At 38.1% G+C, this 102484-nt stretch overlaps 2 protein-coding genes across 7 annotated transcripts; one reads left to right on the top strand and one right to left on the bottom strand.

Annotated features, from left to right (window-relative positions):
- The first annotated feature begins 6701 nt into the window (after positions 1-6701).
- On the top strand, positions 6702-13584 carry LOC113517797 (odorant receptor Or1). 3 transcript variants are annotated; one of them, XM_052894261.1, is made up of 10 exons: positions 6702-6822; positions 7053-7233; positions 8009-8138; positions 8590-8797; positions 9331-9453; positions 9570-9695; positions 9798-9897; positions 10410-10514; positions 11056-11257; positions 11856-13584. In XM_052894261.1, the coding sequence occupies exons 1-9, from the start codon at positions 6761-6763 to the stop codon at positions 11242-11244; spliced, it is 1224 nt and encodes a 407-aa protein (XP_052750221.1). In that variant the 5' UTR covers positions 6702-6760; the 3' UTR covers positions 11245-11257; positions 11856-13584. The 3 variants fall into 3 exon arrangements, with proteins under 3 accessions (XP_052750221.1, XP_052750220.1, XP_052750222.1); XM_052894260.1 differs by having other exon boundaries at positions 11102-11257; XM_052894262.1 differs by lacking the exon at positions 11056-11257.
- An 11508-nt stretch (positions 13585-25092) lies between these two features.
- On the bottom strand, positions 25093-91329 carry LOC113522166 (cell adhesion molecule Dscam2-like). 4 transcript variants are annotated; one of them, XM_052894251.1, is made up of 39 exons: positions 91009-91329; positions 73422-73511; positions 71018-71207; positions 66084-66220; positions 65017-65175; positions 62710-62850; positions 61169-61286; positions 60156-60372; positions 58985-59192; positions 48992-49145; positions 48681-48832; positions 47044-47134; positions 46281-46462; positions 45790-45935; positions 45566-45701; positions 45320-45439; positions 45036-45245; positions 44532-44676; positions 44311-44459; positions 44027-44216; positions 43809-43954; positions 43626-43696; positions 42854-43109; positions 42418-42561; positions 42167-42334; positions 41946-42075; positions 41664-41860; positions 41354-41521; positions 40511-40699; positions 40222-40422; positions 39715-39884; positions 39203-39311; positions 38585-38746; positions 37609-37749; positions 37066-37299; positions 26945-27043; positions 26758-26831; positions 26666-26718; positions 25093-25253 (listed from the first exon to the last, which is right to left on the bottom strand). In XM_052894251.1, the coding sequence occupies exons 2-39, from the start codon at positions 73498-73500 to the stop codon at positions 25208-25210; spliced, it is 5682 nt and encodes a 1893-aa protein (XP_052750211.1). In that variant the 5' UTR covers positions 73501-73511; positions 91009-91329; the 3' UTR covers positions 25093-25207. The 4 variants fall into 4 exon arrangements, 3 of the variants coding, with proteins under 3 accessions (XP_052750211.1, XP_052750210.1, XP_052750212.1); XM_052894250.1 differs by having other exon boundaries at positions 37609-37752; XM_052894252.1 differs by having other exon boundaries at positions 25157-25645; positions 37609-37752.
- Between the last annotated feature and the right edge of the window lie 11155 nt (positions 91330-102484).

The following is a 102484-nucleotide window of genomic DNA, read 5'->3' on the forward strand; positions in this document are numbered from 1 at the left end:
CTGCTTTGACGCCTGAATCGGCGCCTGGCACCTCCAGTATACGCGACCCTGTGGCGCCTAATCTGAACCTGGCATCGGTGATTCCGAGTTCGGTCGGTGAGAGCTTGCTGTGGGCCTCTCGGAACACTGTCGCATAGGTTATACCCTTTTCTTCCGCGCCGGGCTGCAGAGTGATAACGACTGCCTGCGAGCGCGGAAGACGGAATCTTCTCTTCCTCTTCTTCTTTGGCTTCGGCGCCGGTGCCGTGGCAGGCGCCGTCTTCCCTTGTGCCGCCTGACTGGCGGGGGCCTCCTTCGCTGGGGTCTTCTTCCGACGCTTGCCGCGCCGAACGACCGTCGTCCACTGCTCCGTTGTTGTACTAGCGGACAGCGGCGGGGCGCGACTCGTGCCCGGATCGCCAGCTGGAACCGGTTGAGTTGCCCGGTCCCTACTCTGGGTTGGTGCCTTCGGTGCTCGCGGAGCGGATTGCGAGGCACTCCTTGCGGCTTTCGCATTGCGTGCCGGCTTCCTCTTGCCGGGTTGTGCGAGCCGTTCCTCAATTGCGGCAAGTCGGACATTAAACATGTCTCCGATCTGCCGTACAATTCTCGCCTCCAGGCTCTCATCTGGAGAAGCCGCGACCGGCTGTATAGGGGCCGGTGCAGCACATGTCTTGTCCTTGGTAGCCTCACCAGGCGCACGCTGCGGCACTGACGAGGCTTGCAGCTCTTGTAGCTGGTTTTTAAGCTTGCGGAGCTCAACGCTCTGCTCCAGCAATCTCCTCTTCAGGTCTATGGTCTCGTCGACATATGACTGAACCTGACGCTCGAGGTTTTCCCTCTCGGCTCTAAGCTCGAGCACCTCTTTCGCGTTTGGGGCGTTAGCGACTGCCTTGCGAAGGGCCCTCATCTCGACGGCGCTTCTGACCGACTCCTCGCGGATGCCGGTCAACATAATTTGCCGCTCCTTCAATTCAGCCTCCAACCGGGCGTTGTCTTTGCGCAGATCAGCGCATTCGGCCGTGTTCGTCCGGTCAACGAACCACTCCGTGTTTCTGCGGATGGTCGTTATATTCTCTTTGATCGTCTTTATAATCGTACCCTTCAAGTGGCCAGATTTTTTGACGGCCTCCAAAACGTTTCTGGCACATTCATCCATTTCGGCTCCGACGACGTCTGCTCGCTTAATTTCCTCCACGGGGAATATGTTGTAATGGCGAGTCACTGGTTTCGAAGTGCCGGCAACGGCCTCTGCGGCCTCTTTCTCCATTTCTCTATCGACATATTCGGCAAGGTCGGCCCTCGCCTGCGACAGTCCTGCATATCGGCCCGTGGCCTTAGGTGAAATAGCCTTGGGCGGAACGGTGTTTCCTCCTTCGTACAGAGCGACACGGAACTGCTCTGCGCTGCTGGGGGCTTTTGCCTTCCCAGCCTTTCCCTTCCTCTTAGCCGAGGTTTGTGAGTCGCTTTCGACAACTGACGACTCCTCATCACTTCTCGAATGGCGCCTTTTGCGCCTGGAGCGAGGACGCTCCAAAAAGTCCTCATCCTCACTGAATAACATACTTGCACACGAAGTCGACCGCGAAAGTGAGCTGTCGATCTCGCGGGCAAGCATGGACAATTCATCGTCCATAGCCGGATCGATCTCCATACTCCGGCGAGCTCTTACCGGGACCACTTTGGTCTCCAGTCCCACCTCCTTCACTATCTCTCCTCTCACAACAACATCTTCTCCTACTCCCCTCTGGCCTTCCGTTGCCCCCCCCCAGATACACGGGGCTGACCACCCCCGGCTGAACCGGTGCGGTGGTGGCGGATTCTCCGTCTCCCGACGGTACCGCCCTGGGGAATTCAGTTTTGCGACTGGCCATTCTCATGTTTTCCTTTTTTTAACGGGGGAGGTCCCGTGAAAGGCGAAAGGAAATTGAAAACGAAAAATGATAGAAAAAACAAAACGACAGAAAGAAAACAGAAGACAGAAAAGACGACAGTAAAGACTCAAAACAAAAATAAAACAAACAAAACAAAAACGAAGAATAACAAAAGGAAGACGAAAGAAAACGAAGAGCGAGTCAGGCAAATCCGCAACACAAATAGTGCGTCACGAACTCGTCCCACCCGCGGCGTCGGAAGATTAGCCGTCGGTAAGTGAGATCTCTAAATAGCGAGAAGTCACTTACCGCCGTTGCCCAGGATGCACCAGGCCCCAGCCATTGTCAGCCACCGTTCCCGCCGGACGTATCCGCACCAGGACAAGTGACCGTACAATGAGCCAGGGCACTCTTGGAGGTTTTCCGACCCAGCACCCCAACCTAACCTAACCTAACCTAACCTAACCTAACCTAACCTAACCTAACCTAACCTAACCTAACCTAACCTAACCTAACCTAACCTAACCTAACCTAACCTAACCTAACCTAACCTAACCTAACCTAACCTAACCTAACCTAACCTAACCTAACCTAACCTAACCTAACCTAACCTAACCTAACCTAACCTAACCTAACCTAACCTAACCTAACCTAACCTAACCTAACCTAACCTAACCTAAACCTAACCGGAGGTTACATTAGTTTTCAATCAAATATCCAAACAGAATCATAGGAAAAATTATAGCGACTTGTAAACTTTCACAGGCGACATCTTGTGGTTGTTGGTTGCACTATTACTTTATATGCGACATCTTGTGGCCAGTTTTGTTACTTTTAAATTTCAGTGGCGACATCTAGTGGCCATCGATAGTACTAATGTTGGAAGACCGTATCTTGCTCAGAATATTGAATATATTTAATTATATTCAATATTCTGAACGATACGAACTAGAACGGAACTGAACGAAACTGAATAGGAATAGAACTAGAACGGAACGGAACGGAACGGAACGGAACGGAACGGAACGGAACGGAACGGAACGGAACGGAACGGAACGGAACGGAACGGAACGGAACGGAACGGAACGGAACGGAACGGAACGGAACGGAACGGAACGGAACGGAACGGAACGGAACGGAACGGAACGGAACGGAACGGAACGGAACGGAACGGAACGGAACGGAACGGAACGGAACGGAACGGAACGGAACGGAACGGAACGGAACGGAACGGAACGGAACGGAACGGAACGGAACGGAACGGAACGGAACGGAACGGAACGGAACGGAACGGAACGGAACGGAACGGAACGGAACGGAACGGAACGGAACGGAACGGAACGGAACGGAACGGAACGGAACGGAACGGAACGGAACGGAACGGAACGGAACGGAACGGAACGGAACGGAACGGAACGGAACGGAACGGAACGGAACGGAACGGACCGGAACGGAACGGAACGGAACGGAACGGAACGGAACGGAACGGAACGGAACGGAACGGAACGGAACGGAACGGAACGGAACGGAACGGAACGGAACGGAACGGAACGGAACGGAACGGAACGGAACGGAACGGAACGGAACGGAACGGAACGGAACGGAACGGAACGGAACGGAACGGAACGGAACGGAACGGAACGGAACGGAACGGAACGGAACGGAACGGAACGGAACGGAACGGAACGGAACGGAACGGAACGGAACGGAACGGAACGGAACGGAACGGAACGGAACGGAACGGAACGGAACGGAACGGAACGGAACGGAACGGAACGGAACGGAACGGAACGGAACGGAACGGAACGGAACGGAACGGAACGGAACGGAACGGAACGGAACGGAACGGAACGGAACGGAACGGAACGGAACGGAACGGAACGGAACGGAACGGAACGGAACGGAACGGAACGGAACGGAACGGAACGGAACGGAACGGAACGGAACGGAACGGAACGGAACGGAACGGAACGGAACGGAACGGAACGGAACGGAACGGAACGGAACGGAACGGAACGGAACGGAACGGAACGGAACGGAACGGAACGGAACGGAACGGAACGGAACGGAACGGAACGGAACGGAACGGAACGGAACGGAACGGAACGGAACGGAACGGAACGGTCCGGGCGTACCAGCGCTTCGGTGCCTGCCGACGCGCCCGCCGACACATCGGGGGCAGAGGCCCCCACATTCTTGATGTTTTAGCACGACAGTAACGCGACGTCATCTTTGGAAAAAAAAAAAAAAAAAAAAAAAAAAAAAAAAAAAAAATTGTCCAAAGTACCGCTGTGAGACCTGTAAAGACACGCGTAAATACAAGTATGGCTCCCGTAATCTACACGTGTCCATAATACCGACTGGTCCCTGTCTTCAAGGCCATGGAGACGGTGATAACAGATGTCGATCCGGATATACATACAAATCTCGGTATGACAAGCTCATTTATGCTCAAGTTTGTAACCGGGGTATAGCAATCATTCGGACATGAGATCTGCGTCTCGGTGAGGAATAACAGAGTCGGCTCTGCAGTTTCGAGATGGTGGTGAATTGCGTTGATATTAGAATGAATCCCTCTGATATTGCAGAAGTTCAATTTAAATGTGGATGAGGGTGCCGCTGTGTGTCGTATATATATATATATATATATATATATATATATATATATATATATATATATATATATATATATATATATATATATATATATATATATATGTATATATACTCTAACTTGCTATAAAGTAATAGTTAAGTTCTGTTATCAAAGGAACAAAGTGGTCTCCACTCCGTCCCCGCGCTAAACAGGTTGTGCAAATTACCAACACGGCGGTCGAAAGGGCCCCTGGTCCCTCCACTGATGCTGTAGCGGGGTCCTCTCCGGTCTCCTCCTCCGGCACGACCTCTACACCAGGGATTATGCACAGGCGGCGGTTCAGCCTCCGAGGGCGGAGATTAAGTAATCCCCGGGTTCGGAAACCCAACAACCTGCGGGCAGCATTGAGCAACTGTTTCTCCGGGTCTCCCTAATCGCCGCGTCGGCACCTCGCGCCTGCCCAACACGAAGACAATATTAAAACACGCTGGTCCCTCTAATATCGGCACAACCCCTCTCCAAGGTTGAAGTGGAAACTTTACTCACCGCATGAACACAACGCTATTAAAACAGCGTTGTTTGGCTGCGAACTTTTGGAGGTGGAGGTCCTTTACCATTTATGAGCGATTTTGTGCCCTATCTCTCTTACCGTTTCCGACTGTATTTCTTTCTGCTCCCCTTCTATTACAACGTACTGCTGACGATCTATTAGAAAAGATGCAAACCATTTTCTTGTTTCAACTGATATGCCATAATACATACACTATTTTTGCCAATAAAAGATCAATGTTTATAGAATCGAATGTTCTTGAGAAATCGAGCAATATCAATAATATGTTCTCTCCTAAATCAGACGGGGCTATTATATCATCTGTTACTTGAGCCGAAGCAGTTGCCGTACCGTAACCACGCCGAAAACCAGAACCATTACCTGTATACGAGTATATGATGCTTAACATATTATGAAAAAAAAAAAAAAAAAAAAAACAGAAACATACGTGTTTTATTAATGTGAAAGATAAGTCAAATAAAAAGCAAAGAAATACATACAGTCAGTATATTAGTACAGTCAACAATGCCAGCAAGAGGCAAAGAGTCAAATTTGAGTCGTCGAACAATCAAATCTAGAGTTATGTAAGATAGAAGAGCACAAAGATCAGATGAACAAATTCAACAAAGCTATGCAGATGTGCGTGCGAGCACGGTGCACTTGCGTGAAACACAACCGCAACAGGCACGAGTTCCAGTTTCGGCACGAGATGAATGAAATTAACAAAGACGATGGAAACGAAGAGAAATATATATATATATATATATATATATATATATATATATATATATATATATATATATTAGCAAAACAGCCGTAAATCAAATACATATCTCAATGCAAACAGACACCGAGATATAGGGTTTAATTATAGTACTAGAACATTTTCTAAGTCACTCCCATCGATCAATTATTCAAGAGCCGGCCCTTTCTCGGCTTGTAATTAGTACGTACTAGTGATTTATAAATCAGATGTTACATATTGTTTATAACTGTTACTAATACTCATATTTGTCGTCGGGGCCAATTCTGAGACGCCATTTCTCTCTAAACTTATCTCTTTGCCTAATTATTATAAATAATGATTTATTATTACATTCATAATTCGATTTTTATACAGGGTGTCCCGTAAGTAGTGGATCAACGGGTAATGGGGGGTAGTGAGACCTATTATCTAACAAAAATCCTAAAAATTACAGTCCTAGGTCTGTAGTTATTAAGTTATGCTTTGTTTTCAAAATATGGTGAAAATATCATCCATGTAAGCTAAATATTAAATTTTACCATATTTGTTTTTTTTTTTTTTTATTTTATTGTTATTTTTTTTTTTTTTTTTGTTTAAGGTAGTTAACAATACATAAGTGCTTCTAATTGAAATGATATTCAAGCATATTGAACAACAACAAGAAAATTAGAACATAAACTAGATGCAAACACTAAACTAGACGTAAAAGAAAATTCCAACTTAACTAAAATATGTTGAATAGTTTAAACTTTACACAAACAAATGTTGCACCCGTGCGAAGCCGGGGCGGGTGGCTAGTATGTTATATGGAGGTACGTTGTACTGCGCAGTACTGGAATTCTGGCAGGTCAAATGTATCGTGAATATCTTGTACATACGAAACAACTTAATAATCGCCTCGCTTAATAGGTGCTTATTAAGATTTAAACAGGCAACTGTTTCATCGCCGTCACGGTACATTATAATTACGTGTACATTATAATTGAAACGACCAATGTAGTATTCATACATGAGTAATGATCTGGTTATTTCACAAATACCCTATCGGTTGTCACTCGTGGCAGCAGATTCTAACTATGTAATTACTTTATTTTATATCTAGGACATAAAAAAAAAAAAAAAAAAAAAAAAAAAAAAAAAAAAAAAAAAAATGGGACTTTTACTGCCGTAATGTTCCATTATGTTTAAAATTAGTTACAGATGACTTTAAACACTGCTGCTTCTTTTGCTGTTTTAATAGTTGAGTACATAGGTGTTTTGACCGACTCTTACGAATTCTGATATTTGGTTGTTGCTTCCGCCGAGCAGGTCTTTGGCGGGCAGCTGCGTGGCGCTGCACCTGCGCTTCCTGCGCTGCTGCGGATACTGTCGGCTGGCGGGCGGCGACGGGTACCCGCCACTGCTGCGCTGGCTGCATCACGCGTACCGATACTTTGCCCTCGCCCTTATGACTGCGTATTTGCTGCAGCAATGCGTTTACGCATATCAGGTAATTATAAACAAATAAAATATGATGGTTAACAATATTGTTATATTGCATTCACGCAATCACACTACCAACACTCGATTCATACGAGTGTATACTAGTTCAGGTACTGTTAAGGTTGATTTTTTCTTCTTTTGGCTTCGTCTTTTTAGGGTAGGCATTAGCCATTTTTAAGTTTAGGAAAAAAAAAAAAAAAAAAAAAAAAAAAAAAAAAAAAAAAAAATATATATATATATATTAGCTCACACATTTTGCAATAGAAATAATTGATATGGTTTTTTTTTCTCATTTTTATTGATTTTTTTTTTCTTGATGTTTCGATGTATGTTTAGAAGCAATGGCGAGTACTCAATTTATTCAAATATTCCTTAATCTAAGGAAAACAAAAAAAAAAAAAAAAAAAAAAAAAAACGTTTTAAGAGTCACTTGGCGAGTGAGTTCAACTTACATTTGACGATTCTTATTTTGGATATCACAGGTTTTGTTTTTAATTAATGGATGATAATGGAATGGTAACCCCGCCTACGCTATCGTTATACACTGGCAGGGCACCAGTGAGGAATGATAAGTGAAGATGATGCAGGTCAGTCAGCCCATCGTCACAAATTCAACAATGAATCGATCACTATGGTTTCCAAGGGGAACCGCGAGAAGGTTGACCTGATAGGGTATATTATTAGTACTAGGGTTGTAGTATAATCCATTTTCCCCCGGATAGCACACGGTGGCCTACATATCGATGTCAAGTATATAATGCACCTGCATACTTCACGCACAGGAGCAAACTGACATGGACAAGTTGGCGCGGGTGATGTTCTTGTTGCTGTGCCACGTGACATCTATCACGAAACAAATAGTGTTTCATGTGGACGCAGAGCGCATCGACGAGATGATCACGGGACTTGACGGTGTGCGGTTTATTATTATTTTATTGATTTATTTACAATTATTTGAATCGACTCGGAATGCATGATTACTTATAAATCGAAGTACAATCTCAGGAATGTTCTAGGTAGATAATGAGTACTCTGTCGTGAACTGTCGGGCTCGTGAAATGCCCGTTCAATAGTTGCCATGTGGTCCCGGCATGGAATGGGCCACCCTTTCCTTTCCCTGTGAGTGTCGTAAGAGGCGACAAAGGGAATTTAATGATCGAACAATCATTAAAACAAAACTGCGGTATATTATTTATTTAACTTTTTATTACACAATATATATATATATATATATATATATATAAATAAAAAAAAAATAAAATAAACAATGACATATAAATAATTCAACTAAAATACAGTAGCATGAAGTACAAGTGTATATGTATATTAAAAGGTAGATAACAATAATGTGGTAATGTTCCAGATCGTTTGTATAACGAGGTGTCGGAGAAGCAGGCGCAGCTGCTGTCGACGACGTGCGTACGCGCCGCGCGGCTGGTGCGCGTCTACACCGGCACCGCCTTCATCACCTGCACGCTGTGGATCGTGTTCCCGATCTTGGAATATGCTAACGGACGGCCGGTAGATTTTCCCTTCTGGGCCGGAATAGATTACAATCACTCCAGAATAAGGTAACAAATATTTAACATAAAAACAGGGCGTCCTATGAGTGGCAAACAAGTTTATAATACAAGTCAGTAATCATTAAGTGTTTAAACACAATCTTATATGTTCATTCATTAGTACATATATGTGTACATGGCGGATTTAATGTTAAAAAAAAAATAAAAAAAAAAAAAAAAAAAAAAAAAAAAAAGATTCTCCCAGTCAACCATAGGCAAATGTCAGAATACTCGAGTGCGGTGCTAGTAATTATTGATATACATACATACTAAAATTACATGTATAAATTAATAAATATATATAATTAACAAATATACTTACACATATATAAAATATACTATTATACACGATATTGAGAATATTATAAAGTACTTACTGCTCGGATAAAATAAAAAGTTTGCTAAATAATATATGGAACAGCTTGTGCATTTAGTTTTATAAATTGGGATTGATTGATTGTGAGGTGGCTCAGTTTTGTGTTGTTGCTTCCACCTATATGTATATTTCACTGTCGATCGAGTTGAGTTGAGAGCTATTGCAGGTTCCTTCTGGTGCTGTTGTACTCGTATTACGCGACTTCGCTGGAAGGCATAGCGAACACAACCATGGACGCTTTCATAGCGACCATCCTTTATCAGTGTCAAACACAGTTGAAAATACTGCGGTAAGTCTCCTGTTCCACATTATTTTCCTATTGTCTTATCATTCAATTAGTTATTTGAATTAAAATAAATAAATAAAGTAAAATAATAACAATAATTAACTTTCAATTATTTATAGAATGAACATAGAGATATTACCTGACAGAGCACGTGCTATTGTTAAGAAAGAACCGAACCAAAAATATGAGGCAGTTCTTTGGAAATTATTTATAGAGTGCTTAACGCATTACAAGAAAATAACCAGGTACGTTTATTTTAAAAAAAAAAAAAAAAAAAAAAAAAAAAAAAATACATCAATTTAAAGCTAGCAATACTGTTATTAAAGTTGAATATAATTTTATTTTAGCACAAGTAAGATATTGCAAGATATTTTTGGTACAGTAATACTGATACAGTTTGCTATTGGTGGATGGACTTTATGTATGGCTGCCTATAAGCTTGTAAGCGTAAGTAAATATGTACATATATGCCAGTTAAGGTCGTAAGTGAGTCTCTGTTGTGCCTTCTCTGTAGGAAATTATAGATTGCTGTTTGAACGACAACATACTGAATAGATTATAATTACAACAAATACGACGCGAAAATAATAGCTGAGCATCATGTACGAGTAGTGTGAACGCTCGCTCCAGCCAGGGATGAACAATTTAGAGGGAGAAGCCAAGAGGCGAATACAGCTGGGCTGTGCGGTTGATGAAAAAAAAAAAAAAAAAAAAAAAAAAAACTTTCAAGTATTTTCGTCGTCAATAGCACAAGGCCTAAAGTGTACATACAGTGGTACTCGTACCTACTTATCATGACATACAATGCCGCACCGCGGACATTTACAATACTAGTCAACAGATTTAAAGTAGCTAAGCGAGCGATGGACAGAGTTATGCTTATAGTTTATCTGGGGATTCGAAACCTAAATGAAGTAATCTGCCCGTGAAATAATATGAGGGCTGTATTGTGCTTGCAGCTGAACGTGCTGAGCATCGAGTTTGCTTCCATAACGCTGTTCATCATGTGCATCTTCATCGAGCTGCTGCTGTTTTGCTACTACGGGAACGAAGTGAAAGTCGAGGTCCATTAACAGTATTCTTATATATATATAAAAAAAAAGTATTACATACGTGGTTGATAATAGCGGACCATATGTATGTATGTGTGTGTGTTTGAAATGAGCCAAAGCATAAAATGAAGAATAATTATATCCACGTAATGAACAATGCAATAAATATATGAAATAAGAAAAAAAAATCTTTATTGCACTTGAACAAAAGATAGAGTTAATCACTCTTTAACGACTTGTTAGCAATTATAAGTTGTCTTATGCCTACTTACAAGTTCTGCTTAGTCTGGGACTAGATGGCGTTGTGTAAAATGCCCAATAAATATTTACTATATTTATATAGGTACTCGTATTATTGGAGGCCTACATTTAGTAGTGGGCAGCTAACGACTGACATGATGATGATGATATTGCAGTCTGTGTGTGTGTGTGTGTGCGTGTGCATGTGCGTGCGCGTGCGCGCGCGCGCGCGCGTGTGTGTGTGTGTGTGTGTGTGTGTGTGTGCGTGCGTGTGTGTGGTGTATTATACTCGTAACTAGTTCCATTGAAGTAGAAGTGGAGTGGAGTGTTAACGTGTGGTGGCGGTGTGCGCGCGGCAGAGCGACCGCATGGTGGAGTCGCTGTACGCGATGCAGTGGCTGGGCACGCCGCTGCGCTTCCAGCGCTCGCTGCTCGTGTTCATGGAGCGCGCCAAGCAGCCGCTGCGCCCCGTCGCCGGCCGCATCATACCGCTCTCGCTTGAAACATTCCTCACGGTATACTCGTACCGATCTTGCACTATCACTTTACGGTCCACACTATAACAACTTGTAGATTTTCGCGTTGCACGGTTCATAAAAGACACGGGAATTAAACAGAAACTCTGGTAAATTGTCACAGTTTATATAAATAATCGTGTTAATTCCCGTCTCTTCCCGAGAACGAAGTTCTCAATTCGTGTGATTTTTTGCAACTACACTGTTCATTTTGCTATTGATATGAATTACTCAGAGGCGGTTGCTTAAAATCTATAATTTTGTATACACGTCACATTTACAACGTATCGATTGGCCTGGTGGCTGTAGCACAGGTTTTCCTAGTTCAACCATCTGTCTCCACAATACATAAACTTGCTTAAGTGAATAGTTTGTTCATACAGTACTGTGGAGAATGAAGAAACATTTAGAATTTTAATTTAACCGATGTACGAATATGTCGTTATTTTCGTCTACAGGTGTATTCCCAACTGAATTCGCTTGTTTTTTGAGCAGTAATATATAGTTCGTTTATTGGACACAGCAACTTAACAATGGATTAATTTTTTTTTTCTGTTCTGAGATGAAAACATTATTTGAATATATTTTTTCTTTTCAGATCATAAAGTCATCCTATACGTTTTATGCTGTTTTGCGACAGACAAAGTGAATGAGAACATTATAAATACTCGTAGCTACCTATACATTTCATAATAATTATTTTACGGTACTGTGGACCTTAATGATGTATGCTTATTATATGTATAGACATCTTACTTCAACAATTTACATTAGAATCTTGAATTTATTGTAATATATGTTACTTTACTTCTTTAACAATTACACAGCCCTCTCAAGGAGTTGTACTATCTGGTCTCGGTTTTAATTATATATAGGATAGGTAATAATTTAGTGAACGAGTATTGTTATGTAGTAGTTAAATTATATTAATATTATAAATAAGAAACTTTGTTGTACAGCTCGCCATTGGCAGAGAGTTCATCCCCATACCTTACAGTCTAAATGATGAAAAAAAAATACTCAGGTTATGGAATAAGCTTCCTGTTGAGGTTTTTCCAAGAGAGTACATTATGGGGTTATTAAAAAAAAAAAAAAAAAACACTGATTTAAATGAAATTTAGAACACGAATAGATTATATCGTAACATATACTTTATACACTGACTTAGGCGTGCGAAGTCGCACAGGATACAGCAAGGATATCGTCATAGTCGTAGAATACTGACGGATCTATATATGTAATCTTTGTCAGATCCGTCAGTATTCTATGACTATGACGATATTACAGAATTAAACAGCCTCCATGTAACATGGCGTTTACGTTACTAAACACTTTGAATTAGGCATGTAAAATAACTTTCATGTTTGAGTTGGTTCAGATAATTACGAATGATTACATTAAATTTTTATCAAATCACAAATATATATTTTCAATAAAAATAAAAAAAAATCTATATGTGTGAGTTGTTATATTAACTTGGCACTACAATGAGAAGTATTAAAATCGAATCCTTGAGACATCGTGACGGACGCCGCGCCGTGCCGCGCCGCTCTCATGCTAATAACGAGAGCTGCTAACAAAAATTGAATTTAAAGCGAGCCGCCTTCATTTGAATTTATTACGAATATCATTTTCATTCATTTGCATTTCATTCAATTTCGCCCGGGAACAGTTGAGCGGCGCGCCTCGCCGCCGGTGTGGATGCGGCGCGGCGGCCGCGGTCGGCGCTCCGACGCCGACACGCGCCTCTTATATTTAAGTACATTCAATGTTTTTGTTTTCGCCGCTGTTTAAGGCTCGTCCTTCGAATCGTTTAAATATCGATTAAGAACTCGCATTGTACTCGTATAATGTTGTATAAGATTGCAATAAAAAAGTTCTGAATGATTCGTTTATTATTTTTGTGAAAGTTTTTCGTAAATTCTTAACCCCCGAATCTTATCAAAAATTAAATATTGTCTCCTTGTATCTGTATGATCACTTTTATTGAAGTAGGATTGCGGACACTGGGTTCTCTCTACTGTCTCATAAAAGTCTTGACGTGTAGATAGTAAAAGCACAGTACCTATTATTATAAAATAGAATTGAGTATTATTCCTACCTTTATTATATTGGTACCTAACGAATGTTGCAGTAAAAGAAATTAAAAAAAAAAATTAACAAGTCTAGCTAATTACGCCCGAGGGTAGATATAAAAACAAAGTACGGATTTCGTTGATAATGGTGAGTGGTGCTAGTGGAGCTAGTGTAAGCCAATAGTTCACTTGACATCGAGAGGCATCTTATTAGGCCGCTGCACGCTGCAGCGGTGCGCGGGGCGCGGGGCGCAGGGCACGGGGCGCGGGGCGCGGGGCGCGGGCGGGCGCGGCTAGTTAGCGTGCGACTATTCACAAAGCGAGCGCGCAGGATGAGCTCGCTCTCGATCGCTAATTGGATCGAGTCACCTCTTCGGTCTTGGAGCCACTTACCTCTCCGCCTTCATTCTTCTGCGCACACACTGGCACTCACCAGCCACTATACGAAATACAAGGTAGATTCGAATAAACCATTGAACATTGTAATATTACCTTTTAGTTTAGCTCTCTTACGAGGCAGCATCACACAGTTACGTCTCTAGCGTAACCCGATGAAATAGAAAACATTAGCATCCTTTTAACGAAGTGTTCTGCCGGTGAAACTAAACATTTTCCCAACTGTCATGGCGCGTCCAGCTGTTACTAATGGACGCGTAGTGTAGGTGAGAAGAGCACGTTGTGGTGGTCGTTGGCGGTTGGCGGCTGACGGCTGGCGGCTGGCGGCTGGTGGCTGTACTGCAGGAGCCGCGAAATGGAGGTGCCGGCGGTGGTGTGCGGGTGGCCGCTGGCAAATTACATTTGTGTGGAGTGATGAGGGTCACGTGGAATGTAGTTAGTGACCCGCGCCCCGCACCACACGCACACACGTACCCCCCTCCGCGCCCGCCGCCCGGAGCCCACCGAGCCCCGCACACACATGTTAACCCGCGCTGCTAAATTACTTGTGAAATGTTACAAAATATTTCAAATACCATGTGACCGACCACGCAACACATAAAGGACATTTAACCCTCATCATGAATTATTATTATAATTTTGTTACGAAATGTTGCTAAGTGTTAAAACCAATAATTTGGTTCAGAGGTCAGATATAGTTGTGGGTAGTTAGTACGTACGTATAGCTATCTATATACATTGTAATGTTATTTAAATACGCACAAACAATCAATAGAACCTCGGTTTAAGAACGTAACCGAATCAGTCTCAATAGTGTTCCGCTGTGTTCATAATACACCTGCAGCTTCAGCATGACTAATACTATCCGGACATTTCTAACAACATTTTCCAAATTTCAATGAAATATACGGACAAGAGTGTAGAGCTTTGCTTGTGACGATGTACGCCATCGTAACGTGTTACAAGAGCCTTAATTATAATTAATATTACATCAAATAGTAAAAGTCAATTTAAAGTTATTTTTTCTTTAGTTACTACTGAATGACACGGCACTCGGGTCCGCAGTTGGACAAGTGTAAGTTGTTCATTCGATTGATGTATCTTCAACAAAATGTCATTTTGTATATTATTATGTAAATATAATAATATACAAAAAATCGTGAAGACGGAGCCGTGTACGAGCACTTAATAAATCGCATTGTAATGGATGCTTTAATTAAGATTCGGCGCGGGCTCATTGTTCCTAAAGTATTTGCCATTTTCTAATAAACAGTTTGAGTGGAGTTCAAATTTCACGGCAGTCGATTCGATTGCCCTTTTAATTAAATGTTGAAGGATGACTTGTCGGTGTAGCTGACTGGTCTGGCTGCCGACTGTCGGCCAGCTCGGTTCCTGGTGGACTACCATGACCACGCACATAACAAATGTACGTATATGTGCGTGCAGACGGTATGGTACATCTTGGGGGAAAAGGGATTGTTAATGGAGTTTGACAGTCCCATTGATAGCAATATGCCCTGTTAGGTCGACTTTCACGTAGTTCACCCTAAAAAAAAAAATCGTCCTTCGCTGATGCTCCGCCAGTGTATACCGGTGGCGCGGGTGAAGTGACCATTCCATTATCACCTATTAAAAAAAAAAAAAAAAAAATCAATAGGCACCAAAATAATCAGTTTTAGAAATTGTATCTGTTTTTTAGTCTCTGACCTCATAGATTCCTGTAACAAACGTACTGACAGTGTTTTGCGGTTGATTTGTGTGAATATAAATTAAACATTAACCCTGCTTGCGCTATTGGTGTACGCTGGCCTAATTGTAAAGACATTCAGGTCAATTAGTCCATCGTGACGAATTAACCAGGAATTAACTATAAAGATTCGCAGCGAGCTCTGCTCGGAACCCCCCTCACCCCTCACCCCTCTCCTACGGCACATCAGCCTGATATTGAAGAATACATTTATTTTATTTCGTTTACTTTTAGAGCACTATTTCCGAGTCAGTGCCATGAGTTGGGGACGGAGAGTCGGCATTAGTGACACACGGTCACGTTGTTACTGAGAATGATACAAATAACCAAATGTTTGGTCAGCGTGCGGCCAAGTGCAGCGCGCGAGCCGAGCACCGCACTACTCTCGACAGCGCTCGACCGGTGGCAACTTTCCGTTCAGCGTGCCCTAGTTCGTTTTATTATCAACAGTTTAAATTACAACTAGTTTTATTCGCAATGAAGTTTAGAGACAGTGCTGCAACATATTATGATAGCATGCTACTCGGGGTCTCGACAAAATTAAATGATTGTGTATAAGTATATTTAATGTCCTACTCTTTGTCTTTTTCTCAATGTCCTCTACCCAAAGGTTGTCTGGAAGAGATTGCTTAGCGATAAGGCCGCCTTTTGTATCACTTCTCATTAATATTTACTGTATTTGTTATTTCTCTTTTTACTCGGTGCAATAAAGTGTAAATAAATAAATAAAATAAAATGTAGAATTCTCATATTCAAGACTGAAATTGAGATTGTTTTTGGTATCTTAAGGTAATCCTACCTAATATTTGTATTAATACATTTGATAGTAAATTTATTTGTTTTTTACTTCTTGACGCGTTAACGGCTCAACCAATCGTTGTGAACTTTGTTATACAGAAGAACGTAGGTTGCTGTTTATTCCGGTCAATCAATATATCCTGGTTACGCGATGTTGCGAATCACTCGCAACTTTGTCCTAGCTAGCATATTATTTTAATAAATAATAATATTAATCCGACCGAGTCCCAATTTGGATTCGAGAAAGATATAAGATTTTTTTTATCAAGCAACTTTTTTCGAATGACGTCGAGTTAGTTCTATTTTCGCATAACTTTTAAAATGTTGAAATATGATTCCTGTCAAGGAATACTTACTATAATATTACGCGTAAAATTTTTCTAAAACACTTCATATGTCGATGTTATTTCAAAAATAGATGCTGTTATACCATAGAACGTTAGACATGACGTGAACGCGCGCTTCCACATTATTGTTCGCTGTAGCGGAAAAGCATTCGATGTTGCTGGAGCACATCTCCATATTAGTAAATACATTATGTAATTACTTGATTTAATGCATAACAGTATTATGTAACTCCATTTATCCCGCGAGAGTCGTAAGAGGCGACAAAGGGAGCTTAGCGTCGAGGGATGGGCAGCGGCGTCCCACTTCAAAAATTCACTAAATACCAAACTGCGGTTGTCAACAAGCCTGCTAATCGTGGCAACTACTGACAAAACCCCTCTTATGGGGGAGGCTATATTCTGCAGTGGATAATTAACGGCTGATAAGATACATAAAATATTATTTTAATATACCTTGGTGTCAAGTCAATAGCGGTAGCGGACCGCAGGCCAAGAAGCGAGCTCGAGCACCCGCCGTCCGGGGACTGCACGCTCACTCGCTATTAAAATAACAAACATAAATTTCACGTAAGCCTCTTAGTGCGCGAGGCGAATAATCCGCGCCTGATGATGTTGGCGTACGGCGCTCCGTTGACACCATAACTCTGCGTACAAAATATAAAGATTAGGTTTTTATGAGCCCGCCGGCGGTGGCCGCCGCCTCGCCGCCGTCGCCGTCGCCGCCCCTGTACGTACTCGTACAAGCACTACCAACATATAAAAGGCACTTATAACCAAATATACTATTTTAATACTTACATGACGTACTTTTTATCGTAGTTCACGTAGGAAGTCTCCTGAGTTTATAAACTGTGAATAATTAATCTAATATTAATTGCTTATATATCTGTTACGTTCCAAAAAGATATATATATATATATTATTATGTGAGCTTTCAATTGTTCAAATGAATGCAATGCGATAATTTTTGTAAACATCTTTGTATATAAGCAGGTAGTTTGTTGTCAAAATAGTATATGTCATGCAACACATCAGCCTGCCCAGTTACTGTATGAGTACTTATAAGTTTTAGGTCAAGTGCCTGGAAAAAAAAAAAAACGTCACCAATGTAGAAATTATTATTTATATTATCTACGTTGGACATAAATTCAAGCTCCCAATTTTCCTGAATAGCGCCTTCCTAATCCTTTATTTGTATTCGTATTATGCAACAAAAAACAATAAGCGCAATCAAACGAAGAGCGAGAAACAGTAAACGAGCGCCGGAGATAACTCAATAGCAAATAAACGGCTCGCGGGAGTTCTTTGTTGGTCCGAACTCAATTTAGTAGAATTACTCTACACTCAGTCGAGTTTAAAAGTGAATTAGATTGTAGGTCGGTCGCTGGGTAGCGAACGCAAGCGGAGAGCGACTAGCGGCGAGCGGGGCTAGTTTATATTTATATCAACTTGCTTATTGGATTAGTTGCCAATTCAAGTTCTCACAAGCTGCGTCACGTCGTTTGCGGATGATTCTGAACGTTTGTGCCATGTTGTTTTTTTTTTTTATTTTAGGAAATTTTAGTCGAATGTTCAAGTTATTTAAGTCTATTTTTAAATAAGCACGAATTAGTATGTTCGCAACTAAATAGTCCGCGCTGCCCCTGCCGACCTTGACGCCACTTGCGGCACTCGCTGTCCGCTGGTGTGACGGCAGCGCGCCTCGTATTACATTAACGTCCAAAGTGAAAGTCCAAACTGATTATAAAGGAGACTCCGAGCTAAATACAATTTCTAATTTGATATAACATAGCTTTATCCGACAAATATATTTAGTTTGTCGTAAGAATTCTTAAAAATTAAACAAATAATGTTTATTGTTATTAGATTATCAGGGATTCTATATTTATTTATCAAGTCGTTAGAATTTTCAACATTCACTGCTAAGCACAAATGTCTCTCCGAATTTAAATATGTAATTAGAGGAGGATTTAGATCAGTCTACTGTATGTTACCATGCAGCTTGTAACTGAAGTAATTACCGACATGCTTTGAAGCATGTAACGTTTAGTATTCTTAATTATTTTCCTGCATACTCACTAATTGACTGTAGAAATATAACAGTCAGTTTAAATAGGCCGTGCAGCGCTGGTGGCTGAGACGTCGCCGTGTCCTCATTGCATTGTGATCTGACACGTGGTATAGTTTGTTTCAATACAATTTAGTCAAAATATAAACAAACCAGCGATCCGCCCCGGCTTTGTACAGGTAGATAGATAGAAAGCACGCAGGAAATATGCAGGAGATCCTGCATACGACTTATGAGGGAGAGTGCGTGCGACGGTATTAGCAGACATTCAAACTAGACAATATGACGCGTTCACCCGGCCCCGGCTCCAGCTCCGGATGTAATTAATACTATCGCTGCTCAGTTCCTCACTACTACTTCCAGTTTTATCTTAGAACAAGATATGTCTTATTGGAAAGTTCTTTATTAAGCATTAGCTTTGCAAATTAGCCTGCGTGAGTTTAGACAAAATTATTCTTTGTGTTAATAGTGTTGTTCAAGTCACTATTATTCACAAGTCAATAAGTATTATATGCAATGTTATTTCAATTTATTTTACTAACAAAATATTGGAATGAAGATGAATTTAAATATCTATTAATGTTGCAATATTGTATCAAAATACGAAATAGACAAAGATTGAAATAAGCTTAATAATTTACTAACTAGGTAAGTGCTGTATAAATAACGTCGATAGCCGACTTGATTTAGTGTGCCCGTGTACACGAATTATTCATCGAGGGAAGGGGACTGGTAGACAGTGCACGTTTGTTTATTTCAATGTGCACTTGACTTGTAACTTGGCCTAAACGTAAAACTTACCGTATCGCCCTTCAGTGCGACGTGTAGTACGTAGTATTTGGTGTATGCGTTTGCTTAGAAAGGATTAGATTGTGTTATAGTTGTTGTTGTATCAGCTATTTATTGTCCACTGCTGAACATAAGCCTCCCCGTTGGGGGTTTTGACAGGCGGATTGACAGCTAGGCTTTGGAGATGTTTTGAGAAGGATGCTGCTGCCCATACCACTACGATAAACTCCCTTAGTCGCCTCTTACGACACTCACGTAAAAGGATGACGTGGCCTATTCTATGCCAGGACCTACCTACACGGCTATTATTGTATATTCAGAGGTTATTCACAGTAGTCTATGTCACGATTGACGTTGATTTTCATGCCCAAAAAGCTGGCATCTCATTTGATGGATCGTTAACCATCGCCCGTAATTGATACAAATGAAACAATGGAAAAGTAACATCATCTGTGTTGTGGCGCCTGTCGTTTTATTTAATATTAATATTTCAGAACTTATAATATATCCAATTAGTTGAGTCGTCGCAGAGACTTAAATGGAGACTGTCAACTTTCTAAGCGACGCACGGGCGTGATTTAATTAGGGAGGGCAGCGAGAGCAGGAGTTGGACCCTCGTCTCGGCGGCGGTGTGACGGCGCCTGACGGAGGCGGCGTGTCGCGTCGCTGTCGGACGCTGTCCGCCTGTCCGGAGCCCGGACACGGGGCCCGGCACCCGGAACACGGGACACGGGACACGGGACTAATGACTGCGGCCAGCAGTCGCATCACGTGCTGTCCGACCATGACCCTTTTGCTACGTATATCACAATTGTTATTATGATAATTTAACATTTTATTTCTAAAAAAACATCGATTTCACATACGCACACACACATACATACACAATCACACAATTACACACACGCCACTCGCGCACATATGCTGTTACTTTAATTGTATTTTTTATGTGAAAATAAATAAAAAATATATTACAATATAAAATTAAAAAGTGTCCACTCCCATTTGTCGAGAGCGGAGTGTTCTCTCGAGTGATGACATACGCACAAAGGCGAAATCTAAATCCGGCGAAAACTGATACCCCACTTCAAAGGCGACGTATCTGGCACACGCTCCATTGAAATGCTTTTACGAATTTAAAAATGAATGAGCCCGTCGAACCCTTGCCGATTTAATTATGCACAAAAAATTAGGGCGCGTCGGTAGCGCGGGCGCCGCTCGGCACGACGCGACGCGCCGCGCGGCCGGCCCTTGATACATTCCGGGCTATTACTGAACATCCACCAATATTATTCAGGAGCACACGGGAACATGCACCGGCCGACGGTAAGTCGGGAGGATTCAAAAATATGTGTAACAAATTATAATATCAACAACACCACAGAGGGCCGGGCGCGAGGCAGCACTCATCCAGGAAAGATGTAGAAAGCGGTGTTCTTAGATACGCCGGGTTCTCTCCCTGAGGCCTAGAACTCTAGACGACTGTGCTTCTGTCGGGTGTTAGTTTGCTATGTTTTTTCTTATTGTTGAATTAAAAAAAAAAAAAAATACAAATATTATAGTCGAGAAGAGTTGACGTCATACAGATGGCCGGTCATAAAAACAAAAGCCGAAACAAGGCCGAAGCTTTGTGTAATATGAATAAAACCATATTGGGCCGACTCGAAATAATGGGGATAAGGACAGGAGGATGAATAATAATAATAATTTTATTTTCCTCTTAAACAGCACGTACTGTGTTATTTGTTCAATAATATTCTTAGTGCAGCAGTCAAGATTACATGTTAGTACGAGTATGAATCAGGCCCACGACGATTCAGCACTAGTGGCCACTGACACTGAGTACGAGAGGAGTTTGATAAACACCTCAGTGAAAGTAAGCGAAGCATTCAAATGTTTGCCAAGATTTCAAAGTGTAATAATTATTTTATTATATCGTTCTTACTTATGTTACATATTTCAAAGTGAGTTTGAATGTTGTCTTTTGACGCCTAAATTGCTTAATCATACACGATAATAGAAAACGGTATATGTTTTTTTATGTGGGAGAGCGTCAACGAACACAAAAGGCAGTCTTATCGCTAAGCAATCTTTTCCAGACAACATTTGGATAGAGTACACTGAGAAAAAGGGCAAAGGGTACATGGCGTACTGTTATATTATAATTTTACTATACTACGCTACGATGCACTACGACGTAACGTATTACATTTATAAATAATTATGTGTAGCATTCTGCGCTACATTGAATACGCTTCGCTATCCATGTGTAGCGTGCGTAGCACATTTCCGTAGCATCTGCTACGAGAATACTTCGACTGCCAAAGTAGCACTAAATATTTTTTTGAATTGTAAACATGTTGACGTTCAGCCTGTAGACGTTGTAGACGTCTACGACCTGTCCCAAGCCGTGCCAGTACTACAGGCAAACTCACGAACAATTATGCATGCACTAACATTGATGGTGAAATGGTGTCACTCACAAACGACTCGACAAGCGAAGGGTAATTACGTAATGATTTTGTTATAAATGTTGAATAAAATGTGTTAGTAATAATGAAGTCGAGTTACCAATAACCGATGGGGAAGAAAGATCGATTCTTGTACGGCAGGTGAGCGCAGTGTGTAGCGCAGATGAAGATGGAGATCCCCGCGAGATGATGATGTCAGGAGTGTAGTAAGGAGTCCCTGAGTATAAGTGTTGCAGGATCGTACTTTGTGGCGCAATATGGAGGAGACCTATGTTTGTGTGTGTGAACATAGTGGTGGTATCATCAACTGAAGTTACAACCTCAAGTATGTTGCAGGGAGTCGATGGAGGTATATGGCTCTTGAGAGCAATTTTTGTTAAAATATGATAACTTGAAGAATACGTGCCTAATGATGAAGTGGAACAAAGTCCAGTTCAGCGGCGCAAGTGAAATAAAACTAGAAAGAATTTAAAGAGATGCGTAACTACTTTGTTGAGACAGACACTAGACAGTCGTTATGGTTGGTACGCCTTGTTATCTTCTATCCACTTTCTACTAAGAAGTTCCGCTAGTTATTTAATTGAATGCTTGATTATTTCCACGAGAATAAACAAAGACAGTGTCGTTTATATCTGTCGGTGTCAGCTTTGACAAGTGTTTACCTAAATTTCCATCTATTTACCATTCGTTATAATTTGCATCAGAGACACTTGAATAATTTAGTTATTACTATGAATATGTAAACAAATATTAATTTTGTAAGTAGCCTTAGCGACGCTGCTGCAAGCTATACGTAGTAACTAATTATATAAATATGTGTAAAATTTCAATAAAGCTATGTAGGTTGGATTTTATTCTAATTAATACAAATAATATAACACCTAAAGTAATTATCGAAATGGGTTTACACAGAATTAGTAAGAAAATCTCATAAACTTGCGTGTAACACACACAAAAATAAAGAAATAAACAAAAATTTTGATAATTTCTAAAGTGAGTTTAAAAATAAATTCGTCTTGCTAAATGTTTTCGGATTATACCGAAAAACGTAGCCTTATCAGAGGTGGCGTGTGTTTGGGTAACGTGTTAGTATACGTTAGGCAGAAACAGGTGACGTGTAGCAACGTACACTCATTGGCACTCGAGTCGAGCCGAGCCGAGTCTCCCGGTTCACGCGTATAGTGATCAGCGATCTAGGGAATTAATTTGGAGAGTTAAACAACTGCCGCAACGAGGAAAAAGGTACAGGAATTTCCCCAACTGGTGGCAATTTATATGCCGAGCTCGGCCGCGCCGCGTCCCGGCCGCGCACCCCGCGCACCCCGCGCACCCCTCGCCGCCGTCACCACCGCCGCCGCCTGTGAACGGTCAGTGTAAGTTTCATTTGCTGACCAACTCTGGTTATGATAAATCAATTCTTATTTATTATGCTGGTGTGGTATAGAAATATAATGAACGATAGTCTTTTGTGCTTAATCTAATGCAGTAATAAATTAATTAGTATTAAAAAAATTGCCTATGAATCGATTGATATATATAGTTAGAGTTGATATGAAATCTTTGTGTATTTAAAAAAAAAAAGAAAATAAAAAAAAAAGTTTTACGTCGAGGCTGGGGAAGGAGGAGAGAGTGTCTCTTTAAATAAGCATAATATGTACTCTCAGATATGCCTTTACACATTTTTTTTATACAACTTATAATGGCAAACAAGCTTACGGCCCACCTGATGGAAAATGGTAACCGTCGCCTATAAACATGAGCAGTACGCATAGTCAAAAGTTCTGTTAACATCTTGGGGTGGGCACCAGACAATTCTGAGGTGGGCATGAAATATACGCCGATTTATAAAATAAACCATTATCAGTCTATACTGATCGTCTAAATAGCTTTTAACGTGTCTTCGTCTACATAAAAAGAGCTCATATTCTTGTCCAACCCCTATATACTAAGTTTGTACCAAATTTCATAATGATTGGTCGTTAAGGCGCTATAAGGTGACAGATAAAAAAAATTCCATGTTACATTTGTAATATTAAGTAAGGATATAATGTACAGGGAGGTAAGGAATTGTTAGTAACGGAGATTAGCAGCCATATTATTAATTCGTTGCGAATGGGCAACAGGCTCAACCTCTTCTTCATTGACCATCCCTCGTCGGTACCAAGCCGGCGTAATCTACTAGTGCAGGTGGAGGTACTATTCCATTTTCATCTATAGAAAAAAAACATAACAATCACTGGTGTTCTAAACTAAGAACGAGTAAAGTGGAGAGGTCTAAGAGTATGTTTGTACTTCTTCACTATACAGAAATGCAATAATCACTCACAATAATGTTAAACTATTATACAGCGCTTGCTTACGTAATATTTATTAGGTTTAGGGCATAGGTCATAACCTACTAATAATATCGAGAGGATACAGACGAGAAGACGAGAGAAATGAAATAAATTGTTTGTGTTATTGGAATCATAACTAGAATACAATATCATTAAATTCGTCCACTGAAATAACAAGGTATATCTTAGCCATATAATGTATACATGTGGTTTTATTAACGCTCAGTTATTCCCAAAATTAAAGCTTATTAGTGGACATTAGCGAAGGAATTATTTAATTAATAATTTGAATAACGTCCATCGACGATTCTACGTACAATGTGGATAATGAAACAATGTAATCCAATTAAGGAAATCACTGGACTGTATGCTCATGGAATCGATAGAATTATTGGAATGGTATCACAATGACCTAATTAGGGACGTTCCACTGATCTGGAGTGCAATGCGCAATAATGGTGTAGGTGCAACACGCTGCAGGGCGGATGCTGTCCAGCCTACTTCATGCACATTACACGCCATAACAACCAGTGCCAGTGTAAAGTATATGAGTTGCTTCATCTTATTTTGAAGTAATATCCAGATATTTGAAACAACAAAATACTGGAATATTAAATTTAAATGAAAGAAACCTATTCTTCATTTCGCATGTTTTCCCGAATCCTGAGGGTGATTTATTTATGAAAAATGAGTTTATTATGCGATTTAACGACGAGAATCGTGAACCGCACTGGGCCTCAGATTTTACGACGGTTGCGTATACCCTTCAGCGCGGCTGTTCGCACTGAATAAAACAACGGATGAAAACTCAATTATTTAATATATAAGATTAGTTCAGTCACATGGGAGCAACATGGGATTGCTTACAAAGTTCCAACATATTATGTACACATGATTTTTATTCATTAGGCTAGACGGAGAGCTCACAGCGGCTCGTGGCGAGCGTGCAGCGCCGCCGGCGGGTAGTACCTGCAATGCGAACACATCCGTCAGTCGAGTGCAACCTCGTCCTCGGACACACTACGCAGACCTACTTACTGCCATCCACGTCAGCGAGCATGCGGAGCGGGACATAGCATACCTTCTCAGTTGACAAGGCTTACAGAAAAATTAACAATTAAATTGTCGCAGTTTATATGAGTAATACGCCGCTCTCATTGGCATGCACACTAGATGTCCATGCACTGGTGCACCGGCCACTACTGGGCGCACCCGGTCTTTCCTCGTGCATCGAGGCTGCAATTAGAAGCGCTGAAGCCATGCTTGGAGTATGGTAGTATGGGACTCTATTTCTGGGCCTCACTAATATATTACCGAGAAGAGCGCTCCTGGCTACTACATCGTCCTCTTAGAAACGGTGGCTTTATCAAAAGAAAAAAACAACTGGTTATATAAATGTAATCCATAATCACGTGAATGTGATTGTAAATCGACAGGTCTGTTTCTCTTTTTGACAGTTTCTATTTACCAAGTACAATATAATCGGTATAGTACATGGATTTAATGGGCAGACGGTTTCAATTTGTCCTTGTCCAGTAAATATGATACAACAATCTGAGGTAAGCGCGGCGGCGGAGAACTTTCGGTGAGTAGTGTTCAGTTCAGTTGCTGGTCACGTACGTACCCAATCAAGCGGCCCTTAAGTACTGAGAAGTTCGGACGACAAGGGTCTAGCTCCGAGGCCTGTGTTTGTATTGGCTCCAAATTAAACCTTCACCGAGGGCTTGCGAATACTGTAGCTAATATTATCGATGAACACTTCGATGTTCTGTGTAAGTATGTGCCACTGGCGCGAACGATCACTGGCCGTCCAATAAATAAATGCTATTTTATTTGTACATTTTTTTTTTAAATAAATACTTACATTGATTCGGCTGTAGATGTCATCAATTATATTTGTGTCGTAAATAATGAAGCATTCGATTTGCTTGATGGTAAGCGGCTACTGCTGTACGGAGGTGTTGCCCGCGCATTTTTTTTATGCAACTTAGAATGGCAAACAACTGATGGCCCACTTGATGGAAAATGGTAACCGTCGCCTATAGACATGAGCGGAAGCAGCATGGACATAACAGAGTAAATTGTTTCGCCCATAATAACCCCATGCGTTGCCGTTCCTGAGGACTCAGATATTATTCCTCTGTACCTTGTAAGTTAACTGCCATATCCCACCATTCAAACCGAAACACAGCCATGCAAACATAACTGGTTCACGGTATAAACGCGAATAGAACAGAGGTGTCCAAGCAAACGACTTTTGTACAAAGCCTCCCTCTGGTCTGCGTTGCCGACTTTAGTTACATAAGGACAGTACCCAGTAATGTCGCTGCTGCAGTGGTGGACGAGTGGTGGCGAGTGAGTGGCGGCAGTAGTGGTGGTACCTGACAGTGGGTGCGGAGTGGCGGGTGTGGTCCCTGCGGCGGCGGCCGCGCGCCGCGTGCCGCGCGCCGCGCTCCGGCCGCTCGGCGCGCGGCGCCTGCGAGCGGGCGCGGCTGCCGGCGCTGTACGACGTGTCGTCCGCGCTCGACTCCACCGCGGGCAGTGTGTCTGACAGGCAATCAACATATCAGAGAACGCGATCGTCGTTCATTGTGTTCTCCTATACACGGCCGCTACCTTTTCTTCTCATTTTAAATGTTGATTGTGCACGTGCAACTCACCGGAGAGGTGCGCGGCGGGCAGCCGGTACAGCTCGGCTGCGCACGCGGCGCACGGCGAGCCGCTCGACTCCGAGTCGCTGTCCCGACACCGTCCGTACTCTGCACACCACATGCACACACACACACACATACATACACATATTATCATTTACATACACATATTGCTAGCAAACAGTGATAATCAAAATTAATTTATTTTTTATATACTTAATATGATAATATCACTAATAGCATCTTTGAGTTTTATGTAAACATTGTCAACCAAATAGACTTTTGTTGTATAACTAACTTGATAATATAAATCGGTCCAGCGGTAGGTATCCTTACTCACAATTCATTCAATTATATTTTTTAATAAAATATTCTATCGTACTATCTATTAAAAAAGTTTAAGTGTGGTCGAGCAATAAATATACAGAGACATCTTATATAATAATTTACATTTATAACATTAAACACAATAGAATTAGCAACTCAGAATGTTGAACAAGCTGACTGCCCACGTGATGGAATCTGACAATCGTCGCATACAGACTTGACAGCACCACGGCCATCGCAAAATACGTTGCATTGCTCACGAGCACCATGGGTACGCGATGCCATTCCTGAGAACTAAGATGTTATGCCTCCGCACTCAGTAATTTCACTACCATCTCCCACATTCATCCCATTTCATCCATCCCATCAATTGGTAAGATAATAATATATTTTCGAAAACATACATGCACTTATCTGATTAATCCTCACCATGTGGTGATATCAATCAACACTGTAATGATACACATGTGTCTTGGGAGTCGTTGTCGTTACCCTAGCAATAACAGCCTCTAGAGATAAATCAATATGATTAGATGTCAAGTTTACGACCGTAATAAAACCTAATACGGTTCTTGTCTTTGAAACTGGCAATACAAATGTGTGGAAACAAATTACTTGGCATTGATAATATTAAAAACAACCAGCCAAAAGGTGTCGGGTGCGAATATTATAAATGCCCCTGTGAGGCTATATGAAGATCAAATACAAGTATTTGGGCCCCGACAAATTTTGTATTCACAGCTAATCGATTATATAGTAAGACATTAAATGAGTTAAGATTGCGTCCTTTAGTAAAACAATGAAACTGTAAATGCAAATAAATAAAAATAGTAAATAAATAAACACGTCTGGAACAAGTTGGTAAACAGAGTACGCTGGGTACAGCTCGTTATTTTGAGAAGTTCGAGAAGGCTTTATCTCCCGCCGTGTCTCATTCCAGCCACAAGATACAATTAACGCAGGCGGCTATAAACTGAAAAGCACATTAAACAAGGCCCCTCTATCATAGAAATGTGCCGTCAGCCAGTAAACAGCAGCGCCGTGAATATGCCTTCGGGAGAGCTTAGCGCAAATACACGACAATAACTGGCGTGGCGTGGCGCGGCGGCTGTGTGCGGCCGACGCCCACACACAGCCCGCCGGCTGCTCGCATCTGACATTTAATTCGAATATAAAGTAACATAATACTACGTGTAGATAATTTTATTTATAATTACGAACAAAACTAGAAACTACTATTTGAATATTCTGACCGTGGCTCTCATAAAGTCTATATTATATTAAAACATTTTGTTTTTTGATGGCATTCTGTACAATAAGAAATACCATGCTTAATTATTTTCTATTCAAAATAGATTGAACTGATGGAAAAACATCATCGATTAGCTAACTGTAATGTAAAATAGACGTGCATATAGACAGTTGGTATCAGCGAGTTAACGATGGTAAATACCGGGGCTACAACCTCACATTATGAGTGTAGGATCAAGGTGATCCTAACAAGTAAGATTCAACAACAAAGTATTTCCTCTAATAAATATTATGTTTTCTGCATGTTTTAACGTAGCTGCTGCTAGTTTCGAATACCTAATATATGTATGCAATGATGATTGCTTTTTATATATAAACGACACGTGAGAATTTCATGCAAACTAAAAAAGTCCTTCTCTTCTTTTGGTTCTTGAGTGACGACTCCGTACAGGCAAATGCAGTGTAGTACGACCTCCCACTAGATGGAGTGACGACCTCAAAAGTTTAAAGTTTTATAAGCAATAGGTACAATTTTATTAGACTTGATGCAAAGTTACTGGAGTTTGCATAAACAAGAGTGCCAACATTTACTATTGGGAACCCTGCGACGAGGTAGGTATCTTCTCAAAATAAGCTATCTTATCCGTGCAAGCGGAGCAGTAAACGCTCTCTAAGATATACATAAACGTAATTGTATTGCTCGCCTTCAAGGAAAATAATATAATATTTAAGTATACGGTTATTTGTTTAAAAGCTAGTTAGCTAAGCTAAAAACGATTCTTTAGCCTTTAAATATGAGTAATTCGGTAGGTGCAACTCAGCATCACGAACAGATAAATTGTACTTAAAAGCGGCAAAATGTTGCGAATTGATAACATAGCTCAGGATGTTCTCCTTCAAAGTCATTATCTTTTTTTATAGAACGTGGAGTGGCAAATAAAGTGCGACTCATCTAATGAAAAATGGTAACCAACCCTCGACATCACAGCACAGTCTGTGCGATATCTTTTGCTACATCTATTCAAATTTTGAACTAATTCTTTACATGTAGGGCCCACTCCATTAAAAAAATGTCAATACTGAAATTTGTTTCTTGTGAAGTTATCGTCTCTATAGCTATCTTTTGTAGAAGCTGTGGATGGGTATAAAATATTTTATGCCACAGGTGTTTCGAAATGTTGGCGCGTGGTGCGTGGCAGCGTAGGAGCTACGAGCGGAGCAGGAGGCGGCGGCGGCGGCGGCGGCGGCGGCGGCGGCGGCGGCGGCGTGGACGCAGTGCTCAATTCATCGCGGCCGCAGCAAAGCGGCGGAAATTGCAAACCGGATTGCTCCATGAAACCGGAGATAAAACCTTGAATGAACTATTATTATCATAATGGCATTTTTAATATCCCGCTCGCGCCTCGCTACAATGAATCGCTATAATAAAATCTTATTTCATTATCTGCGCGACGTTAATGAGGTCGCCTTTGATGTTTATAAAAGTCGTTCTTACACGACGATAAAGCGCGGCGCGTCATAATAAGTTTGAAGGCTTTGTTTGTTTGTTCGTCAATACAGTTGGAGATTCGCAAAGAATAAAAATGAAAAGACGTCACGCGGCATTTTTTTAACGAAGTTTTATAGCGGTTAAAGAAGGATCAAAAGTTTATTTGAACAAAACTCGATCTTATTCTTTTCACTCACGTCCACAACGATGAACGACGCGGTGCGTCACATTGTCAATATTTGAATGTGGAATTGTATTATATTTCGTATTTTATTATTTCGTACAAGTAAATTATATTTCGTAATAAGTAGTAATGTGATATACAAAAAAACAGTAGCTTCTGTCATTACAATATTAAAAGGCGACTAAGGAAACGCAGTGGTCGAAGAATGGGCAGCAGCATCCCTCTTAAAACATTATCAAAGCTTAACTGCGTTTGCCAACTCGCTTGCCAAACGTGGCAACTACTGGCAAACCTTCTCGTATGATGGAGGCCTATGTTTAACAGTGGACAGTTAACCGCTGATATCATGATGATGATGAACACGGAAATAAACCATAACAATAACAAAAGAAAAAAAAAATGAAAATGTACTAAAAAGTGAGAGAAAATTTTTTCGAAAGTAGCTATAAAATGAATTCACCGGACCGTCACAACTTATATACGGAAGCAATATTAGCACAAATAAGTATTAATAAATGTACGATTTTATTTACAATATTAGGGATTACGTGGTCGCGTGTTACAGACGAGCAAGCATTTGCGACAAGTGCTACATTTCATATGCTAATACTCACTAATTTCACTGCAGTATTTCATTGAATCTCATATTGGCTGCTTATAAACCTCACTCAGGTAAATCATCGGTCTATTATAGACAATTGAAATTTTATTAAACCTCAAAGTATTTATGTTTATTGGAAAATGTTTGACAGCTTTTGTGTGTATTTCAGTGGGCAGGTTAAGTTTCATGAATCCAGTGTACGCCCTGTCTCCTATAAAATCGATTAATATCCTCGAACATGATATTGTCAAGCGACTATGAATATAACAATAGACAATCCGTTCTATTGTTACTCAGCCTTCATTGGCAAGTTCGCAATTTCCAAGCGGATTTGTGTAAACTCGACCCATATTACCATTCGGGCCAGGAAACGAGCGGCACGAGTCTACGTGCAACGAATTCGCTCGTTTGCTGCGTTCCATTGCGGGACTTTTTATTTTCTTCTATAAGTATTACCAATTCATTGCAAAGTTAATTAATGTTTTTGTTTATGGAAGTAAAATTATGATGAATTAATCTTTTTTCTTTCTTTTATCACATCGCGTATTTTCATTTGTTTCCATGTTGAATTTCAAATTGATATAATAGATTTGATTTAATTACAAATCTAAATAACTCTTGTGCTTATATTGTTTGGTAATCTATATTAAAATAGATAGATAATTTATTTGCATTACTTACAGCACATAAATTATAACAGATACAGATATACATAAAAAGCGAGATAAGAGGAATTATTATAAAAACTCATAAAGTCAGGTACAAATAAATTAACATAAATTTATAATTGAAAAATTAATTTGTTTTTAAAAAAACGACAGTAAAGTTTCTTATCCGTTCTTTTTAGCTGAAATTGCATTTAGAATAATAAAAATTACATATAATTCCGGTAGAGGCAAAATGACTAAATGTTTACACTTAATTATAATAATTTTTGAATAGTCATTTTTTATTTTAGTAAAAATTATTAATATTCTTAATATCAACTGGGGATCTTTTGGTCTCTGTCAAATTACCTAATCGTTAAATGAATAGCTAAATCTTATTAGGCATAACTGATTTTTAACGTGACTGGTTTTTAAATTGTCTGCCTGTAAAGATTAAAGACTAATCAATCCTAACAATTTCTAATATCACCGTCTCCGCCTCGTGAGGCATGAGAATGAACTGGCGTAAATAGTTATTGTGTAAATATTGTATGTGATCTCTAAGAACTACAAACCAATTAATATCGACATTAAATACGCATTAAAATCAGAGAAGTAATAGAGGATTAGGTCGGAAATTGAATATAAGTCAGCGTGGTGCGATGTCCGCCCGGCCGCCCGGCCGCCCGGCCGCTAGGTCGCCCGCTCGTCTCGGGGCCCGCTCCGCTCGCGTTGAATTGAACTCGCTATTATAAATTCAAGGCTCCGGCGGAAATTGCAATCTCAGCGAGCGATGAAATCGTGATGAGTGTTTGTGTGACTGAGTGCGCGTTGTACTCACGCGCCGTGAAATAGAGCGTGCCCCGTGCCCCGTGCCCCGTGCCCCGTGCCCCGTGCAGCCAGTACAGCCCACCCGCACTACACACACAGTGCACTTGGTATTGAAAGGAAAACGTTTATTGGCCACATTTTCTGCTAAGTGCTTTGTTAATTTTACAGAATTTTCTTTAAATAGAAGTCATGGACATTCTTTGAAGATAGTGTTTTACCAGAAAAACTGAATATTTTTGCCAAATGAACACGCGTCGATAAATGGTAAAAAAATGAGCATTCCTAACATATTAACAAGTGGAGGGGAGGGATTGTTAGTAATAGAGATTAATGGCTTTATTGCTTGCAATATACCCAACCAAGTCGACCTCCACGTGGTCCCCCCTGGAAACTATCGTGCTGAATTCCAAGTATATTCATCATGATGAGTTAACTGACCTGTCTCTTCCTCCTCACCTATCAACCCACACTGGTGCCCCGCCAGTGTATACTGATAGCGCAGGTGGGGTTACCATTCCATCATCGCCCATTAAAAAAAACATATTAACATGACGTTCATTTGTTAAGTTAGTATGAGCGGTTCAACATTTGTTGCCGTTTTTTAATTTTTCATAATAGCATGAGCAGAGTATTAGATTGTCGTATAGTCAACGATATCGGTATTAGCTTGTATATCTCGGAAACATAAATAACTTTGTTGTGATAATCACTGTGTGTAGTGAACAGCGTAGTGAATGTATTCCCACTGGCTGCGCGTTTACCGTGATGTACGGCTCCACACGTCACACATGCCGGCTGTTTCTCTGCTCCATTCCTATATGATAAGGCGTACAGTAATATGAACCCTATTCTTTTGTAATAATTATCTTTTTTTTTTTCCTACAAACTTTTTTCAATGTGCCAATTAAAACATTTTTTCTCAAAAGGCCCCTTAACATCTATTCCTGGAGATTGACTCCACGAGCTTCATTCCGTACTGTTTGCGAGTACCGAGATCGTGGCGGAATACCGAGAAGTGATGAATTTGAATTTGTAAAATAAATTCGATCGGATGTAACAATTGTGTTCAGACGCACGATATTAAATTGTAAGTACCTACCTATTTATAGCTACTTCCAATCCACCGATGGAATCCTGACATGTTATTGCTTCTGAAAGGCGGCATTTGAGTAATTGTACTTGTAACAGAAAAGAAAAAGAAAATATTTGTGTATTTATATACAATAAGTACATAAATACCCAAATATTTTCTTTTTCTTTTCTGTTATATTTTTTAAATTCCGCAACAAATGAAACAAGTATGTTATTATCCCCATAATTTTACCTGTACATCATAGTTAGAGTTGTGCTTTAGTAGTTTAATACGATGGTTATGGTTAGTAAGTAAAGCACGACGAATTGAAAAGTCACTTAATAATGCATTCTATTACGTTTAAAATGTTCGTAGACAATAGTCACGTCTCTAGAGGGTAATGTGTGATGAGTGTACGGGTGTGACGGGTACGCGGCCTCTTCAGAGTTATAGCAGCGAGCGGGCGTCCCTGCGTCCGGCGTCCGGCGTCCGGCGTCCGGGCGGCTCGTCTGCGGCGAACCGACCGCAGCGAGGTACATTACTGAAATATTGAAACAATAACACGCGGCCACCTCACGGGAGTTACGCACGCCGCACCGACGCACCGACGGTTCCGTACAAGTATTACAATTGAAAGTTTTTTTATGATGTAACTACAAATTTACAGTTTCGGATTTTTGCTTTTCCTGGCCTATACGACATTCTTCTCTCTCAGGCTTCTTGCCAAACATCAAGGTCAACGGGAAATACCCTATAGGTTTTGATTGCCATGCAAATGTCAGAATATGGTACAGGCTATAAATGGGCGTATCTCCTGATTGCATTGATTTAGAAAATTAATTTATTCTCAGCTACAAGGGAGTCCAGTTTGAGTTCTTGTTATTAGTTTCAGTTTAATACCTTTACGCGTTCCTGGACACATGAGTCTTGGCAGATTATCAGATAAACATACAACAATGCGATGAGGGTTACGTTTTTCCTTTTTAGGTATAAGAAGATTTACGATTGGATGCAAGATTTATTTAGCGACATCTAATTAATTTCTGATTTGGATCAATAAAAAAAGAATGCGGCACATAAAAAGATAACCCTTCAAATTACCCCTTTATATTTTCCTATAAATTGTGAGGAGATTTCATAAAGACGTTAACATGTTTTAAAATGTTACTGTTTAAATAATGACATATTTAACAGTTGTTTATCTCGCTCGCTCGCGTAGCCCACAGTAGGCGGTGGTTACTGGAAGTAACGGATACATTTTTACAACGTTCTTGAAAATGGAGATGAGTTTATTTTGTTTGTTGCCCGTCTCGGTGCCTTGACTTATAAAAAGCCCTATTCTTCTTCGAACAATAGCCTCAAAATATATGGCGAACTTTCCTATTTCCGTTGTAATAATTTTATAATCTAACAAAACATAATAATCTTTGTCAAATAGTGTTTATCGATAATCACATGAACAAGTGAATTTATTAAAAAGTAAAATGAATTATTTCTTAAAATTAAAATGATTTCGGTGATACTTTACGTTGGCGTTGTATAATGAATGTTACCTGTTTTCATTATTCCATCGAGTAATTTCCAGAAGTTACTACGAGTAGCAGACAGATAAGATTAATAATGTCCCTATTTTACCGTTATTACAAAAATATTTTATGTCCAGCTAAGGTAAAGTATTATTATAGTCTCCCTTATAAGAATTTACAGAAAGTACTCGTGGATTTTTCCACGCTTTTGTTTATCGCGTTCCAAGGAGTTTTTTTTAGAAAATCCTTGTATTTAATGAAAGTATAAAGTGAACATCACAAACCTATTTAGTTTTGTAGATTCAGGGATTAGACTGTGGCTTGCAATAGTTCAATCAGTCATTACTTTCATTCAAGTGTGACCTCCACGCTGCATGCGACCTGCTCGCTGTGGCGACTTGTCCAGCGTAGAATCGATTGTAAATTGTAAGGGGAACCTAATGACATTTGTTTGGGGCTGGAGACCATTTGTATTATTACGTATTCTATACCGAGATCTTAAATAATGTTTACAATGAGCCGTTTCGTTTCTTATAGCTGTAAGTTACTATTTATCAAGCAAAATATTCTAACACTTCCGTCTCTATATATATTGCAAATAAACATATTTGTAAGAGTCAACCCACATTTATTTTTTTCGATTATCTGACACGACTATTAGAAATAGACGAAATAAGAATCGCTGTACACATCCAGCCAAAACAACATGGCTGCAGAAAAGTATCACTTCATACACACATCACTCTCTGTTTAAATATTATTTAAATTGTCATTTTTTCCGCTATTAACATTTTCAACTATTATTTAAACTTTTGACAATTATTTCTGATTATTATTATTTGTTATTATTATACTATTACTGACATTATATAGTTTGCAATATTTCTTTTTGTAATTATTTTTGCTACGGTCCGTTAAATAAAAAAAATTGCATGCTAATGTTGGCAAAACATGTTAGAACTATAATATAATTAAAATACCCAGTACGTATCTACTGCATACCATACATGTTTATGCAAATCAATTTATTTTTATCTTTATCTTAAGAAGTTTCTTCATTCGATATGTTACCTCAAATTTTGAGTGCAGACATAAATTAGTTAAGTTTTCTGTTCTTCATAATGTTCTTTATGGATCAATATCTTGCCCAGCCGTTGACAATACGTTTATTAAACTTTTTGTCTGACTGATCCTTAAAAGAAATTATTCGTCCTAAGTAGACGTCCTCAATTACATACTCTAAGCTGCCGTCATCCACATATACACTTATAGCATTTGAATTAGTAAGAATCTTTCTTTTTCTTTGCATTCTAAGACGGTTCTGCTATTCGATTTTCTTATGTCAGCATTTGAATTATTGTTTTAAGATTCTTTGGGTTCTCTTCGAAAAAGACAATTGTAACAGTTTTTAGTTATATATATGTAAGTACGTTTCGCTTTCCGTCCCGCATACCATCAAGAGTATGTGGCGCGTGTGTTGAGTGAGGGTGCTGGTGGTGTTCAGTTAGCGTCGGGCTTGACTTCAAGTCCCGGAGACTGCCGCCACTCGCGGATGTAAAATAAGGAGATCAGTGCCCATTGCCAGCAGTATACCCTGTGAGATTGACCTGCACGTGGCCTTTTTGGAAACTATTGCAGTTAATTCAAGTGAATTTGCCACGATGAGTCTACTAACTTGACCTCATCTTCATCGCTTCATCTTTCACCCGTTTTTTACCCGCACAGTCATTTTATACCGTTAGCAGAGGCGAGTGCACCGTCCCATTTTCATTCGTTAAATAAAAAGGACAATGACGCAAAAGGAAAAAAAAGATGCTTGAGGCATTCGAAATGTGGACATGGAGGAGAATGGAAAGGATAAACTGGACAGAAAAATACGAATGTGGAAGTCCTGAAAAGAGTGAACGAGAAACGAACATTAATAGAGAATAGAAGAGGCAAAATGCTGAGACACCTTATAAGACATGACGATTTTTTTAAGAGCACAGTAGAAGGAAAAATAGAAGGCAAAGCAAGAAGGGGCAGACCAAGGAATAACTGAATGGGACAGATAAAATAAACATTAGGTGTCATGTCGTATAGGGAGGTCAAGGATATGGCCTGGGATAGAACTAGCTGGAAGAAGATGCATGAATTAGTTGCACCGATAAGAGGAAACTCTTAAATGAAAAAAGAGAAATAAAGAGTAAAATTCGTGCTGACCTTGCGAGTGCGTGAGCAGGTTGGGGCGCGGCGGCGGCGCGGCCAGGTCGAGCGGCTCGGCGCGCCCGAACGTGCGCAGGTGCAGCGCGCAGCCGCCGCCCGCGCTGCGCGCCTCCTCCGCGCCCGCCGCACCGCCGCCACCGCCGCCACCGCCGCCACCGCCGCCGGCACCGGCGCCCGCCGCGCCGCCGGACATGCTGAACGTCGCGTACGGACTGATCTCGTGCAAGTCGCCTGCTACCGAGCACATTCGTCAATGCCTGTTTCATTATATTAATAGTAAATACATGTACTTCACACCGGAACATAACTTATCATTTATACACAATTCAATAATTTTATTTTAAACAAAATGCATATACCAAGTGTAGGCTCTGAGTGACAGCTCGCTGCGTATGCGCCGACTTGTACTCCGAACATATTTGAACATGTCGAGTCTTTGTTTCGTGCACGGCAGATTCGGTGTGCGCGATGCGCCGTCACTCAGGGCCTGCACTAAAATGAAAAAGACCACATGCTACGCAGGCGTGAGGCGGTGCATACCGTCCGGCGGCGTGAGCGCCTTGCCGTTCCTCTTGCCGGGCTCGGTGGTGTAGAGCTGAGGGTGCGGCTGGCACATCTGATGCAGCGAACACTCGCGCCGCAGGCACGACGGCGCGCGCTGCCGCCGCACCATCACTACACCTACTGATCCAGTACCACATTAAAACAATACAGTGTTATAACGTAGTTTTATTGTAAAGTTATGTGTTATCTCCTGGTTCACGTGCCAAATTTATGTTGGCAATTCAAAATACGAGTATAATTTCTCTAATTCATCTAATGGAGAGCAACTTTGAGTTGAGTCTTGTTGGCAGTATTGATACGACGAGGTTAGTAATGACGTATTGTACATTTCAATTGATTGATCATTAATATACAATTGACAATTAATATGAGATAAATATGAACTTATATACTAAACAACAAACAAAGAACATATATAAGAATAGATGGGGCCACACATTAACCTAGTGCGTGCCGTACTAAATTGATCATTAATAAACCTCTTAATAAACAATTTTCTTACTTCACTGCACGCACTAACATAGACATGACTCCATATTGACATTGCTCGTTTTTAGTATATATTTAAGATGTATATTGTTGTGTTATTGTTATAAAACAGTAAGTCTAAAATAGTCTCTCCTGATATAGTTCGAACTTATAACAATTTTTACTTGTAATTCACTCAATTGTCAATAAATTTTATGTAAGTTTTATGCGAATATTTAAGAAAATGAAAATGTGAATATGGTGTGAGTTATATTGCCTGGAAAGAATTTCAGTACGAATTGGTATCATACGCTTTCATATACTCTGGTAATCTCTTATCAGATAGGCGGACAGTACGTTTGTCTGTCACGTTGTTGGTATAAAAATATTAATCAACGTAAAGCTGTAATTGGTACAGTTACGTAGCGTTCATTGTGCTGTAAGTCCATAATTAATGTAGGAGTTGTAATAAATGGCGTGGCACCTGCGAGCGCAGTGAGCGCGGCGGCGAGCCCGGCGGCCAGCAGCAGCGGCGCGAGCGGCGCGCGCCACGCCGCCGCCTCTGCGCCGGCCGCGCCGCCGCCGCCGCCCTCCGCCAGCTGGCTGCGAGCCTCTATCGGCAGCTCAATTGGCTCTCCGATACGTTCTAAGTAACATTGCCAAATACCATAACATATATTACGATGTGACGGCTAGTACAATCCATTATTATCAGGATTAATTCGATTGTATTTCGCTAGATGACATAGAATATAAGAATTTGGCGTTTTTAAGGTAAAGAAACAATTATAAAAATTAGTAAAACAATACGAAGGACAGATGTATGTCTTTTGGAGAACATCCGGCTCGAAGGATCATATATGGGGCATATACTACGGGCATACAACCAGAGGACCGGACAATAAAGTACGGTTACGTACCGTATAATATAATACATGGATAGGATGATTTAAACGATCAATATACAAGTAAATAAATATCCATATATTACATGCACACTGATATATTTTATCAACAGCGAATTCAAGAGATATGATAGAAATTGTTTACAGGTATACAAGAGATATTGTTGTAACATGATACAGTATTGCATGTAACTGACCTCCATTTTGTGTATGTGTAGCAGCTTTGTACAAGGCATACGTGTCGCCGGCAGGCGAGTGTGCCACCACGCGTATCTCATACCACGTACCAGATTGCAGGTTACCGCTCTGATAACAATCATAATGATATCTATTTTCAGTAAGTAAGCACAAAGAAATAAATATATTATATATAACTAGCGATTCGTCCCAGCTTCGCACGGGGGCAATATTTGTTTATGTAATTTTTAATCTGTTAAACATATTTTAGTATGGTTAGTATTTCGGTGTGTGTAAAAGTACTGCAATAATATTCACTAAGATTTTAAAATGAACGGCCTATTTAGCAATTTCATGTAAGTGCGTTTATACATATAATTCCTCCTGCTATAATGTCATTTTATTAAAAAATTTAAATATTTAAAACATTGTGAAGTTATTGTATGTTTTGAAATAACTTTTGAAGTTAGTTGCAAAGAAAACATGTAATGTTGGTGCACTTAAAAATGTTTGATATACTAGTATTGGGTACCTCAGCGGTTTCGCCATCGGTATGGAGTGTGGTCCAGGCGCCTCCGGCAGCGCGACGCAGCGCCAGCGTCCAGGCGGCCACGGGGCAGCGGCCGCCCCACGCCAGCAGGTTTAGCCGCAGCGCCGTGCTGTTGGCCCACACGAACTCCTTTCCGGGCGGCGCCTTCGCCTCTACGCACATTACCAATCTCTTACGGTCGGCTACAAGCGACACGGACTCGTTGTTATAACGAGTACATAGTTAATAGTTTATCTAGTGTAGGTTCTGAGTGCGGGCTCTTTGCGTATACGGATTCACTAGTGTAGTGCACTAATTCGTGTGAGCGCACTTTGAGCAGATTTTAATACGTCGAGTATATATATTCTTTTTTGCACAATACATGTAGCGATTGAAAATCGGCTCAGAATCGACGTAATATAGTCGCTAAGCTGTCATCCGATTCGAGGCATAATCGCCTTCGCTAGGAAGTCGTTTAGAAAGGATTGCAAATTGGTTACGAGCACTGACTGTCGCCCCTGGTGCGCGCAAGCAGCGGACGCGAGTGCGGCGAGGCGCCGACGGCGTTGTGCGCGCGCAGCGTGACGCGGTACAGCGCGCCGCACGCCAGCCCCGCCAGCGCGCGCGCCTGCGCACCCGCCGCCACGCGCGCCTCACCCGCCCCGCCCGCCCCGCCGGCCGCGCCCTCGCGCGCCCACTGCACCGTGTACCCTGGCCGCACACAAAGCACGACATGTAGTCCGCTCGTCACGAACGTTAGTACAGGCTTGTACGCTGCATTGTTCACTGTGCAATGTACCGAGGAGGGCTGCGCCGCCGTCGGCCGGTGGGTCCCATGCGAGGTGCAGCGCGTACATGTCGGCGCGTACGAGACGCGGCGCGGGCGCGGCTGGCGGTCGCCGCACCGCCAGTGTGAACACCGCTGCGTCTGCGCCACCGCTGTTGCGCACCGAGCACGTGTAGTTGCCCGCCGTTTGCACGTCAACCTCTGTCAACGTCAATACTCGCTGTCATATCGATCTCGGTTTGCGTGCTCGCGACTCGCTACCGAAGGTTCTATGAAGTTACAGGTAGAAGAGAAAACATAATTATGATTTCATTTGTGGCCAACAAAAAAAGACTTCACTTGTGACAAAAGCAGTTGTTCTGATGTAAAAATTAAAGTACTCAACCGATATTCATAAAATTTCTAATAGACTAGTCTGTATCTTTTCAGATAAAAATAATCCAAATCGGTTTAGAATTGTTGGAGTAATGAGGCAGCAAACAAAATATACAACCGAATTGAGGACTTCTTTATTTTTGAAGTCGGTTTCTATAGTTTCACAAAAAAAATGGATTCATGCAATGATAAAAAACTTGTTATTAATCTTCAACAATGCAAAATCATCTTTTTCCCATACAATTTAAAAATTTTCACCTTCATTCATCTACATTCAGTGAAGACCTAAAAGAAGTACATACACTGTATGTCGTAGAGTTCTTTCGTAATCCTGTGACCATCATCCGTATTCATATTTAACAGGTATATTATATATTCTTCAAATGAACGAATGAATAGACGAATTAATTAACAAATAAGACTTCACCTTTTGACACAGGTCACAAGAAATGTCTTGTGTGTAAGTAGTGGGGAACATACTGTGTATGATGAGATCGCCGGTGTCGGTGACGGTGTGCGGGTGCGGCAGCGGCGCGGGCGCCCAGCGCCAGCGCAGCGGCGGCGCGCCCACCGCCGCGCAGCGCAGGCGCACGCGCGCGCCGCGCACCGCTGCCACCGCGCGACCGAACGACGAGATGCGCGCCGCCACTGCCACCACACCACACCTTATGTAACTTGCATACTCGTTTTGAGATAATTTACTCGTGACTACAACGAGTAAAGAGAATAGCACAAAATGAAATTATAACTAGTCAAGATCGAGTACTTGGTATTAGTACTATGGTATCACCTGCGTGGGCGGGCGCCGCGGTGACAGGGCGCGTGGGGGGCCCGGCGCCAGCCGCGGTAGCGGCGCGCACCCAGAACTCATACACGGTGCGCTCACGCAGGCCCACCACTTCGCGCCACACTTCCTCGTCTTCGTTTTCCTCGTTTGATTTAGAATCCATATTCGCTTCGACTCTTTGTGACCATTCGCCGCCAACTCTTCAAAAAAAAAACAATTTAATATATTGTGACATGGGTTTATGTTGCAACACTATTAAAATTTTATGAATATACCTAGACCTACTTTCCAAGTTCTCTAGTATACAGCGTGTAGTGTGTGAGGCGGCCGGCGCGTTGAGTGGGAGCGAGCCACGACACGCGAACTGCGTCTGCACTAGACGCAAGCGCACGTACTGCTTCGGCTACTCCAGGAACTACAAAAAATATACAAATCATATTTTTGTTTGCCGCCTCCACGGTATATGGTCAAATAATTTAAATATTAGTGAATATTACTAATCGTACCATCTTCCCTAGTGGAACAGTAAATGGGCGATGATGGTGGACCAAGCCCTCGATCGGTGCGTGCACGAACCCACACGGAGTAGTTAGTGGCTGCGCGCAATCCCTGCAGTGTAGCCTCGTTGTTTGCACCAGTGCGTGTTGTTTGTGATTCCATAGCGCCGCTCCACACTGTTATTTATATCATGAGTTTATTATGTTTTTTTTTTTGTGTTCAAAATAACAATATTTATAAAAAAAATATTGACACTGACGTGGTGAGAAGTGTAAGGCTGCATACTGTATGTCGTATCCTCGCAGTACATGAGCGTGAATTGCCTGCGGTGGAGCCCAGCGAACTCGCAACGATCGGGAAGAGAGACCTTCGCAAACGATGGCAGTTGGCGGGACTTCAGGTACTGTTGAAAACATTATATAGTCTATAACGAATATATATTTTACAGAATTTAGGAGCTAAGTAAACAAAAATTTGCTGACAATAATAGAAGACTATAAATTCGTCGCTCTGTTCCATCAATAGACGAGTCCAATATAGCTAGAATAATTCTAAAGACACTTACCTAAATACATATTTAGGACTATTTAAATATCAATTATTTTTGATCTAATGACATTAAAAAGAAACAGATAAAGGCAAAAACTAATAAAGCACATTCGTTAGTAGTGAGTAGAAAAATTTAGGGTACAAACCTCCATCAGCAGTGGTAGCGTAAATAGTTGGCGTAGCTGGGCCGGCGCCTGCGCGGTTATACGCACGTAAGGTTAGCGCGTAACGAGAGAACGAACGCAGACCATTGATGGTCAAGTCAGAACTAGTCCAGCCCGGCGCAGTCGTGCTGCCAGTGCGCCTTTCTTCACCAGCAATTTCATCGTCTATTCGAGTCAACTCTCGCCAAGACGCCACGTAGCCTAGTAGTTCACCATTCCAGCTATCTTGTGGAGGAGCCTAATTAACATATTTTTTTATTGTTGCAAAAATGATTACTGTACTACTAAGGCTTTATCGTGAGCCAATTAGAAGAAAAAATTGCAAGAATGTGGTATTTGGACGCTCTATCTCATCTCCTTTCACGCCAATCCGAATGACATCGTATCATTGTAACATCGCATACAAGATCGCATGAGCGAATTGATCATAATATTAAAAAAATATATCACATTTACTTTTGTGAAGTTAATATGGAGCATTTAAAAAAACGTGTCTACAAACATTTAAAAGAGCGGCAACGCACAAGCAACTTCTATATTGCAAGTGTTCATGGACGACGGTAGCCGCTTCTCATAAGGTGAACCGTATTCTTGTTTACCTCCCTAACAATAATATAAAAAATCTAGCTTTCACGCTACTGTAGTATTAAAGATTATTATTATTATATAAAATGACTATACTATAGTAGTATACTATAGTAGTAGTATACTATAGTAGTAGTATGACTATAATATAGTAGTCAATGTTACTTACCGACCAAGAGACATGTAGTTCTCCAACGCCAGCTGATCTCACTTGCACGTTTTGTGGTGATGCGGATGGTGCTGTATGATACAAATGTAAAATTATACTGTTACTCACTGTTAAAAGTATGGTCAATCATTATTAAAATTATGGTCATTAACAAGATATTTCAATACAATTGTTAATACGTGCCTTCTTCCAAAGTGGTGAAGAGTAATGGATCAGATTGAGGCGACTGACCGATGTGATTAGCAGCAGCGAGACGAAGTGAGTAGGCGACGGCTGGATGGAGGGATTCTAAGCGCGCACTCAGGATATGATTCCCATCAGAATCAGCTCTGTGGAAAATATTAAAATTGAAGCCATTTTCGTGACGATTTTTTTCAATCACAAACTTAAAGAAGGAATACCTTTCGTCTGCAATGGATTCGAGGGTTAAGTTGGTGGTGACGTGTTTGGCGTCTTGTGTGGGTAGCGCATGCAGTGCTGTATAGGAAGCACTGTAACTTAATCCGCGTACTGGTGGGGCGCGCCAGGCGATGCGGACCCAGCGCGACCCCACTCCTCCCAGACGGACCGAGCGTGGTGCTTCTGGTGGTTCTATACATCGTAAACATAATAAACACGAATTACTGTATATTTGTGTGATTTATGTACATTAAAAATATGCTAATTTATTATGCAACAATCTCACCTTCGACGTTTAAAAACAAGAGGAGCTCACTCCTGCCGTACTGATTATGTGCGTGGCAGCGATACTCGCCAGCGTCTATACGCTCAGCTGCTCGAAGCTGAAGCGTTGAACGTAACCCATCCACTGTACGAACTTCAGAGACTGTCCACCTTAAAATATCATAGGGCTTTATAATGGCTACTAAATTATATTAAAGACTACACCTAATTGTGTAATCCAACCTGTATGAGTTGAGATCGAGCCTGGTACCGCTGTGGGTCCAGTGAACGGCAAGCGGCGCGTCGCCCAGCGCATGACACGTTAGTGATACACTGTGCCCGCGGACACATGACATGTTCCCACTGGATTCTTCAAAGTGCGCTGGCTCTAGGTGGCAAGAACGTAATGTTTTTTACAAAAGTAATAAAATTACTCTTGTTCGGGGTATCCGGAAATTGATGTAATAATGATGTTGAAAGAAAAGATTGTATTAAAATTTATAATATAACTATCGATAAAATGAAACGATAATTAGTGAGTTCTCGCGGCGTCCTCGGTGACCGTTAGCGAACTGATTTGCATAAATTATTAAGGTATGAAATATATAAATTTGCTGAAGCTATCGATATGCGCTGCTTGCTCGTACAATATAGTATTGGGACGTTTATTACATATACATACAGACATAGACAGAGTGTTAAATACAGACAACTGAGAGATACCGTTAGTAATATATTTAGCCTCACCATGGATAGTTAAATTGATGTGTTTGATAAGAGGAGGCCCAACACCATTGTCGGCGACGCAGCGGTAGCGTCCCTGGTGCAGGCGGGCTGCAGCCGGTGCTGTTAGGGAACCGTTACGAGTTCGTACTCCGATCACACCCTCGCCCCACTCCGCGCCTCCAACAACCTCCCAGTGATCTCCATTGTCACTGCTCAGAGATATACTGTCGCCTATTGAAAGTAAAAGCTCGGTATTTTTTTACGAAATAAAGAATGAATACGAACAATGAATATAAAGTAATTACCTATTTGTCTGTACCACTTAATTTTTGGTACCGGGTAGCCTTTGGCAGCGCATTGCAGTGCTAGTGGAGTTCCAAGTAGTACCGCAGCATCCATAGGCTCTATAATCCACGCCGGCGCCACTAAAAATTAACGTATAATTAAAATCTATTAATTTAAAATGAAGGTACATCTATTTTTAAACTAAAACGGTTAATTAATTGTACTCAGTTTGTAGTAACAAGTTGGTTATGTAACGTATGAGTCACCTTTGACGCTGAGCGTGGCGGTGTAGTTGACGGTAGCGGCGTGGTTGGTGACCCGGCACGTGTAGTCGCCACTGTGGCGGGCGGTCAAGTCGGAGAACATTAGAAGCGAGAATTCATTCAAACTTTTCTCTTCTATCTGCAAAAATAATATATATGATATACATATAATTTTATTCATAAAATTACACTTTTAAGATATTTTAAAACTGTTTTAAGCAATTTACCTGCAGATTAGACGGCAAAGGTACACCGTCCTTGAGCCAAGAGAAGTACATAGGTTTGTCACCGGACGAGACTCCGCAAAGAATTTGCACGGAACTGCCTTCAGTCAATTCGGAGGAAAACATGAAGGGCGAAATTTTTGGTGGATCTAGGAACAACAAACAAATATGGCGATTTAAACTCAACATTGTGGGCTAATTGGATGGAGAGGCTTTAGACAGTATCATTAAAATAACACGGGGTGACTAAAATGAACGTTTTGTTTAATGCTGGAAATGCCGTGAATTGAATGACTAGCGAAACATAAGTTAGGTACGTGCACAGCACATAGGTCACTAGGTTTCCGAAATAGTTTGAAATCTCGAATGTACAAAATTATTTAGAAAAGTAAAGAATGGTCCTTATGGAAGGAAAGAATGATCTTAGCATATAGATTGACCAGATATTGTAGGCATGGGAAAACAAGGATGGGTTCCCCTGGTTTATAACTCACTTCGGACTTGTATCTCGATGTCCCTCCGCGCGGCGGCGCCGCCGGGCGCGGCCACCGCGCACGCATAGTGGCCGGCGTCGGCCGCCACCGCCGGCGACAGCCGCAGCTCGGCGCCGCGCGCCGACACGCGGCCCGAGCCCTCCACCGCGCGGCCTGCACCGCGCGCCCACCACGAGATGGAGCTGTGTCAAGTATGTCACTGAGTTATTGATAGTTTTGTAATTAAGTGATTGTCAAAAATCTGCATTTATAAAGAGACGCTCATAGTATATCGATGTAATAGAGAAGAGAAAAAGTATGATAGTAGGCATTTAACAAGTTTTCGGTTTGGTTAAAAATATGACGGCTTGTGTAGAAAAGAGTTGTTCGGATTGATACGACCCCTCTAGATGGGCTGCTGTGAATTAATGCCCAATACTTTAGGTTATTAGTTCAAAGTTGCCCTACCTGGGTCTCTTACCTAGATAGAGTAACTTCTACCCTCAACTTGCGGAAATTTATGTAGGCTCTACGATTAGCAAAGCAGATAAAATTAGAGATGAAACAAAATATTCAATAAAATGTTAAGAATGTGAAAGTCGTATCGGTTATACTCGTACACGAGTAGCTCATCCGTTTGCAATCTTATATTTCCGTATTGGTAGATAATGAGCCCTACTAATTAGAACAAAATGTTCGGTGTTCAAATGGTGTCGGGTGTGTATGTGTACGAGTGCGTGTATCGTGCAAGAGGAATCATCCTATCAAATGCACCTCTATGGACCTGATCGGATATCCGGCATACGGGCAGAAGATAGTAGCGTTGGCGCCCGCCACCACGCGTACCGGACCCAGCGTGCGGATGGATGGTGGCCCTGGGGGGAGACGAAAACTATTGTGATTGCTTATAGAAATGTAATCTTAGTTCTTCCTGAGACATTAGAAATGTAATATTTTATTTAATAATAATATATAAGTAAAATACACCGTTGCGGGAAGAATTGACACGACGAGGTTAGTAGTAGAGTAGGCAACTGAATTGCAACTGACTAATATTAATAAAACGAGATAAATGTTAACATATATAAAAAAATACAAACAAAGGAAATCAAGATTAGAAATGTATTAACCCACTACACACAGTGCTAAATTGGCAATGATTAAACATCTTAATAAACAAACTATTTCCTTACGGTACTGACTTACAATATATATATATATATATCAAGAACAGATATAAAGCATCATGTGCTGTTTGAGAGAGATAACATTTGGTTATAATAATCAAAATAATATTAATGTTAGTAGTATAACATAATACTAATAACAATGTGTCATGTGTCAATGTAAACAAACATGTCAGACATTGGTTAATTATTGGTCACAGGATATGGTTCTTATTCATAAACATATTCATGACTTTTCAAAGCTTTAAAATTAAATCTTTTTTAAAGCACTCTGAACTCTAGGGTGAATTACTCTGTCCTTTTGAACATTATAAAAGCATATTTATATAACAAAAAAGTGCTATTCGCGCGATCTATTCTAAGTCGTCAATCACTTAAAGGGGAATTTAAAGAAGCAAATATTTTCACCGTAGCTTCAGAATACATGTACGCCAACATTTTATATGTACGCAGGAATCTTTAACTGTTTCTTAAAAACAGCGATCTCAATAATCTTAACACTAGATACAAATTCAAATATGCTGGTCCGAAGTATCGTTTAGAAAAAGTTTATAGGTCTTTTATGGGAATGGACATTAAATGTTATAATAAGATATCGAGGGACATTTTGGTTCTACCTTTTAATAAGTTTAAAATGTTATAAAAAACTAATTGAATTGGGATTTGCCCATTAAACGATTGCTTGAATGACAAATGTGACAAACACCATGTTTTATTTATTTATTTGAAAATTACTCACCACACTTACAGTCTCCCAAAACGTGTAGCGAGCCATAGGTTTATTTTACAAACTTACAAAGTTAGTTGATCATGCACGGGCTTTTAATGATCATGTAATTTTAGACATAGTACATTTAAATAAATACACATAATGTTAACAAAGATTTAAAAGAGCAACTGTTGAGTTTGTTGCGGGCTCTTCTCAACAGATAATAACCTTTCAAATCTTGCATTCATGAAAAAAAATGATGATTTAAAAGTGCTTGTAAAGAAGTCCATTTGAATAAAGATGATTTAAATTTAAATTCTTGACTCTGCAGAACAGGCATGTAGGAGATGAAACAAGATATATACAAGAATAGAGACCTTTCTGCAAAATAAGTAGTAAATTTTTAAATTCAAAATATACGTTATATAGAGTTATAAAAAAAGCATCAATTTACAGATAAAAATTAAGGGGAAAAAAGAGAATTGAAATATTACATTAGCATAAAGAGCGTTGTGTTGATCTCACCGTAAATATTGAGCCTGGCGGAGTGCTCGGCGTGGCCTAATTGGTTGTGTGCGCGGCATGTGTACCGGCCGCCGTCCTCTGGGGACACGGCGCTGATGTTCAGCGTCGACACCACGTCGCCGTTCACTGATATCTCCTCGCTGATGAAGAACCTGATTCCACATATCTAGTTGTTGATACATAAACATTGAAAAAGGATTATATTAGAATTGAAAGTGGAGAGCGTACGACTGGAGGGAGATGCCAGAGACTGTGTGGTGTCTAATACAAATTGATGAGTATTGATCAGGTAGAGTGGGGCTGGTGTGGACCTGTGCTGGGCGCGGTACTGGTCGAGCGGCTGCGAGTCGAGGAGCCAGAGCAGGCGCGGCGCGGGCGAGCCGGAGGCGGCGCAGCGCAGCGACACGCCGCCGCCCGCGCGCAGCGCCTGCTCGATGAACGTGTAGTGCAGCTCCGGCGCAGAGTCTATCATGACGGAAACACAGCTTGTGCATAAAACGCTGGTAATCAACGGGAAATTTCATTTGAAAGTAACCTATAGGAATCTATATTACCACAACTTTAGCTTCTCCTTTTTGACCGGCTTAAAGTAAGAATGGATACTTAATTGTACTAATTTTTTGCAATTTACACGATATCTTTTTCTACGGTAGGGTTTTAGTGATTGTTGTACTCTATTTTTTTTTTGTAAAAAGTCCCTATTAAACTATAACTTAGAGAATTGTAGAAAATTGCATTTGATCATGGTGTATAAAGACTATATATTGAAATACCATCAAAAATATTAACTATCAGTCGCTACTCATATTCGAGATATAAGTTAAAGCCCGTGACATCCTATAATGAGATCTTGATCTATGATGGTGATCGAGTTAGAGCGAGTGTTCAGTGTTCGGCGACAGTGACATGTGAGCGGCGGTTGGGCGCGCCGTCCGATTTATCACGCCCTACGGTCGATCCGATGCCGACCCTTGATATATTAACGCGCACGCTGTAATGGGAGCCCTATCCATTCCAATCGAGAGGTTATTCTGTTGAAATATTCAAAATTGGAACAATACATTTGAATTTAATTAACAAGGGTGAATCTCTCACAAATTTCTTTTTCCATTTTTGGAACAATTGTCAGGCCCTCGTGGACGAAGACTAAATTCGTGCATAATTAACCCCATTAATTCATTTTAATCCATAAATTAAGCCCTCCGACGGAACACGATTGTCGGTTTAGACAACACTCGCTTAATTTTGGGTTCGTTGCGATGATAACTCACACTTGTGGTTTCAAATGTACTTGAACACCTCGTAATACTATCTCCCTCGCGTATAGTTTCGAATTGTATACCGAGGGGTTTGAAAAACCACAACAAACAAATTATGTGAATTGTAATACGATTCATTTTGTACAGCCCGACCGAGGAAAATATACTAGTGCGTTAATATTACGGGCGGGAAATTAAACTCCACAATGAACATATAAATTCACTGTTTTAGTACCGACTACTATAGAATTTAATTACGGCTTTGTCACACATAATATAGAACTATACTACACTCCGCTGATTTGCCGATGTAACCGACTGGATTAATATTCAGAGAACTAGAAATATTACATATTATGAGTACAATAAGAACTGAAAACAGATAAGAGTGATAGTTTTAAATGGATTATTTGATTGTAGGGAGGGGCGCCATGTGTGGTGGTGACTGCTATGGTGGGAAACCATTGAACATACTCAGAGGGTGGCTCTTGTTTAGTGGATAATAGGTGATTTACGCAGACACAGCAATATAACTGAATTGTGTTTTTTAGGAATGGAGAAAATTTAAAAAACAAGCTTAGGCTCTGTTATAAACAAAATAGTGTAATTAATAGAATAAAAAAAAAATATTTTTCCCAAGAGACTACAGCATGGGGTTCTTCAAAAGGGGAGTAAAGAGATTTCTTCAGGGTCGGCAACGCGCGCGTAATACCTCTGGTATTGCAGGTGTTCATAGGCTATGCATATGCATTGACCACTTACCATCAGGTGGGCCGTATGCTTGTTTGCCACCTCAGTGGTATAAAAAAAATGAATATAACTAATTTCTTTACCAACTTTTGAGTGTGTGGAAGTTTCCATGGTACAATTATAATTGTTTTGTAAAAAAATGTATTTCATAGTATGTATATACGAAGATAAATAGACTGTTTATGGTTTTCTTAAGAAGATGGCAGAAATAAACTTAATAAAAAAAAAATACAACAAGTTATTTTTTGTATATATTTATTTTTATAAAGTAAATAAACAATAGAGGCTTGATCGCTAAAAGTGATCTCTTGCAGGCTACCTTACATTGGATTGAAATTAAATTGAATTAAATAAGGTTTCACATGATAAACGTACTCAAATGTCGTTGTATGACCGTAATCGTAATTTTATTATTTTGTTTATATTTTTAAATTATTATTTCCTTTGCAAATCGGAGAAAAGTATCTACTACTGTAGTTTCGGACAAAATAACAAATTATGAGTATCTGTTAATTAAAAGGTCGGCGCCTCATCCTTTTAGAATTACTTACTGGGCAGTACTCGACTCCGCCTCGTCCGTCTAATATTATTTAGCTGTTAATTGCTTTTTTTTCCGACTTCAACAGTCATGTACTAATATTAGAACATTTTTATTATAAGCTTTTACTTCACTTGCAATGTACGCTAGTTACTTTCTTTGTTTAGGACAGATCTTGCAGATTGAATTGAAATTTTGTATTCACCTTTAACTCTGGAAATAATAATATAATACGTACAATACAAAATGGCCGCCGCTACAAGATGGCGAGTGGTGTGTACATTGAAAGAGTTTGAAAAATAGATAACGTTAAAATAAATTACTTGAATTTAAAATAACCGCAGCCACAAGTGACGAATTACATTATAAGAATCTGTATTTGTATATGTTTTTAAAGGTACTCAATCGATAATTATTCTAAAACATTTGTACTAATCAACAATTTTATTACACTGCCTTATGATGTCCTCGAAAGTTTCCTATCACGTTATTTACATGTAATTGTGAAGTTATTTCTATAAAGTGCCAACAATGGACACCGTCAATCTCTTTTATATTTGATCAAGTACACAGAACATAAATATCTGAGTAAGAGCATTATCCATTTCCATATAGTAATCCGAGATATGAGATTGAATATGTTTGCACTGGATAATAGAACAGCGCAAATTTTACACTGGGTAGATTGGATGAAGGCGCTCGGCACGCTGCTGACATATTGTTTGTTTTATGGGTTTGCAATGTGTACGAGTACCTTATTATTAATATTTGTAGACGTATCTCTTAGAGCACGCGTCTAGATATATTTAGTTCTTTGTTTGTCATGTTTGTACTCACATACGAGCATTAGTAAAGAGATTCGCCATTAATCAAATAAAGAAGACGAATTCTCGAGTTTATATTACTATACTATTTGCCGTGTGGTCTTGGCATAGAATGGTTCATCCCTTTCTTCCCTGTGGGTGTCGTAAGAGGCGACTGAGGGAACTTAATAGTCGAAGGAGGGGCAGTAACGTCTTTTGGAACACCACCTAAGCCTAACTGCGGTTGCCAACCCGCCTGCCAAGCGGAAAAACTACTGGTAAAACTCACTTTACGGGTGAGGCGGATGTTCAGCAGTGGACAGTCAACGGCTGATATGATGATGATGAATCTATTATTATAATTATAAATAGGAAAGATATTATTGTTTCTTTATAATGGATAAACTCAAAAATAACTTAACAGATTTAAAGAACTACTTTACTTTTAGAAAGTTAGGTATTCAACGAATGATAAAGAATATATATATATATATAAAACAGTGTGTTAATTTCCAAGGTTTTATCTACTTGTGCGATGTTGGGCCGCGTCGCTATACAATAAATGGATGTTAAGGTACTAAAGACGACACTGAAAATGTTATAAGAAACTACTTAAATTTTATACAAATTATTGCGTAAAAGGTTTTCGAAGAAACCCTTTCAATTAAGAAAACAACCATTAAAATCGGTTCAAAATTACCGAAGATATCACGTAACATGCGCACAGTTCGAGAATCGAGAATTTCCACTCTTTGCAGCTGTTTAAAAATCGTCTGGAAATTATTATAACGACGATAATAGGGACAGCTCTGGTTTCACTATTATCTCCGGCCTTATTAATTGGACGAGACCTATTTACAGTTTCATCTAGGCATTATAGAAAATAAAAACCATTTACTACAACACTTAATTGGAAATAAAATATTTACATGAAATTGTTCACAAAGATAACTTTTCTATATACTATACATAATTTTTCGCGTAACGTAAGTGGCATTTGTAGGTTTCCTGAGAAAAGAAATTAAAATCTTCATTTTTCATCTGAGGAAACTTAGAATAATCCTACGTTCCCATTCCTCCGTTTCTTTTCCAATGTATTTCATCCATTTATTGTAGCATTATCTTTATTAAATTCAGCCACATCGCGCTGTTAAACGTTAGTTGAGCATTTATACGAAACTGTACAAAATAATCAACATTTGCTAGTTAAAAATATTTCTTTTGTATTTTTTTTCTATCGACTTCAAAAAATTAGGAGGTTGTCAGTTCGGTTTAAGGTTTTTTTATTTGTTACCTCATAACTCCGTCAATTATAAACCAATTTGGATAATTCTTTTTAGATCTGAAAAGACATAGGTAATTTCAAATAAGCTCCATATTTTTATCAAAATTGGTTTATTTATTTATTTGCAAACAATACCACATTGTGTTGAATATTTTTTATAAGTAACAAGAAGATGTCATAAAATACAACAAAACAAAAAAAAATATGAAGCAACAAAATATCCAATAATTATTGTCAAAAATTGCAACTAATTTACAAATGTCATTAATACAACAAACAACAACAAAGGCATAGTATACATAAAAAGTGTGTGTACATATAAAAATTGTTTGTTCACTTCATGTTCGAAGGATTCGAGATCTAATGTTTTAAAATGCATCAATTGAGTAGATGCACCTTTCCAACAAAAGAGTATAAAGTTTTATTTTCAAAGTACTCCAATCTCATTCTCCAATCAATTTTTTACCTTGCTGTAATAAATACTTTTTTGGTGCGTGTATTACTTGTGTATGTACGCATGTATTGTCCGGATGTGCAGTGCAACGTAAAACAATATAAATAACACTGTAACGAATTGATGAATTCAATAAAAGAGTGTCTTTAGTTTTATTGCCACGCTTGGTAGACGGATTGGCAACTAGCAGTTAGGCTTTGGAGATGTTTTAAAAGGGACGCTGCTGCCCATCTCTCGTCCTCTCCTAGTCACCTCTTATGACATTCACGGGAAAGGAAGGGGTGACTTATTCTATACTGGGGCCCACAGTAAATTATTACTATATTAACACTCAATCTTACTTAATGTAAACCTATTAACACTGGGAGTGTTCTTAGGTTTACATTAAGATTTGATCATTTCAGACAAATCTAACTTCATCGTTATTAAAACCATCAACAAACCTTATTTGAGAAATCAGTTCAGGGTACGATACGGCTAACATACCTTAAGAAGGTAAAAACTCTTAATAATTAAGAAAAAGTGCTTTTAGTTTACCCTTTGCTTTAAATACGTACAAGTATACATTATATGAATCCATGTGTAACCAAAATGCATTGATGGAATTTAATAAACAAGGCACCATGTGTATCAAAACTATTACTTCTTTTCTATGGTAGTAGGGTGAACACATTGAATTCTTACAATTTCACAAATTTTATGTAGCAATAAGCGTGGGAATCGAATACAAGCGCTGTGCAATATATAGAGTTCCAGAGAGTGTTCCACGTAAGGTATCCGGCCTTTGTGCTCGAGTGCGGAGAGCTGTACTGCATGCCTTTATACTGTACATTTCAGTAACATATGCATAAAGTGGATGCCGGCACTTCGCCATTGCAAACCGGATTAAAACAATACAATCTTCTTTGATAGCAAAACTTTAAATACGAGTAGTAGCCAATTAAAATCCCGAGTAAGTTAGTTAAATAGTATAAAACAAAGTTGCTGCTAGCATCTGTCTTCTCCTTTGCTTTTTCTAAACTATGTAATGGATTTTGATATATCTTTTAAGGTATTTTTTTAAGTATGGTTACGGAAGATTTGTATGTATGTACAATAAATTCTAATTAAATTAGACAAAAGTAGATAAAATTAATATTTTGTTACAAACTGTATAATTTTTTATTTAAAGTTAAAAATATTTAATTGGAATTTTTATTTTGATGGCTTTATTAATTAAAAAGAAACCTTAAAATTAATACTTTTCTTTCTATACTAACTACTAATAGGTCGATATTAACAATGATCTCGAATTTTTTTATGTGAATGTAATGTCTTTTATAAAGTCTGAGAGATCAGACATTGAAATAATGATTCCGCCATTATTCAATATCTGCGCATTAACTGTAAAAGGAACGTTTTAATTTAAGCCGTATCAAATAAAAGAGAGACGATATCCAATTTTGTGTCACGGTAATTATTTTCGCATGCTCGAGGGAATTCATGGGCTCCTCGTCGAGTCGTCTCCCGGGCGACGTCGCGATCTCGCACGATGAATATAAAGGCAAAGCAGGACGTTTCAACAAATGCCTTTTGCTGATTGATTCCGACTCTAGATCGCGACACTACATTGAGATTGATTGCGACCTCGCCTCGTCGCCCGCGGCCTCCCGTCCCCTCTCCCGAGCCCCTCACTATCTTCCGTTCTGTTCGTACCCTATTCGGTCGCGAAATCACTTTTCATATTTGATTTTTATGAGGCGATGTGACATCGATGTATTTTATTACTGTTCCACTATTGAATTATCGATTGTATTGTTGACAGTAGAGAATAAAATGTTTTAGAAGTAAGGAGTATAGCAATGAATAAAACGCATTTCTAGTTTTTAACTGAATTAAAAAAGCAGGAGATACTCGCCTGTATTTTTTTATGTAAACGTTACATAATATTTCACCAATTTTAAACCGACTTTAATAATTAACTTCGTATTCAATGTAATCTCTTGCTGCTTCCATATTGCAATAATATATTAATTTTGCCACGTTTGATGTAGCTGTTTTTCAAAGCAATATCTTAAAACGTTGAAGTTATTTTCGTCTGGGTTCCATCAAATCACAGCACAAGTAAGTAACCAATCAAATCATCGTCTTTTGTGATTTGGAGCGAGTTCAGTCAAGTAGAAAGCTTTTGTGCGATTGAATATCTGCTATTACCTTTGACTGCAGATCACATAATAATCTACCAATTACATTTGTAAGCGTGTTCCCAGTTACGTTCAAATAAGGTTCTAGAGAATCGTGCATCTTTGGAAAAACAATATTCACTTCAAGTCTCTTGCGAGGTAGACAGGAAGATCCGAATACTTATAATAATCTTTTGCTTGATCTATTTTCATAATTTGTCCTCTCACGTTGGTTCTAGTGACTCTGATCATTATAGATTTAACCTTCTAAGGTAGTTGCTAGCATCCTTCCACTTTCATCGACTACTATTGTACTACGAATATATTGTATAATTTATAAAGCCTTGCCTTGCCATGAAGGAAGATAAATAGTATGCGTAATGCATTGCAGTGAGCTCCGCTTACTACGGGCTCATATACATGACGCAAACTGCAAGCAGACTGCTAATAAATCATGAAAACTTGCACTCGCAACGATTCATAACCAACGTTTGTTATCACAACTGACTTTAGTGGTTTGAACATTGTTTGCATATTCTGGGTTACATAGCTACGCGTTTTATCATGTATGTTCCTAAAAAAATATAGATAGGATAACGAATTTGTTGTGATTTGGTGTGTGTGTGATAAATAATAATACAAACATACATATCTGTGACGCCTGCCTCCCTTAAGAGTAGGCTTAGATTCAAACAAACCTCTTTCGCGTTTTCCACATTCATTAATCTTTTCATACACGCTCGCCGGTTACGGGTACTTTTAATTTGGCCCTTCTTCAACACGTCGCTATTTGGTCGACATATGTCCATCTAAGGAGGCCCCTAACGATATTTTTATTCATTCTTGCTCGATAAATGTCTTTTGTAAATCTTCTTTCGTCCATTTTTTTATACAACCTAGAATGGCAAACAAGCTGACGGCCCAGCTGATGGAAAGTGGTAACCGTCGCCTATACACATGAGCAGTACCATGGACATAACAGAGTATACTGTTTCACCCATGATACCCCCATGCGTTGCCATTTCTGAGGACTCAGGTGTTATTTCTCCGTACCCAGTAAATTCACGCCATATCCCATAAACACAGCCATGCAAACACATCTGCTTTACGGTTGAAAGATAGAGGTACCCAAGCAAATGACTTTTGTACAAAGTCTCCCTCTGGTAAATCCATCCTCTCCAAATGGACAAATTAACGCAACATTCCTTTTTCGATTTTTGTCACTACATAAGTTTTAGTCCAGAATAACGATTAGGTATATAAATTTATTCGACAATATCACTCAACATTGCAGAGCGTTGTTTTTTGAAGATTTGAAACTATAGCACCTAGTAATTTCATTGACATATCCTTCAAATAGAACACAAGTCGAAATCAAGTTGCTTGAGGATAAAATCTTTTGGTTACATGTAGCACAATAGGTTCATTTAATTACATGTCCACAAGAAAGGCAACGTGAAGGGTTGCTATTGCTATTGTCATGTTAATATTGTGCTGACGTTATCGATGCAGCAGCTCTGTGTATCGGAAACGGGAGGATCAATTTATTGACAGCACTTGAATGGCTCGCTCGGCACCTACTTGACAACCGGCGTTCAGCCTTAGTGCTCGGCGCCCGGAGCTCGGGGCCGCGTATGTGTGAATACAGTGCTCTGTATGTCAACGTTATTAGTTTTAATATGGGTATGAGTGTTAGTCGATAGATAATATTTTATTCAAAACGTTTATTATTGTCTATTAATTAATACATTAAACATTTAAATAAGCAAAATGTAGTAAAATGGAATGTATTAATATATGATTATTATATTCTATTTTTTTTCTATAAAATTAACTACAATTTTGGAAATAAACAATATATATATAAATATATTACCATCAAAATGCTGTTGGCCGCAAATGGTCTTTACAGCTTTATCGGAGATAACAGGGCAAATGGCACTTCAACTCGCGGAAGGATTTATGGAACGGTTTTTCACCGTTTTCTGTCTACCGGATACGACATTTTAGTCTAAGGGTACCGCAGAGCAGTTCGAGCCTTAGTTCAGGCCATTATGCTTCGATCCTCACCTGAACGGATAGGGGGATCGTTTCGCATCGGCACGGACACAGACGTAATTCAAATAGTGATTTGATGTTTATGATTTGCTTTATTTTTTATTTAATATAAATTTAATTCAAGTAATTTGAATTGTTGAGTGTCATCGGGAGAATGTAAATTATTATTTTTTATTTATTTGATGCCATTTAATAGTTTAATAATTTAATTCTTTTCTAATAATTTAATTCTATTTTAATATTTTTTAAACACAAAGCATGCTGTGGGTGCCTCTAAATAAGTAAGAACAGTTAGCTGTAATCCACTAGTGTATTGTATCGAAATGTTTCGCTGTATCTCATGTTGGATATCCTATAGATAATTAATTGTACTTACAATATTGTTAATAAATATGTGTTATTTGTACCATCACAAAAGATATTTGATTCTTTGGCCCTCAGCACTTACCATTTACCACCTGCATTATAGGCGGCGCATGATATTTATTATATTAAATACAAATTGCCAAACAGAGTACGAAGTTTTTGTTTCACAGCGGAAACACTTAGGAAACATTGTACGATATTATTTTGTAATCCAATATCAATAAAGCGAAATTTTTGAACTGTAATTATTTACTTCATGATTTCACCAGAGGGAGACTTTGTACAAAAGTCGATTGCTTGGGTACCTCTGTCCCATTCATGTTTCTACCGTGAACCCGTTGTGTTTACATGGCTGTGTTTCGATTTGAAGGGTGGGATATGGCGTGAATTTACAGGGTACAGATAAATAACAACTAAGTCCTCAGGAATGGCAACGCATGGGGGGTATAATGGGCGAAACAGTATACTCAGTTACGTCCATGGTACTGTTCATGTCTATGGGCGACTGTTACCACTTTCCATCATGTGGGCCGTCAGCTTGTTGGCTATTCTAAGTTATATAAAAAAATGTACTTATTTAGGCTTAGTAAGTTAGGTAAGTTTATAAAATGTATGAAGAGGCGACTAACCTCCGAGGCGGAGCTCGGCGGCGGCCTGCGCGGCGTGGCGGCCGCGGCGCGCGAAGCACTGGTAGACGCCGCGGTGCGCGCGCGTCACGCCGCGCACCACCAGCTCGGCGCCGGCGCCCGCCGCCGCGCCGTCGTGCAGCCACGTCGTGCTGGCCGCTGGCTCGCTCGCGCTGCAGTTCAGCCGCACCGTGCTGCCCGTGTCCGCCACCTGTACACGTGGCGCTACAGGGGCGACGCTATCTCTCGTATCTATCGTTAGCTGTGTCCACAGCGTTACCTATATTATCATCATCATCATCACCGCATCAGCTTTTAACCATCCACTGCTGAACATAAGCCTCCCCTTTGGGGGGGTTTGCCAGTAGTTGTCACGTTTGGCAGGCGGGTTGGCAACTGCAGTTAAGCTTTGGAGATGTTTTAAGAGAGACGCTGTTGCCCAACCCTCGCCCTCCCTTACTCGCCTCTTACGACACCCACGGGAAAGGAAGGGGTGGCCTATTCTATGCTGGGACTATACGGCGATAAAGTTGTGTTAGTATGAGAAACTTCAAAATATTTTATCCCTTATGAAGCTGTTTCATTAATATTTTTTTCTCAAACATGCTTGTAAATGTGAGCATTATTTTGACAATCTTCTTAGAGATAAATCAAAATTGCCGTACTGGTCAGATACATGCGGGCAGCGGCCGGCAAAAGTTGTATGAAAATCCATATCTGTCGTGTTTTGCGGCCAGATAAATTACTATGTAAACTCATATCTGTTCTGTAATTTAAAAATGGAATGAACTTTTACTTCGAAACATGAAACCAAAGAGGTATCTAATAAAAGGTTTTATTTAAATTTCGGACTGGCTTGCAAATAGAAAGCTGTTTATTGAAAAAAAAAAACAAAGGAACAAAATGGCGCGTGAAAAATTATTATTGTTCGTTATTCGTCATTTCCGAAGTTTTTGATTTTCGCGCATTGTTTTAGAAAAGTACTATACAAGCCTTGGCCACAACTAGGCATTGATGGGCTCACGTATGTGTGCCTCGGCCACGCCTCGGCCCACATTTGCTCGTTCGTCCATCGATGCCACAGTTGCCGGCCGCTGCAGTAATGTACTATTATTCTCAGTCAATCAAGGTGTCCTGGACGAAGTGGCTGTTAAGATTAGTATTCAGTATGTACCACGACAGTGGGCGTTACGGTGACGGACAGGTTGTCTACGACGTCGAGCCTCATCTGTGCAGTGGCGTCCCCGTACACGTTGTACGCCTTGCAGAGCCAGGCGCCGGCGGCGGCGTGCGACACGCGCGTGAAGCACAGCGCCGCGCCGCCAGCCCACAGCCACGCGGTCGGTGACGTCTCCACTGGTTGCAGGCGGCCGTTCACCTCGCGGTACCATCTATACGAACCATCGTTTCACCAAACATAAAGATTTTTTTTTATGGGTGATAATGGAATGGTAACCCCACCCGCGCTATCGGTACACACCAGCGGGGCACCAGTGAAGGATGCTAGGTAAGGATGAAGCAAGCCAGTTAGCCCATCATGACGAATTCAACAAGAATTGTTCACGATGGTTTCCAGGGGGAACCACGTGGAGGTCGACCTAATAGGATAAATTGCTGGCAATGGGGCTGTCAAACACCATTGCCAACAATCCCTTTCCCCCTAGCATAAAGAATTATTAATACTGCTGTTATGGTAGGTCGCGTAATCCCTGAGGGACACTCCCTTTGTACGAGTGTCTGGATAGAGGAGATATTAAAGTAAATGGGAAAAGAGATATATATCTAGACAGGATAGTTTTTAGCACCCGGTTTTATCTGTCTAACTCGTGAGAGATCTGTTAATAAAATTCAGTGTAAGTTTTCATTGATGAGACAATTGTGTAACTATGTAATTACACAATGTAATTGTATGTAAATTTGGTAGAATTGACACTGGACGTTGACTGTTGCAGGTTGATTAAGACGACGAGGTTGGTAGAGATGTATATTTCAACTAAATTTCAACTGATTTATAACTGACTTCTGACTGACTTGGAACTGACAGATTTCGCGTTAAGATATTTAAATATTATTACTCAAATATACTAATTTAATTTTATGTTCTGTCATTGTTTTATATTCTGTGGACGAATGCCAGCTGGTAGGAGAATGTTGGCTCTGGATCGTTCTACATGACATCCTACTTACGTGTAGTGCGGCGGGGGATGCTGAGAGGCGACGCAGGGCATGCAGAAGTCGGCGCCGGCTGGCACTGATACTTCGTTGCTGCTCGCCACCACTCGGGGTGCAGAATTCGATGGTCCGGCTAACGTTAAAAATATTTTTATTTTATCTATCTGATGAGAAGTAGCAACTGTCGTCATGTTTGTTGTAATGGTTACTGTGTGGTAAAATGTGAATAATAATAGGCACATAGATAGGATATTATTCGTTATTCTTATCGATGCCTGAAGTTGTGCTTGCCTGGTAATGTTTCGATGAAGGTTCAGGCCCTCTAGACAAGTGACAAGTGAATTTGTCGATGGAATCGACATCGTTAGCGAGTCCGTCAGTTGGAATGAGTCATCCGGCATTGCTGTTTCATTCAATCTCATAGACTCGCTAGCGATGTCGATTCCATCGACGAATTCGTTTGCCATTTGTCTAGAGGCCCAGATCTACAGCATAGAGGTGGAGGCACATAATGTCTTCATCCTATATGGTAACACGCTCTTGGTATCCTCCTAAGGACATCAATATGTATTCAGTGATGTTCATGGTACAGTTACACCATAAACAATTACGGTTAATACTTTCCAACAGGTCGGCCTAAAAAATATATGTTAAGGTGATTCTATGCTGCCAATAATGTGTTAATCTTGAAGAAATGTCTCTTGTGTTATAAATTTCATGTTTCTATCCACTATTAATATAATTATGTAATAGTAAAGTTGAATACAAAGATATCTGTCAATAATCTCTGACAAGTACCTGTGGTACTCGGCTAATGTGCGTTCAACTTCCGATAGAGTCATTAAAGGAGATGAACTTTACCAACTTAATTAAATTGGCTCGAATGGCGTGGCGACGAAAGTAATTTGCACAAGGAATGCACGCATCGGTTTTATGGTATCTCTAATGCTACCTATTACGAGTATAAGAGCTGAAAGTTTAAATGCAACATTAAGTTCTCAATTACTCTAAAGGAGATATTTTATTATGGGCTTAGTTATTGTACAGTATTTAAAGAGAAAAAAATATACACAAGGATCATCGAATGTAATAAATATTTGTAAAGTAAGACGTTTTACTAAATTGTATAAGGTAACATTACGAATATTTTAGTGAAAATAACAAAAATAAAATAAACATATACAAAATTTCACGTATTTGACAGTTACTTAGCACTCTTCATAAGTAAATTTATTTCTACAAAATAACACTATTTTTTTTATAACACAGGGTTCACCTGATGATAAGTGACTATCGCCGCCCATGATCAATGCCCGCAACACCAAATGAATTATAAGTGTACTGCAGGCCTTTTAAAAAGGATTACCTATGACCTTTTTTCAAAACACTGCTTAACTACCACGTTTGATTTAGAATGCATAATTTTGCAAATTATGCATTCTAAATCAGTTTGTGTCAGAAAACAAAGTAGAATTTTGAATTATAGGAACATCTCTTGTCTTCGACTTTGTAAATTACACAATAGTTAATTGTAGTGTACGTAAACGGCGACTCACGTGCGACGGCCAGGTGCACGGTCCGCGAGCGCTTGGTGACGGCGGTGAGCGTGTGCCGCGCGAGGCAGCTGTAGGCGCCCGCGTCCGCCGCGGTCACGTCGCGCACCAGCAGCGTGTTGCCCGCCACCACGTAGCGGGACTCTGTCGCCGTCACGTCATTGTATGTATTGTTAAACTATTATTGTATGATATAAGTCAATAAAGGTTTATGTAGGATTGCTACATTCGTATTGCTCGGTTTACAAACTACGTTATTTTGTTATTATATCAGTAGTCGTCGCTACAATTGTGATGTTTTAAAATGTAAATTTTTCTACAGAATACTGTGTCGTAAATGTGAGTGCACGGAATAAAGAACGGGGACCCGTTAGAACTGTCCTTCAGTTAACGCATGAACGAGCTATCATACATCAAAACGAATGAACAGTAAAAATATTTCAAATAATACCCCGTGTATTTTGCAATCAATAAAAATATAACAGCTAATTTAGTATGTCTTAGGCGAGATCATAACAAGTTCTTATCCGGGCCATTCATCAGCGTCCCGCGTGAAATACGGCCGCCCGCCCCGCTCACCGCCCCGCCCCGGCCCCGCGCTCGCCCTCTCGCTGCGCAAATGAGATATTACTTTAATTAATATTACTTCGTCCACGACATAAATATGGGTTTAAGTAAAAACGCACCCCTGACGGCTGGGGACGCGCTTTTAATTAAGACTTACAGAAGTTTCTTGTCTATAGAAGTTTTTTGTAGCGCTAGTTAAAACTATTGTGTAAATGTGCAATCCCGAGTGCGTTGTATCCCACTCGCGTCGCACTCAGGGCTCACACCACTAGAAATACTGTTGGTCCCTAGATTCGAAAAAAAATTGCATTTTGTTAGACATTTGCTACACAGATACAGTTTTTGATATTACAGATGTGCGAGAACGTGTCAGTTAAAATATGTAAAAATAAGAATTCATTAAAGAAAGTTATACCTTTGGTTATATATAAAGAAATCTTACATGAAGGGATGCCTAAACAGACATACTATGTGACGAAAGTGAATTAGAGCGGAGGTATAGAGTAGACCGAGACTATTTGGTACATTAGATATATCTCGTACAACCACAACCAGTACACAGTACTCTCTTTTGGATATTTATAAAAGTTGTTCATGTAAGAGATGCGTATAAGAATTGGGCTATTTCACACTACTTCCTGTGATAAGTGTATGGTGTTAATTAATTATTATAAAATTTATTGTATATTGTTTTTATATCACAGAACTCTTAACCACTCCTCCTTGTAACATGTTAGGAGGCTCCAATTAGACATTCCTACCATCAGATCTTCTTTGCCTGACGTTTTGGTGCATTTGCATTTCTATCAATATACTATAAAATTAACAAAGTATATATAACAAACTTATAGGTCACGGTTCACATATTATAAAACGCAATTTAAAAAAATATCTTTTATTATTACGTTACGAGACAACTGAAAAACTATGGTCTGGAAAATAATAACATACAGTACACATCATACACACAGTCTGCACAGCACACATTCACACATCCATCCTTCACTCACGAACAATACCCATATCCATTTACCCAACTTCGCTTCTCTTAAGGGCATATATTAGTAACGTCTTATGATTGCTTGTATATTTATATTTATTGATTTCACTAACGTTGCAGTTTTTCGTGATTGCCTGCTCAGCAAATGATTATTATGTCAATTTTATATTGCTTTTCTTTTATGTTAATACCTGCCCACTATGTACTTTTTATTATATCAGATTGTGAATTGTATATCGGGTGCCCATGATACAGGTTGGCCTAATGTGAGGCGTGTGGGGGGAAAGGGATTGTTAGTAATAGAGACTGACAATCCCATTGCTAGCAATATATCCAACCAGGTCAACCTCGTCGAGGTACTCCCTGGAAACTATCGTAGTTAATTCCTGATAAATTCATCATGATGGGCTAACTGGCCTGTTTTCATTCTCATCTATCACCCTTCACTGGTGCTCCGCCAGCGTATCCCGTTAGCGCTGGCGGGGTTACCATACCATTTTCATCCATCAAAAAAAAAAGTGGGGCGCGTTGTATCTTGCGATTGTAACTTTGTGTTTTTGTTAAATAATAAATTTTTGTTCTATTTCTATCATGTGAAATAATTTGTGTATTTAGCACTGTCATGCCAATTGGTGAAAGTAATGTTTGGCAAAGTATATTGCACTTGTAAATAAATAAAGGAAAATAGAATAGTTTTATAAGATACTGCGAGATTGTGTTGCGTTGTTGATATTATCGGAGACCTGTAGTTGGTGCATCGACGTTGAGCACTTTGTCGTCGCGGTACCACACGGCGGGCCGGACGTGCGGCGCGCCGTCTGCGGCGCGGCACGTGAGCGCCGCCACGCCGCCCTCCGCGGCCGCCGCCGCCACCAGCATGGCCTCCCAATTCACGTCGGACACTACGGTTCCGTAGTACGTTATCAGCATTATGATATATTTACAAGACAATTTTATTCTTAACATTTATCATTTGTGAAATTGGCTATGTAAGAATAATTTTTTTATGCAAGTTAAAAAGGCAAACAAGCTGACGGCCCACCTAATGGAACGTGGTAACAGTCACCTATAGACATGAGCAATACCATAGAGTCTATTTCGCCCATAATACCCCCATGCGTTGCCATAAGTGACTTTGACACTCATTTCCTTCTACTCATTGCTCTCTTTCTTATACAAAAACTACCAACTACGTCATCTCAATAAACTGTAAGGGAAGAATATTGTTCTATTATTGCCACATCGGCCGCAGATGACTTGTTATAGTGTTTTGTCTTCAGTTTTACTGCCCTCGCACTGGACTGTTATGTTTGTTTCCCTTAATCGCCTTTTACGACATCCCGTGGATAAAAACCTTAACGCTTCTTGAACATAACACTAATGTAAATAGCATAGAATAGCTGTTTTTATATTAACCAACTATTTCATTATCATTCTATCAGACTATATCCTATCTAGGACAACAGCTGTGTATACATGCATAATTATTTCTTTCATTTAATATTGATATTTATAGCATTTGCATAAGACATACTTAACGAAACTCTACAGATATTTATTAATTATGAAAAATTGTATTGTATTGTAAAATCTTTATTGTACATTTTGAAATATTTAAATTCGAGTATAACCAGTATAGGCGGTCAGTTGTTACTGTTCCGACTAAGAAATTATTCGGATAGTTGATTGTTTTATTAAGTGTTCACGAGTAGTACTTTTTAACATTCAAGTGTACAAGTAAACGAGATTTTGATTATTTACAACGGTGGCTAGTAATAAATCGAGCGGGTCCGTGTGTCCGTGCACGCACCTGGCTGCAAGGTGACGTCCCTGGAGAGCGCGACGCCGTGCGCGTTGGCGGCGCGGCAGCGCAGCGTGGACGGCGCGGGCGTGTAGCTGCCCGCCGCCGCCGGCAATACTTCCAGCGTGCCGTTGTTGTATATTCTTCTGTTTAAGAGACACTTAGATTTTTAATACATTTCAAAAAGTCGAAGTTTCTCAATTTCAGCTATACTGTATACCATTTATTATATTTTGAGATTTTAATTTTGAACTTATTCTAGATTTAAGTATATTGACACAAGTATTTGTATAAATATTAATTTGAAATAATATAATATTAAAACATTAATCAGTATTAATTATATTAAAATTATAATGTAACGGATTCATTACGTTTGATGGATACTACTTATAAACATTTGCAAGCTATTAAATATGGCGAAACATTCTGAACATTAAAAAAACAAACTGTAACATCATATTGTCTTTGTTTCTGGCAAATAAATTATTATTATTATTCATTGTGTTTATTTTTATGTTTTATTATTATTATTTCAGCCGTTAACTGTCCACTGCTAAACATAAGCCTTTCCCATAAGGTGAGTTTTGCCAGTAATTGGGTTGGCAACCGCAGTGAGGCTTTTAGGGATGTTTTAAGAGGAACGCTGCTGTCCATAGCTCGCCCTTCCTAAGACGCCTCTTACGACATCTGCGAGAAAGGAAGGGGTGGCCCATTCTATGCCGGGGCACACACGACAATAACTGAGTTGAAAAATTTATTTTTATATGCTTTTAGAATAGTTTTAGCGAAGAATAGATTTTAAATGAAAACAACGGGTAATGCTATGAGTGTAGTCGGTTCTTTATGGAACACAATCTTAAATTTAAAGTCCTTTTTTTATTGGAATCGACAAATATGGTAAGTTTATAGAGTAAGATATTATAATTAAATTTTTGTTATCCATTTATATAGGGTTAAATCGAAATCACTAGGATCCTTTTACAAACACAAACACTCCCTGTGTTTTACAAGTGAAACAAGAAAAATCATTTAGCCTCCTGTGCTAATATGGCGAGTATTACAGGGACGATTGTATCAAAGAATATTTTCACAGTTTCTAAAAAGAGAAAATTTCAAGTTTGTTTGTACTTTTTGTAGATACATTATGCCAATATGTTTCAGTTGGACAATTCTTTCTGCAATCAATAGGAATTCAGCTTTTTTGACACTTTTGTTTTGTGATGACTGATATTGTATATTTATTCAGTACAATAATATTTTGAATATATGTCTACCGAAACACCCACAACGAAGTCTTTGTATCGCTGACAACTGGTCGAGAGAAAAAATATGATACGTTTTTAAATATAAATAAATATAAAAGCTTAAATTAAAAAATACCACATTGACATTTTAGATGGTTTTAGTAAGAATATATATTTTTTTTATTTTTTTTTTTATATAACTTAGAATGGCAAACAAGCTGACGGCTACCTGATGGAAAGTGGTAACCGTCGCCTATAGACATGAGCAGTACCATGGATATAACAGAGTATACTATGCTACGCCCATGATACCCCCCATGCGCTGCAATTCCTGAGGACTAAGGTCTTATTCCTCTGTACCCTGTAAATTCTTTGTCATATCCCATCTTTCAAACCGCAACACAGCTATGCAAATATAACTGCTTCACGGCAGAAACACCAATGGGACAGATTTGATTTAGATAATCGAGATTCTACCGTATATAGAAGAATACGTGATCAATTTAGATTAAATGCAGTGTAAAATACTCGCGTACTGATCGATGACGTGAAATACGAAGTCATTATAAACAAATCTAAATATGTATTTTTAAATTTAAAATTATTAAATATGTAATCATCATCTTCCTACCCTTATCCCAATCATTTGGGGTCGGCGTGATATGATTTTATCCATATTACAAAAAGATTTGGTTTTTAGTTTTACGACCGGCCACCTGCCTGACTATTGACTGATTATTAAATATGTAATATAATATTTAATTCTATCTATTTACTGTTTCCTAATTATAATATTACATTGATATTACCATGTGCAAATTACTTACTCTTTACAATAAACTTAGGCAATGTTATATTACACATCTTACAGGTGAGGAACTTAAAACATTAGCTGGGCGTGCCGGGCGAGTTAAGATGTGATTCATCATGACTCAACACATTAGGGTAACGATGTACGCACCCTGTTACAAACGAGTAAGACAGTTTCTCAGCAAACTTTCGCCAGTTTTAATAACCGGCGAGCCGTCGCCGGGAACAATTAGTGTGGACAAATGATGATCGCTCTCATTTACCTTAATTATTAATTTTTCCCTGACAACGTTAAAAATGGCGTTCATCAGCACTGTTTGTTCTGAAGAACGTGGCGGACGTCTGCAATTTTTATCTCTCTATAGTTATATCGCGGCAGATCCCTAGCGGGACCGTCGTGGATGGATAGGTGCCATTTGTTTCCGAGCTGTCATTTATATACGCAGGTACGAGTCGCTGGCGGGGAACGCCGTAGGACGGGGAATCTTAATGGTTATTTTTTCCCATTACAATCAATATTATATTGCTTTCCTATATCTGTTTTAGGAAAGAGATTCAGGGATTTTTTGCACTACCAAATATATAGTATCATATTTAAATCAATATACAGGTTTTTTAAATATTAGCATATTAAAAAAGTACTGCATCAGCAGAAGTTTACTACATTAATTCACTTATTTTAATAAAGTTTTTAAAAATCATCTAAGAATTTTTTATTTTCAAACCAGAGTAAATTATTGTACTTAGGATTTTGGACATATTCTTTTTTCGAAACAGAGATATCTTTACCCTCTTATTCATACAAACTGAAACCTCTTACCAATCTCTTTTAACTATAACATTGTTTTATCACTTTTAATTCAAACTGAGAATTTAGCACAAAGTAAAAAGACAGAACAGTTGAGTAACTAAAACAGGTTTACTTCTATTTTTGTTCTTCTATTTTACAATTTTTTACAGGTTTGACGTTTTTATGAATAGAGGGTTAATCCCTAGGAACGGTAATGTATGATTGTCATTAAATTTTTTTAGAAGTAGTTTATGACATTTATGGTACAGCTAATGTTTAAAGCCGATAGTAATTTTGCATTAAATGGGTGGTTAGTTTCTTTAACATTCTTTAACATTAAAATGTATAAAAAAATAATCTATAATGCTTATTGAATAATGTTAAATGAGTTACATGAGTTACGCGTTCGACGCGGTAGTCAGTGTGACGTGAACTGAATTGTAAACCTGACGAATAAATCAGTATATGAAGTAATTGTGCATTCGGCTCGTACAGTCGTGATGTTCATATGGTCCTACGTATACGATAGTGTAACATGCCCTTGGACCTGTACGAGAGCTGAGTGCGCGTGCGCGTGCTCGAGCGTGCGCGCCCCTGCCCTGGCTGTCGGAAGTGGCGTGGCAGCTCCACCGCGTCAGGTTGTCAACATGACGGAGCGCTATTGACAAGACCATTTTTCTTCTACTTTTTATTGCTCATTGAAATAGTCGTCTCGGATTTCTGCGAGGCGCCCCTTGTGCAGTGGGATGGAAGAAAATATTCTTATTGAGTTATTTTCAATGATCACATCAAAGTGGATGTCTATATTTCGTTATTAAATACATGCATTCACACTTTTTATTCACGACTAAATATTTATTACACGACGGAAAAATAGAAATGATCTGAATATACAATAGGTTGGATTGACAGTTAGTTGTTTTCACTCTATTATATAAGTTAAAGAATAATACAAAAAAAAATAGTAAGCTAATAAAGTACAACAGGTAATTTTACCGCTGAAGCAATTTCTTCTAGACAAACAATGGATAGAGTGGGATAGAAAGAAGGCAACGCTCACGGTAATGAAACGTGTTAATAATTATGTAAGTCTCTAATGAATTATTACTAAATTTATTAGATACTATTATTTATTATTACTAAATGTGCTCAACATTTAAAAACTATTTAAAAAATATGTCCACGTTTGACGATTTTTTATATAAAACTTAGAATGAAAAACAAGCTGACAGTCCACCTGATGAAAAGTGGTAACCGTCGCCTATAGACATGAGCAGTACCATGAAAATGTCTATATGCATGTGCAAGAAAGGCGTGACGCTGTGACGCAAGCCGTCGTACGCCCCCTGAAGAATACTTTCGGATGAAGTCGAAACAATTGTCAGATGTGACAAACACAGTACGTTCGTAAAATTGCCGGTGTGCATATATACAATCATATAGACATATTGTCTATATCTTTCTTCAGTCGTATACTCTTGACAGAGTGGTTGTGGTTTTTATGATTACAGTGGATCGTCAATGTGGTCCTTCTTCGTGATTGAGGTCCTCGCAATGCGTCTCCATCTACATCTGCTCACAGCCGAGCGAGAGCATTCCACAATAGACTGTTGTGTGGCCATTTTGATGAGGTCAGTTCATCGCGTTGGTGATCTAATCCAAAAACCTTTGCCTAATACCGACCCTTGAACAATTAGATTTGTCTATATATGTACACTATGTAGACAATTGTCTATATAGACGACAAATATAGACAATTTTTATTTGAATACATAAAATTTATATTTTTTTTAGAATGGCAATAACCCACCTGAAAGTGGTAACTGCCATCTATAATAATGAATAGAAAATATATTGTAACAGTTTCGTAAGCACACATTATATTTTATTGTAAGCGGTGCGGCAGACGAAGAGGAAGATTGAGGAAGATTGAAGCTATAGAGCCCAGCCGTTCATATTCGAAGAGTTCTGAACGCCGTCGTTTTTATTTGTGATGGTGCTGTGAGCGCTTACAGCTTGCGCTTAGCGGGCACACCTCTGAGCTCTCTCGATTTAATTACACTTAAAATATGAATATGTATTATACAATAGTTCACCTGAGGCCGGGCCTGTCATCGAGCGGCGTGCCGTCGTCGGCGAGCCAGAGCACGGCGGGCGGCGGCGTGCCGCGCGCCGCGCACCGCACGCGCACGCCGCTCCTCACCGAGTACGGCACCAGCGACGGCGGCTCCGCCACGAACCACGGGCCCAGCGGCGTCAGCTCGGCGCCGCCCTCGCACCGCGCCCCTACGCACGATAACAACACGTGTCTTACTAATACAGTATACTCGTAAATGTAACTAGATGATACCTGTACATGGGGGGTAATTGAAAAAAATAATATAAGTGGATCTTAATAAGAGCAATGGAAACGAAAACAATATTTATCAGGAATTTTGTCTGTCAGTCAGTCTGTTCGTGCAGCATTACGCAAAAACTACTGCATCGTTTTTGATGCGGTTTTCATAGTTGTATTTCTGAAGGTCTAACTTAGGAACTGGTGTGTGTTTTATCCTGATATGCTATCTAGAAGTGTTCTATTCCATTGGTTTTTCTTCGTATTTTGCTCGTGGACTAAAATTACTACAATGAAAATCTAGATTTATTAATACTTTACTAAACTAGACGTTATTTTGCGGAATTCTATATTTAGTTATAGTTATTTGATAAGAACTATTTGTTTATCACGGCATAATTTCTAAATTTAATATACATTTGGTTTGAAGGGTGGGATATGGCGTGAATTTACTGGGTACAGAGGAATAACATCTGAGTCCTTAGGAATGGCAACGCATGGGTATCATGGGCGAAACAGTATACTCTGTATTGTCCATGGTACTGCTCATGTCTATAGGCGACGGTTACCACTTTCCATCAGGTGGGCCGTCAGCTTGTTTGCCATTCTAAGTTGTATAAAAAAAAAATACATATTTAATGAATATAAAAATGTTCGTTTCAATAAAACATTATTATACTTTTACACATGAGTTAACAAAATGTAAATTATCCACAGCATTTCGTTTCTGATTCGTGTCTAATGAGAGATAATGTTGAAGCGTTCCCTTTTATCTCACCGATAAAGTCGTCTCAAAATGATATTCCTACGAGGTCCTTTAAAAATTTTATTTTCGTTCTTTTGTTTATGAAACAATGGCGGGTAGAGGGAATGCCTCAACTTTTTCGGTTTTATTAATTCTCTCCTTGGCTACACACAGTCCTCCCGCGGTGCACATAGCTAAGTTGACTATACGGATTCTTTTTTTAAACAAAGAGTAGGTTTAAGCCACTTAAAACATTAATGACGCAAGTTGACTTTAAACCATTTGACCCAGAAAAGTGTCGGAAACCAGGGGCGGCGTACTGCGGTGCGACCTGTGGTCGTTTCACACCACGTGCAGTTCGGACCACGATGTGTCGCTCAAACGATAGACGAATCATTTACTTGTTCACCACAATACAATAATAGCTACTTATAAACATATAAAAAAATACATATTTGTCAATGGTACGGGTGATTTTTACTTTCACTCAATATCGTTAATCGACAAAATAGATTTATAATGAGTGATTTGGACTATTGTTAACCATTTGTAAATGTAATGAGTTCCAAAATACTTTTCTCCTGACTAGTAGAAAAATAGTCTTAATGCAAAATAAATAAATCAGTGGGTGACGTAGATTTTTTTTCTATCACAATGGCACTTCATTTATATATTTTACAAAATCTAATATAGACTGCCATTGGAAGTGGACAGAATTCCTTCTAGGATACCCTGTGTTACGGTATTCAGAATTTATTAGATTATAAATTATTATGCGGTATGTAAGGCTCCACTGAAAAAAATATCTCTGCTTTGTACATATCACGTCGCGGTACGAATTGCACATGGTGTGAAACGCCACGTCGCCCGAGGTGCGCGCCGTCGAGTCCGGCCCCGAAGTTACGCCGCGAGTATTCACGACAATTGTCCTCAAACGTGTAATTCAGTTAAGTTTGTCGGTGTTCGTTCGTCGGAATTAGTTTCAGCTCCGCTTTTATAATTAACTGTACCGGGAGCGACATTAAAAGAAACAGAGTTATCGAGTCGCCGAGTCGTCGAGTTGTTTCGTAATTAAACGCCGTCGACGGCCCGGCGCTCCCGCTTCCACTTTCGCTTTGTTGTCAATTGCTACACGAAATTTCAATTATTGCGATTCGCGAACTCAACGTCGAGAATATTACAAGGTTGCGCGACTGTCGATGGGCCTGTGTAACGTAATTACATTAAGTTGTTTGCAGGACGTTTACAATGGCCGAAGGTGCGGTCCCCAATTCTTTGTCGTATGAAAGCAATTTCGGAAATTAGGAAGCGGGTAAAGTAAGTTGGCATTTGATGAAAAATTGATGAAAAGATTTGTCAGAGAATGGGTACAAAGGTGGGTCGGGAGGTTCTGGAGAGCGCATTGTGATTGTGTACTTACGTGGCTGGGCGGCAAGTAGGCAGGTGAGCAGCAGCGGCAGCAGTGTGCCCCGCGGCGCCGCCCGTACCCGCGCCTTCATTTTTCACCGCGCTGTGTACAAATAAATGGAAGAATGATACACGTGACGTCACTGAATCGTTTTCGATAGTTGCAACTAGTCCATCTATTTGCTTGCTGACAGCTCATAGTAACAGTTATCTTGTAAAAATGTTATTTAACGTCTTGCAAAATTGTTTATCAGTAATTCTAATAATTATAAACAAGAAAGTTCTTTTATTGCCGAATTAGGATTTTTTTTATTAGCAAATTGTGTTGGTAGACCACAGGTTAATAAATAGGAAATTTATTCCTGATTTACGAGAATAAAGCAGACGTAGGTTGGTAAAATAGCTATTGATAATGTTTCCTTTATTACACGTACCTTTCCGTTCGTTTACTTCGTTTCGTTTGCTTTTATTGTAATCTCTCCGAGAATAATAGCTAATTTGTCGATATGTGTACTCACTCGTAAATCCAGGTCGCGTTTGACTTTCATCTTTAAAGTATCTACTTATCTGCAATATATATTGTCAACCCTGGTACTTAATTTTGCTCGGCCCATATTGCGTAATAGAAGTCTGGTATGGTCGGGGTGAAAGGGATTGTTAGCAATAGAGTTTGACAGCCCCATTGCTAGCAATATGCCCTATTAGGTCGACCTCCACGTTTTCCTCCCTGGAAACTATCGTGAACATTCTTGTTAAAATGTGGCTTACAATTCGACTTCTTTTAAAATAAATCCATTGAGAGTATTTATAACAAGCATATTATAATGTTATTTTGGTATACTTTTATTTTTACCATTTTATTTAAAATCTTTCCTTTTGCTTCTTTTCTTCTGAAAATTTATTTCAAGTGAAGTTTCCAATTAAGTCGCGGCAAGGAGGAAAGATTTGAATTGTTGCTTTTTTAATTACAAAATAATTACGTATTGCTACTTTGATGTGAAATAATAATATCTCATTTTCCGTTTTACTCATTTTGATAAAATTAAAATATTAAAAAAATAGCAAATTTTTTGTAATATTTATAGCTAGCGATCTGCCGCAGCTTTGCACGGGGGCTACTATATCTACTCATTTAATGCTGCGGCGTATCTATCTAGACCATTGTTTCTCAATAATTTTTATGTCGCGACCCACGAAAAATAGTCGAATGATTTACAATTCAATCGGATAATCCGAATGAATTGCTCAGTCGAATAATCAATAGTCGGATTAGTAAAGTCGAGCATTGTTACGTTAAACGAATCTTTCGGGGTGTTATTATTAATATTATGCGTATACGCAGTGTAGGACGACCCTCCACTAGATGGAGTGACGGCCTGAAATGCGTTGCAAGGAGTCAGTGGATGCAGGTGGCTCAGGTGTCCGTTACTTATGGCAGTCTATGGGGGAGGCTTATGTCCAGCAGTGGACGGATGATGACTGAAATGATAATGGCATAGTACAGACTTAGATAATATAGATAGAGCATCGAGCCACAGAATTGAGTCAACATTTTGAAATAAAAAAATTTAAGAGTGTTCTATATACATACTTACGCATATCTTGACGTATTATTTAATAAATAAAATGAGTGCTTATACATTAAAAAGATGCAGAAATTATAAGACAAAATAAATATAGAAGTTATAAAGAAATCACTCATAACTGTTTATCACGCAAAATTGTATGAATTGTATTTCTATGGAGACCCTCTATCTATATAATCTAAGGGTACAGATAATGAGGAGGGATTTTTTGTCAATAATTATTGGCAATCACTCGTCTCAAATTTCCTTAATAGCTGAGAGAATGTGAGTGACGTGTGGTGACGTGCCCCGCGCGTGCTCAGACGCCGAGCGGACTCGGGAACAGAGGGTCTACCATGAAATGTTTTCCGAAATTGTGGGGCCGATCGAAACAAAAATTTAATGTCAAAATTACATAATACCATAACATACCATTTAAAAATATCAAAAATGTTTAAATATCGTTCCTTTGGATTTATATGGTATGATTTATGACGAAAAAAATCTTAAGCTTCATTTACTGTGCCGATTTCGGTATGAACAAAAACATGAAATGGAGTCCGAAAATTTGGAATTCATTTCATGGTAGACCCCCTGGTACTGACGTGGCGGCTCGTGTCGCGACCAAACACATGTGTAGGACACATCCATTAGATACAGCCACCACGTGTTGTAATATTATATTCTTATTGTAATAAATACAAGTACATTTTGGTAAAAACAATAGCTTCATTCGTGATACATTTATATTGACTGGACATAGGTCGATGAACGATGAATGTTTCGTAGACACATTAGATTAGACACGTAACAACGTGTGCTTTTATTCAGTATAGAGAAGCGGTTTCGCTTATAAAATTTGTTATTATTATTATTTCAGGGCGTTTACCGTTCACTGTTGGACATAAGCTTTCCCCATAAGAGGATTTTTGCACATAAGTTAGGGACTGTTGAATATAAGTCTTCCTCTACTGGATAAACCCTCCAGGTTTAGCCAGTAGTTGCCACGCTTGGCAGGTGGATTGGCAACCGTAGTTAGGCTTTTAGACATATTTTAAGTTAGACGCTGCTGCCCATGCCTCGCCCTCCCTTAGTCGACTATTACGACACCTACAGGAAAGGAAGGGATGGCACACGGCGATTATAAAATTAATTTAATATAATATAGATGGATTAAGAACATTGTGAGTCGTGTGCTAAGTGACAGGTGGCTAAAATATGCAAATTTTGGCTCTTAAAAAACAAAAAAAGTCGCGTAAGACTTCATATGTGATGGAAAGAGATCCTCGACCGGTTCCACTAAACTGGTACAGTACTAAACTGTACCAGTTTTACTGATTAAAACTGGTAAAGCAGTTTAGGGGTTTTTTCCCAGCAGTGGAACACTATAGGCTATAACTGATTGATTGATTTTAGAACATCTTTTCTTTGTAACTTACTTCGAATAAATTGAAACATGTCTAAAAACATATTTAAAAACAAGCTTTTTATAATGTAATCCGTCTTCTTGCAGTGGTGGATATGCTGAATTTAGTATGATATTAAGATTTTTATCGTTTTCTACTTTTCATGACCTTTCATTTGAGACCCATATTTAGGGCGATGAAAAAATGCATAATTTGGCGGCCAATTTCAAAATATTACAATATTAAGTATTACATATTATATTATTACCAATACTAAATGTACATGCACAGTTTCAGACCAATCGAATATCAAGAAGTTTTAATATGTTATCTAAATAAACTAATATACAAACTTTGCAAGTTAAGTACAATCTTGTAAATACAATGAAAGTTGTACAAAAACCTTAAGTAATGAATAGTGTATTCTAAGGATTTTCTATTGAAAGTAGAAAATCTATAGAAATTCGTAGTCCACTCATTGTGCTGCTCTACGATACAGTTAATACGGGAACTATCTTCTACGCGAACTCGTAGCTCTGCTACGAGATTGTAGTTTCGTAGCACTTTTGCTACAAAGTTGTAAAAGTCTGTTACGGCGAGTTAGAAACAGTTTTAATCGCTTTGTAAAAAGGTTATTTTCACACATGTGTCTACGTTCATATACATCTACGTACAAATGCTTCCATGATGCTTGTACGCAGTATTTATAGCTTGGAGATTTGATCTGATATTTTCATAAAAACAGAATAAATAATTTAAAGTAATAATTTATAGGAAAATGAATAATTAAAACTTATTAAAGCCAATATATCCACGTTCGTGTAAAAATATTTACGAATAGAGTAAGATCTAACTGTATGTCAAGTTATTAGGCCATTATATTTAACTACTCGTGCGTCTGTCTCTGTCCCCATTGTTGTACAGTGTATGTTTGACCTCTCCTTGCCAAATACCATATGTGATGTAGTTTTACGTCAATTGCTGGACACTATTACAGCACCAAATAGCAAACAAGTTCACGTTTACATTTATATATTTACTAGCCTATATGTTATGAAATATAATGTTTCTGGGTATTTTTTACTCAAGTCAGTTCATCCGTTTATGCGTAATTAAGTAATAAACATGCAAACATCTAACTATATTTACGAACTTTCATATTTTTAATATTTGTAAGATAATATGAGTAATAATAAGGGCCATTTGGTCTCGGCATAAAATTGGCCACCCCTTCCTTCCCGTGGGTATCATAAGAAATGACTAAAGGTCGGCGAGAGATGGGCAGCAGCATCCCTCTTAAAACATTTCCAAAGCCTAATTGCGGTTACTAACCCGTCTGTCAAGCGTGACAACTACTGGTGAAACCTTCTCAAGGGGGAGTGTTATGTTCAGCTGTGGACAGATAGAGGCTGATATGATGAAGATTAGTAATAGAGTAAGAATTTTTATTTCACATTTTTCGACTTAAATTTCTTGACAGAGTATTTCAGCGGGACAGTAAACACAAAATTATACTTTATTTTTTTTATACAACTTAGAATAGTAAACAAGCTGACGGCCCACCTGATGGAAAGTGGTAAACGTCGCCTATAGACATGAATAGTACCATGCACATAACCGAGTATACTGTTTCTCCCATGATACCACCCATGCATTGCCATTCCTGAGGACTCAGGTGTTATTCCTCTGTACCCTGTAAATTCACGCCATACCCCACCCTTCAAACTAAAACACAGCCATGTAAACACAACTGCTTTACGGTTGAAACACGAATGGGACAGAGGTACCCAAGAAAACGACTTTTGTACAAAGTCTCCCTCTGGTCTAGTTTGGTGTTTATTTATTTTCAGCCACACCTACTGGTGGAAAAATATTTCTACATTCGAAATTGTAAGAAAATCGTTGCAGATTATATAACAAATTGCACAATTTGGCTGCAATCAGACGCGCACGTGACTGTGACGTGGCGAATGGTAACCAGACTCTGAACAGTTTCGCATAAGTTGGACATTACTTCTGTAATTTCCATATTTATAACATTTATTTATGGGAACCATAAAAACTTTGCTACAAATTACAAAAATAGGGCAGTGTACGATAACAGCTACATTAGTTAAAAAAAAAAAACTGTGTCGTGGCTAATTGTATGACTATGTATTATTAATTTTTTTTTATACGACATAGAATGGCAAACAAGCTGACGGCCCACCTGATGGAAAGTGGTAACCGTCGCCTATAGACATAAGCAGTACCATGGACATAAGAGTACACACACATACTGTTTCGCCCATGTTACCCCCACATGCATACATATGCATTTTATTATAACTCAGTAGTTTAATTTTATATATAAAATATACTCAGAAACGTTTGCAGATTAAATAATAATAAAAAATATATATTTATACTTTTGCACACATTAGAAAATGTATACAGGGCGGACTTAATGCCTGATGGCATTCTCTACCAGTCAACCGTTACGATAAACAGAGAGAGTAAAGGGCGGTGCATAGATTTAAAAAAAATTGTAAATTAAATAAATATTATAAAAGATAACAATTTATGATAAATAAACATACAATCATATAGAATAATATACTTACAAAAAATATACATACATAAATCACATACAATACATATATAAATAACTATACACATATATACTTATACAATATATTTATCTTATATATAATGTAGCGAAAAAGGTGGCGGCATTTGGCGTTCCATTATTTTTGCCTGTCGCAATTGAGTTGAAAATTGTGGCTCTTCTAAAAATAACTTTTAAGTCACATCTGTACTCGAAACGACGGATTATCACGTGTAATAAAATGCACGTAACAACCTTGTTATAGCAGATGTTCGGAAGTTATAGTCACTGCTTATAGCTAAAAAAACCGAATTCAATTTTGGCAAACTAGTAATTGTGATTTAAAAATTAAAGCAATAAATCGATTTTGATTACATTTTAATGAAACCAATCTGTAAGTATATTTTCTTTCAGATAAAAAAAGAATTTTCCAAATAGGTTAATAACTGACAGAGTTAAGAGTTAAAAAAATATAATCAAATTGAGAACCTGCTTCTATCTGTACTCCTTTAACCAAAGGTTGTCTGTAAGAGATCGCCCTAGCGATAAGACCGCCTTTTGTACCTTTATATGTATATTTTGATCTGTACTCTATGCGACTGTATTTCACTTGAATTGTTTACATGTCATTGTTTATTTTTATGTTTTGGTGCAACAAAGAGTTAAATAAATAAATAAACCTCCTTCTTTTTTAAATCGATTGAAAAGGAAACTGAGCAGACAAGAAAACAATAATGCGCCAGTTTATTCTCCTGGTTGAAAGAAAATCCACCCAGATATATAATTTTTCACAATATTAATAAATTTATTCAGCTAACTAATATTCCAGCTGCAAAAGTTCAATAAAACATTTTAAATAATTGAGCTATGTAACAGTTTCAAATTTGCTTATATTACTTAACTTTTGCAAAGCATAATAATGTACGGCGGAGTAGACTGCGAGTTAAAATTCTATCATGAATTAAATTCAGATGAAAGGAACAACAACTAATACTAAAGTTGAAAACAAAGCGAGCGTATAAAACTTTGTTAATTGTTACCGACGGAGCAAGAACACAGAATTTGGTTATTGAGTTCGCAATTAAGTCCATTTGGGGTCTGCGCGTCGAGCATTAGGTGGGCTTGCAGATACGAGTAGTCGCAAGTTTCATCTATAAACCAGTATTGGAGCTATATAAAGGGACACACTGAACGATGGTGATGATGATGATGACCCTGTTGGTAACAACGTGGACACGAGATCGACAGTAATCGACAACAATAGAGACGTCATAAAATTAAAACGAGACCGTAATGGGAGGAAATTCTGTTTATTGCAAAGATAACAGAATTCGTTCAGAATTTAAGGTGTAATTATGTAATATGGTTATAAAAATAATTAATGGCGATGCATGTTTTTTTAAAGAAAAAAATGTTAGGAATACAGATGTTGTTTACAACTTGTAAGTATTCATATAACGACTAAGTATGTAGCAGTGGTCGAGTATCAATATTTAACATTATCTCATTATAAGTAAAATAACAGAGTACGGAATGACCTTTAATTGTACTAGACAGCGCCTGAGGCTAGAATATATTGTTTACCTTCAGTAAATTATTCTTTTAAATTATATTTTAGTTGATTTTAACTAAGTATGTTTATACTATTAGGTATTAAATAGAATTTTGTCGAGAAGTAAAGTAAGGATTAAGGAATTTGTTTTTAGAAGAAAGGGGGGAGGTTGCCAATAGTTGCAAAGCTTGGTGGGCGGTTTGGCAATAACAGTTAGGGTTTAGTGATATTTTAAGAGAGACGCCCATCCCTAGACCATTATGTTCCCTTAGTCGCCTCTTATGACACCTACGGAAAAAATAGGAGTGGCCCATTTTTGCCGGGACCATACAGCATTTAGTTTAAGTTCTATAGGTAAATTTAATATTCCAAAAAAATATTAATCTTTTACTTAACAATATTTTTTTTTATACCACTTAGAATGGTAAACAAGCTGACGGCCCACCTGATGGAAAGTGGCAACCGTCGCCTATAGACATGAGCAGTACCAAGGACATAACAGAGTATACTGTTTCGCCCATGATACCCCTCATGCGTTGCCATTCCTGAGGACTCAGGTGTTATTCCTCTGTAGCCAGTAAATTCACGCCATATCTTACCCTTCAAACCGAAACACAGCCATGCAAACACAACTACTTCACGGTTGAAACACGAATGGTACCCATGCAATCGACTTTTGTACAAAGTCTCCCTCTGGTGTCGTTGGAGAAAGCGTTATAGAGAGCCATATTATATATTGTTAAAAGAGGAATAATGTAAGATTATTATTAGATACCACAAACAAATACGAGTAGTTTTATACTGATCCAAAAATAGAAGAAATTACTTCAAATATGAACACACAAATACAGATAAACGACAAGATGTTTCGTACGTATGAGATGTTTTGTGGAAACCCTGTATTCTAAATATTTTAACTTAGAAATTGTAATTACTTGGTTTACGTATTTTGCTTCGCACCTAGCAGTTTTTATTTCGGAAAGAATTGCGGCAGTCGGAAAATTAGAATGAGACCAACGTGGGAGTGTATCCTGTCGATTACAATGGAACTGTTAAATTAGGTTTACAGTTGGTGACGTAAATGAGGGACACAGTCGCAAAAAATATCAAAATAAATATAAACTTAGTACCTTAGTATAAAATCTTTACGAGAGTAACCAGAGTTATACCAGAGGGTACAAAAACGTTTGTTTGGGTACCTCTGTCCCATTCGTGTTTCAACCGTAAAGCAGTTGAGTTTGCATGGCTGTGTTTCGGTTTGAAGTGTGGGATATGGCGTAAATTTACAGAGTACAAAGGAATAACACCTGAGTTCTCAGGAATGGCAACGCATGGGGGGTATCATGGGCGAAACAGTGTATTCTGTTATGTCCATGGTACTGCTCATGTCTATAGGCGACGGTTACCACTTTCTATCAGGTGGGCCGTCAGCTTGTTTGCCATTCTAAGATGTATAAAAGAAAGTAATATTTTTCGATACAGAAAGATTTAACAAAATTGGTTGTAAATTAGCGAACATATCACAATATATACCAACACATACAAAATACATAGTAGAATTGAGAACGTCTTTTTTGAAATCGGCTGCAAAACAGATTGTGGTATTCTAACGACATGATCGCCCCACCACCCATTACTGAAATCTGATTTTAAACTCCATAACTGTTGTACTAATCCGGTTAATAGTTCTGTGTATCGAACTTTGACGAAACTACTTCTGTCTAGTACTAACCGGTAGTAACTAGTTTCAAACTTGGTACATCTAATACGATTTCTGGCGGTTAATAGTAGCCGATTAAGTATACGCGGTCAAATTATGAAAATTGTCTATGGCTCAATCTAAATCAATTTGGCTGTATATGCTTAATGTATTAAGATGGATTATTTCGAGGAACAAACAAACAAATTAATAACCACCGCGCAGTATCTACGGGATAAAGCTGATAGGCAACATTTAAAGTACATTTGGATTAAAAAAAAATTAAAATTTATTCATCGTTACTTCATCGCCTTTACCATAACAGTCTGATATTCTACTGCTGTTTACTGATCTTTTTCTATAAGAGGAGGATGTTAACTTACTATTCCTTTGTTGGTACAATAGCTTTGGTATCAAATATAATTTCGAGTGTTTCCTTCTCTTACACTACTGTGTTAACTTGTGGTCTCCTTGTCGCCTCTTACGACATTCAAATCAAATAAATTTTATTCAAATAGACCTGTTTATAAGTACTTTTAAATGGATAGTGTTTAGTAATTCTACTGCCGTGTTCAGAATGTTGTTACCTGCTAAGAAGAAGGCACAAGAAACTTAACGGTTTTTCCTTTAAATCTTTGTCAATATATATGAATTTATTTATATTTATTGTGTCTAAAATGACATGGTCATTAAAAAACTCGTATATTTTCAACTAAAATCGTGCACTTTTGTCATTAAAATTTAATCGTTTAGTATGTAATTGGATTTCTTCAATAAGTGTATCTTAATAACATGTTTAAACTTATTAAAAGGTAGATCCAAAGTAACCTTTGTTTACTTATTATAACATTTAATGCCTATTCCCATAAAAGACTTATTAACTTATATTAACTTTTCAAAACGATACTCAGAAATAGTAAATTTATTATTGTATTACTAGCTACTAAGATAGACATTCAGATTATTAAGGTCATTGTTTTTAAAAAACTGTTAAAGATTTGTTTGTATATATGACTAATTGCGTATATGTACTCTGAAATTACGATGAGAATATTTAAATGCACGTTTTTGTAAAATAAATATGCATTGAATGTTGGCAAATTTACGTCATGATATTCTATGGGACAGTATAAAAATAACAAAAATAAACTAATGTCTGTCTCAACATTAGTTTACTGTTTAACTCGGCGTACATCATTTGTCGCCGAAGTAATTTGGTGACAAGGTTTTGAATGTGAGAAGTCCACTGAGTTTTATTATCAAGATTGATTCCAAGAAAGAAAGTGAAATTTGTAAAATTAATTACTGTAGAATAGGAATTAGGTTGTTTAGAAAGGGAGGAATTTACAATTTTTTTTGGCATTCAATATTAGATTATTAGTTGCAAAACAATGCAAATAAAAAGAGAAATAGTCTCATTTCTCATTTCTCTTTTTAATCATTCTGTCAACATTAAAGCATTATCTATAATCAATATTATGCCATATCTATTCTGTATCACAAATGGGAGATTATTAACATAATCATAAGATAAGTATGGGACAAAAATAGATCCTTGAGGTACTCCTGTTCGTACAAAAAACTCAATAAATGTAACGCCATTAACTTTTTAAATTTTATCCTATAAGTATGATTTGATTTAGTTCAAAGCATTGTCTTTCATTCATTGTACAAAGTCTGCGAGTTGCCTTTAAATCAATCGATCTAAATATTGACAATAGGAAACGACAGATAATGGTTTTGATACAAACCCGATCGTAATTTCAAGCGGGATCGGGTTTCTATCAAATCGCCAATTAGAAATACTGTGGGATCCGTAAAGGATTGTGCCGTGAGCTAAAGTTGGTTGGATCGCTTCTCTACCTTTACACTGCAATTAGTTTGATTTCTGTCCGTTGAATTAAATTTACAGCACCTGATAGCCGGGAACTCGGGGAAATGGTGCCTCTATTTGATAATTACTGATCCTTATCAAAAATATTAGTTTGCTTAACTTTAATTTTCATTCTACATTTAAAATATTAATGTGTTACATATGTATTCTATTCGTCAGTACTTTTCAATTAACATCTCACGACTGGATACGCGTCGCTGTTTCTAAGAGGAGGATGTTAGCTTGCTTGCTTGTTTGCTGTTTTATTTTGTATACTAATGTTATGTTCTTTTAGGCATCTCTCTTGTAGTGTATAAATGTACAAAAATTTTAATGTATATTCTATTCAATTATATGATTTTAAATCTAATCTAAATAATATCTAATGTGTGGAATACGTAATATGTACGTAATATATACGTAATACGTATTATAGGAACATTAACATTAATTTTAAATGTAGTATATCGTGAAATAAAATATTAATTAGGCACTAATTATACACACACAAACACACACACACACACACACACGCAAACACACACACACACGAACACACACACATGCGCGCGCGTATACGCGCCCACATGCACGCAGTCATATACATTTGTACTGATTTGAGCATTAACTGCTTCATAAGGAACATTAAATATTATAAATCCGTAATTGGTTATAAGTACTAATAATAACACTATAATGTGATATAGCTTTTTAGATGTGTAGATTTTGTGGTAAGTAAATAAAATAAAACACAAAAAAAACAACTTCAATTTGATAACACCAGTTATTTTGATTTAAAAACTAAACTGTTGAATCGATTTTGATAAAATTTCTATTAAACCAATCTGTAAATACATCCCTATCAGGTAGCAAAAGAATTTTCCGAATTGTATTAGAACTGACGAAGTTATGAGGTAACAAACATAAAAAATACAACGAATTGACAACCTCCTTCTATTCGAAAATCAGAAAAATATATCTGGGTTTCAGATAACAAAAAAAAAAAGGTAAACAATCTACAAAATATGGATATGAATATTAGATATAGCTATTACAAATAGTCTTTGTTTGCGTTGGGGGAAAAATAACATGGAACTCTTCTATGAAACGTTTGATTATGTTTAACAAAAATAAACTTTGACTTTCGACGTTGTATGTTTCATTCGGGCGCGGACTTGCTTTATCAACATTACTATGGCTGTTCAAATAAAAATATTTATTGAAATACTAGGAGTAGGTAGAAATGGTATAAGTAGTTAAGCTAGATTTGAATTGTGACGACGAGATTGGTAGAGACGTATATTTCAAATGACTTGTAACCGACTCTCTACTGGCAATATAAATATATAAAAATTATATTATATGCTAAAATAGAAAATAAAGAAAATGAAAATAAAAATGGTGGGGCGACACATTAACCGCGTACCGATGCGCAGTGGTAATTTAACAAATATTAAACCCCCTAATAAACGAAGCATACGCATTCTTAATTTTTTTGTGCGTCTTTAACGTGATTACGTTGCCAATTCGGAACAGTTTTTTTTTTAATTCTATTAATTAATATTATTCCATTTTTCGTAATTAAAGTTATTCCAGTTTTGATCTTTTATTAATTTTGTGATGATGAAGTTGCTTGTTTTCTTTGTGGAGCAAAAAGTTGTTTATTGCGTAATAAAATATCTATTCCATGCTTATTTAGTAGACAGAGAATATAAAAGCTAAGAAGATGACTACTAAAGAGAGACGCTAAAAATTATATACTTGGAGATTACATGTTGTTTTTTATTACATATTGCCATTTTTTATATAATATAAGGGGCAAAAGAGCATGTGGCTCACTTGATTGTAATTACTGCTGCCCATAGGCGTCCGCAACATTATTAAAATTGCAGGTATGTCGACGAACTTTCTTTTCTTGAAAGTTTCAATATCGTATGTGTTCGGAAATACTGCTGCTGGGAGTTTAAATGGATAGTAATGGAATGGTAACCTCAGCTGCGCTATCAGCATACGCTGTCTAGGCACGAGTGATGGATGGAGGGAGAGTACAAAAGTCGATTGCTTGGGTACCTCTGTCCCTTTCGTGTTTCAACCGTGAAGCAGTTGTGTTTGCATGGCTGTGTTTCGGTTTGAAGGGTGGGATATGGCGTGAATTTACTGGGTACAGAGGAATAACACCTGAGTCCTCAGGAATAACAACGCATGGGGGTTATCATGGGCGAAACAGTATACTCTGTTATGTCCATGGTACTGCTCATGTCTATAGGCGACGGTTACCACTTTCCATCAGGTGGGCTGTCAGCTTGTTTGCCATTCCAAGTTGTATAAAAAAAAAGAGAATGAAAGGGCAGGACAGTTAGCTCATCGTGATGAATACACCTGGAATTTGGCACAATGGTTTCTAGAGTGTCCACGGGGGGTCGACCTGATGCTGCTGAGAGTTAGTTCCATGTTTTGGTTGTGCGTGAAAAAAATGCCTACAGTAACGCACCGTGGAGGGTCGTTACTGATCAAGATGGTCGGGATAAAACTTTAGCTTATGGCGGGTAGCACTTACAGTAATGAAATTTAATGGATGTTATTAAGCGATTTGAAGCCCACACTTTAGTACTCCCATAATATTTTTAGTATGAATAATAATAATCATAATTTTACCTACTATAGCCCACTGGTGAACGGAGACCTCCTCTTCAGACCGTCGTATGGAATGGTCTCGAGGGTCAGTAGACAGACGGTGAGGCAGTTCAGGATCGTTTCTTAACTTTCATACTTAAACTAAATCTACGTGCATGATTCATAATTAACACATACCAATTATGAAACATGCACGTAGATTTAGTTTAAACACTTTGGAAGTTTTGAAGTAAAATTTTTGATAAATGGCTGGATAGGGTTGCTGCCACGATGTTCCGTTCGCACCCTTGGGGCATGAAATTTTAAATTTAAAGTTTTATGCCAGAATACTTTATACCAGTTAATTCGGTCTGCCTATTTTTGTATGTGTAACAGACAATATAAACATATTTCAATTTTTTAATGCTAATTTTCTCCGGCATAGATTGGACTACCTCCATCTTTTTCCGTGGGTGTCGTAAGAAGCGACTAAGGGAGCTTATGGTGGAGGGATGTGCAGCAGCGTCTCTCTTAAAACATCTGTAAAAGCCTAACTACGGCTGCCAACCCGCCTGTCAAGCGTGGCAACTACTGGCTAAACTCCTTTTATAGGGAAGGCTTATGTTCAGCAGCGGACAGTCAACGGATGAAATTATAATGATAATAAAAATGATAAATTTGTGTTTTTTTTTTAAAGATAATATTAATATGGAAACGCTGTGGTGTATTCGGTTTTATCTAATTGAAAACTAGAGCCCTAAGATTGCAAAGTATACTCGTATATATATATATATATATATATATATATATATATATATATATATATATATATATATATATATATATATATATATATATATATATCAGAACCTGCCACACTAAGTTTCCATACTATTATTGGAATACTAGAACACAATTGGTCGCGTATAGTGTGATTTCACAGGAATTTCCTCCCGAGAACGTTTATGCTATAGAGAGAGCTCTTTGCCGAGATTTCCTTAAACTTAAAGTGTTTTAAAAAGACGTATGTGGTTTTACACTCACCTTTGCACATATGAACTCCCATAGGCTATGGTAATCGATTATATTTAGACGGGCTCTGCTATCTTTGTCACCTCTGTGGTATATAAAAAAAAATCCAGTCTCATAAACTACAAAATTAGGGGGATGAATTGCTAAAGTATTTGAATATGTAATGTTCTCTGAGTGTTATGTGCGTGTCGGCATCTTTGGCGCGAAAACATCCAAATGCAAGAGTATTGTGAATTATCCCACGCGAGCGTATTACTGGATTTACTCCGGTACCTTGTTAAACTAATGTGCTCCATTTGTACTCGTATGTTACAAATGCAAGTTACGGACAAATTAACAGACAATCGACTTAAAAAATAAAGAGCTTTTCAATTCAGATGTATTTATTTAGGTCTGTTGTCTCATAACTTCGTTTGTTGAATACCGATTTGAAATATTCTGTTTTATCTGAAAGGGTATACTTACAAATTGGTTCTATGGCAATTTCATCAAAATTGTGTATGTAGTTCAGTTTTAAAATAAAAACAATGTGTTTGGCCATAACTGAAGTTGAGTTTTTTTTTAAACACAATTTTAAATTATTAAATTATTTCTGATCTGGTTAGTATTATCGGAAACGTCAAAAATAAAAATTAAGCGTGTCGATAGTGTATATATATATATATATATATATATAATCGTATAATTTTAATCATATTTTAATTACATTTGTATAGTAACATTTAAGATAAAAATAAAAAAATTGCAGTAATATTCATTACATTCGGATGAAAGACTTGAAAAACTTCAAAGTACTTAAGAACAGGATGTCGGAGTCCAAAGTTGGTTTAATGCATATAAATATAATTAATTGAAGCAATTATTTCGTCGTCCGCCATTTCCTTTCTTCCTCGTTATTATATCTTTATATTCGTTATTGTACAACTCTGCATTATTTTTATTTTAGCGAGTGAAGCCTGCAACGTTCACACAGATTCACTTTACCCTATAAAGGTCTTAGTATTACTGTCACCAAAATGATCAATTTGTGATCATTAATTGAAGAAAATTATAAATAAAATTGTAAATTGTTCTTTATTAGTTATAGATGGGTAAAAAACGCATGAAGGGTTCATTGGCGTCACAGTATACTCTGTGACGTTCATGGCACTGTTCATGTCTATAGGTGACAGTTACCATTTTCCATTAGGTGAGCTGCCAGCTCGTCTGCTATTTTTAAGTTGCCTAAAAAAAAATATGATGGAAATCTGTCTGTCTGATTATTATTCCCGCATAGTTCAGCGTACGTAATGTACCATGTGACATAGATCGTGAAGCGTATGCACTTGGAATGAGAATAGATAAATAGATAGATAGATACCCTTTATTGTTTCCTCCAAAGAATGATATAGATTATAAAGTTCACACAATATGAACACGAAAAAATAATTACAAAAAAATAATTATTAGTGTTCGACCGAACTTTTGGTTTCGGTTTCGGCCAAAAATTTACCGAAATTTCGACCGCGCCGAAACTTTGTGTGTGTGTTTGTGTCGTATTTGTGTCTAACTAAATGTTGTTTTTTTTAAGTTTACTTCCAAGAGTAAGTCATAATTTTTTTTACATATATATATATGACATATTTGTTACATACTTTAATTAGTGTTTATTATTACCCTTTAAATATCTGTGTGTTTGTGTAAATAATTGTGTAAAAAGTACGCTAGATTTCAGTATAGAACAGGAATTTTAAATATGTTTCAGTAAGTTTTAGTTTCGGTTTCGGCCGAAATTGATACCAAGGTCGAAAGTTCGGTTTCGGTTTCGGCTGTAAAACCTGTTTCGGTCGGATACTAAAAATTATATAAAAGGAAGGTAAAGAGACAACAGTGGGCAGCCTTATCGATAAATAGCGATCTCTTCCAGGCATCCCCAGGTCGGAGAGGAATAATTATAGTTACTGGTTATTTGATTGTAATTATTTTGTTTAATTCCGCTACCATTAGTATGTGTGTGACTGCCAACACTCAAAGATTGAACATTAAAACTTTTATAACCTGCCATATTAGCCTTCAATCTCTGATTGCCATTTCGTCCACGCACATTTTGTGATACATGTTTCACCTCTATATATATTCGTATTTCTTTCGGAGATTGATGGCTTATATGGAAGGTTGTAGAAATTTTGGCAGTAACGATGGTAGTCAATGTTTGAGCGTCGGTAGTCACACGCATACTAATGGAAGCGGAATTAAACAAAATAATTACAATCAAATAACCAGTGATATGAATATCCGAAAGATGACATCTAGTTCAGTAAAACAGTTATGGTTACACGTATTTAAATACTAAATTGTTTCTACGCTACTATGCGAAAGCGGTGCACATCTCTGATGCGTAGGGTTCGGGACAGCTCTAACGCTATCCTAAAGGTATTTGCGGACCGTCCAGACTGCCAGTATTTGAATCATTGCAGAATTATTCACACGCTGGCTAACATACAAAAAAAATGTAGGTTAAGATAATGTTATTTGTTATAAGTGTCAAAATTTGATTTAATAATTTATATCTGGTACGAACTAATATTGTTAACATTTTGTAGGCCCTGGTTGCCTTGATTAAAGAATTTATTTATTATTATTATTATTAAATATTGTACAATACTTCTTGTGTAGTAATTAGAAATTAATAAGTAAGTGATTAAAATGACGCTGAAATATAGTTTTAAATAAATTATTTTAAAATATTTAACGTACAACTGACAGTGTTACTTTTATTTTTCTGAAAACAATTAGTTTGATTTTAATATTTAACTTTAAAGGTTTAAATAATGTTTAAATGTTATATTATTTATAACTAGCAGTCACCTGTGAGTTTAGTGTGAAAAAAAAAATTGGAATATGGACCAACTTGACAACAAATTTTATTCAAACCCATTCAGCAACAACTACATATATAATCTTCCCAAACTCTTATATTTGTGTAGTATTTATATTAATATAATTAAGCTAGATTTATGATTGTATTAGATCTACAATAAATACAATTATGATTTAAAATAGGGGTCTATTAATAATATTGTTTTTGTAAAAAGTTATAGAACATACAGAAGATTTATTAGACAGAAATATCCGAAAATAAAAAATTCTAGTGTAGACAATAGTCTCTAGTTTTTACAATATTTAATTTCTATTGTAAGAGTTTAAATCAATGCTGTTTATTTCAAATAAAATTTACAATACATTAAAAGAAATAAAACTTACAATTAAAAAATTTCAAATTCCGTAACTTACCTTTAATTAATTCCATACGCTCTAAAACTTCCGAGCACAGTCATCTCAGTCACTTTGTATACACTATGGAATGATAACAGTTGATAAACAGTACTTTCACTGCAGTGAGCTCGAGAGACGATAAAAGTTGGCGGCGAGTTCGTAGCGTGCGCGGCGCGGCGCGGTGCTGCTACGGAGGCGTAGCGGCCGCGCGGCTCGCGGACTACTGCCGAATGACGCGCAGCGGCGTTCCGGACGCCGGACGCCGGACCGGACCGGTGTCCGTGCTCAAGTGACAGTGTAAAGGTAACTAGTAACATTTTAGTGTTAATAATTAAGACTGAGTTTCATAAAATAAAAAAAAAATAAAAAAAACTACTTTGAAATAGCAAAGTTAGTTATTTTCATTAAAAAATTTAAACTACTAAAACTAATTGATCCCTCAATACGTAAGTGTGTTCTTTTAGATAAAAAAAAAATAATTTTGCATCGGTTTACAACTGACGGAGTTATGTGTTAAAAAACAAAAAAAAAAAAAATACAACCGAAATGAGAACGTTCTTCTTTTAAAAGTCAATTTAAAATATTTAATATTTATTGTTTGTAAATTCTAGCAACAGTGATAGTGCTTGTAAACATAGACTTGTTAAATAAAGATGATTTGAATTTAAATTTAATTTAAAAGTAAACTAATAAAATACTAAGTCTGAAATCATCACATCGGTGATTCTATTACCGGTGATTGTTTTAATTAATTACAAACAAATGTTATTCACACAGTGTTTCTGTGACAATCAAAATAATTTGTTCTATAGAAGCAGTATTATTTATAATTATTTTTAAGTTTTATTTGCTAGAGGGAGACTTTGTATAAAAGTTGTCTGCTTGGGCACCTCTGTTCCATTTGTGTTTCTACCGTGAAGCAATAGTGTTTGCATGGCTGTATTTCAGTTTGAAGGGTGGGATATGGCAGCGAATTTACAGGGTACAGAGGAATAACAGCTAAGACCTCAGGAATGGCAACGCATGGAAGTGTATCATGGGCGAAAGAGTATACTCTGTTATGTCCATGGTACTGCTCATGTCTTTAGGTGTCAATTATCACTTTCCATCAGGTGGGTTATCAGCTCCTTTACCATTCTAAGTTGCATAAAAAAACTATGCTCGGTGTAGCCTCACATCTCACAGTGACGCCATGTTCAACTACGAGAACTCTGTACGTATAATTTCATTTAATTCTTTTAACTCCCGCCCACACACGAAGTAAATACTGTCAGCGGACAATATTTCCCTTCTGTAATTGTATACTTGTACAATGGTAACACGTGCGCGTAACAGCATACGATTATGGGGGTTTTATTATGACTGGACCAAAGTATGAGTACGCCGACAATTGTCGGTTAAACTTAAAAGCCTGAGTAGGCAAGCCAAATATGAGGGGAAAGTCTGCGAGCGAAAATGTCCCACATCTGCGCGTGCCATTACAACACGACCATGAAATTGGCCTCAGTCACCATGTATAGTAACCCTTTAATAATTGTATGGCATTAGTAATTAATCCTATTTGTTGCAAATGTTCAAAGGCACTCTTAGTGGAATCGTTGGCGATTATGTTAGTTAGTGAAATAGTATAATTGTATTCGTATTGACGTTTGTTGTGTAAGTGCTCCGTATTAAGCTCTTCAAACTAATGATATTGTTACAGTATTTAATGGTTACATTTCACTCGAAATTTCGTGTACTTGAAACGCGCACAGTTAATTTACAATAATTGCGTGGCCTTCACAATTCATTAAGTCACATTGTTGCGAATAAACACCTTTTTTTCTAAACTTTCCTTTAGAAAAATATTCTTTTCCCTTGTCGCTTCATATAATTATCTGGGGATAAACATGATAAAAGCTACGTTGTATTTTTAATGATTTACCAGAAAGATGTCTTTTTTCATATTCTCTATTGCAAAGTACTAACATAGAATTTGTTGCAATGAATTTCACTGATGTGTGAGTTGGGCGGTACTCCTACACTTAGAATAATGTGAAGAGATACACAAGCAACAAAAGCGAGCGATAACAATCATTTGTGGCCTCAGTGAGACCACATTTTATAAAAGAAAAAATTAGGGCTGTAACCTTATTATTTAGTATAATAAACATACATGACAAATGTATTAAACAAAAATAAATTCAAGACGAATTCAGATAATCACGACTACCACAAGCGAAATAAAAATACAATCCGGTTGCCAAAAATTCACTCTGTAGAAATTAAGCAACTATTCGGAATAATAATTAAATTATTTTTTAAAGCATCCTTTTTACAATGTCTTGAAAGTTTTAAATCAAAAGTGAAACAAATTTGTTTTTTGTCTCGTATTAATTAATATTATTCTATTAAGTTATAAAATTTCAACTTGTACGTGTACAACTTGAAAATTTGCTATAATTATGTATCAACTTTGAAAATACTCTAATTTAATAATAATATTGTTCGTCAATTATATATGTACTATTATAACACATGAGGTGTCAAAAGTGTGAAGGTGTTTTTTACTTGGCTAATAAAGTAAATATGTATAAATATGATGAATAAATGTATTATATTATATAAGAATGTATTATATTATTATTTATTCGTAATGTATAAGTAGACATTGTATTTATACACCCTGTGACGCTACAACACATTACTTTACATGACATACTATAATACAAAGTCAAATTCATAACTGGACCTTTATTTACGCAAATAAGTAATTGAAAAAAATGTGACACTACATTTTTCGTTTATATTAGCAAAGTTTTGAAGCAGAAATCGAAGGTTGTATATCATACATACATACATACATACATATCTGTCATGCCTGTCTCCCATTAGGGTAGGCAGAAACAATGGAACGCCAAATGCTTCGATTCAAACAAACCTCTTTCGCTTCTTCCACATTACATATGATCACAATATCAGTTTCTACATACTAGGCTTTGTATTTATAATATTGTCTTATATAATTAGGACTAAGTAACTATTACAGTAGTACCTCTATCATTTCAAGAATAATATAGTGCAAATTAATGTATTAATGAAATTAGCGCCTCTGAATTTCAGATGTCATAAAATTCTTATGCAGAAAATTGCAGGCCAGCAATTTTCATACGGCATCAAATTTTAAATATTTTTTTCTCGTGCTGAGCACTAACTGTCTTAAAAAAAATGTAAAACGTTATCAAAATGAAAGGCGCGGAGGGGTTAGACAGGGCTGGGCGGATGGGGGGTGGGAGCCGAGACGTCGTCCCTCGGGCGTGAAGATACCTTGATGAAAAGAAAATGGCTCCGGAACAGAGATGATATGTCGCCGCGTACACCATGGACGCTAAATAAAATTAAATTTTATAATATTATCACGGTACTTTATCAGATGATATTTCAATATTCATGTTTTGAAAGCATTTAATTTATTGCACCTTTAAAAGGTTCTGAATTCAAATGTATTTTTGAAATATAGAATGAATGAGTATACTTTATTCTTATTACAATATATAGGAAATATACAAGACAATTAATAAACACAACGATACAATTGTATAAGTACAATAAGGCGTCTTATTGCTGAGAGCAATGTTTTCAAGACAACCAACCAACATTTTTTATTTAAAATTGTTGAATATTGCTGACTAAATCGATTTCGATTATTCTTTTTTTAATGCAAGGCTTTATCTAATTTTGTCAAAATCGTTAATTATGCAGATGTCGACCTTTAGTTCGCGTACAAACCATGGTTGTGTTGAATGTAACGTTTCATGATATGCAAAATATTCTCAACTTCTCCGTAACAATGTTAATACTTGGAGTACGCGAGCATAACTTCATTATTGCTCGGGGGAGTGAACGATCATCATGATTTGGTAACAAACTGTGACGTATCATAACCAGAATGATTGTGACGGTAAGTCAACTTAGATTTCTTGGTTGAAACGTTAGTGCAAAATTTTCCTTTATAATACATATTAAATATGCGAGAGTCATAAATATGGAGTAAAAATAAAAATCAACCTTATAAGTTTATTCTTAAGTTATATATTACGATACAGGTATTCAAAAACTTGAGAGTAATATAAAATACGTAAATTCCTACCTTAAATGTAATAATTTTCTTCTTATTTATTCTCTGTAGGCGTTATGTTTTTTTTTCTACAATAATTATACTCTAGGTTCATAGTTATGAAATAAAACAAGTGTATTTAAAATAACTATCGTTAATGTGTATAACTATTCTATTTATATGTATGTCTGTGTGTACAATTGTTTAAATTTTTGACAACAAAAACCTTGTGTCTTGCTTTTTATTAATCTTCTGAAATTATTTAACATCTTAAAGGTATCGCCTAAGTAGCTAATATACAAGTAGCTTATTCAATACAATAACTAGTGTCACATGTTATATATTTATTGCATGTTGTATTTAGTACAACAAAATAATCCCGACCACAATATAATATTATTAAAGAATCAGAGTACCTAACGTTGTCTGAGCAGAGTGATCGAGAGCAAAGCGAACATAATGACTATCTACATGTGAGTGTAAATACAGTAAGGCCCGTCTCGTTTGCAAAATCTTGGCACGTGTGTGGAAGTCTAATGTACTCTATTCTTCGTCATTAATCTACGTTGGAAGCAGTCCACGTAGTGCGGAGTCGCCTGTGACGCGGCGCGGCGCGGTGCGGTGCGGTGCGGTGCGGCGGCGGGGTGGCCGGGTGGCGCGGGACCATTGTGACTTCGCTCCGCGCGTCTAGCCGCGCTGAATGAAGCGCGAATTAAAAGAAACCTACTCGTATTTCATGCTGGAATTAATTGCAATGCTCACCCCGTCCGACACCTAGATATTTTTTTTTATACCACTGAGGTGGCAAACAAGCGTACGACCCACCTGATGGTAAGTGGTTACCGTAGCCTATGAACATCTGCAATACCAATAATATTTTAAACACTCAATTTGAGTCTCCTAAAATATTGTAACCATTTCATAAAAAGCATAATTTACCAAGTACGATTAATGTAAAATTATAATTTGGCATGTTGCAAATAAATAATAAAGTAACAGCCTTATAATTTCGTAATGTTTCTTTGAAAGTCTGTTTACCTTCTCTGGTATTCGATCAATTTTTTATTTCCTTGCGGGTCTATATTTTGATTCAATGTCTTATAAGTGATAGTGAAATTACAGAAAAAATTAAGTAATTTAAAATAAAATTATGAAAGGAAGGCAATACACGAAGGACGTCACAAAGTATTTTTGTATTCTTCTAACTCATATAGATGGCCAAGGAGTTGTTAGCCTAGAATCTCAACAAGCCGAAAGCGCCATCACTGGCCTTATAGAAATGGCATTGTTGAGTTCTATAGACGACGGTTTCCACTTTCCATCAGGTGGGCGTTAGCTTGTTTATAAATTCTAATTGCATAAAAAAGTCTTCATGTAATGAATACAAACAATATTTTCAATTCATACATCAAACATTCTTACATAACGCTGACGTATATATTAATAAAACTTCCCTATTCTATAATCCGAATGCTTGCGAAGTTTTTATAGCGCGGGTTTTACATCGACTGAGGCCTGAAAACTGGCGTTCTTCGTGCCCATTTCCATTTATTGAATATTTCATCTGTTGAAGTAGTTTTTTATTACCAAAAATATCTTTATTTTTATTATAGAAATACAAATAATGTTATTACGGCGGAGTGTAATGTGCATCCCTAATGACGTGGCTGGAGTTCTCATTTTCGACATTCTGTCGGGCTGTGCTGTTGGCAAGGCGCGCGATACACTACCTGTAATTCAATTAACGCCTCATTCGGAGACAGACGGCTACATACATTGCTCTACGTTAATATTTGTATAAATTATAATTTTGAGCGTCGGCAGTATTTGGCAGTAGTTTAATAATTTAGAATTTTAAAACAACTACTTTAATTTGATATTGTGGTTATACAAAGCATATTATGGTTTATTATTAACCCACCCTGATTTTACAAAACAAACAAGCCAAACAAGCTGACGGTCCACCTGATTGAAAGTGGTAACCATCGCCTATATACATGAGCAGTACTATGGATATAACAGAGTATACTGTTTCGCCCATGATACCCTACCATGAGTTACCATTCCTGAGGACTAAGGTGTTATTCCTCTGTACCCTGTAAATTCACTGCCATATCCCACTCTTCAAACCGAAACACTATATTATTTCATATGTATTAGTTTATCCATATATATTAAAAGTAATGTTTATGTATTATATGTGCATTTCTTATGTTTATATTATATTTATATTGTGTACTGCCTTAATGTGTTACTATAATTGTCACATATTTTTCACCACATCTGCCCTTCATACGCTTTCTGTTTTTACCCAATGGTTAGCTGGTAGAGAATGCCATATGGCATTAAGCTCGCCATTTGTACAAAATTTTATTGTGCAACAAAGAACTAGGTATTTCTACAAATATTAGTTTAGGACACACTGTACATACAAAATCTTCCTAAAAAATATCTAAATGATAGAGAAATCTATATCAAAAGATGTTGACTTTTTTATAAATTATTTACAGATATTGATAGTTTTAATTAACATTGTTTCTATGACACAGCGTACTCACAATACAAATGACGATCTATACAAACAAGTGTAATTGAAATTCGATAATATTTTGAACGAAAGGTCTATTATTCCGTTTCATATTATTCATAGAACATTATTACAACAATATTAAGTTAGTTCTATATTAAGCCAGGGAATTGCTTCAACTTGACGTATTATATGTTTTCTGTTTATGAATTATTAATAATTGATTTTATTGACAATAGGATTTGTTTTCTAGTTTGAAATTAGTTTTATTTGATCATCAATCTCAGAAACGTTATTTGATATTGTTTTCTTTATTACAGCATCGGCGTAGTATTATTATCTAGGTAGAAAGGATTTGTTACACTCCTTTAGATGAATTTAACTTATTTATGTCATAGGTGTGTATAAAAATCTTAAAATGGTTGTTTTAATTGTTTAAAAATTGTTTAGACTAGTGGAGGTCGACTTGTTAACTGAGCACCATTATGCAGTATAATAAAAATCTAGTTTTCAGGTACTGTAAATGCTATATGCAGTATTACTATAGGCCATAAATAATAGTATTCTGTCGTTATGTAATTTCGTGTAGTATTCTCACAATTAAAATACATTTCACTATATTCTACTCATTAGAATACAACAAACTATAACATATTATACCAAAGATCCGGAAATACATAAAACGAGATATCTTCTTTGACAGGGTAAGATATAAGGTTCGCTTTACTGGCCACTGAACCCTGAAAAGATAAGAGTGATCTTGCGCTGACTCTTTGGAAGCTTGATTTGAAAGCAGTCGAGTCAGCGGGCGCTGGCTGGGGCGGCGAGTGCACGCCGCGTATTCAATCGAGCTGAAAGTTTCACCTGTTGTATACGTGTCGCTTTTCACAGCGCGCATTTTATTTTATTTGTTAATGGACGGAGTGATAGCGGCAATGGGTGAATGCTTGCAAAGCAGAAAATTCTGTACATTTTGTGTACTCGTGTAACATTTTCCGAGTCCATTAATTTATTCTTTTTGTTCCAGTTTGCTACACTGTTTTTTTTTTATGTAACCATCTGGTTGAAAGTGGTTACTAACTTTTTTTATGATGTATACCTATTTAGGAAATTAAGCTGATGCTCCATATGGTAGAAAGTGGCTATAAACATGTAACAGTACCATGAACGTCACAGGTTATTCCTGAGGACTAAGATACTATGCCTCGTTACTCTGTAATTTCACTGCCATATTTCACGTTCTAGGCCCATGTTTAGCAGTGGACAATTAGCGGTCGATATAAATAAATGGATCCCATACTTAGTTATAAATTAAAATTGTATATGAAACATGACCTCAGTAATAATTTAAAATTATGCCTATTATTAAGTAAACAAAATTATAAAAATCTTTTTCCAAAAAATGAAAGAAAGACGGAAAGAAAAATATTTATTTGGCCTTTATCAACAACAACTATAACAAAAACATAAACAATTATAAATTTAAACAAAATACAAAAATAAATTTATACCTAATTAGGAATTTTGACCAAAGTGGTCACCACTCAGCTAAGTATTTAATCATTCATATATAATGCCTAACCGCTGATTTTCAGTGTTTTACTATATTACTTTTTGACCAAAAATTATATCAATAAAGTTTCTATATATATTTATTTATTTATTAATGTAATCTAAGAACTTGTCTATTTTTATTATATGTAAATAATTTTCCCCACATTTATTATGAATTTGATTTTTCTATTTTTATATAATTTAATATTATCAATGAAATTTGAAATAATCAAAGAGCCGAACATCAATGTAACTTAATAAAACCTGTTGTTCACGTGTCACGGTTATTTTTAACGAAACTGAAGTAATAGTAATATAAAAAGAATTGCTGGAAAACCAGCGGTGTTCACATTTATATAAAAGTAAGTATTTGCGGGTACTGTATGTCCCACGGAGGTTTACTACAAGTACCACGCGTCCGGTCATTGCACTGCATATTGCACTACATAACTTATTACACAAACATGGCGGCTTCCCACTTCAGTAGAAAATATTCGTTTCAAAATATATAGCATCTTCGTTATCGCTATGATAGAAATAATCATATCTGTGGCACACACTTCTGGTAGTACTAGCCTGCTAAAGGATTTTCCGGTATTTCTCAGGTGATTTACAAAAGAACTATAATCGGTTCAGAATCGACGACCTAATCGCATTACAAATAAAATGCAAACGCATTAAGGACCTCTCTTTTTCATTTTTTTATGTGAAAGGGTCGCAAAGGAGCATGCGGCGCACCTGAGGGTCGGTGATTACTGAGGCTTATAGATGCTAGCAACACTAGAGGAGTAGCCGGCGCGTTGTTGTTTCCTTTCGTCGAGTTAAACTATTTTAACATTTTAATACGATTTGCCATGAAATTCTAAATAACGTTATTGACAATACATATTAAATAAATATATATTTTTTATTCCAACACTCAAATTCAAGCAAATACCAGCTCGAACCCTTCGACTCGTTGCAACGACGAGCTATGAGAATTGTCGGTGATACCAACCTTATAAGCAGTATCGAACCCTTAAGTCTTAGGAGAGAGTTCGCCTCACTCTGCAAGTTCTACCGCTTGTACAACGGATTGTGTTCAGAGAATTTGTTCAATATGATGCCCACAGTCAATTTCTTTCATCGAATGGCTCGCCATCGACAGGGAGTTCATCCTCATATCCTACAGTCTAAATGGTCGCGTACAGCGCGGTTTCAGTGATGTATCCTCCCACGAACACTCAGGTTATGGAATGAGTTCCCTGTTAAAGTTTTACCAAGTGCCTACATCATGGGGTTCTTCAAAAAAAAAGGGGGGGGGGGGTTAAAGAGGTTTCTTCAGAGTCGGCAACGCACGCTTAATGCATCTTGTATTGCAGGTGTTCATAGACTACGGTAAATGCCTTACCATCAGGTGGTCGTATGCTTGTTTGCCACTAGTGGTATTAAAATAAATATTATTACTGTATATTCAATTTTAATTAAATAAAGTAACACGTTTGTACAAACACAAGCAGGCACGGCATGTGTTGCGAGCTGCGAGTGCTTACAAAGGCAGTTCCCATACACTCGGGTGCGGATGTCGCGAGCACGTGAATCCGGAACACTCGCGAACTTTGTCAACGTTGCGCAACACTGCCGGAACTGTTCCGTGTTATATATTCTGTGAATTCATTTACTATAATAATAAATGTAACAGAATGTTTTTGCTCTGTAACCAGTACACTAGACTAGGCTAGTCGATTAGGAATTTTATGTTTATTAGGCTTTAAGTAACCGTCATATTTATAAGACACAATGCTTGTGTTTTCATATCCAGTGCTGTGCTAAAGCAATCGTCAAAAAAGTAATCTGACAACAGGTATGCGTCAATAACAGAAAGTTGCGATTGGCCTTTATTTTTGTACAAGAAATACGTACAATTCCTACATATTAATAGTATCTTCTGGCATTAAATATTGAACCTCATTGACCCCAAATTAATTTATTTCATTAATTCTCAATGGAATATATGTATGTATATAACATTTTGTTATTAGAAATATATCGGTAAGTACATTATGTCTTTGTTTTTAGATAGTACAATGTAATGTGACCGTGTAGTCCCGGCATACAATAGGTCACTTCTTCCTTTTCCATGTGTGTTGTAAGAGGCGACTGAGGATGGTTGAGGGATGAGCAGCAGCGTCCCTCATAAAACATATTTAAAGCCTAACTGCGGTTGCCAATCCGCCTGCCAAGGGTGGCAACTACTGGCAAAACCCGCCAAGGGGAGGGCGAAAGATGGGCAGCAGCGTCCTTCTTAAAATATCTCTAAAGCCTAAATGCGGTTGTTAATCCACCTGCCAAGCATGGTAAGTATCGATAAATCAACCCTCCCCCCCTTATGTTCAGCAATGACCAGTTAAAAGCTGATATGATGATAATAATGACAATGTAATAGTTTAAATTAACTGCTTCCTCAACTCCGGTGTTCAATTTATAGTTCCAATTTATATAAATACTAAAAAAACGAGTAAACAGTAAAGCGGAACAATGCGAACGATGTTTGCGCGTGACACGTCGCGCCGGCAAATGCACTTCGTGCAGTCGAGATAAACGCAGGCAGTCGCGGACTCCATTCCCGCAGTACGAGTAGTATCGCTCGCTCCCAACGCTCACGGCTGCGTTTTACAATGTTTTGTAATATAGTGGAGTTTATTAAACAGCCGGAGACTGCAGTGCTGTGCAACAATAGAACAGATAGTAGCGTGCGCTCGCTCTATCGCCCGCGCCCGCTCGTGTGCTCCGGGCGCCGTAATAGCTTTATTGCTCGCTCAAGTTTTATTATGCACGACATGTGGAAACTAATATCAGATATTAATTTGTAAGCTACGTACTGTCTGTTGGTGGTTTTATGGTACCGTTTCATTGTATGTTGTTCGCTTAATTAAAGATATTATGATTCCTCTGTTACTTGCAAACAGTTGTTATTAGTTTCTCGTGGTGATAGTAAGAACACAATGTGTCATCACCTATTTTTTATTTTTAAAATGGAATGGTAACTCCGTCTGCATTAGCATGGTACCAGTGAGTGATTTTTCTTATACGACTTAGAATGGCAAACAAGCTGACAGCCCACCTGAAGGAAAGTGATAACTGTCGCCTATAGACATGAGCAGTACCATGGACATAACAGAGTATACTGTTTCGCCCATGATACCCCCCATGCGTTGCCATTCCTGAGGACTCAGTTGTTATTCCTCTGTACCCTGTAAATTCACGCCATATCCCACCCTTCAAACCGAAACACAGCCATGCAAACACAACTGATGTTAGATGTGGATGGAGATAGG

Source organism: Galleria mellonella, unplaced genomic scaffold (assembly GCF_026898425.1).
Source record: "Galleria mellonella isolate WM207_F2 unplaced genomic scaffold, CSIRO_AGI_GalMel_v1 utg200, whole genome shotgun sequence".
Classification (NCBI taxonomy): Eukaryota; Metazoa; Arthropoda; class Insecta; order Lepidoptera; family Pyralidae; genus Galleria; species Galleria mellonella.

Coding starts and splice junctions, on each gene's coding strand:
- LOC113517797 (XM_052894260.1), top strand. CDS start 6,761: ATGATCTGGTTATTTCACAAATACCCTATCGGTTGTCACTCGTGGCAG. Junction 7,234..8,008: donor AATGCGTTTACGCATATCAG/GTAATTATAAAC, acceptor CTTCACGCACAG/GAGCAAACTGACATGGACAA. Junction 10,515..11,101: donor GGAACGAAGTGAAAGTCGAG/GTCCATTAACAG, acceptor TGCGCGCGGCAG/AGCGACCGCATGGTGGAGTC.
- LOC113522166 (XM_052894250.1), bottom strand. CDS start 73,500: ATGAAGGCGCGGGTACGGGCGGCGCCGCGGGGCACACTGCTGCCGCTG. Junction 45,440..45,565: donor CGCCACGCTCAGCGTCAAAG/GTGACTCATACG, acceptor GTTAATTTTTAG/TGGCGCCGGCGTGGATTATA. Junction 39,885..40,221: donor TGCGCGCACCAGGGGCGACA/GTCAGTGCTCGT, acceptor TAATGTGCGTAG/AGGCGAAGGCGCCGCCCGGA.